General features: G+C 45.4%; 2 protein-coding genes across 10 annotated transcripts; both read left to right on the forward strand.

Moving 5' to 3' along the window:
* The first annotated feature begins 4,631 nt into the window (after positions 1-4,631).
* Positions 4,632-61,281, forward strand: LOC110194733 (heat shock factor protein 3-like). Of its 2 annotated transcripts, XM_020967248.2 has the most exons (13): positions 4,632-4,820; positions 25,565-25,673; positions 30,116-30,243; positions 37,192-37,313; positions 41,965-42,040; positions 42,510-42,571; positions 44,347-44,428; positions 44,598-44,752; positions 49,135-49,365; positions 53,031-53,136; positions 54,104-54,169; positions 58,304-58,373; positions 59,367-61,281. In XM_020967248.2, exons 1-13 carry the CDS (start codon positions 4,725-4,727, stop codon positions 59,696-59,698), a joined length of 1,635 nt encoding a protein of 544 aa, XP_020822907.1. In that variant the 5' UTR covers positions 4,632-4,724; the 3' UTR covers positions 59,699-61,281. The 2 variants fall into 2 exon arrangements, with proteins under 2 accessions (XP_020822907.1, XP_078004159.1); XM_078148033.1 differs by lacking the exons at positions 41,965-42,040; positions 42,510-42,571 and having other exon boundaries at positions 4,633-4,820.
* A 52,534-nt stretch (positions 61,282-113,815) lies between these two features.
* VSIG4 (V-set and immunoglobulin domain containing 4) lies at positions 113,816-134,750 on the forward strand. Of its 8 annotated transcripts, none has more exons than XM_078148003.1 (10): positions 113,816-114,041; positions 117,803-118,159; positions 119,806-120,084; positions 121,307-121,375; positions 123,716-123,802; positions 124,009-124,080; positions 125,578-125,631; positions 126,455-126,559; positions 127,773-127,840; positions 127,994-128,122. In XM_078148003.1, the coding sequence occupies exons 1-9, from the start codon at positions 113,978-113,980 to the stop codon at positions 127,826-127,828; spliced, it is 1,143 nt and encodes a 380-aa protein (XP_078004129.1). In that variant the 5' UTR covers positions 113,816-113,977; the 3' UTR covers positions 127,829-127,840; positions 127,994-128,122. The 8 variants fall into 8 exon arrangements, with proteins under 8 accessions (XP_078004129.1, XP_020822892.1, XP_078004131.1 ...); XM_020967231.2 differs by lacking the exons at positions 127,773-127,840; positions 127,994-128,122 and adding exons at positions 132,757-132,778; positions 133,983-134,750 and having other exon boundaries at positions 113,821-114,041; XM_020967233.2 differs by lacking the exons at positions 127,773-127,840; positions 127,994-128,122 and adding an exon at positions 130,246-130,521.
* Positions 134,751-143,103: the final 8,353 nt, after the last annotated feature.

The raw sequence follows: 143,103 nt of genomic DNA on the forward strand, positions 1-143,103 counted from the left end.
CTGCCTGAGTTCATTAGTGCCAGTAGGGATCAGAGAAGGATCCCAGGAAGAGAGCCCATCTGAGTTAGGATTTGAAGGCCAGATAAGAACAACCAATCAATAAACTTTTATTGAGTGCCTAGTATGTACCAGGCCACGTGCTAAGCTCTGAAGATACAAAAAGATGCAAAAAAAAGGTAGCCCCTGCCCTCAAAGAGCTTACAATCTCATAGGGGACACAACATGCATATATACAATATATACAAAGCAAGCTAGGATAAAGAGGAAATAATGAACAGAAAGAAGGCACTGGAATTTAGAGGAGTTGGGGAAGGCTTCCTATAGGAGATAGGATTTTAGTTGGGATTTAAAGGAAGCCAGGGAGGTCGGTAGTTGGAGTGGAGGAGGGAGAGTGACCCAGGCCTGGGGGCCAACCAGAGAGAATGCTCAGAGCTGAGAGATGGAGGGTCTTGTTCATGGAACAGCCAGAAGGCCAGAGTCACTGGTTCAGAGTATGGGGTGGGAAGTAAGGTATAAGAAGCCTGGAAAGGTAGGAGGGTGATGAAGGGCTTTGAGTGCCAAACAGAGAATTTTGTATTTGCTCGTGGAGGTAATAGGGAGCCACTGGAGTTTATTGAGGATGTGTGTGTGTGTGTGTGTGTGTGTGTGTGTGTGTGTGTGTGTGTGTGATGATTGGACCTATATTTTAGGAAAATCACTTTAGTGGCTGAAATGGGAGGGTGGACTAGAGTGAGGAGAGACATGAGAGGCAGAACCCCCCCCCCCAGCAACCATTGCAATAGTCCAAGTATGAGGTGATGGGGGCCCGGCACCATGGTGGTGGCTGTATCAGAGGAGAGAAAAGGGTGTATTGCAGAGAAAGTACAAAGGTGAAATCGCCAGGCTTTGGCAACAGATTGGATCTGGGGGATGAGAGAGTGTGAAACATCCAGGATGACTCCTGGGTTGTGAAGGTGAGGGACTGGGAGGATGGTGGTGCCCTCTACAGTAGTAAAGAATACAAAAGGTGAAGAGGAGAGGGGATTATTCCAGGTAAAGGGCTGCTGCTGCTGCTGCTGCTGCTGCTGCTGTTTGTTCTTTGTTCTTGAAGAGGACCATGACTTCAGGAAGGTGATGTCATGACTTGCAAGTGAATTGGATATAAGTGAAGGAGGGCTGGGCAAAGTCACCAGCCTCACTTTTTCCTCTGGAGCCAGCTGGGTCCAGTGGACAGATCAGGACTATGCAGTGGGGGACCTTGGCCTTTTTAAGCTAAGGTCTTTAACAGATCTTAGTTTGACTGAGACAAAGCCCATTCAGTGATTAAGGCTAGGTAAGAAATGTGGCAGAGAATGGCTTCTTTTACCTAATCCCAAAAAAAAGTCAATTTGCGAGGGGAAGACTCAGGGGTTTCTGGTCAAAAGCAGAAATAATTGCTATTAAAATACACCATAAGCAATCAGAGCTCAGACAATCATCAAGTGGGGCTTGGCCTGGACCTATTGTTGGCCAGTCTGTTCCTGCCCACAAGTAACTTTCATTCTAATGTGGGATGTAACTTGTACATAGAAAGTCCATACAGGGTGATGAGGAGAAGGCATTAATGGCTGAGGACAGGATGTGGGTGGGTGAAAAAGGCCTCCTGAAGAAGGTGGTATTAGAGATGACACTGGGAGCTTGTAGTCTAATTAGGGGCAAAAGACACTTGTGGAAACAACTAATACAAAATGGAACAGGGTCACAACAAAGGAGAGACGGAACAAAAATGCTGTAATAAATTTGATAAGGGAGGTAGGACTAATAATTGGGGGTGGGGGAGAAGATGAGGGAAAAGTTCACTTGGAGGGGTCCCTGGGAGGAACGGCAGGATTTCAAGAGGCAGAAAGAATTTGAGGGCTTCCAGTCACAGGGAAATGAGGTGATGTGGGAGTTCTCCAAGAGATCTAAGGGAGAAACATAAATATATAATATAACCCTGTTCCCAGTGGTCAGAGAGATAGGGCAAAGGAGAGGCCTTGGCAAATGCTAAGATGTGTGATGGCGATGGGGGGAGGTTCTCCACAAGGAGCAGGAGGAACGGATGTGCTAGATAGAAACAACTAATATAAAATGGAACAGGGTCACAGCAAAGGAGAGACGGAACAAAAATGCTGTAATAAATTTGATAAGGGAGGTAGGATGCCTCCTCCCAATACAAGCAAGCAAGTCAGTCCTTACTTCAAAGGGCATATATTCTAACATAGGAAGAGAACACATATAGAGGAGTACTGGCCTGGAAAGAGTGTTTTGGGCAGGGAAGTCAGGGAGAAAGGTGATTGGAGTCAGACAATATTTCATAGCACTGAGTCTGGAGTCAGGAAGACCTGGGTTCCAATTCAGCTTCTGTGACCTTGAGCAAGTCAATTAAGCTCTGTCTGCCTCCATTTCCTCATCTAATAATAGCACCTACTTTCCTGGGCCATTGTAAGGATAAACGAGAGAACGTTTATAAAGCATTTTGTAAATATTAAAGAACTATATACATGCTAGCTATTATATTGTTGTTGGAGACAGTAGGTGGCTCAGTAGATACAGCACTAGCCCCAGAATCAGGATAGACCTGAGTTCAAATCCAGCCCCAGACACTTCCTAGCTGTGTGACCCTGGGCCAGCCACTTAACCTTTTTTTGCCTTAACCCACTGGACAAGGGAATGGCAAACCACTCCAGCATCTTTGCCAAGAAAAGCCCATAGACAGTATGGTGCACAGGGCTCACAACAAATTGGACATGACTGAACACTAAAATCATATTTTTACTACTATTATTATTACAGAGATGAGAGTGTTGATTTGATTACTATTCTTAGAACTACAGCTGGAAAAGAGAAGGTGGTTTGGCATAGAGAGGGCCCTAAAATATTACTGAGACAATCACCTCCCTAAACCTTACCATTTTGTTTTTTGTTTTTTTTGGTCTGGACCTGTGATTTTATCCCTGTAGGGAACTCCCAGAATGGAAAACCCCTTCACTTGTCTGCCACATGGACAGAGTCAAAGGACTTGCCCACAGGCTCCCAGATCCTATACTACAGGTCCTATAGGACCTATAGGGTGTCAAAGGTAGGATTTGGATACAGATCCTTTTGGCTCCAACCACAGCCTTGCATTTATCCCTTAAGCTGTACGGCTTCAAAGGATGGTCTCCAGCACCCTCACAGTCTGTAACCTACAACCTTGTATTTGACACTGTCTAATGCTTCCAACCTCCTGTGGGCTGTTTGGACTTCCCAGCTAAGCCAGAGGGCTCCTTCCCCTCCACCCTCCAGGGCCAAGGCTGGCTAGATCCAGACACTATGGTAGAGCCTAGGACTACATCAACCAAATCAATCAGTAAACAGATCGAGTGCCTATGTACCAGGCACAATCTCATGGAGGAAACAGCCTGCAAACAAATATATACAAAGCAAACTATATACAAGATGAATAAGAAATAATGACCAGCAGGAAGGCACTAGAATTCTGAGAAGCTGGGGAAGGCTTCCCGTAGAAGGGGGAATTTTAGTTGGGATTTGAAGGAAGCCAAGGAGGCAGGGAAACAGAGCCATTCCAAGCCTGTAGGCTGGGGTAGGGGGGGAGGATATCCAGTGCTAAGGCATAGAAAGGGGAGATGGAGTGGCCTGGGAGATGAATAGTAAAGTTAGAAGACCATTTATAAGTTCTAAAGACCCTCTAGGTCTGACATTTAACGTTTTGGGGGACATATCCTTTCTCTAGGATTATTCCTCCCCCTTTGTAAAAAGAGGGGTGGGGTTGGGCCAAATCAGAGGTCCCCAACCTGCATTATGTATGGAGTACATAATGGGTAGGAGAAGCTTGTTCAAGTGGTATGGGAATATTTGGCAAATCACTCTACTATTCCATGTTAATTATACCGACAGGCATTGGATAAGGACCTACTATTTATTGATCTCTATTTTATTTCTTCTGTGAATATGCACGATAAAGTGTGAACTTTATTTCATTTCATATTTGAGTAGGGGGTGCTCTGAGGTTTACTGAAATCAAGGCAAATGGGAGATGGGCTGGAAAAGATGGGGAATCTGTGGACTGGATAGATGATCTCTACGTCCTTATGGACCTTTTACAGTACCAGATTTGGAATCAGAAGCCCTGCGTTCAAAATCTGCCTCTAGGACAATCTGAGTGACCTTGGTCAAGTCCTTTCAGCTCTAAGGCCCCTAGGTCTTTCCTCTGCAATTAGCCCACATGAGTCTCTAAGGTCCCTGGGGGGCTCTCAGTCAACGAAAGGCTCACCCCAGCTTGCACAGTTACAATTCGCACTCAAAGTCGCAGTCTGGGGGTTGCTAAACCCACCAAGGGGTTAACTTACTTCAGGCCAAGAGTGAAGGCTTCAGGTTGGGCCCCCCTGGAGCTCAACAAAGCCAAGAGCAAAGGCACCCCCCTCTCCTCCCCCTTCCCCTCCCTCTCTCTCCCCTCCCCTCGAGCGCATCTTGCCCTTTCCTGGCTCTCCCCCCACAACGCGTGCCTCGAGGTCACGTGTCCCCCTGCCCCAGCAGTGACGTGTATGGTCCTGCCGCCAATCGGAGCTCCCCTTTGGGTTCGGGGCTCCGCCCCCCAGCAATGGGGCGGGGCCGGCGGCTGGCTTGCCCTGGACAGCCTGGGACGTCTTAGCCAGTTGTCGGAGTTCAGCTTTCGACTGTGGTGTGTCTGTTACCATCTCGTCTCCGTCAGGCTCTTTAGCGTCATGGAGGGGGCTTCAACGGTGGTGCCTGGTTTTCTGGCCAAACTCTGGGCTCTGGTCGACGACTCGAGCACCGACGACGTGATCGGTTGGAGCCGGGTAAGGGCCAGGGTGGCTGCGCGTGCGTAGCGAGCGGGATGGGGTGCGAGGCCGGGGACTGGGCTCCGCGAGGTGTCGGAGCGCCCAGCCCTTCTGGACACCTCGCGGGCCGGGGTGCGTGGGGAGGGGGCCGCGTTCGGGAGCCCCGGGCTACGCATGCGCCCCTCCTGTTCCCCGTTCTCCTTGGCTCCCTAACTCCCCCGATTCCTCACAGGGGGCCACCGTTCGGGGCTCCGGGGTGGGGGGGGCGGGGGCGTTGCCCTCGTGCTGCACCAATCCACCATGGGGGTCCCCGGGGACCCTAGTTGCGCTCAAGTTTGCAGGAGTGGGTGGCCCTTGCCCCATAGATTTTGTAGTGGGGGGCTCCTGCCCCAAAGAGCGTGGGGATTTTTTTGGGGGGTCTATTCCTGCTCCTGAGATCTGCGGGGCGGGAGAATTAGTGGAGACTGCTGTTAAGGATAATTTACCCTGGGGTTACTCCTGCCCTAAGAAGTTTTTGCAGAACTAGAAAACTTTTTTGGGGGAGGGGGCTACTCTTGCCCCGAGGAGCTTTCAGGACGGGAGAGTAGGGGGTGCTATTCTTCCCCCAAAGAATTTTTCAAAGCGGGAGAGTTTTGGGGGGCTACTCTTGAAGTAAGGAGTTTGCAGGGTGGGAGTGTTGGGAGGTGCTAACTACTCCAAGTTTTGCAGAACTTGAGCTTTTTGGAGGCTACTCTTGCCTCAAGGTGTTTGCTGGACTGGAGCGTGAGGGAGGTGTGCTATTCTTACCCCAAGGAGTTTTTCAAAGCCGGAAAGTTTGAGGTGGGGAGAGTTACTCCTCTCCCAGGGAGTTTGCGGGACTGGAGACTTGGGAAGCTACTACAAGTTTTGCGGAGGAGGGGCGCCGCACGGATTACTCTCGTCTTAAAGAGTTTACAAAACGGTGACTTGGAGGGCTACTCTTGCCCCTGTGGCTTTGCAGGAGAGAATTGGGAAGGTCCTACTCTAAAGAGTTTTTGCAGAGCGGGATTGCTTGGAGTTGGGGGGCGCCTACTCTTGCTGTATAAAGTTTACAGAACAGGAGAGTTGGGGGGGGCTTACTCATGCCCCAAGGAATTTTACAAGGAGGGAGAGATTTTGGGGGAGCTATTCTTCTCCCAATAAGTTTGCAGGACAGGAGAATTGGGAAGCTACTGCTCCGGGGAATTTTGCAGAGTGGGTATGCTTTTTTTGGGGGGAGGGAACTACTCTACCCCCAAAGAGTTTAAAGAATAGGACAGTTGGAGAGGGGCTGCTCTTGCCCCAAGGAGTGTAGGGCGGGAGAGTTTGGGGACTACCACCCCAAGGAATTTGCAGGGCAGAAGCATTTGTGGGGGCTGTTCATGCCCCCCAAAGTTTTGAGATGGCTCCTGGAGTCGAATTTGAGGGTGTCTATTCTTGTCTGCAAGAATTTCCAGGGCTGGAGAGTTTCCAAGAGCGCTACTCCTGCTGGAAAGAATGGGGGGGCTAGTTTGGGGGTGGCTACTAGGTTTTAAGAGTGAGAGAGTTTGCAACGGGCTACTCCTCCCGCGAAGGTGGGGAGCGGGGCGGCGGCTGTGCTTACCTGCAAGAGTTTGCAGGAAGGCTTCTCCAGGCAGAAACAGTTGGGGTGGGGGGCGCAAGAGTTTTGAAGTTTGCGAGGTGGTAGAGTTTGCAGCGGGGCTACTGTAGCTGGGAAGACTTAGGGAGGCTCAAGAGTTTCGAGGTGGGGGATTTCTTTTGCCCCGCAAATTCTGCAAAGGGGCTATTCCTGCTGGCCAGAGGCTTTGTTTGTTTGTTTGTTTTTGTTTTGTTTGTTTTTCCTTTTTTGTTTGCTTTTGAGAAGCATCCAGAGTGTGGGTAGAGGCTATTCTTGTCTGCAAGAGTTTGCAGGGTTCCATTCCTGCCTGAAAACTGGGATGGCAGTTTGCAGGGTGGGAGTACCAAGGGGCCACTCTCGCCAGCAAGATTTTGTAGGGCGGGAAAGTTTGCTGGACACTCCTTGATTGCAGAGAGCTACTTTTTCTTGGAGAACCCGCTGCTCCTGCCTGAAACACTTTGTTGCATTTGAAGCAGCCTCCTCCCCTCCCCCCTCCCATTTTATTGCCCACAAGAGTTTGCTTTTCTCCTCCTGCAAATGCCTGTTTGTTCTCTGTCATCCCAGCGGGCTTACAATTATAGAATTCGAAAACTGAAAGTGGGAAGGCTTGCTAGTACCGTCGTGGGCCCCCCCATCCCGGCTTTTGCATAAGTTGTCCCTCCCAGCCCCTTGTCCTTTGAATACCGGTATCTTCCTTGCAGGCTCAGCTCAGGCAACTCCACTTTTACATCCCTGTACCTCAGTTTCCTCCTCTGTAAAATGAAGAAGTTGGATTAGATTTACTTGACCTCTGAGGTCCCTTCAGTTCTAGATATAGGATGCTAAATGTGACCTTGGCTAAGTCCCTTCACTTCCCTGGGCCTCAGTTTTCCCCTTCTATAAAACAATAGAGCTTTACTAGATGTTCACTGAGGTCCTTTCCAGCTCTAGACCTAAGATGCTGTGGGAAACCTTTCCTGAGCCCTTCAGCCATTAGTAATATTTCTCTTCAGGTTGCTTTGTACCTATTTACCTATCTGTATAGGTTGTATCTTTCCAGTAGACTAAGCTGTATGAGGGTAGGGATCCTTTCTCCTCATTGGAACCAAACCACTTCTGTCCGTAGCAAGCATTTAATCTAAGTTTGTCGTATTGATTGGAAGGATTTCAGATGCCCTCCTGCCCAGCCTGAAGCTCCATGGGTAACTCTCCTCCCCAACAAAGTAAGCTCCTTGGAGGCAGGGACTGATTTAGTTGTGGCCTTTTTCCCCCCAAACTTTGAACTTGGGGAACCTCTTAATAAGTGCTTGTTAAATGGTGTTTGTTAAGTGATCGGCTAGCTCCCATCCCCGTTGCCAAGCCTAGCACAAAGCCTGGCGCACTGACTGCTTTGGAACTCAGTTGGCCCCTGAGGAGAGCAGCCGAGTTCTGCTTGGGGACATTACTAATCTGGCTGTCTCTAAGGGTTCTGACCCCGGGGCCAAGCACAAGTCTGATCCTTTTAAATATTTTCAAATATTTGAAGACACATATTCCCCTCCACTCCAAGGAGTCTTCTTTTCTGCACCGAGGTCTGACTTGGGCTCATTCTGCAGAAATCCCTTAGCCCCCCCCCATAGGGGAATCTTTGGAATTCTTTGGAATCCCTGCTTATTACCAAACTGTAGAACTGCTGAGCCAGGAAGGACCTCGAAGGGCTTGTCTCTTTCCCATCTCTTCTTGATGGTACCTAAACACCTCTGTCTAGTGAGGCAGCTTTCTCACCTTCTGGGCGCCCAAGCCTCCAAGTTGGCCTGGACCTCAGAAACTGCTCAGCCCTTGTATGAGCAGCAATTAGGCCCATTCTTCAGCTTAACCACAGTCAGGCCCACAGCTTGGGCACACACAAAAATGAAGAGGCAGGCCAGCTAGGGCTGGTTGGAGCCTCAGAGGCTTGGTAATCAGTAATCGTCCCTTCTGAGCAGTCTGTTTATTTGGTGCCTAACTCTGGTTCAGACTCTCTGTTTGTCAGTTGACATCAGAATGAATTTTAACATTTACTAGGTCCCCATTAAGTGTAAAGTGGAGGGGAGTTGGGGCTATGGTGGGAGGTGAGTAAAATAACTGTCAGGGGGCTGTGTTTAGCAAGGGCAGAACCTCTGGAGTTAGAGGCTGGGTTCAAATCCTCACTTGGTTTCAGATCAGCAATGTGCCAGTGGGTTGGTCCCCCCACCTCCCTTTCCAGCTCTAGATCTGGGCTTCTCGAGGCACAGAAAGCTGTACCTTGGTGGTAACCCTTTTCTAGAGGTCAGACAGGCTGCCTCCTTTGGCAATTAAGGCAGGAATAGCAGCTGCTATTTCTCTAGTCCTTTAAAGTCTCCTAGCCCCATTTTGTACAACCTTCTCCATAGGAAGAAAATGAGGCCGGGGTGTGGGGGGGAGGCAGGGACTTGGCCAAGATCATACATACACCTCCATGGCATTCAAGCCCAGGCTGGTTCCAAGTCTGGTGTTTCTCCCACTACACAAAACATTGTCATTTAACCCTTTCCTAACTTTCGATTCCCAGACCTTTGTACCAGTTGATTGGCCCATTTCTTAAAGCTTAGGAGAATGACCTCGAATAGCAAAGCTTACTAAGTTTTTCTACAGCATAATATTTAGAAGTCATGGATTGGTAGAGAATTGGAGGAGACCTTTGCCATAGACCATGGAATATTAGAGCTGGACTAGACCTAGAGACAAGCCAGTCTAACTCCTTCGTTTTACAGATGAGGAAACTGAGGCCCAGAGTGCAGAGGGGATTTGCTTACGGTCTTGCTAGAGAGTGGGTAGCAAAAGTGGAACTTGAACCCAAATCCCAACAATGTATGGTCTAAGCTCCCTCACTATAAAGGCACCAAAAACAGACACCTCATTTGGGGACAATATATCAAGAGTTTCATGCTGGTGCTTCAAAAAAAAACCCCAGGGGTTAAGTCATTCTAAGTCCCAAGGGGCCGGCATGGTTAAATTTGCATGTGTTAACTAACACATGTATGATTGCTCTGGGAAACTCTTAGCCCAAGAAACAAGCAAGAATCTACCCCGCATAGTTCTAGAGAGCCAAGCCCGAGGTAGGGCAGGGAGCACTGTAATGTGAGAGTCGGGCCTCAGATCAAGAGGATACTGAAGCCAGCTGCCCTGGTACCACCAGATGGCTCGCCCAGCCAGCTGCTTCTTAGAATCCTAGTGAACTTGAAAGCCCAGCCTGAGAACCATCTTCTTCCTGATGCCATTTGTGATCTCTCCCAACTGTTGGTACCTCCACAAATGGAATTTCACAGGGATCAATGTCAAGTCTTCCCTTTGGAGTCCAAAAAATCAACTGCACCCATCCCCTGCCCCCTCATACCTGTATGATTTTACACACACTTGGTTGATGACCGTGTCTCCCACAAGAGACCACGCAAGCTCCTTGAGATCGGGGACTCCACATTTTGTCTTAGCGTTACCAGTGCCTACCATGGTGCCAGGCACAGAGAAGAAGGTACTTAGTAAATGCGTGGTTGAATCACAACTGGTAGCTGCCCCCCACCCTTATTGTTCAGTGGTACAGTAGTCATGTGCTGGTTTTAACGCATATGATCATTGGCCTTCATTGTGGACTGCCAGGAAGGACCACAGAACCTCCCTTTAGAAGGGACCTTGGAGATCATTCAGTACACTCCCTCCCTCTTTCCTGCAGCTTTGGGAAGTAATATACCAAGGTCACAGGCAGTGGGGGTGGCGGAGGGCAGAGCAGAGATTAGAACCCATGCTCTCGGACTCGAAATCCAATGCTCTCCCCTGTGCCCCATGGGTGTGGGCGTCGGGCGTGCTATACACCGTCCCTCCTAGCTCCAGGAGGCCCACAGACCAAGCCTCACGCCTATTACCATACTACACGCAACCATTTCCTTTTGGGGTTTATGCCAGAATGGCTCCCCTGTCCACAAACACTGTGTTATAACCCTGCTGGTGTTTTCCTAGTTACCGTTAGGGCACACATATGCTAGGCCACTGTGGAACACCATCTAAAAATGTCTGACATTCCATAAGTTAGAATTGCTCCTTGTTCTTGGCGAGGGGAGGGGATGAAGGCAGAGGCTGAAAAAAAAAGTATTTATTTGTAGGAGAAAAACTATGTTCTTTCTGTCTTGTCAGTTAATAAAATTAACTGTAGAATGAATCCAAGTATTGAAGAATGAAATGAATAGCAAATCAAATCTGGGCCATTCACATCAGTCCAATTTTGTCACTCTATTAATTCCACCAAATTAAATTTCTGTCTTTCACTTAAGTCCTCCACCAGTGCCTGGGCCTCCTGGTGGCCTAAGCCAGTGAAGCATTGGCCCTGTCCAGCCGGGCCTGTTGAGCTGGAGGGGTTTGGAGCTGGGACCTGTGAAAGGCCCGTACCCCTGGGGCCCAGTTTGGAGAGACTTGGTATCCCAAAGGTAGCCATCACGTAGAGAATTTTGTTTTTAGCTTCAGCCACTCAAGAAGTCTGAAATCACAGATCTGTGGATTGAAGTAAGTCCGTAAAGCTCTGGAACAACTTTGTCTTGTTCTCTCTTTTTCTTAAAAAAAAATGTCTTTCATAAACTTAATAAACATCAGCATTTCAGTATACAAAGGACAAAAACCAGTGTCATATATGAAGTTGAGCCTCCCTTCTGTCCAGGTTGGTATTTTTTTTTTTTAATGTACATTAAATGTAATGTGGTGATAACAAAATTGAATGATGCCTTGCTCTCTTCTGTGTCTTATTTAAAATCATTTTAGCTTCTTGGGCCCTATTTGGCATCCTTCCACCACCCACTAACTCCTTCCAATAATAATAGGTAATATGTCTCTAGTGCTTTAAGGTTTGCAAAGCATTTTACGCGTGTCCTTCTCTTATTTAGTCCTCACAACAAATGGAAGCTCTCTCATAGCAAGGAAGTTCCATCAAGCAGAGGGAATGGACCGTGGCTCATTTTGTGCCTCCAGCCAGGAAGCAGGCTCCTTCTTCTGATTTCCGAGGTTGGGCTTGGCCATCACACCGATTGGTCTAGCCAAGTTGTTGTTCCATAAATATCGGAGACTTGAGTTAGCACTAGTGGGGGACATGTTGATAACTTGGGAGAATAAGCTTTTTTTCCTATGGCCTGCTTCAAAGTTCATCAGTGGGTCCCTGCATCCAGCCTCTAGTTGCTGAACCAGAAGGTCCCAGGACAGTCCTAAAGGGGATCCCATCAGTAGGTGTTAATAAAGCTTATCGAAGTTTAAACACCAGGGTTGTGGGTTTTTTTCCCCAACTTAATAGACATTTCTGTTTGTTTTGAGATGAAAACATTACCTGGAAAAGCATAGGTGGTCCCAGAAGGAGAAGAAAGGGCCAGGGTGACTAGGAATATTCATAGTTAGCTTTCACCTAGTGTACGTGTGTCTTTTTTTGCTGCCAAAGTCCCTGGCCTTGCCAAATGTGTCAACATCAGAAACACATCTGATCGCATCAGTGGAAATGACACTGAAGAAGAGCCATTAACATTGTCTTTGCCACTACCCCCTATGTCAAACCCTTCCCTACGCATAGTCCACCCCCCCCCTTTAGAACATGAGCTCTGTGACAGCAGGGACTATCTGACTTTTCCATTTGTATCCCCAGTGCTTTGTATACAGCAAGCACTTAATAAAAGCTGTCATTTAAATGGTGCTTCTGCTCACTTCACGATACATCAGTTCCTGTGGTTCTCTGAATTTGTCCTTTTATCATTTCTTAATGACACAATACTCCATTCTGTTCAGAGAACACAATGTGTTTAGCCATTCCCCAAAGGATGAGCACCCACTCGGTACAAAATAAAGACCTCTTTCCTTACTCTGGCATGCAGAGAGCCCTTCCTTTCTGTCTTTGACCTCTTTGGGGTTTATGCTTAGTAGTGGTATTGCCGGGTCAAAAGGTAGGCAGTGCTGAGGGACTTTTTGCAAAAAGAGCCAAATGGCTTTTCAGAATGGTCAGACCAGCAGGGCATGTGTGTGCCTGTTCTCACTTAGCCCCTCCAGCCATTTGATCATCCTTCCCAATCTCCTGGGTGTGAGGTGGACCCTCAGAAGTGTTTTAATTTGAATTTGTCTTACTAGTAGTCATTTGGAACATTTTTTCCTATGTGGTAGTGATTGCGGTTCTTCTAAAAATGGCCTGTTCTTAATCCTTTGACCTATTGGGAAATGACTCTTACATGTTTGTATCAATTCCTTATGTATCTTGGATGGCAAACCTTTATTAGAGAAATTTACTTCAAAGATTTTTTTTAACCAGTTAGCTGTTTCCCTTCTAATTATTTGTTGGTGAAAAACCTTTTCAATTTTATGTAATCAAAATTGTCCATTTTACCTTTTGTATTCATCTCATTCCATTGTTATATCTTCTCCTCCTATATCCATAATTGTAAAATATATCTCCTTCCCTTCCCCTCTAATTTGTTTATGATACGAGAGGTTTTTAGAGAACAGCAGCATCGTGTCAAGGACAGAGAGCCAGTCTCAAAGTAAGGAAAGCCCTGAGTTCAGGTCCTACCTCTAACCAACCCATCTTGGCCATGTGACTCCGGGCCAATTCATTTAGTCTTTCTGTGCTCTGGGCAACTCTCTAAGACTTTAAAGTTAGCCACACCAATGAAATCAAAAGTCCACTTCTTAACTTAACTTAAGAGCTTTTTTGTTTGAATCATGTATTCATCTGGAGTTTATAGTGCTATGTGGTGGGAGGGTTTGGTCTAAACCTAATTTCTTCCAGACTACTTTCTAGTTTGTCCAGTAGTTTTTTTGGAATAGGAAGGGGCCCTTATGGCTGTAGCTGGTGTATTTTGGGTTTATTGAACACTGTGCTACTGTGTTCAATTGTCCCTAGGTACAGTCTAGGTTCTGTGTGCCTAATCTGTTCCATTGAGATGTTTTTCTGTTATTTGACCAATACCACATTATTTCAATTACTGCTTTGCAGTATAACTTGAAATCTGGTACCGCTAGATCTCTATCATTACTTTTTTCATTTCTTCATTGAGATTATTGAGCTTTTCCTGAAGATGAATTTTATTGTTATTTTGTCTAATTTTCTGAGGTGTAAAGCACTGGGACTCCTGAGTGTAGAACCAGATTAAAATAGATTTGAAAAATATTTAACGAAATAAACAAAAATACAGTAAAACACAGACAACATTACATTTTGAAGCTAAGTCTACATGTGGTCCATAGGGATCCCCATGGACAGTTTGCTGACCCCGTTTCTCTTTGAGTTTGACACCACTGACTGATTCCGTAAATTAATTTAGCTAGTGTTGTCATATTTATTATCTTAGCATGACCATGAACAATTAATGTCCCTCAATTTTTTGTCTTTATTTTTTAAATTAATTTTTACTGATATTTTTTACATCACTTACATTTTCAAGTGAAAATTTCTTATTCTGAATTTAAACACCAAATAAACCTTGAGCATTTCCATTTACTTAGTAGGACATAAAAGGAGGATTGTATATGAAACAGTGAGACTCTATTTCACTCCTCTTACTTTAAAAAATATATATGATAAATTCCACACGTTACTTTCCAAACTGTTTTGTTTGTGTTTCCTTCTGAACTTCCTTCTTTTCTGTGTATGTTTTTTAAATGTTTCAATGACTTTTTCTTTTGGCATCAGTATTGCTAACCTCCCTCCCCCCAATAAAAACTTAGCGAATAAAACAAGCAGTCCCTTGTAACAACTAAGCCTAGTTAAGCAACACAAATCCATTAGAGGCCATGTCCAAAAATGTGCGCCCCTTGCGACACCCTACACCCCGAGTCCATGGCCTTTCTGTCATGAGGTAAAGGACACGCTTCATCATCATCGGAGAAGGGGGATCGTCACGGCATTAATCAGCTTTCAAAGTTGTTTTTCTTTACAGGGTTGTCCTTGTAGAAGTTGTTCTCAGGGTTCCTACTACCCAGGATTCTTTGAAATCATCTGTCGTCATTTCTTACAGTGCAGTAACATGTCATTACATTCAAGTTACCCAATTTGTTTAGCCATTTCCCACTTCAGAGTTTGCCCCTTAGATCCCCATTCTGTTCTTTGCTTGTCATCCTCCCTTAAGGATGAGGGAGTTGGTTTTGCTCACCCCGATGTGAGCGCCCCTCCCTCTTAACTCTCCCATCCTTATTTGTTTGCTTGTTGAGTGTGATGTATTTCTCGGTCAGTGTGTGCATTCAGCCCTTCTTGAGGGTTATCTGGTTCTTTCTGTCTCCACTCCTTCCTCCATATTTGCGTACCCTTCTCATGCACTCTGATGATGAGAAATAGTTCTGTCCCCATTCTTCCTCTTCTTTACACCAGTGTATTCCTTCTTTGGCCCTCCCTTGTTTCCCCTGTTGAAACCCTCAGAACAGAACCAATCCACCTAGAGGTCCTCTGGCTTTCTTATTTATCTCCTTAGATACCCTTTGAAGGCATGAAGGTTCTGAAGGGACCCTTGTTTCTTCTGCTCTGATTAGAATGTTAGCACCACATCATCATTCAGCTAAATGTGACCTTGGCTAAGTCCCTTCACTTCCCTGGGCCTCAGTTTTCCCCTTCTGTAAAACAATAGAGCTTTACTAGATGTTCACTGGACTCTTAGGTTTGTATTTCAGAGTTCCTACTCAGCTCTGGTCTAAAATCCTCTATTACATTAAACTTCAGCTTTTTTATCTGTAGGGTAGTACTCAGCTTCGCATGGTTGGGGTTTTTTTGGGGGGGTGCAGGGTAGAGGAGATATACCTATATTTTTGGTCCTTTAGATCTCTTGTTTATAATAGAAGCTTCCAGAACTTAGGTGATGCTGCCTGTGACTCCTTTCATATTTGCCATTTGGGCTCCTTGCAGTATTTTTTCCTTGATGTAGGAGCTCTGGATTTTGGCAATGATATTCCTGGGATTTTTCCTTTTGAGGTTTATTTCAGGAGGTGATTGGCGGACTATTTCCATCTTCACTTTGCCCTCTGTTTCTATTACATCTGGGTAGTTTTCATTTACAATTTCTTGAACTTTCCAGGCTTTTTTAAAAACCGTGGTTTTCAGGAAGTCTAATGATTCATAAATTATTTTCTTTTCCTTGACATATTTTCCAAGTCGTGTTTGATATTAAATAGTGTACATTTTCCTTCTATGCCTTCAACCTTGGATTTTGTTCCAATGCTTACTGTTTTTTCATAGAGTCATTGGTTTCTGTTTTGTCTCTTCTAATTTTCAGGGAGTGCATTTCTTTTTTCTTTTTTTTTTTAGTTTAATCTGTCTTTTTTTTTTTTTTTGAGGCACTCAGGGTTAAGTGGCTTGCCAGGGTCACACAGCTAGTAAGTGTCTGAGCTCAGATTTCCAGTCTCGGTGCTCTATCTACTATGTCACCTAACTGCCCCAGGGAGTGCATTTCTTAGGCAAGATTTACCACTTTCTGTTCTAAGCAGTGTATTCTTCCAATTCTTTGCTCCAAAGATTTTATTTCATTTTCGAAATCCTTTCATTTCTTCTAGCTTTTCATGTCCTTTTAGAAAATCCTTTTTTTCCTTCGAGTTTCTGCTTGGAGTTATCAGAAACTTTGTCTCTATCTAGGATGAATTTTGTGGCATTTCCAGATCTAGAATAATTCTGGATACTGGTCAGTAGCTGTCTTTCTTTCCTCATCTCTCTAACTTTAGTTCTTGAATTGGGGCATTGTGCTCCTTCATCTTTTGAGTTTTAGGATATGGGGTTTGGCCTTGCTTGCTCTGCCCCTCCATCCCCTGGGTTCCTGTGCTGACCTCTGCCTCCTGGAATTAGTCTCTTACAGTGCCTTGGGAGTTCCTGGTGTCTCCGGCCTGTCTCCAGGTAGTTTGGGGTCACACTGCTAGGTTGCCCTCTTATGTGCCAGCTTTGTTGGTGGTGGTCCTCTTTCCTGTTGCCCTTGGGCTAAATGGCTAACTTTTTGTGCAGTTTTGGAGTAGAAATAGCTTGTAGTTTCTCATTGGATTTCCTGATGGTTATTTGGTTTGGTATAAATTTGAGTTTTTTATTGGAGTAGGTAAGTGGGAGCTGAGGGTGGGGGTGTCTGTTCAGACAACCGTCTTGTCTGGAAACCAGTTCAACAAAAGTAAATGACTCATTGGAAAAAAAATTCTATCCTATGTAATATTCCCTATGCCTACTCCCCTATTTCTATAAAAAAGGGGGAGTGATGCCTTCTTATCTCTTCTTTGCGGCCACCCAAGGCCATGACTTCACAGCATTTGTTTTCTGTTGTTTCCATTTCTTCTTTTGTAAGAAGTGTTTTTCATGTCACTCATTCATACGAGGCCTAGATGTGTCTTACCTCTCACGTATAAATAGGCATATATGCCTATGTATATATTTTATATACTTACACACACACACACACACACACACACATTTGAGAAGGATTTCTTTTTCTGTTTTGTCCTGCTGGGTTTTAGTAGTTAATATTCCTTCCCTTCTAACAATTCTGTTTCAAACTGGCCAGGTAGAGGTAGTATGACTTTCTAGGGCAGAGAGACGTGAAGCCCAGAGAAGAAGGGATTTGTACGTGGAGGTCGCATAGGAAGTGGAAGAACCTCCATGTCTGCTGCTGCCAAATACAGTGGTCTCACCACTTCTCTCCTTGCCTCTCATGGAGTGTATATCGCCAGGACCCTGCCCAGTATCTAGTGGAGTGTCTTTAAAGAAAGCAGTAGTTGTTCTGGTTTTTTATAGCAGAGATTCATCTGATTTAATGAGATCGTCTTACTCTATTAGCCACACCTGCTCCCTAGTCTGCCTACCTACTTGCTGGCACTAATCCCATTGCCAATACTCCAGAAATCCCCATTGATCAGTTGGTTGATTGATCTAGCACCTGCTGAGGGAGAAAACCAGACTGAGACTGGCCTTCTTTGCCTGCTATGAGGCAGTCCTGCTGTGAGGTCAATGAGAGGGTCCCACAGTCCATACTACCACAAAGAGAAAGTAACGTAACATTTATGAAAGTTTGTCAGATGTTTGCCCCAGTGAATTTCATTTATTCAGAAGGCTCTGGGTCCTCTCATGGCTCACGTGCAGGCTCAGTGTCACATCCAGATCATCCACGTTTCCTGACTGCCGCTGAGGAATTAGAAGGCTTGTCTTCAAGTTTCAGCATTGACCTCTCTTGAGTTTGTTGCTTCATCTGTAAAATGGGATAATCACACTTGCACCACCTCCTAGGGTCATTGTGTGGAGGACACTTTTAAAGTGAGCCACAAGGCAGGGGAGCAAGAAGAAGTACACGGCCTTTTGTGTCCGCCTCCCACCCCTACCCCCCAACAAAAAACACACCAGACTGAATTCTGGCCAGGAAATTCAAAAAAATCACAGTGAATCATTTTTCCAGTCAAGGTTGACATTGTGAGACAGAGACTGAGTGGGCCCTAGAAGGGGCCGGGGGTACGGGTGGGAGTGGTGATCTGGTCTGTAAAGACAAACAAGTTGGGAAGATTTAGGAACTCTGATCAATGTAATGACGAGCCACCATTCTGGAGGCCTAATGATGAAACGTCCATCCCTGATAGAGAGGCAAAGGACTCAGAGTGCAGAGGGAGATAGATACTTTTTGACATGGCCAATGAGGAAATTAGTTTTGCTTTACTATGCACGTTTGTAATAGGAGGGTTTTTTTCCTTTTCAATTGGGGATGAGATGGGAAGGAGAGAAGGTAGATTTTGCTCATTGCAAAAATAAAATTGAGTAAAAAAAAGTAAGCCACAAATAAAATCTTATTCTTAGAGCACTGGATTGGTTCATCTTTGTGCTTTATTGCTAACTTCTTGTTTTTAGTGTCTAAATCTGGAGTCTCCAACTGGACAGTAAGCTCCTCGAGGGCAGCTGGGGCTTCAGGCTGACCCTGGAACAGTGTGCAATAAAAGACTTCCTCCCTTTATTCATTTGGTAGTCCTTTCTCCAGTGCCCCTGTCCCAATTGCCTTAGGACCATCTATGCTGCTTCTTTTTAATTCTATCAGAACTGCAAAAAGATTGATCTTTCTGCTCTGGTTCTTGTTTGGAGTGGGTATCTTGTAGTGAGATGGGCAGGGGAGCTCTGCCATGTGCTGTGTTACCATATTTATTGGTGACTTGGATGAAGCTGCATATGCCCTCAATTACCACATTTGCAGATGATACAATGGTGGGAGGGATATTAGGTTGAATCTAAAACAAAGGTGGAAAAAAGAAATTTAATGGAGACAAATGGAAAGTTTTATACCTGGATTCAAAAGACCAACTTCACAAATACAGCTTGGGGAAGTCATGGCCAGCAGCTTTAGAAAAAAGAAAGCCGGGGGCAGCTAGGTGGCGCAGTGGATAGAGCACTGGCCCTGAAGTCAGGAGGACCTGAGTTCAAATCCAGCCTCAGACCAAACACTTGACACTTACTAGCTGTGTGACCCTGGGCAAGTCACTTAACCCCAATTGCCTTAAAAAAAAAAGAAAGAAAAAAAAGAAATCTGGGGGCTTTGGGTAGACATGTTCAATTGTAGTAAATGGAATGATGAGGTAGCCAAAAAACTGTCAATGCCATCTTGGGCTATGTTAAGAAAAGCTGTGGAAATGAGGCTCACTCTATGCTGTGCCTTGATTGACTTCTACCTAGAGCTGTGGAGAGCAGTGGTAACAAATTCAATTAAAAACCACTGACTTGTTAGAAAACCACCAATTGGCATTATCAGTGGCACATTTGTGTACTTATTCTACGAAGGGTCTCAGAGTTGTCTAATGAACCCCTCATTTTAGAGATGAGGACGCTGATATATTTGCCCAGGGTGATGCACTGAGTTTCCGAGGTGACATTTAAACCCATGCCTTGGGCTTTTTCCTTTCTGTTCTAGGCGGCAGTGCGGTTGAGGAAGGTCATCAATGGAGAGCTTTGGTTGAGGGAAGCTGGGATGGTTAAAGGCCTTGGGGTCTGTATTGTAGGCAGATAGATGGAAGGAACTGTGGTTATTGACACAGGCCTTGAGGGATGTAGGATTACAGACCTAAAGCAGCCAGCCCCAAACTATTGTGATGATTCACACCGTTAGGAAAAAATGTTGGAGCAGGCACTCACCAATATGTCTATGTTTACATGTACATATACATATACATATATATATATATATGTGTGTGTGTGTGTATGTATACACATAAATTACTAAGATCAAAATAATTGAAGTTAAAGATATGATAAAGATGACTATAAAAACTTATTTACTAATGGTATAGAAAACCTTTCCATTTTCAGTTAAAATGAGAATTTTGGAATGAGAGCAGCATGATTGAATATGCCTGATTATTTTAAAATTGTTTAGTTTAAGGCTTGTTAATATAGCAGCCTAAAGGTCTGGTTTTAAGTTTAGTTATTTTGGTAATTGGTTTTTATTGCTATCATAGTTTTAAAAAAGACTACATCAGAATACTCACTGATTATGCAAAGATTTCTGTTGAAAAGCAGTATAGTGTAGTGGATAGAATGTTGGGCTTGGAGTCAGAAAGACTTGGGTTCAAATCCTGCTTCAGATGTTTAATAGCTTTGGCATCTTGGGGAAGTCACTTAACCTCTATGTGTCTCAGTTTCCTCATCTGTAAAATGAGTGCGTTGTCTCCCAGTATCTCTTAAGTCCCTTTTAGTTCTAAATCTATGAAATTAGAAAATTCTACTTGTAAATTTCCATCTTCCCCTAATTGGAGATGAGGGTAGAGGATGGTTCCTGGGGGCTAGATCCCAGGTACCAACAGCAAGGCAAATAGCAGGCTGTCTGGGTAGCCCCTGGCTTTCGTCATTGGCATCTGTGTTGTCCTGTGGGGTGGGGTTCTTGGGAACAGGGCTACAGACCACTTGATCGCTAAGCCCACTGGCAGCCACAGCAGCTGTGCCTGCTCTTCTGCGGCTCCCTGGAGGGGAGAAGAGCCCCAGCAGTGGAGCCAGGGCCACATGATGGATAAGGGGTGGGCTGCAATGGCAAGTGCAGGGACATGGAAGGAGAGCACCTCAGTGAGTCATCTCATAGTAGACCACTGACCTTTGAGCTAGAAGGGACCTCAGAGGTTTCCTAGTCTAATCCCTTTATTTTAAAGATGAAGAAAGTGAGGCCCAGGGAGCTTATAACTCACCTGTGTGTGTTGGACTAGTCATTACAGTTCCTTCCACTTCTGAAATTCTGTGATTTGGTGTCCCTGGAATAGGAGCAAGGAGAACTGCTTTTGAACCCTGGTCTGGCCATTAACTCCTTGTGTACCATGTCTGTGGGCATCCATAAAGTGAGGGGCTGGGCTCGCTGGTCCTTTCCAGCTTTGGTGAGCTAGGATCAGCTGAGCTTTGGGGGCCCTATTCCACGCTCCCATCCTGGGTTCAGCAGTCTCCTTTAACCCTGTGATGTTGGGAATTCTGTTCATGTTGAAGCTGCTGGACATTTGCTTTTTCCTCCAATCTGTTTCTTCTCCTTCTGATTGATCCAGAGGGTAAAATTGGAAGGTTAAATGGTCTGTTGCAGGCACCCCCTACCAGAATGGCCTCCACCAAAGTCTGCCCTCCTTAGCATCCTCCAAAGGCCCTTCCAGGAATGGGGAATTCAAGTCCCCACTGTAAGAGCCATTTAGGCTGCTCTAATTAATTGGTCAGACATTCTGCCTTATATCAATCAGGTGTCTTGTTTGGCTTCTGTATTCTGAGTGAGGGAACGTTGAGCCCTGGCCAATGGTGAAATCTCGGTTAAATTGTTTTTTTCTGAGATAGACTTTGAGCCCAGTTGAAGGCTGGTGAAAAACAAACCGATTTTCCTTGAAGTGATGTACTCTCTCTCGGCAGTTCCTGTATCTGAGTGATTAGATTTGGATATTTATAGCAGGAGGTTAAGTAGAAAAGAATGGGGCCTGGCTGGAGGAGGCCGGCCTGGGGAATACTGCCATCTGGTGGGGCTCGGAAGAAAGCAGTCTCTGAAGCTGGGCATTCATGGTAGACAGAATGGGGGCCCTAGGCATGAACGGCCAGCCCCCCCCCCATTTTATAGAGGAGCAGACACACCCAGACAGCGGAGAGGGGTCTTCATTTTAGTAGAAATAAAAGAATTGAACTGCTCTTACCTCTTTTTCATAACATGATCCATGTAAATATATTTCTCAAATCATATTATTCAAATAAAAATAAGAATTTATTAGCATTTTATGACACAAACACATTTTAAAATACACAGACTTATTTATTGATGAAAATCCTTGACAGTTTTCATGTTGCTAACATAAAAAAGGCAGCTTGCTTTAGTGGCTAGGAATCTGGCCTGGGAGCCTGGAAGGCCTGGGGTTCATGTGCTGCCCCTGACACCCCCCTGGCTGGGTGAGCTTGTGGGTAAGGCCCTTCACGTCTCAGTGTTGAGAGGCAGACATGAATGTGAGCTCCCCATACCAATGAAGTAACAGGCCACTTTTCTATCCTTAACGCAAACTTAGAAAAAATAACCAAAATGATATGTGATGAGGCAGGTAGGAGCTCTCCTTGGAATTAGGAGCAAACCAAGTCCAGCTTCTCCCAAATACTGACTGTGTGGCTTCTAATATCTCAGTGCCCCAAGCAGCCCCCGAGACCAGAAGGGGTAGAGAAGGTGCCAGGCTGTACTAGTAGGTTGTGCTTCCTACACCAATGAAATCACCCATTCATACTCCAAATCCAAGTCAGTCATAAACAGGTGTTCTTGTCTTGATGTGGTGTGTAAATCAAATGATATTTTTGAATTCCCAAGGAGGGGCTTGCTATTTAAACATGCTGGAGGTGAATCCTTTTGCCTAGTCAGTTGCCCACTTCCTAATTCATCTGTTGAGTTGGGATTTTTATCTCTTGTTACCTTTTTCTTAAAGAATAACACACCTGCAGTCTCAGGTTAGTGCGTTAGTGCTAGATATTAAACTGAGGAAATTGGAAAGGAAATGACCCGATTTGATTTAACTCTCCCATGCCCACAGTCAAGCCCTGGCTTGTTCAGGTACCAATTAGCCAATTTGTGGACTGATCCAGGCTCCTTGTTTCTCTAGCCTTTTTATCTTTCTAGTCCCTGTCTGCAGCTATTTGAGGTCTTTCAAAGAACAGACAAAGGAAGGGAGAGGCTCAGAAGGCCCTGGATAGAATTTCCACTTCCTGGGGGTTCTTCTGTCCTTCGGGGCAGTCAATCCAGGTTAACTTCAGGAACGCAGATGTGAGCCGCTGTGAATGCTAGGAATGATTTTACCAGCAGGAGGTAAAAGAAAGCCCAGACTTGGCTAATTCCTAATCCAGCCACCCCCCCACCCGGAACACCCACCTGGAGCCCCCAGTTCATTGACCACCCAGGGATTTCAGACTCCTTAAGTATATTACCAGACAAAGGCAACGTAGCCTGGACCCAGCTATTCAGGGTGACTCCTTGGCTCTCTAGGAGCCAGTTTGGATTTTGCTGGGGGTAGGGGTGGAAGATGTGAAAGGGGGGAATGTCCAGATCTAAGTTCATTTCTTCAGAACTAAATTAGGCTTGCCCAACTCTACCACTGACTGGCTATTTCACTTCAGGCAAGTTATTTCTTTCTGGGTCTCAGTTTCCCCAACTATAAAATGAGGGTATAAGATTAGATAATCACTGAGGTCCTTGCTAGTATTGATATACAGTGATTTTGTAGTCAGCTACTGAGGAGTTAAGGGAGGAGGAGGTAAGAGACCTTAAAAATTGGACTCAGTGTTACCACCTGAAATGGAGTTAGTGTGTGGTTTGTTGGAAAGAACATTTTACTCTGGAAGTTGGGAGACTTGTGTTCTAGTCTTAACTCTGTAACTGACTTAGCTTGTGGCCTGGAACAAGCTGCCAAATGGCTCAGTTTTGAGAATTTTGAATTTTGCATTTTTCCCTTTTTCAAAATCTGGAAAATAAGGAAATTGGAGTACTTATGATTTCTCGTTTTCTCATTAGGCCACTTAAAATTCATAAAGTTAAAGATTTAAATTCTGAATCAAGTGAATTTGTCTCTTTTTTGGAAGGGGATAGTCCTTTTTCCCAATGGGGAAGGAAGCAAAGATTTTTAGGTTTTTAGCCAATTTGGACTTAGAATCTAAAGACAGGGGTTCAAATGGAAACTGCCTGTTCCTAGTCAGTTTTGGTAGGTCAATTTCCTTGTCTAGAGGAAGGTGAATACTGATCTGTTGGGGTCTTTGAAAGGAAAGCAGGCTTGTAAACGTAGACTCGTCACTTGTTCACTCCTGAGCTCAGTGATTGTGCTGGGGCACCCCTTCTTAACCCAACCCTTAAATGATTTAGTAAACAGCCTTCAAGAATGACTGTGGTCAAAAATGCCATTACCCTGTGGTCAGTTTGGTGATGAGGCTACTCGTGCTGAGGATTGGTTGGCTGTCTTCTGGCAGATATCCAGCCCCTCCATAGGCCCATCCTTCAGGCCCTTCCAGCTTGGTAAGGGCAGGCAGAACTTGTGCTCCACTATTACGGACTTCAAGAACTTAGGGCCATTTTCATGCTGAGATGAAGAGACAGCAGAGGACTTCATGGTTGTGATTATAATCTATGAAACGGAGCTGATGGTGCTTGCTGTACCTGCCTTCCAATGCCATTGGGAGGTTTGCGTGAGATAATGACTAAAATACTTTCTAGTGACCATGGGCCATAGAATTAATAGTTATGGTTATCAGCTTGTCAAACTCCACATGTCCTTCCTAGACCTACACTTCCTCCAACCTTTCTCCTTTCAGTTTAGGGGAGCACCTCACCATCCTTTTAGTGTCCTGGGTCCACAACCTTGGAATCATTCTTGACTTTCTTCCCCCTTCCCAACACTATTGTTGAGTCATTGAGCTTATGGTTCACTAAAATTCTTGGGTATTTTTCGGACAAACTTTTCTGGTTTTTTTTTTTTTGGTTTGTTTTTGGTTTTTGTTTGCTTGTTTTTAGGCAATTGGGGTTAAGTGACTTGCCCAGGGTCACACAGCTAGTAAGTGTCAAGTGTTTAGTCTGAGGTCAGATTTGAACTCAGGTCGTCCTGACTTCAGGGCCGGTGCTCTATCCACTGCAACGCCACCTAGCTGCCCTGACAAACTATTTTCTAAGCACGGCTCTCTCCTGTTGGGTATGTGAAGTTCATTCATATCTTGGGCTTAACTTAATATATTGAGCTCAGTGCTCCAGCCTTTCAAGACCTTTTTGGAGCCTGACTCTATCATCCAATGTGTGTTAACCCTCCCTCTCAGCTAGATGTTGTCTGCAGATCAGCCAATTGACCTTTATCCAAGTCACCGATAAGAATAAGTGATTTTTGAAAGGCTCCCTTCTGGGTTGATGCAAATGAATGACAACTCTTGGGGTCCATCCATTCAACCAGTTCTAAAACCACCTAGTTGTACTGACATCTTCTGGGCCGCATCTCTCCATCTTTCCTCCAAGAAGAGCATGAGGTAGTTTTGTCACATACTTTGCTAAACTCGTAATAGACTCAATCTCTAGCATTCCCTGGATCTACTGGCTTAGTGACCCTGTCAGAAAAGGAAACGTGGTTAGTTTGGCATGACCTGTTCTTACTACGCTGGCAAGTGCCTCCAACATTTCCACTTCTGAGAATCCCCAGCTTCCTTCAAGGCCCAGCTTTGATGCTACCTCCTACAGGATGCCCATCTTAGAGTCCCTGGTTAATAGTTCCCTCTTCTCTTCACTGAAGAGAAGTATGCAATCTTGTATCAGCTATGTGTGTCTTTTTACATTCTGTATTTGGAATAGAGTGTAAGCTTCTTGTGGGCAGAGATTTTTTTTTTTAATCACTGGTGTATAGTGTCTTGCATCTAGTAATTACTTTAAAATGTTTATACAATTACATTTATTAATATTTTACCCTTGTGATGTTTCTCCACCCCCCCACCCCACCCCCTGCCACTCTAAGTACGGATTTAGAGAGTTCATTGTGTATACACGAGGACAGAGTTATGTGACTAAGTTGCCGGTACCCCTCTGAAGGGGATCACAGGGCCTTGGGCCATGGGGACTTTTGGCCATAGGTTTACATGGGTCCCTGGCACTGGGTATTATGTGCTCATCCATCCTCTGGACACTCCTTTCTTTATCGTGTACGTTTGTCTTCAGTGTGTGACCTTTCGTTCTTTTTTTCTTTCTAGAATGGCCAGAGCTTCTGCATCTTGGATGCACCGAAGTTTTCCAAAGAGCTGCTTCCCAAATACTTCAAACATAACAATCTCTCCAGCTTTGTCCGCCAGCTCAATGTGTGTAAGTACAGGGCTTCATCCTCTGGACCAGGCTCATCAGTGTACGCTTATGCCCTTAACCCTCACTCCACATTTGATTCTAGCTTGCAGCCATCATTACATCGCCATTCGAAGATGAGAAGTTTCTCTCTTCCTGGGGCTTTCCTGTTCTAAGCTCCAACCTTGTCTTAGTAAAATTTTTGGACCTTTCAGAGCCAAGGCCCAAGATTCTAGTTCTTGGAGGAATAAAAACTATTCATCCAGGCCCCAGCCCTCTTTCCCTGTATTGGGTCTAAACACATTGCTGTTGGGAGAACAAAGAGCCAGTGAATTAATTCAAGGAGTACATACTCTATGTGTGTGTGTGTGTGTGTGTGTGTGTTGTGTGTGTGTGTCTTGCTTTGCTCCAGAATAGGAAAGCCAGGCTTGTCTCTCTGAGCAGGAGTAAATATACCCATCTGCACCAGAGAGCCTGATTGTGCCTCAGGGGGCAGACCTCAGACGATTGGGACCCGTTTCAGTCTATTGAGTCTTTAGCCAAAGGGATGGTGACCGTTTCTGTAACTGGAAGTATTTAAGTGGAGGGAGAGTGAATATCTACTTGTTGGTGAGTTTCCCACTTCAAGGAGAGGCTGGAAAACTCCCAATGAGGAAGCTCCTTCTACCAGTGTTATGCCTTCTCTGCAACTCATTGTCTTAGAGAGTTGCCTGGGCACCCTAAGGGGGTGTCCCAGAGCCAGGATGAGACAGAAGCTAGGTCTTCCTAACTCTTGAGAGTGGCATTCTAGCCATTGCACCACACTGCCTTTCTCTAGGCTGGTGCCAGGCTCTTAAGGTAGTGTTTGAGGAGGATGGGAAATGACTTCACATCCTTCCTGCCCCTTCCAACTTAGGGAAGAAAAAGCAGTATTCTGTCTTGGCCTTGGCTCGTGTCAGCCATGACATGCCAGACTCTGGGGTTCCCTCAAGGCAGAGAATTTTGTCCTCTGTACTCCCATGGGAGCTAGGTCTTAGGTAGGCTTTGGACATTCTGTCCAGGTTAGCTCCTGGTCATTGCAGACATGGAGAGTCACGCCCAGAGCCAAGAATCTCCTCTCTCTTGGCTGGGTTGTTTCAGGAAACCAGTTTCCAGTCTTTTCCAATGTCTGACATGTGAGCAGGTGCCTGAAAAGAAAGAAGCACACAGGCTGTGGCCAGCATCCTGACGCACATTGGGTCCCTCTGGTCCTCTGCGTGGGTGGATTTCTTCCTTCTCAGAAACTCAGGCTTGGCTTTCAAACTATTCTGAGGCTTTGCTTCTAAGGTTTCAGAGGAATCGAGGGACAAGGGGAACAGGAGGGATGGGGTTTGGATATAGGGCCTGTGTGAAGGGCCTCTCATGCTGCACAAGGGGATGAAGGAGGTGCACCTTCCTCTTCAGCGGCAGGTCCTGTAGGCCAGGCTAGGAATCCCGTGAAGAGAGCCTGGCCATGGCCCATGTAACACAGTGAGCCTCCCCAAATGCTGGCAGGAGAAGAAGTTAATCTGTCGTAAAGACTGCCTGCTCTGGGTCCGAGGCCGCAGTTGGCTCTCAGCTCTTGCTGATATCTTTGTGTTCTCCTTAAGAGAGCTTCTGCTTTTGAGAGAACAAAAGCCAGGCAGAGTAGGCTGCCAGAAGGAATTAAAATGGCAAGTTAGACATCTGACCACATGAGGGGGAAGTAATGCTTTCAAAGCTCGTTCTGGAAAGGGAACTTTTTGCCTTTTCGAGTGAGTTTGTTTGGGAGTTCTCCCCCAGTGCCTGAGGGTGGCCCTGCTAGTCACTACTAATGTCCAGCCTCTGCCCGCAAGCAGGAGTCAGGCTGCTGGCCAATGGCAAGTTTTGTTTCCCAGCTTATAAGACCCTTCTGCCATGGCCTGCTTTGGAGACCAGAAGGCCATGCCCTTCCTTTGCCCATGACCCACATGGCTAGGCTTTCAGAGATTGAGTGGGTTAGGAGCTGGGGGATGGCCAGCACGTGGGGTATGAGACTTGGCTTGGCTCACTCAGCCAGCCTGTTCTTTGGACGAGTCTCATAGCCAGGCCGGTCATCAAGTCTCTCTGGCTTAGAGGGCTAGGCACACTGTTGGGTTCTGCTAGTCCGGCGCTTGAGAACACAGAATCATCATCCCAGGAGCACTCCTCCTGGGCCTCAGAGGCCCTGGGCGAGCACCCGCACTGTCCTGAGCCTCTGCTGAATCCTGTCTTTTGAGGTGATTTGTCTAGAGAAGGCCCTCCCGTGTTCTCCCATCATATACCTCATCCTGATTTGGGTGAGTCTTTGGTTCACCCCAGTGCCACTTCATTTCAGAAGTTTTTGTCTCTCATTTCTATAGTAGAGTGTAAGTTGCTCAAGGAGAAAGACTTTGCTTTTGGATCCCCAATGCCTGGCACAGAGGAGGCCCCTTGTTCATTGGCTGACTGGGGTGATTGAGCATGCAGTAAATAGGGTTACCTGCTCCACAGGAATTTGAGGAGAGAGCAAACATTCAGCACCTGAGCCTTAAACAAATCTAGGGTTTTTAGAGAGCTTTGTAAGCTCTTTGAGGTCAAAGATGGTTGTTCTGTCTCCATCTTGGTGTTCTAAGTGCTGTTCAGACACAGGCCTTAAACTTGGTTTGTTGCTCTGGACTTGAGGAGTGAAGTGACCTGACCAGCCCAGGGCTGTCCTTGGCAGTCCCTCCGGCCCAAGTGGGCCAAGCCTTGCCAGAGCTTGGGCTTGACCTGAATTGCCTTCCGGGGCCCAGGGCTGTGCGGAGAGACTTTTGTCAGGCCTGTCTCTGGCAGTGTCCTGGAGAAGAGTAGAGCTGCCCCCTAGTCAGAGAGACAGGGACACTGAAGCGTCCGTAGCTCCAGGGCATTTTGGTTGGGGTTAAAGAGGAGGAGCGAGTTGGGCCCAGTTTGAGCCCCTGGATGGTTTTCCTTTCCTGTCCTGAGTAAGCCCCAAGACAAGTGGGTGGGCATCTGTGGCTATTTCCTGCTCAAGTCTCCTCAGGTTGGACTGTGTCTCCATCTTCCTAGCTAATTGTGACGAGAATATTACCTCCTGCAAGCCACAAGAAGAGAAAAACCCATTTGAGACTTCGCATCTATGCTGAGGTGGCTGCCAGCTTGGAGGAGCCCTAGCCACCAGGCCTCTCTTGTCCTCCTGGGGCTTACAGTCAAGGAGATGGGGATGAGATACAAACAAAAACAGAACACTTGAGTGTACAGGCCAAGTCTATATAAACCCCTAGGGCTTTCTTGGGGCCTGGCATTAGGCTCTTGGTGGCCTTAGGAAATGAAGATTCTGGGAATAATTAGTATAGGAACACACTGCAGATCTTCACTGGAATATTTAAGGCACTGCTTTCTATGGCTAAAAATGGTGTCATATCCCATTGAGCTGTTTTAGAAAGTCGTTTTCCCAAGGGAAAGAAGGTAGGTGCACACATGTAGGTAAAGTTGTGGAAACCAGTCAGTGTTGGCATAGATATATCAAGTAATTGTCCTAGGCCTTGTCACCTGGATTCCTTTGTCTTTCCTCCTTTGATCTGTCTGGCCTCTGGACTTGGCGTGTGAACTCCAAGGGTCAGATCTCATGTCTGAGCTTAGAGCAGGGGTGATTTAACTGGAGGTACATGGACTGTCTGGGGATGGATTTCCAGGGCTTCATGAACTTGAACAGGAAGGAAAAGACATCTTCTATTCAATAACTTCTACCTGAAAGTTAGTATTTCCTTCAATAATGAGTTAAGAATTTATTTCAGAACCTTCTTCTGAGAAAGGCTCTCTCTAGAGATTTCAGTAGCCTGACCAAGGGACCAAAGAGAAAGTTAAGAGTCTGTGGCTCAGAGGAAACCAGACAGAAAGACCAAGCGCTCACTCGCTCTGGCTCCCAGGCCCCCTGGCCCTCCAAGACTCCCATCCCCAAGGCAGTTGCCATCATCCCCAAACCTCCCCCCAACCCCTGGCCCTAGTCAGCTTCTCTGGGCCCAGGCTGCCTGTCATGATCCAGGTGCCATTGCTTGCCGAAGTTTGTCCTTCCTTCTTCTGCCTCTTTTTGAGTCGTTTCCAAGGGCAGGGCAAGAAACACAAAAGAAACACAATCCAAGCTGTTGCATTTTCTTCCCAGGCAACACTGGAGAAAGAGTTGGTGGGAGTCAGCTGAAGTTGACGCTGTTGACTAAAGGAGCTTTGAGGACCATCTATGGAGTTCAATTGTCTCTGCTCTCTCTGTGGCCTGTTATCCTAAAATTGGTCATTATGTGCCATGAAAAAAACACCATGCCAAAAGCCAGGCTTTTGAACTTCGAATCCCTATATTTAAAAGGCAGCCTGGTTATTAGAGCCCATTATGGCATGCAGGGATGTAAAAATGTTTGGCAATTGTAGCTTAGTTATTTGGGTGATTTTCCACCTTGTGCTCAGCACCGGCTCAGTGACCTTTGCTCTTTCTTTGCCAGATGGCTTTCGAAAGGTGGTTGCAGTGGAAAGTGGGATGATTGTCCCAGAGAAGAATACAATGATTGAGTTCCAGCATATGTTTTTCCAACAAGGGGAGGCAAACCTTCTGGAAAACATCAAGCGTAAGGTACGTCACCTGGTGCCAGCCTTGGCTTGAGAGGGACCTCCTGGACATTTTCACGGTGGCCGTATGGCTTAGTGATCCATGGGGCCCAGGGTGCTGCTGCCACTTGGAGATCTCCATCAGCCAGGAGACTCCTTCATCAATTCCAGGCCTCTCCTGGCAGCCCCCTCCTATTTCTGATCACTGGCCCTCAGGCCCCTAACACTCCCAGGAAGTGGCCAGAGGAGACACTGAGTTTTGATTGTTTACCCAATGAGTCCCATGTGTGGTTTAGCAGCAGCTGCTGGGTTGAGTCTGTGCCCTGTCTCTCCAGACCCAGAACTTCCTGTCAAGCCAGGGCAGGCTACAGAATTGCCAGCCTGACTTTTCCGCTTTTGTAGACAGGGTGCGGGTTTGAGACATCTATTGATGTTGTCAATAGTGCACATGGATGCCAGGGTCCCCAACTGGCCTGGAATATGTATCCCAACAAGGCCAGGCCACTTTGGAACATTGCCTCAGTTAGGTTAGCTCATGGCCTACTCTGGAAAAGCCAACCCAAATGGCATTTGTGGTTATGAGGAGGTTTGGGGATGCTGTGCTCTGTTATGTCAGTTGGAAGGAAGGTGGAGGAAGACAGGGTGAACTATTAACCAGGGTTCAGGCAAAACGTTGGTCTACATGGCCTGTATAGCCAGCGTCTGTTCCCTCTGAGACCTCTTGTGGTTCTCAGCAATGGGACCATAATGGGTGGACAGCTTTGGGCCCAGATGTGCGCTTCTCCTCAAAGGAATTGCAGGGTTCCCCAACGTAACAATCATTTTGCGGGTCAGCACATTGCAAGAGGAAGTCAGTGGGGATTCTATCCTGTACTTCTCCTATTACCTCACCCATCAGAACATCTTCATTTGGCACTGATCATACATGGCCTTGTCCTGCCCCCCTGCTACATGGCAGAGAACTGGAGTGGAGAGATAGAGACAAAGTTTGGATAAGGTATTCTTCCTTTGAAAGGATGCACGCAGATGTTTTTCCATGACTCAAATGATGCTAGTTGACCCTTGTGTAGCATGTTTTAGTCCCAATAGCACAGTATCATATAGTAGAGTGAGCACTGGCTTTGGTGTTCAAGGCTCTGGGTTCAAATCCTGCCTTTGTTCCTTTCTAACTCCTATATGAAATGAGGGCATTAGATTATGTCATCTCCAGGGTTCCTTCCAGCTATGGAAGGACCCTCTGATCCTGCTTGATTCCCACAATGCCTCTGTGGACAGGAAATAGTATCAAGATGCATTCTTACCCCCATTTGACCCATGAGGTGACAGGCTCTCACAGATGAAATCACTTGCTTATTAAGCGAGTTAGTGGCCAAGTCTGCATCCACACCCAGTCTTCTGAAGACCTAGGTTCAAGTCCTGCCTCTGAGAGAGACTGGCTTTGGGAGCCTGGGCCAGGCACTTCCCTTCTCACAGTCTTCAGGCAGCTGCATCTTGTAGAGGAGGTATTGACTTCCCAGGAATCCCCTCCGTCCTGGAGAAGTGCCCTTCCCCAGGGCACTTGGTGGGCTGGGACTGGCCCTGGTGATGTGGCAACGCTGGCCCGAAGGCCCCACAGTCCATGCCTGTATGTACCCCAGCCTTCCTGTTGCTCCTCAACTTGTTGACACCGCCATCTTACTCCCTCACCAAGTTGTCGACTCTGCAAATGTGGGGCCCGTCCAGCCTGTAGGATGGCCCTGGGATACGGGGGCCCAGGGAATGAGACAAGGAAACGCAACTTTTTGCTATGGCTGCAGTTGCTTAACTGCTGCAGCCCACGTTTGTTTTTGTTAATGACTCAGTGTAATGCATAAATGAGGGTACACAAAGAGGCGGTAAGTGCACCATGTTGTTTTATACAGTTCACTTTTTACCTGGGTTATTACTGCTGTCGGTAAGGAATAGGGCCATGGGGGTCTGAGGGAAGGAATCCAGTTTAAGGCCCTTTGAAATCAGCGGGGCTAATGCAGATGGCGGCTCTGCCTGCCGTGCAGGCCGCCTCCCGCCGTCAGCCTTGTTGTTCTCATAAAGGCAAAGGGGCTGTGACCCACCTGGTGCCACTGTGGCCAGGGCACTGCCCCCTTGGTACCTGCAGGATAATTTTGCTTTTATGACCTGCTTTGTGAACACTGAAGTGCTTAGTAAACGTGAACTGCAGTTTGAATTAGTATTCAGCCTCCAGGAGATGTTCACAAGGCAGAGGGAAAACAGAGACGCCTGGCTGGGGGGGAGCTTCATGGTGTGGGCTGAGTGGGCACTGAAGTCAGAAGGCTTGGGCTCTGGGTACACATGTGTCAGTCACTTAACTGTTTGAAGTTGGGGAAGTCACTTTGTTGGGGGTCTCAGTTTCCTTGTCTGTAAAATGAGAGGCCAGGACTAGATCCACACTGTGTTAAGCACTAGAGAAACATTTCCTAAGGAGCTGACATTCTTCAGGGGAGACAGCATGCACATCTATCTCTAAGTCTACATGGAATAAACATAAAAGAGAAGAAATTAAAACTAAGTACAGGGCAGGAGGGTGGAAGGCAGGCGGGCACTGGCTTTGTGTAGAAGAAGGTAGGAGGAGCAAGTTGTGGTATATGAATGTAATGGAATACTATTGTTCTATAAGAAATGATGAACAGGCTGACTTCAGAAAAACCTGCAAAGACTTGTATGGTCTGATGCTGAGTGAAGTGAGCAGAAGCAAGAGAATGTTGTACACAATAGCAGCCATGTTGTGAGATGACTAATGTTGATAGACTTAACCCTTCCCAGCAATACAAGGGTCTGAGACATCTCCAAAGGCCTCATGATGGAAAATGCTATCCACATCCAAAGAAAGAACTATGGAGTTTGAATGCAGATCAAAGCATACTGTTTCCTATTTTTTTTCTCTTCTGTTGAGTTTTGTTTCCTCTTTTGGGTGGTTCCTCCTATTGGTTCTAATTTTTATTTACAACGTTACTAATCTGAAAATATGTTTAATAAGAATATGTATTTATATGTGTGTGTGTGTGTGTGTGTGTATTTCCTATGTCAGATTGTGCACCATCTTGGAGAGGAAGGGGGAGAAAAATTTTAAACTCAAAAGCATATGGCTTAATTAAAAAAAATACTTTATACCAGAAAAAAAAGAAGGTAGGAGCTAATCTCTGACACAGCTTTAAAGTCTCTTGGCTTAAAATCAAACCATCATCAACGTACAATATATTGTGCTCCCATTGCTCAGCTGAATCTCAGGTTTCTGATAATAGAAAAGAGGATAGAAGCCCAAGGAATGGACCCTGGGTGAGGGGAATGTGAGTGACAGAGTGTGGGTTAGTGAGGGTGTGTCTCTGACTGAATATCTCCCTCTGATCACAGGCCAAAGGGGCAGAATCTCTGAATTTCACAGTTGGAAGCTACTTTGTACAGCTGATAACACAAAAAGACTTCTCTTTGGAAACAACATGCCCAACCAAGTGTTCTTTTACTTTTGTCCTTCAAAGAGAGGGAGCCCATTCCATTCTGGACAGCTCTAGTAGGAAGTTTTCCGTTACCCCAAGCCTCAGTTTCCCCCTTTGGACCTCACACCTATTGCTTCTAGTTCTGTCTTCTGGGGCCAAGTAAAACAAGTTTCATCCCTTTTCCACTTAGCCTTTCAAATTCTTGAAGACAACTATCATAGGAGCAGATATATGCATGCGTGCATATGTATGGGCACATGCACATATATACATAAACATGTATGTATAATATATATGCATATACACCCATGTATATGTTGTGTGTGTGTGTGTGTGTGTGTGTGTGTGTGTGTGTGTGTGTGTATTACAGAAGACCTCAAATTCCTTCCCCCCACTCCAAGTCTTACATAGTTTAGGTCAAACATCCTTAGGTCTTTCAGTTCTCAGGGCATGAGCACAAGGGCCTTTACCATCTTGCTTTCTACTCTCCATATAAACAGTGGCCTCTGGTTTGCTCAGGGTAGAACCCCTTCCTGGAGGCTGCCACATGGACACTTCTGACCCACAGGGAGTTTGCAGTCCACTACAACCCTGAGATCTTTTTCACTTGGACTTCTGGCAATTTAGCCAGGCCTCCCCCACTTTCTAGTATTTGTGAGGTAGATTTGTTTGGAACCCAAGTATAAAACTACACTTAGCTGTTTTGAATTCATCTTAGTGCCTTCACTGCAGTGTGCCAGCCAGCCAAGACCTTTTGGGCTATTGTCCAGTGTGTTGGCACACCCTCCCAGTTTGGTGTTGCCAGCACGTTTGACAAGCATGCCATCTAGCCTTTTATCTAAATCATTCATGAAAGGTTAAACAGCCAGGGCTGAGCGCAAGTTCCCTGGGGCCTGCTACTGGAGACCTCCTTCCAATTGGACATGTAACCATTCCCATTCATGGTGCTTCTTTTGGTTTGCTATTCCCCAGACCAATTGCCAGTTCTGATGCTATCTAATTATCTTTTCATCTGGCTCACATCACACCACTCTTGCACAAGAAGATCTTGAGCTATTGTAGCAAATAATGTGCTAAGGCTGTCCCTGTGGTGCTTTCTCACTTAGTAGTGACCTTGTTAGAAGAGAAGTCAGACCCTCCCCACATTGGCCTGGGCTGGATGAAGCCAGGCTGGCTCGTGGTGATCACTGCCTCCTTCTCAGGTGTTTACTAACCATCCCTTTAATAAGACCTGGCGGGATTTTGCCGGGAATCTATGTTAAGCTCACTGGCCCGTAGTTTCTAATCTTCATTTTCTTCCATTTTGTGACACTTGGGTCATCAGGAATGCCCTTCTCCAGTCATGTTCTCCATAATCTGTCAAAGGTCACTGATGGGGCTTAGCAATCATGCCTGCCAATTCTTTTGGTTCTGAGGATGTAGTTCATCTTCGTCAGGTGACTTGAACTCATCGGGGTGGCTAGGTGCTCTCATAGTCTCCATGCTTGATCTTCACCATCAACTCCTCTTTAGTCACTTTTGTTCTGTCCTTTGCAGTCCACAGACCAATTTCCTTGGCAGAGAAAATGTAAGCAAAATCAGAATTATGCAGCGTTGTCTTCCCTCGTTAATGAGTTAACACCCCATCAGTCCAAAGGAAGGATTCTACTCTTTCTTTCATCCTTGTCCTTTGCCCAGTAGAGTTCCAAAGAAAATCCCTTTTGCTGTCCTTAGCATTCCCTGCTTGTTTCCACTCATTCTGAGCCTTAGCCCTCCTGACACTGTTATAGGCCCATACAGTGCTTTTGTGATCCTCTGTTACCTGCTCTTGGTTCCAGTTTTCTGTGTTGCTTAGTGAGTTTCTTATGAATCTACTTTGATCTCTTTGGACAGTTCCCCTTTTTCCTTCTCTTTGGAATGGTTTCCCCTTGTGTCTTCAGAATTTTTTCTTGAGCATCTCCCATCCTTCCTGGGCTGACTTCTCTTGAAGCCTTTTACTAGGTGTGATCCTACCTGGCCTTCCTCTAAGCCTTTGAAATCTGTTCTCCCCAGACTTTAGGTACATGTCAAACTGTTTTTGGATCTTCCATTGTACATTACAAACTCCAAAAGATAACAGTCGTGTCTTCCCAAGGTCCCCTTCGTTTCTACCTTGGCAACCACTTTCTCCCTGTTGTTGAGAATTGCATCCAAAATGGATTTCCCTCTTTTTGTTCCTCTACCTTTTGAAGGGTGAAATTATTGTTAAAGCAAGGCGAGAAGCATTAGCTTCCCTGCTTTGGGCAGAAAGAGCTCCAACAGTTGTCTGGGTAGTTGAAGCCACCTTTCTTCCTCACCTCTGCCCACATCACTACTCTGTCCTCCCTCTGTGCCAGGCTTGTAATCTGTTTCCCAAATCTCTCATCCATGTCCTCTTGCTGTCCAAGTAGTCTCTAGTATATGTCAATAACCAAAGAAAAAAATCACCTCTCTTTCTTTCGTCACTCTGGTTTTTTGTCATGCTTTCCCCGTTCTGGTACTTGGACTTTCTTATGTGAGTAAAGCATCTTTACCCTTTAATTGAACCTGTTTCTTTTGAATAAAGTGGGGTGCCCATCCTGTGCCACATTTCAGCCATGCGAGTCTCATCCTACCATGTCTCAGTGTTACCTCTGAGCTCAAATTTGCCTTCTTGCCTCTTAGAATCTCTCGTTCATCTTTATTGTTAGTCATTCTTTGTGCCTTTGTGGGTAGATATGAATAGGCCATGGCTGGCCAATTACTGGCTCCGTACTTGCACTTTAGCCCCTGTGAACTTCTGAGTGTCCGCCCTGTTATTCATCTTACATCGTAGCTACATTCTAGGATGTAGAACTTGCTGAATATATATAGTCAGTTTATACCTTCCTCTTCAATTTTATGTGTAAATAGTGATAAGGACAACAACAACAATAATAATAGTGAGAAGCAGCGTCAGAGCCAGAAAGACCTGTGTTGAAGGCCTACCTCTGACAAACCAGCTGTGTGGCCCTGGGCCAATCGTGGAACCTCTCAGTGCCCCAGGCCACCCTCACTAAGATGGTCAGCTGTGGGCTGCATGCCCATCTACATTGGTGGAGGTTCAGTCTCTCGCTGGTAGTAGTGGTAACTCCCATTTCAATAGCATTTAGCTTATGGGACACAAGAGGCCTGTGAAGATTAGTGGGATGTGTATTATTAGCAGGATTTTTGAGAGATGAGGAGACTAGAGCTTAGAGAGAGGAGGCTCCCTGTGTGAGTGGCCGAGTCAGCGCTGGAACCTCAGCGGGGCGTCGTGCTCCCTGCCCCACTGCTTGACCTCTTGGTTCTCCTCTGGATCACAGGCATGCTCACGCTAACATACTTAGTTTCCTCATAGCATGACGTTGGGCCCAACAGCATTATGAAAGCAGTTAGTCTGGGCACCACTGCAGATTTGGAATTGGAGAGGAGGAGGGGGCAAGACCCTTGGGGGCAGTGTGCGGAGCCCAAGGGCCATCCTCATGTGCAAACTCTTTTGGTTTTAGGTGTCATCTGGGAGAACAGAGGATATCAAAGGCTCTGATGACTTGCAGAAAGCTCTCGCTGAGGTGCAGGAGATCAAGGAGCAGCAGATTGGCATGGACAACAAGCTGGCGAGCCTGAAGAGGTGGGTATGGATCCAGGTGGCAGGGGCCCCGCCCTTGTGGTGGAAACTCCCAAGCTCCTTGCTCATCAGAGTGCAAGGGTGGAGCTTGGGGGCTGCCTCTTCCATTCCTTTCTTTCCCCTTTTCCTTTTTCCCATCTCACATCACATGCCAGAATCTGACAGCATCAGGAGCCTGGCCTTCCAGGCCCAGCCCTGCCTCAGAATAGCTTTGTGACCATGGGTGAGTCACCTGACTTCTCTGAGCCTCAGCTTCTCCATCTGTGAAATGGGTATAACAATACTCCGAGTTACTGAGAGTGAAACTCTTGGCAAACATGAGGGAGCTCTAGGGATGGGAGTTTTTACTGGTCCCAACTCATTTCCCACTACGTTTCTGCCTTTCCAGAAAGGAAGGAAGAAATGAGGAGACATGTAGAAACACCCTATTGTCAGTAGAGGACTCTGTGGTTGGTTCTCATTTCTGACTCTGCTATGGAGTCACTGGGCCAGGTTGGGCAAGCGCCTTGTCTTCTCCGCACTGTGATTTTTCTGTTCAGGAAAGTGAGGGAGTCAGAGTAGCTGGTCTCTGAAGCCCCTCCCAGATTCTGTGCGAAGCAGACTAGGTGACTGGTATCTGAGCTGACCATTGCAACTACAAGGAATCATCCAGCATTTACCAGTTGGTTGGAAAGAGTGCTGCTCTTGGGCTGCTCTTGGAGTCAGTAGATACTTGGGTTCAAATCTCCACCTCTAACACTTAATGTTTGTGTGACTGTAGGAAGTCTCAACATCTCTCTGAGCCTCAGTTTCCCTTATCTGTAAAAAAGGCCAACTCCACTCCTTCGCTTCACTCATTTCTCAGGCCCTTGCACACTGGCTTCAGACCCCACGGCTCAGCTGAAGAGAATCTTGCCAAGTCACCAGTGACCATCTTTAGCCTTCTTAGTCTCCGTGTTGAGTGCCCCCTCTTCTTCTGGGTATTCTCTCCTCTCTGAATCCATGTGATACCCCTTGGTCTTACTGTTTCTTTTAGCTGTCTGGTTCTGCCTTCTCAGGCTCTTACTGGATCCTCATTGCATTTCTGTCCACACTCTCTTGGTAATCTGTTTAGCTCCGCTGGGTTGAATTATTATCCCCAGCAGATGGTTTCCAGATCTATACAGGGTGTCCCCAAACTTTGCCACATAGTTCTGATTTTTAACAGTTGTAATCCTGGCCTCCTCGCTCCCTCTGTGGCCCCCTGTCCTGCCTTCTGTTACAGGCCAGTTGTGACCTCAGAAACTGGCTCTTCTTTCTACCTCGCCTATTTCTGTCAGGCGTGCCACCATCCTCCTAGGTGCCCAGGCTCACAGCTCCAAAGGCATTTTCAATTCTTGACTCTTGTTCCTCCAACCCCCTCCCTGCTCTAGCTCTATCCACTTGGTTGCCAGGTCTCATGAATTCTGCCTGTACACTATCTCTCATCTCTATCACTTTCTCCACTGGTTTAGGTGCTCAGCACCTCTTAGCTAAATTATCACAGTAGCCTCCTGATTGGCTTCCTCGCTTGCAAATCTTATAACTTCTTTCTTGACGGCATCTTTTGTATCCTCCCTCCTGTAGCCACTACCTTAGTCAATGCTCACATTACCTCTTACTTGAATTATTGAAATAGCCTTTTTAAAATGATACATTTTTTTAATCAACAAAAATCCACCTTGTCTCCCTTGGTCCTCACCCTGAGTTCATCCATCACGTGTCTGTCAGGAGGGGAATATTGTGTTTCTTCATGAGCCCTCTGGAATCGTGGGTTATTATATTGATCAGAGTTTGTAAGTCATTTAAAGTTGCTTGTCTTTCCATTGTATAAATTGTATAAATTGTTCTCTGGGTTCTGCTCAGTTCCCTCTGTCTCAGTTTATCCAAGTCTTCCCAGGCTTTCCTGAAACCCTTTCTTTCGTCATTTCATCTCGTAGAGTACCCTAGTATTCCATCATATTCATATGCCAGAATCTGTTCAGCTGTTCCCCAAGGGATGGACATACCCTGCCCGCCCCCCTCCAGTTTTCAGTTCTTTGCCACTGCTAGAAGAGCTGCTAGGAATATTTGTGTACATCTGGATCCTCTTCCTCTTCCTTTAATCTCTTTGGGATTCAGACCTAACACTGATATCGCTGGGTCCAAGGCCATGCACGATTAGTTACTGTTTGGGCCTAGTTCCAAATTACTTTCCTGAATGACTGGACCAGTTCACATTCCACTCACAGGCTCTTAATAGATCTACTTTTCACTGCCCCCTCCAGCGTTTGGCCTTTTCCTTGCTGATTTGCTGGGTGTGAGATGGTACCTCAGAGTTGTTTTAATTTACAATTTAATTTGTGTAGATAGCTTGTGTTTCTTCCCTTGAGAACGGTCTCTTCACATACTTTGGCCATTTATCAATTGAGGAACAGTCCTTATTCTTATAAATTTAAATCAGTTCCCTTAGAAATTGGATCTTTATCAGAGAAACTTGCCACAAAGATTTTTTTCCCCCCATAATAGCCTTTTAATTGTTTTCCCTGACTCTGGGCTCCTCTCTTCCCCATCAGTTGATATTCCTAAGCTGTTGATCTGCCTGCGTCACCTTCTAGTTCGATGAGCTCCAATAATTCCCTACAGCCCCTAGGATGAAATTCAGATTCCTCTCTTTGGCACGTAAAGCCCTACCTTTCACAGTCTGGCACAAGCCTGTCTTTCATTTTCTTCTCTTAAAGAATGTCAGCTGTATAGAGCAAACTTAGAAGACAAGCAATAAAATTGCCCCTTTCAAAATCCCATTTACAAATCTGATTGAATTGTTCTTCTTGAATCAGTATCGTTTTTCCTCCCAGTGTTTCCCTGGAAATGGACTCAATTGCTTAAGTACTGTGGCCATCAGATTGCTTTCATGATAGTCTCAGGCTCATTTACCAAACTGATTTTCTGTCATTCCCTTTCTGGGCAATCTCTGTTCTGGCCAAACCAATCTGTTCTCTCTTTCCTGGACATAACACTCCATCTCTCGCCTCTGATTCCTTACTTCCAACTCTGAGAGTCTTTGACCACCTTCAGGCCTCAGCTTAGACGCTGCCTTCCAGAAGCCATCTTTCCCAGGCCCTTCCAGCTGCTCCCCACCGAAGCACCTCTGTGTTGACTTGATATTTTGTGTTTACTCCTGTGTTTTCATGTTATTTTTCCCCATAGATTGTAAGCTTCTTGAAGGCAGGACCTGCTGGTTTTTGTGTCTGGGTGGCCTGCACCTGGCATAGTGCTCAGCGCTTGAGGGACACTTTCTAAATGCTTGTTAACTTGAACTGAATTGAAAAGCAGCTGTCTGCTATCCCAGGCTCACAGGCTTATTGGTAAAAGCCATTGAGACTTCAGCCCTAAGAGTGCCCAGTCTGTGATAGTTCTTCTCCCTAATGCCTGCTATCCAGAGAGAGGCTGGTGTCAGGCCTGGGGAGCTTTGCTTGGGTTCTCAGCTATATCCTAGGTGTTCATGAATCATCCCCTCTCTTCTCCGACCGCAGGCATAGCTGGCCTTCAGCACAGAGTAGAAAGGGTGGGTACTCAGCAACATTCTGTGATTTCAGAAGCCCAGCTGAGAGAGGAGGGCAACTGCTCTCCCCTCCTCCCATGGGACTGTGGCTTTAGTGGGGGCACACTGTGCTTTGGGGAGTTTGAGGGAAGCGTGTACTCTCTAGGCCTATCCTCCCATCATTTGTAAGACTCAAAAGTGTTTGCAAAGCCATACCCGGGTACTCATTTTATTTTGACGGAGAGACTCTTTGCCCACCCCCAATAAAAGCTTCACAGGTTGTTCTGTAGCTCACAGAGAGTCCTGCTGTCAGCCTTGACTTTGTCCCCTTGCCTTCTAGAGGGGGCTTTCTTGCCCCTCTGTTTGTCTGCCTCCCTGCTGATTGGGCCAGTGATTATGGGCAGAGGAGCAATGGGTGTCTCTGCAATGGGTGCCCGTGGTTGTATGCCCACAAGACTGGTGAGAAAGTCTCCTTTCTCCACTGTGGTCTTGGCATTCTGTGGATTGCCACCAGATGTGACATAGGCTCAAAAACCTGGGATTTGGGACTTGAAAGGGACCTTAGGTAGAATCTAGTCCAATCCCCAAGAGGAAGGGAAGGCCCACCTCAGAAAGGGGTAAGAGACTTGTCCAAGTGGCAGAGACAGGATTTGAACCCAAACTTTTTGACTCCATCGTTCTTTCTACTCCTCAGACTGGGGAGATAATCCTGGTCTTCTCAGTCTTAGAAAACCTCTTAGAAACTTCCACTCTTAAGGAGTGAAGATTATCATAAATTCCCCAGACTAGTCAACTACCTGGGAGGCCAAAGGAAGCTAAACATGAATGCCTGGTTGAGGGTTTTGCATCTGAAGTGGCCCATGGCAATCCCCCAAGATAGGGTGTTTACGATGGAGGGGGCAGGGGAGGGGAGAGGGAGCAGGCTGAGAGAACAGACAGAACTCCATGTGAAGGCAGGCCGTAGCTTTTGGAGTGCCCACATACAACGTCCTGGGCACCGGGCATCGATGACGTGCTGGGCTGCTCCTGTACATGGTCCCCATCTGACGGTGCCTGGGGTGCCAGCCAGCTTCTCATCCAGAGGCCCAGCTTCCTCCTGCCCCTTTTCACTTTGGGGTCTGTTGTATGTTACAGGAATAATAAAGCTCTCTGGAAGGAAGTGGGCATCCTAAGACAGAAGCACGGCCAACAGCAGCAGCTGTTATCAAAGGTAGCAGTTGCCCCGCCCCTGCAGGCTTCTCCTTTGTGCTCTTCTCTGAACTGATGTTAGGCAGAAAGCACTCATCAGCCTTAAGCTTGATTTGGCCATGATTTCTTGGGTTGGGTTGCCCCAGTCAAAGAACTCCTCCCTTCCTTCATCCCTTCTTCCCTCCCTTTGTCCCTCCCTCCTTCCTTCCTTCCCTTGGTGGCCTGCCTACTGGTAGTGAGCCTCTGGGAGCTTACTCAGCCAGGCTGGACCCCAAGAACATTGACTGACTCTGCCACTGGCGCCATGCTGGAAGTCTTTCTGGCAGGACTGAACTTGCCAGAGCCTTGGGCCCTTGGACTGCCACCAAATCGTCATCATCTGAAGGCGAGGAGAATGTGTCGGATGTGTTGGTGTCTAGGAGTGCTTCAGAGAGGCTTTGTTCACGTGAAGCATGGGGTGCTGATTGAAATATACTTTGTGTTCTTCTCAGATCTTCCAGTTCTTACTTGGTTTGATGAAAGGAAACTACATTGTGGGCGTCAAGAGAAAAAGGTGAAATTACTGGTCCCTAGTATTCTCTCCGTAACCGGCCATAATTTCCCCAATAGCATCAAGCCTTTCTAAATGCACCTCTTAGCTTTTGGTGCAGAGCATTAGTCAGGCCATGTGTGGCTCACGTGCTTTATGGGTGGGAAGCTGTACCTCCCAGGAGAGGTGGCCAGGCCTTCATTGAGCTGCTGGCTGCAGTAGCACCTGTATTTTGAAGGTGGTACCAGAGGGATTAATGGGCTAATGATAGCAAGCTGACTCGGGACAGCTCGATCCTCAAGTGGGTGGGCTCCAGTTGCTGGCACTCAGTTTATCTTTTAGAATTTCCCAGACCCAGGGTTAGCCTGGGGAATGCCCAGACATCCTAGGGCTTTTGTCTTCGCTCCAAAGAGCATGATGGAGAAGGAGGATACAGGGTAGCGGGAAGAGGGCTTGGCTGGAATCAAGAGCCCCAAGGTTGTTTTCCAGCTCGGAAACTGTGTAACTCTTTGACCCTGCCGGAGGATCACCTTCTTGGAGGCTATTTGTTCTTCTGACCCTCCGGGGATCCTGACACGTGCACGACCTACCTCACAGGGTTGTTGTGAGGAAAGTACTCAGTAAACCTTAGAAGAAGGAAGAACAGTGTTAGAGTAAGAAGGTCCTTTCTGAGATCGCCTCTCCCTGGCCCTGCCCCAGGATCCTCACAGGCCAGATCACGGCCCCCCAAAAGGGTCCTGGAACCATTCTGGGAATGCGGCAGAGCATTCGTCCTCTATCCCTAAGTCCTGGCACTCTCAGGAGCTTCCCAGACCCATCCTATAGCCCTCAGCTCTAGAGCTGGCCTCTCGCGTCCCAAGGTTATGGGCATGCCTGTATTAGTCGTGCAAGGAGAGAGCATTGGGCTTCAGTGCACTCCCTACAGGGTGCCCTTTCTACCAGTCCCTGGTACCGTGCCAGGGACTTGACTCTAGTCGGAGGCAGCAAGCTTTGATTAAGCACCAACTGTATGGAAGGCGCCAGATGGTAAGCACTGAAGAGCAGAGCACTGAGACACAGCCTGTGCTTGTACAACGATAACTGTGCAAAAAGGGCAAATGAGATAAACAAGAAGGCTCGGTGGGTCCCTCAGGCCTGATGCCCTGAGAGGGGAAAAGGGAGAGGGGGGGCAGTTGGGAAGTGGGATTGGCTCCAAAATCGGGAGCATTGATCTTGATCCTGGGTGTTCTTCTGATGCTTTCTTCATACCAGCCCTGTAAGAGAATGCCAGTAGCCTCCCCATTTCGCAGATGAGAGGAAATGCCGGCTCAGACAGATGATGTGACTTGGTCCATGGTCTCTTATCTAATAGATGCCAGAGGTGGGCTCCAAACCCAGAGGGCTCCTGACTCCCAAGGCCGTTGCCCTTTGAACCTGGATATGTTGCCTGTCACATGAAGGAGACTTGCATGAGATAAGGCAGGATAAAAGGAGGTTGGAGCCAGATTGGAGGGCCGGGGCAGTCCTCCGGACTGTTCATGAACAAATGAAAGATGACTCCTGTGAACAAGGCCTGAGGCCATTGACCACTCCTCATATTAGAGTCTATAAGTATTTAACTTTATAAAAAGAATTCTCCCTTGTAGGGTTGGAGTGTTGACTTTGAGTAAACCCTTCCATGAGGTTATTTCCAACAGAGACCTAAACTGTAGAAACAGGCTCCAGTTGGGGCCAGGCTCACTAGTTCTCCTGGAGTCTGTGTGCCCAGGACTGTGTGATTCTTATTGCTAATAGTGCTTGGGAATGGGATGTCATTGCAGGTCATTGCCAGACGTGTCTGGTTCCCCGCCTTCGAAGTTCAGCCGCCAGTGTGTCTCGATCCCTGTGGAGAGTGGGGAAGCTGTGAGTTTGATGGAGAAAGTGATGGTGGGGAGGGGAGGTTCGAGTTGTATGCATCTGTTAATGCTGGTGGATTCTTCAATCCCTTTTGCATCATCGGAGCTGTGGAAAACCAAATGTCAAAATGGCAGACTATTCATCCCCAGTCCCTCTCCCCTTTGCTTCTGTTTAGGTAGATGTGTTAGATCCTGGTTCTCCAGCTGTCGAGGACTCCGATGGCATCGTGATTCAAGATGTCACAGCTTCTGTGGATGATGGCCCCAGTGGGCTTGGAGCTCCAGCTCCCACTTTATTTTTATCTGCAGATCAGTCAAGCCTGCTTGAAGGGTAAGCATGGGAATTCCCCTTTTGGAATCTTTTGTGCCTACTGGAGGTAGTAAAGAGACCACACTCAGGACCAAGTGAAGGTGCCAGTTGACTTTTGGGGATGTTATAAATAGGGCAAGTAGTTTGCCGAAGTCATACAATCCTAGATTTTAGAGCTTGGAGGGGCCCTAGAGATCATCCAGTCCAACTCCCTCATCTTACAGAGGGGGAAACCGAGTCACAGGGAGAGGAAGGGACTTGTGCGAGGTCGCACGTGGGCTCCTAGCTCTAGAGCTGGCAGGGACCTCAGGGGCCATCTAGTCCGACCCCCTCATTTTACAGAAGGGGAAACTGAGGCCCAGGGAGAGAAAGGGACTTGCTCAAGGTCACACAGCTAATAAGTGTTTGATGTGGGATTGGAACCCAGGTTTTCCTGACTCCCAAGTTCGATAGTCTATTCACTGCACTGGTCATGGGGCAGATCTTATTCTTGGTCAACACAGCATGGATTTTTCATTACTATCCCAGTTGGGAGTGATAGATTCTGCGCTGGTCCATCTGCTTTCCCAGTACTGGATGGCATAGCAGATAGAACATTGGCCTTGGAGTTAGGGTAGGAGAAAGGAAGGAAACGAGCATTTATTAAGTGCCTACTGAATACCAGGAACCATTCGAAGTGCTTTACAGATATTATGGGTTCGGGTTCTGCCTATCTGGGTGACCCTGGGCAGGCCCTTTCCCTTCCTTGGGCCTCACTTGTCTCACCTGTGACATGAGGATAGCACCTTCCTCCCAGGGTTGCTTTGAGTGTTAATCATGCTGACATCTACAAAAGCATTTTGCAAACCTTAAGGTGTTAATGGAAATGTGAACTGCTGTTAGTATTCTACCTTTTGAAGATTGGGAAATTTCTTTAGAGAATGGGTCCTCCCTCTACCCCCAGTACTTGTTCCATGAGTAGCTGAAAACCTTTCTGGCCCTTGGTCAAGCCTTTGGTGATGAGCTCCTCTGACCTTCTCAAGGCTCATCTTCACATGGGAATCACAAGGCCTAGAAGCTTTTAAAAGTGCCTTGCCGCCATCCTCAAGGTCATTGATTACCCAGATGGCCTCGGAAGTCTTTTTATCTTGACATCATTGCTCTTCCCTTGGAAGATGAGGGATGTTGCCTCTGATGGTCTCAGAGGGCCTGGCCAGCTCTAGCACTAAGATTTCTCTGATCACTTGGCACTAAATCCCATGGTCCTCTCACTCCCTGCTGCCTCACCAGCTCCAGTGCTCCACTGAGCGCCCAGGGCCTCTCTCCACCAGGATGAGGCCCCTGAGTCGGCTAGCTGGCCCACCAGGGAGGCCCACAGAGGGACAAAAGCTATCATCATGCCAGGGCCAGCAGAGCTCACCACATTCAGACAAGACACTTAACACTGCAGAACTCAATTGGACAATCTCATTTGCTCATCAGAGAAATAAAATGTTTCAAAGTAACCCCATGGAGGATAGAAATGTCAGGTTGTTAAAAGAATATCATTAAATGGAGCCATTAAATTGAAATGGAAACTTGGGCTGCCTAGCAAAGGCCTTAAAATCCGTTGGTGAATGGGAGGCTCCGTGTAACCGCAAAAGCAAACATGGAGAGAAATATCCAGCTTGTCTGCATAAAGGGCCCTCTGTGGTGGGGAGGGCTCTTCTCAGGCAGAAATAGGACCTGGGGAGCTAAAAGAGGCCTGGGGATGGGCGAGGTCTGGGTGGTCCAAGTGGAGGCCGGCTGAGGAAGGAGGGCGTTCCAGGGGAGGAGCTTTTGGCCCCAGAAGGAGCCTCAGGATGTTGGCATTGGGCAAGGGAGAGGATTGTTTTGGGGGGGGGAACGTTGGCAGGCAAGAGCTGTTGGGGCAAGGCATTTGAGGAGCAAGGAAACGGGGGGGGGAGGGGAGACAGTTTTGCCTATGTTGTAGGGGAGTTGTTTTGAGTCGTGGGTTGTGGTGGGAAGGTGGGGGTGGATGCCTGATGCTGGTCTTCAGATGTTGGCCTCTGTGGGGTGAGCTTTTGCTCCCATACCACCTGCAGAGTTGGGTGATGGAAAGAGCCCGGGACTCGGAATCAGGACATGAGCATTCCCACTCTGCCTTTGACTGGCTTGCAGGGGTCGGGGGGAAGGTGCTGAATGAGTCAGCTCATCGCTCCGAGCTAAGCCTCAGTATCCTCATCTGTAAGAAAGGGAGAGGGTAATACTTAGCATTGCTCACCTCCCAGGTCTACTGGGATTATTGCTAAAAGCGCCAGCCTGAAGATTTGCTGTCTTAGTGCTGGCAGATAACAGAGGCGATCAGGAGGGGAAGGGGGGGGGCATGTACCGACTGTCCACAATAGGGCTCAGCCACAGAGACAGAACAGCAAGAGCAAAGATTGAAGTGGAGTTCCAACTTCGCTGTTAAAATGTCCTAGGAGCTAATGCAGTGAGAGTGATGGTTGTTAAGTGGGCCTGTCTATGGCAGACCGAACTGGAGGAGCCCCAGTTATCCACTCTGGGTTTTCGGGCAGCTCGGCTGTACTGACAGCCCTCCAAACCAGCAAGTAAGAAAGGAGATGGAAAATCACGCTTACTTAGGCAACTTAATTAGCCTTGGAAGTCCAACTTAATTAGCCCCGTGCAAAGGAACATTTGATCCTTGGGGAAAATTAGCCTCCGTCTCTGCAGCTGGAAGGCCTCTCCCTCCCCCCCCCCTCCCCTTCTCTCCTTCAGCTCCTCATCCTTTCTTACTTCCTTGGGGGGAAGGGGAGCAGGGGGCTTCCTGTAAGAAAAGTATCTTTAAACTCCAGGCCTTATGGTGGAAAGGAAAAAGGAAAAGGCCGGAAGCGCTGCTTCAGCACTGGCTATGACGCCAAGCGAACAGTTTCTCCATTCCAAGTCTCACTTTCTCGAAACCTCAGTAAAAATGAGAAGAGTAATCCTTGCAGTCCTCCCTCCCAAGGTGGTGAGAAAAGCCCTCTGTGGCCCCTACAGCTTCAGTGAGCACTCCCCTGCTAAGGTGGCCGATGGGAGCCTGGCTTCCAGGAGAGCTGAGCCAGAGGAGAGGAACACCAAGCTGCTCAGTCTGCCCTCTCCTGTGCTTGCTTCCCTGGATGTCCCTTAGCCACCCGAAGCCATTAAATGAGGGTGATGGCTCGGCCTACTTGTCATATCAAGTGTTTGAGCCATGCAAGACGGTATCCAACATCATCAGAGACTGAGCGCTAGACGGGACTTGGAGGCTACCTAGACCAAGTCCTTTTTTTGTAGGTCTCCACATTACCCATAGGATCCCATGGAAGGATGTCAGAGGCCACACTACTCTAACCCTTCATTTTGCAGAGAAGGAAAGTGAGGCCCAGGATGGGCAAGGGACTTGTCTAAGGTCATTCGGGATTAAGTGGCAGAGCTGAGATTTGAACTCCATGTCATTGGTTCCAAACTGAGTGCCTTTTTCCCTGGCCCACACTCCCATGTTGATAGACATCTGAGTCATCTGACTCTTGCCATTGTGGGTGCATTCTCTCCTTATCCAGGTCTTATCCAGTCCCTGCTACCACGTGACCTGGTAGTTCTTGTCTTTGTCTTTTGCTGGCCCTAGAGAGACTTCCCTCAGGGGACTGGAGAAAGACCTCCCATCCCAGTGCAGGCCTACCTGTGTGCTAGAGGCACTGCTCAGGATAACTTTCCTCCTCCACTCTTGACAGCTTTTCTCTCTTTTTTTAAGAACAGTTTTTTAAGTGTATATTAAGTTGGGCTTGAACAGCCCTGCTTGTCTGCATCTTCCCTTGTACCTCCTTCTCTCTTCTGTGAGTTTTTTAATGGGCTGTTGATCATCTTTTCTTTTGTTTTTGTATCACTGCTACTGCCCCCCCTCCAACTTCCCCCCAGTTCTCCCCTCCGGAAAATAAAAGCCTGCTGTTGGTACAAATCAGTATAATCAGGCAAAACCAATTGACACACTATTCGTGTCTGAAAATGTATGTCTCCTTCTGTACCTATACAGCTCCTCTGGAGCCCTGATTGGCCATTGTATTGATCAGACTTATTTTAAATCTTGACCTTGTGGCTGCTGGGTAAATCTTTCTCCTGGTTCTTCTCATTTTCCTTTGCGTCAGTTCATCCAGGTCTTTCCAGGTTTCTCTGAAACCATCATTTCTTATCCCCAGTAATATTCCCTGACATTCATATGCCCAATTGATGGCCAGCCTCTCTGTCTCTGGTTCTTGGCTACCATAGCAAGCACTGCCATGAATATTTATTGCTCCCTGGTAAGTTCCCTGTCATAGAGGTCCTCAGTTGGGACACCATTTGCCTTGTTTTGAATGCTGTAGTACACGTGGTAGGGCCGTAATGCGTCTGAGCTGATCAATGTCCACGTGTTGATTACTTCTTAGGAACAACCATGTATCCCCAGTGCATGTGATACCATCATTTGGGTTGGACTTGGATGTCACTGACTGCCCACTTCAAATCACTGAGGATTCTCTGGAGCCTGAGGATATTGAGGACCTTCCTCTGGAGCTCCACTGCTCCCAGGCCGCTGACTCTGAGGACCCTGTTGCAGTCATTGACTCCATCTTGAATGACAGCCACGTGTCCACCCAGAGTGGCAACTTTTCGAACAGGTACTCTGCTCCCATCAGGGAGGGCTAGGAGAGCGGAGGCCGGGGCGGAGGCGGGGAGCTCTTTGAGACTTTGGTGGGGTGAACCTAATTCAGGAACTAGCTCCGCTTTCATTCCTTCAAAGCCCTTAAGGCCACCTTGGTAGGGTTCAAGAAGGGGTTGCTGCTGCCAGTTAGAGGAGAGAAATGAGGGGCTGTCGTAGGTGGGTGCTTGCTTGTAGTAGCTGCTGGGCACACTTCACAGTTGGGTCTGCCACTTTCCATATTGCGAAAGTTAAGTCCAGATTTGGTAGTAACCTTGAAAACCCTCCTCACTTCGGGTCATTTGAAGGTAGAGTTTAGGGTCCACTTGGATAGCTGATAGTAGACTTTCAAGGCCCCAAAGCCTTTTATGTTCATAGGCTGTGGAAGGGCTACTTCAGGATTGTCTCACCTAGTCTATTAGACTCCTTTGTGTTTATTTTGCCGTATTGTCTTTTTATTATGAACTTTAGAGATAGTATGGCCTAATGTATAGAGAACTGGCCTTGGAGCCTGAAAGCCCTGGGTTCGAGTCCTGCCGCTGAGCCATGCTGGCCCAGGCACCTCTCTTATACAGTCATTTGCTAAGGGGAATTGTTTATCTCAGTTGAAATGACAAGTTTTATCCCTCTGCTGGTTACAAACTGGATAGACACCAGCAAATGTGAACCTTCCCATAGAGAACAGGAAAGGCAGGCTTGTGGGAGATGGAGTCTCTCTTATGCATAGATTGCTTCCTTTTGAAAGTAGGTAGTATATTGAACCCTATCATTTTATAAGGCACGAAACTGAGGCCCAGAGAGAAATGACCTGTGCAAAGTCATGCATCTGGTAAAATAGCATGGTTGGGATTTGAACCTAGTTCCTCTGACTCGCAATTCAAGACTTCTAAAAAAAATATGTCCTTGGCCACCTGTGGCCATGGAAAGTTTGATGAGATAACAATCAGTCAAGGGAGCTAACTCTCCCTCTCTTCTCACCCCCCACCCAAAACAAAAACAAAAAACCAACAAGAATAACACCCTTCCCCCAACAGCGACAGTGCACAGAGGAAGCCCTGGGACTTCTCTGGCTGAGTTCTCTTCCCTTCTCTTGTTCCATACTTATGCCTGCCCCTATGGAGGTTACAGCCTAGTAATGGGCACAGCTAACTCCCATGTTTGGACTCCAAGAGAGAAGGAAGGACGTGAATAACTGACTGGGGGAGGAAGGAATCAGAGCAGTGCTGTTGGAATTGGACTTTTAAGGATGAATTAGGAAGAATTCAGTAGGAAGGAGAGAGAAAAGGTGGGAGGAGGGGGAGAGTAGGGGAAGGAGGGAGAGAGAAAGGGGGAAGGGGAGAGAGAAAGGAGGAAGGAGGAAAGGGAGTAGGAGGGAAAGAGAAAGGGAGAGGGAAGGAGTGGGGAGGGAGAGACAGATGGAGGGAGAGAAGGGAGGGGGGAAGCAGAGAGAGTGGGGGAAATGGAGAGAAGGGAGAAAGGAAAAAAGAGGAAAGAGAAGGAGGGAGAGAGGTAGGAAAAAGAGAAAGGGGAGAGAGAGAGGAGAAGGGAAAGGAAGGAGGGAATCCCAGGCTTAAGGACTAAGAAGGATCAAGACTTTGGGAGGCTGGGCATCTTCAGGGGGCAGAGAGGAATCCCTTGAGCTGCTATTCATCTGTGGCAGAATTCTTGCATGTGCAAGTAGCTGTTTGAGGCTTGGCCCCAAAACAATAGCAGAAAGGATGTCTTCATTTCCTGAAGCAAGAAGGTTGTGTGCGCTTCAGCAAAAAGCCCTACTAAATTGGAGCTGTTAAGACACTAGCGTCAGCAGATCTATACCCGGGAAAAAACTGGCAACGGCATGTGAGGGAGAGGCGGTGGCCTGGGTTTCAGCCCCATCAGCAGGCCTTTGCAGAATTGGACGGTGTTGGCACACTTTATCATTTGATTTGGGCCTGTGCTCTCCTGACCGCCGTCCTCATCTGGGCCCCCTCCCCCCACCCCACACTCATGGGGAGAGGGTGGGCACAAGTGAACTTTGCCCAGCCCATCAGCATATCTCTCTGTAGATATTCTTTTCTCTTTCTTCTTTCCGTATGGCCAAATTTATCGCAAAATCTTTCAGACAGAATGTAACATAGTATCATAGAGCATAGAATGTACACTTGACAGGGGCCTTGGAGATCATCTAGTCTTAGCCCCTCGTTTTACAGATGAGTAAACTGAGGCCCAGAGGGGGCCAGCTTCAATGTCGTCTCCTTTCTACATTCTTGTGAAACAACAGTTTTATTCCCTTCTGTGTGTTTATATTTCCTTTACTTCTTCATTTTCCTTCACTTCGCATACTCACTAAGCCCTCCCTTGTAACAAAGAATAAAAACGAGAGGAGAAAAACAAAATTAGTTTGGCCAAATGAACCTCCATGTCCAGCAGCTCCCAGAGAGTGTCCAGTGCTGCACGTGTACTTGGTTTTATTTCTGGTGAGAGACAACTGCAGTAGGTGGTCGGAAGCTCTCACTGCACACACTAGGTCAGTCAGGATTGCTCAGGTATTCAGCATGGGGTCATTGTATCGGTGTCTTGGCAGCCAGCTTTGAGAGCAGTGTTGCAGTGAGAACAGATCTCCAGAGTATCGGGGGCAACTCACTCCTCTTTGCCCCATCTCACTTCTGCCTCGTGGCATACTTGCCTGTGTGCATAAGGGACCCTCTCAGTAATAGATTGAAAACTGGAGGACGGGGACATTTTGGTTTTCATGAAACTTTGTGTTCCCTGTACTAAACACTGGGCCTATAGAAAGTAGGTGCTTAACAAATAGCCAATTGAAATAGGTAGGATTTTTTCAGCGGACCTCATTGAATGAATGATTGCTTACACTTTGGGGCCAAGTCAAGAGCTGTAAATATTTCTATGCTTACAAGATTAGCTTGATTCTTTTTTTCTGAATGCCGTGTTTCCCATCTACTGGCAAATTTCAAGCAAAGTACAATTCACTCATTCATTCAACTGCAAACACTAAATGACTTATCTAATGAGAGAGAGTCTGAACAAATAGCACATTACTTGGTGCTGGAAGAAATGTAGCTATTTGAAAATCTCATTTGTTTTACAAAATGGACGAGCTTGTTGAAATTCCTAGCAGCTCCTTCCTCCCTTCCTCTTAGGCCAGTGGAGTACTTTGATCCAGCTCCAGCCTGGGAATAAAGACTCCCTTTGGAAGAGATTGAGGACAGCTTCCTATTTAGAATTCTTAGGGGATGTTGCCTGCGCATGCACACACATGTGCATGCATACACACACACATAACACACACATATTTTTCCCTTCCCTCTTTCAGACTTCAGAACTCTGGTATGTTGCCTGGAAGGGGATGGGGAGGCACTGTGTCTCAGTTCTAACCAATGAGTGATGGGGCTGCCATCATTCTGAATAGCAGTGGGCTTTAAAGGCTAGACATGAAATCCCTTTGACTGGAGAAGGCCATATGGTTGGTGGTTTCATGTTCTAGGACCTGCCACAATCTGTGAAATTTATGTTTTGTGGTATTTGCCCAAGGATATCCTGTGGTGTTGGGCTCAAGCCTTATGAATCCCCTGTCAACTAGATGGCCATGTTTTCCATTGGCTTTCATGCTTAGATCTTTAACTTCCTCTCTTCTCCTCATTTAAGGAATGAAACGCAGGATTTTCTGAATTGTATTGAAGCTAATCTGGAGGAGCTACACTCCATGTTGTCTGTGAAGAAGCTGACTCCGGGCCCCGAGCTCCTGAGTGAGGTGAGGGCAGCTGTTTATTCTGGGGCCCGGACAGATAACGTTAGGCCAAGGATTCACAAACATTTGTATTTGAAGAATAACATGCTGACTCTTCTCTCCACTTGATCGTTTTCATGACCCCCTCCTCCACAGACAGCTGATAGGGAAACTGGCACTAGGCCAGCAGCCAAACACAGGCCTCTTGGCCCCTAGCACAATGCTCATCACACTATTTCCCAGCAATGTGACTTTTAGCCTTCAGTCTCTGAACTAGAAAATCAAAAGGTGATATAGCCCTTCTTTGAATTCTTCTAACGTGCATGTCTTTGCGATATAAATTTTATGATTGTTCTTCTCAGATCCACTTAAAAGAGTCCTTCTAAAAGCAGTAGTTGCATATGAACAATGGAGGCCAAGGCCTTTTTCTTGGCATAGCCATGGGATTACATTATAGGGAACTCCCAGAATGGAAACTCCCTTCACTGTTGCATTATCAACAGCCCATCTGTAACTTAGAGCCTCGGAGAATTGCCTGGGGACACATTGAATTATGAAGCTTGTGGTCTTAATTCCAGCGTCCAGAGTTTCCCTTTCTTGCCAGCGTGATACCTTTGTCCAGAAACAGGGTGTGGTGCTAGAGCATATTTAACAACTGGCTCACTATGGGAAAAATATTGTACACACAAGACCACTTTTTGAAGTGTAGTCTGTATCATGAACATTTTCTCCCTCACTCTGTTAAGTCTAGACATCGACAAAAAAATCAGACCCAATTTTTGTAGCCTTTGCCAATTCCCAAGGTATAAGTAATCACACTGAAAATTGAAAATTCAGCTCTCAAGAACTAGTAAGAGCTGGCTCTAGCAGCATCCCCTCTCAGCACCCTCATCAGAAGCCTTTGGTTCTGCCATAGCAATCAGACGTTGAATTGGATTTAAATTCTTAGATTTAAAGGATTGTGTTTACATTAATTTTTTTCCCCCCTCAGATTCCAACTCCTGAATTTCCAATCCTGAACATGAACGAAACAGGAACCTCATCCAGCTTGGCTGACGTAAGAGTGAATTCGATCTTGTAGAGCTCTCGGATGGTCTCTGTATATGTATTCACTGTCAAATTATGATGCCGTGTATTGGTTATCATTGAGAAGGATTTTCATCCAGTGGTGGGATTACTAACAAGAGAATTGGAATGAGATGTATTGTCTGTATTGTCCTGATTCCCTGTGACATACGTACAAATAAGATCGTTATCGCTGATTAGGCCGCATTGGGAAGGTAACAGAGGGGTTAGCGTGAGAGAGCGTTGGGGTTCAAGCTGCACAAAAGAGGTGTGGCTCACTGAGAGTCCGTATGAAAAGATGGAGGGGTCTCGGTGGACTGTGTGGCATAGTAACCCAAAGAGCTCCCAGGATCTCAACAGTGGAATGGAGTCTGAAATGAGAGTGGACGAGGTGGGAGGGGTACGGTCTTTCACAGGGCTATTTGTTTGGGTGACACACTTCTGGGAGGGATATTATGTCCAAAGGGAAGGAGACCACAGAACTGACGGCATTTAGCTTAGAGAATACAGAAGGGTGGGGAGGAGAGAATGGTGACTGTCTTCAGGTGTTTAAGGGATCTCGATGTGGAAAAAAGACTAGGAACACTGAGGGGAAGTTGTAGGGGAGGCAGAGTTCAGCCTCCATGATTAGAACTACCCATCAGTAGCGGCCCCAGCAGCTTGCCCATTACGGTTAGGATCCTTATTCTCCAAGTCTTAACAGTGGAGCCTGGCTCCAGGATTCCGGCTCAGGTACACATTGGCCTGGATTCCTGCACAGGTGCATTCCAGCTCCAAGCAAGGGAGCTGTAGCACTTTAGGAGTTGGGTGCTGGCTGGCTGCTTGAGGTCTAAAGGTGAGAGGCCTGCATCCTTGGTGGGGGGTGGGGGGTGGAGGGAGCAGTATGTAGAGATGACTTTTGTCATTTAGTCATGGGCAAAGTACAGCTGGATGGAATACACCGCTCAGTGCTCACTACTATCCTCTAATCGAGCAGAATCAGCTTCTTAGGTCCCAGCTGGCCAGAAGAGCCCCACAGGTCACTTTAGTGACTCTCTCCAGATGATTTTGGCTTCTCATGTAGGATCTGGGGACCTTAGTGCTAGAGCCAGAAGGGACTTCAGAGGCTGTCAAGTGCAAACTCTGGAACTGAGGCCTTTGGAGGGACAGTGCCCTGCCTGTGGAATCAGCAAAGTCCTCTTGTAGGTGGGAGGGTGGCCGTTGAACTGAGGCTCAGAAGCAGCCTGGAGGCTGCATTTCAGGCGTGATGCTGTGGGCCAGAGTGTTGGGGTGTTCTGGAGAGGGAGCTTGGAGAGGCAAGAGGATGGCCCTGGGGCAGTGACATGGTCAGACCTGGGCTTAATGGGGCAGCTGGAGAGAGGAGGGATTGGGGAATGGGAGATTTTCTTCTTCCCCACACAAAGAGCCCCATCTCGTGAAGCAGCCTTTTGGAAGGGCGGGGTGGGGGGGTAGGGTGAAGGATCTGTCCAATGCAAATGCATCTATTTATTGACACACAGTAGTTATCGATCTGCTTCGTTTGGTCAGGTGCTCCTCACAAATCCCACAACATAACAGTTAATGTAGTTAAGTAAGGAAGCAGGAGAGGGTGATTGAGGCTGATGGCACATGCAGCCTTGTTCTGGAAGAGCTGCCATTCGTGCCAGGGTCCGCCGGTCTTAGCTTGGCCTTTGTGCCTCACTGTCATTTCTGAATGTCTGCCAGTCATCTCACGCAATGAAGATTTCCCAGGGAGAAGAATAAATGGTTTACACAAGTGCTGTAGATGCCGGATGCCACCCGCTAGGCCGCGCCTCCTGAGGCCTGGCTCTGTCCTACTTCTATAGTGGTCATTGTTCAGGGGTCATCCTTCACTTCACGCACATCTTTGCAGAATAATTCCTTTCATTCTTCACATTGGTCATCCCATCCCATTCACATCCACACTTTGAAGAGGTGTATATGGAACATTGTGGAAATGAAGTATCTAGGACACACAACCCTTGCCGCTGGGCAGGCTCTACTCTGGGAGCAGGCCATGCCACCTACACTATAACAAGCACTGATGTGCCAGGCCCTGCCCTCAAGGAGCTCACAGTCTCATGGGGGAGACAGCATGCAAACAACTAAGTCCAGACAAGATCTAGATAGGATCCATTAGAGAAAGACTCAGAGGGAAGGCACTAGCATCAGTGGGGAACTGGGAAAGGCCTCCTGCACAAGGTGGGAGTTTGGGTGAGGGGCAGAAGAAGCCAGGAGGTGGGGGTGAGCAAGGAGAGGGAGTGTGGTGTCAAATGGTGGGTAAAGAAAGGTTGTAGGGAACAGTGTGAGTGAAAGCACAGAGATGGGAGAGGGCGGCCGTGTTCAGGGGGTGGGCAGAGAGGCCGGTCGGGTTGGAGCACATGGAGCATGGCAGAGAGGAACATGAAATAAAACCAGACAGTTGGTAAAGTGGCAGCAGAATTTGGAGGTCCTTGAATGCCAGGTAAAGGTGTTGGCGCCTTCATTGGGAAGATATTGGGCAAGTACTGCCTCTTTCTGAGCAGCGAAGGACCACGATGAGAACAGCTTCTTGGCCGCCCTTCCTCCTTGCCCTCTTTCCATCTAGTACACACTCCCAGTTCTTAGTTTTTGGCCTCTGTCGTCCTCATGGGCCAGGCCATGACTGTGACTGACCCTAGACTTGGCAACTCATTTCACATGTTGGGATATGCTTTACCGATGGAGCTGGATAATGTCAAGGTGTGGCTTTACCAGCTTCAGGTCTGTGCACAGACTCAATCACAGGGTTGCCAGGTCATGATTCTTTGGGAACCTACTTACTGAGCATTTGTAATGAATGTATTAGCTGCTAATTGCTTGAAAACGGGCTCTTCTCTTCCCTAGTCTAGCCATTCGCTCTGCACTCTTCTCTGTGACTTAATTTCCTTAGCAGACCTTCCACAGGTTGTACAAATGAGGCCCTTAGACCAGTCTTTATTTGAATTAATGAGATTTTACTATAGTTATTATTTTGAATGACAGTATTTGATTCTAGTGGCCAAAGGACTCCTTTTCATATTATAATGGAATTGTAGAGCCTTAGAACCAGGAGAGGCCTTAGAACAGAGGGTGTCAGAACTGGAACTTAGAATGTTGGCTTGATCTGGAAGGGACCTTAGGGGCCCTTCATTTTACAAAGGAGGAAGGTTGCAGGCGAAGGTCTCCTACAAGTGAGCAGCCCCTGAGTTAGGGCACGTGCACAAATTGTGTTGCCTCAGCTGCCTGAGTTTCTCTAACACTGTTTTACCCCTTTGGCACCCCCATCCTCTGTTCTTCCCATTGGGCTGGGAATGTTCAAGATGGGCAGGCAAATCCTGGGCTGTTCTGTAAGCCCTGTTCCCAGATGGCTTGGAAGCCTGCCTCAGCTCACCAGAAGGAGCAGCCCTGTGCTGTTGACACATGCACTAGGTAGCAGTGGTTCAGACTGGACATCTCAAAGAAGCCCATGATCCTTTCTGGAGACCCCTGGGGGATTCTGCTGCCCCTTTTCTCTGAGTATAGCAAGAGGACTCTGCTCCTGGCTGGAAGCTGCTACCTTGCCTTCTCATCACATGTGTCTGGTCTGCCTGGGAAATTATTCATTTGTTTCGGGTTTTTTTTTCCCTAAAGTCCACTCTCCTGTTTGCCCAGCCAGGAAAGGGAATAAATAGCATTGATCAAACTCTAAGCGGCAGGCCCCTCCCAGGACATTGGCCCTCGTGCTGTGACTGGGCCAGGAAGACTTGAAAGCCTCCTTCTTCTCCTCTTCCTGTCAGACAGACCGGGCATGTTTGACAAGTTGGCTTGTTTGGACTTCAGTCCCTCATTTAGTGTTTGCTGGTGTCTGTTCAGAGAAATATTGGTCAATATTAGCTCAGGCAGAATCACAACTCGACCATTTGGTACACTTGGCTCAGCAGCACCACTCATTGATTTCTCCCCTTGTCTAGAGAGCAACAAGCCAAAAAAGCCAGGCCCATGGAATGAAAGAAGAAAACGGACCAATTCCCCCCCGCCCCTGTTCCTGTAATGGCTCCTCAGAGAGGCTCTTTACTCCTAGAAACTTAATTTTGTCTCTAGGAATGAGGAGCCGCTAAACATTTGCCTGCCCTTTGTTCCCCTCTAGACCCTGACTCTCAAAAAGAGTGCTGAAGAAGGTGGAATGACCAGTGAATTTGAAGCTGATGGAAATAAAGGTAGGAGAGAGGCCTGGGCTGGCGAGCAGCAGACCCTCTAGCCTCTAGGCCCACCCCCACTGAGTCATTTACCTTGAGACCTTAAACAAGTCCTGGCCCTTCTGAGAGCCTCTATTTTGTCACCTGCCTTGCCTTGCCTCATAGGCCTTGTAGGTTATACTGCCCTTATGTCAGGTGGAAGGAAGCGATGATATGCCCTGCTCCTTAAAGGAAAGCTTCAAAGTCACCTTAGACTCCTGAAAGGCCATTACTTGTGACAGTAGATGAAGTTCAGCATTGTTCCAAATTTGCTTCTTTTGGGGGCTTCCTCAGCTCCATTTCCCCACAGGTTGGCCAAGTTCAGAGGCTCATTACCAGCTTAGCCACAGGATGGTAACATTTGGAGCTGTAGCAGCTCTCAGACCCTCTACTAGGGGCCTCTGATCTGCCATCACAGGATCTGGGTTCAAATCTTGCCTGTGATACTTATCGCTTGTGTTACCTGGAGTAAGTCACTTCACCTCCATCAGTCTATTTCTTCCCGTGTAAATGAGGAGGAAGTTGGTGTCTGAGGACCCTTTGGGCCTCAGTTCGGGATCTGCAAGTCACGTTGCATTCTCATGACATGCATGTTTGTCAGTTGAAAGAGTATACCTAGCCCCATGGCAAAAGCCCAGGGCTTTAAAGTGCTTCTCAGCAGTATTCAAGCGGAAGCCTGTAATCTTTGTGAGAACAGGTGCCTGTAATAGGAACAAGGAGGAGGGCTGGTGCTGGCTTCAGGGTTCAGAAGAGAAGGCATGAGCTAGGTCCGGTTTTGCTGAGCACAGCCTTTGGCCTTGGAACCAGCCTCTGGGATGGCCAGTTTGGTGATTGTAGCAGGATCTGTGGGGGAGGGGGGGGAGGCAATCACTCTCTGCCTGGCCACATACAGGTTTGTCCTCTTGGAGGCCTCCTTGGTTTCAGGATGTTAGTGCCTCTCGTGCATAATCAAATACTCGCCCCATCTCCCCGCAGACATGCAGCTGGTCCAATACATGAGCAACCCTCTGCTGTCACTATTTGAAGACCTGCCTTCCTTTGAAGACAGATCCCAAGATGCTAGAGACCTCCTCCTGGCTGACCTGGAGGATAAGGAGGATATGCCTACCTACTTGGAGGACTCGGATGATCCTCTCTGCCTGGTAGCACCCAGCCTGTCCGATGATTATGAGAATCCACTTGAGTCTTTTGAGTCCCCACTGCTCCCAGAAGACCCCAATGGGGAATACAAGCTGTTCCCCCTGTTGCTTCTCAGCCCTGTCGCCAACTTCATCGAAGAGTCCACAGAAGTTGAAAATACCACCTGAGCCCATGGGGCTCCGTTTCCCCTGCCTAGCTTCCTCCTCAAATGCTAGAGGCCCCCCTACCACCTGGGGCCATTAATCTCTAACCTCCTCACACTGTCAAAGGGCAGGCCCTTGGGAGTGTGAGGGAGTTACTGCAAATCCCATGTCACCTGGGATTGATGTCTAGATGAGGAGGAAGGTGGGTGATACATTGGAGGCAGGGGAAAGGTCCCATTTGTTTCAAGCCAAAGTTCTAACCTGCAATTTTTAGGGTATGCTGTTCTTGTATAGGTGAGAAAGCTGTGTTTAAGATGTCATAAGCTAGGGCTGTTTCTTTTGTGATCCAGGGGCTAGAGCATTCGCTTGTGCACCATGAGATCTCCCATCCCAGGATTCTCCTGGGCCCATTTGGTCTGTTATATAGAAGCAGGTTATTTTTCTAGTACTTCAAAGACAGAACAAAACTTTTTTTTTTCCTTCTAAAGTTTGCAAGTAGGTTTATTTGCGTAGCCATGTGTTGATCTTTTTCTTTCTTAGACTAAAATCTAGTTTGGTTATTTACAATTTTCTTTTCCTATGGAAAACGGAACTTTTAATATGGAGTGTTATTTTTCCATGTGGCTGCCCCATTCATTGCCCTACGATCTGAGGGTGCCCCTTCCCAGGAACTGAGCCCCACCTACGCATGTATGGCCTTATATAAGAACCCACAGAAGTCAGGCCAAGACCAACACCAAGGTGGACAGGTCCTAAGGGCATTTAGGGAAGCCGATGCCATTTCTCCATAAGCTAATTGCCACAGGAACACAGTGCCCCCTTGGATGACAGATGAGAAAAGGAGATGCCTGAGGCTTCCTGAACTTCCCATTCAGCTTGGCCCACCTGCCCACCCACTCCCTCCACTCTAGCGCCTTTAGCCAGGCTCAGTACTCCAGTATAAGTCGGAAGGGTAGTGCTCTTTGCAAGCAATTGTGCTTTAGAAGTTGGGGGGAAGGGTGGAAAGGGATGGGGGAGCGACACTTTTCCCCAGTATCCTCTTTGCTTTCTCTTTTACCTAATGAGTCAAGTACCAAAAAGCCAGTAGCAAAATTAAACTCTCAAACTATCTAATTTTTATTTAGCACATATCTTAAACATCTAAGATATTTAAAATTTTGCAAAGCGCGCATTATGAGAAATACAAGCTTCAAACAATGTCTGTTTTTTAGGAAATACTTCCCCCCACCCCTTTTTTTTCCTGTTAGCTTTGCTCTTCTAGTCCCGTTCTTTGGCTTGCTTTGTTTCTGTGGCTCTCTTGCTGCTTTCCATATACGCTCTTTGATATGCTTCTAGTGCCTTCCCCATAACGAATAGCCTGTCGGGGAAATTGTATTTTGGCAAATATTAGAGTTTCCAGCTGCATCGCCTTCCAAACAGCATGTCCTCTTACAACACATACATAACAAGTTAATGTCGCCTTCTTTCTTAAATGAAGACCGTAGGTTTTGATCCACAGGAAAGTTGGTACAATTCACACAATGACAACAAGATGATTGTTTCCTGCCATATAACTCTAATGCTGTTTCAACTTTTTTACTCAAGGTTAATAAAGAATTTCACCAACATCGGATGGTTTGCTTTGTGTCATGATTGGCCATACCCTTCTTTCACCCTAACCCCAGTCCTAACCTTGAAAGGAAACGAATCTCTGACCTTGCTGTATACTCCCCATCCCTCACAAGCACCTAGGGTAACTGATGAGGAGACAGGGTTTCTCCCAGTTCAGAAACCGTGGGGTGCATGGTGTGGTACCCAATGTAGTGCAGCAATCAGAAGACTGGCCTTTGAGTCAGAAGACCTGGTTTCAAGTTCTACAAATTCCATGCTCAGTTGGTCTGCACTGCCCCCCCAATGAAACCCAGTTCATTAATTGGAGAAGACTTCCTAGAGGAAACCAATTTGGAGCCTAAGGATTGGATGGCTAACAGAGAGAACCATATTCAGCAAACGGCCAGTTGATGGGCTTAGCTGATGTATAGAGTGAAAAAAGAATGGGGTCCAAAAGTGCCTCCCAGCTTGTAGGCAGGGATTTATATTCATCCTTGTGGGTAATAAGGAGTTACTGAAGGACCTCAAGGAGGAAGAAGATGACATGCTGCAACTGGTAGATTTTGTGGGTACCCGAACTACGGTATGTATAGACTCAAGTGAAGGGCCCTCATCAGGGAATGAGTTATCCATCTCCGGAAGCATTTAAGACAGGACTGGGTGGGGTAGCTAGGTGGTACAGTAGATAGAGCACTGGCCCTGGAGGACCTGAGTTCAAATCCAGCCTCAGACCAAACACATGACACTAGCTGTGTGACCCTGGGCAAGTCACTTAACCCCATTGCCTAGCCAAAAAAAAAAAAAAAAGACATGGCTGGGTGGCCAGTGGGAAAGGAGCGGGGAGCAGGGTCTCTGTTGAGCTGGGGGTTAGATTAGCAAAAGTCTACAAACATTGGGTACCCATTTAGCAGCCAAAGGAACTGCATGATTCTGGGCTGGTCATCCACAATGCCCTTGGGCCACTCTGAGCTAAAGTCTGTACTGGAAGAGGGAATTTCCTTATCTGAAGTTCTTTGGACCAGCAAAATCATCAATGCAGACTACATTCAAAGTAACTTCAGGGGGCGTGGAGTGCAAATACTTGTAAGATCCAGAAAGCCTGAGGAGTGAGAAGGTTCACAGTCACCTATGTAGGGAGAACATGAGAGACAACCTTACTCTGCCTGGAGTTTAGTGTAAGTTGGTTTGATGGACCAATCCTAGCCCTGGTGGGTGGAGTATGGATCTTACTAATTATTTAAAAATAAGTTGATTCTACCACTGAACCAGCACCCACGTGCCCACGTCTCTCACAAGAAGCGTCATAAAGGTTTTCCTTCACTCACAAAAAAAAGTTGGTTTGCTGAATTATGAGGCATCCAGTTACAGATAGCAATTAAGTGTCTAAGGTCCCTAGCACTCCCCGAGTTCTAGATCAGCATGGATGGCATTGTCTTGGTTTGGATCTCCTTAGGGGCTCAGAGCTGAACACAAATGGTAGGTCAGTGAGGAAGAGGCAGCTAGATCCTAGTGAACAAGGCCTCAAGACGAGTGAACCAACCACGGGGTGCATATCAGGAAACAGCAAGATGTTATACCAAGGGATATAGATGTGGGGCAGATATAAGTAAGCAACACTAAAGTAGTTAGCAGAAAAAGAAAATTCTCAGACATTGACTACTGATATATGACCCTGTGTAGGTCACTAACCTTCTCTGGGCCTTGGTTTCCTTATTTGCAAGATGAAGGGACCAGACTAGATGCCTTCCGAGGTAGATCTAGGGTCACATATTTGTTGTGTTAAGATGCCCTCTAGGAATGACAGTGTTTTGGTCCAGATGACCTCCAGAGGCTCTGAATGTCATTTCAAGTGACAATATGTTGGTCGAGATAATTTCATAAACAGTGTCCAGACCCGGGGCCCTGAACCTTTCCTGCATTCTGGATCCTTGGGTAGGCAGTCTGGTGAGGCCTGTGGACCTCTTTTCAGGATCAGGTTTTTAAATGAATAAAATACACAGATTCACGAAGGAAACTAAATATGTTGAAATGCAGTTAACAATACTGGAAAAACATGCCCGTGAACTTCTAAGAATCCTTTCTCTGAACACACCCATTCAGGGCACACTTGGAGGGTGGGAGTAGAGTTGGGGGAGGGGGCATGATGGTGGGAGATCCATTTCCTCCTCAGCTGAATCAGATGAGCCCCCTTCCAGCAGGGGAACCCAGCACTCAGAGGCCCCTGGTGACACAGGCTCTTGGAATAACATTTGCTGGGGTGCCCAGGAGCACACACAGACACAAAATATCAGGGTACAAGGCAGAATGGCCAACTTTGGCCTCTCTTTCTCTTACATGCCCCAGAAACATTGGGATTCAGGGCTAATACATTTTTTGAGAAGCAAATAGTAAATTACTAGGCTAGGTGCTGCTTTTTTTTTATGGTGGGATAGGTTTTTGGGGAGGGGGGTAACAGTTTCAGAGCCAGGTATAAGAGCATCAAGCCTAGAGTCAGGAAAACCTGAGTTCAAATTTGACTTCAGGTATTTAATATCTGTGTGACTCTGGGCAAGTCACTTAACCTCCTTGCGTTAGTTTCCCCATCTGTAAAATGAGGATGATGATGACATCTACCTCCCCAAATTATCTTGAGGATCAAACAAGATGATAATTGTAAAGTGCTTAACACAGTGCCTGGCATATGGTAAGCATTATATATAAATGTTAGCTGCTATTATACGTTTCAAGTGGGCAGGGTATGGTATAGAGAATGAAGAAAAAGTTTGGGGGTGGAGTTAAGGCAGCTATTGCACAGGCTACCAACCACACATCTCTGTGGAGGTTCAAAGAACCGTGTATTAAGCCCCTACTGTGAGATTCTGAGGGAGCTGCAATGTTGGGGCACATTCCTGCTTTGGAGGGATGCCTAATCCGCATATAGATACTGACAAAGGCTTCAGTTGTGCTAAAGTTAAGCGAATAGAAGAGGAGGAGTTCAACATGGTAACACCACAAACATTCGTAGATAATTCCAAAAGACTCATGAGGGGAAAACCTATCCACCTCTAGAGAGAGAACTGATGATTTTGTCACTTTTCTTTCTTTCTTTCTTTCTTTCTTTCTTTCTTCTCTCTTTCTCTCTCTCTCTTTCTCTCTCTCTCTTTCTTTCTTTATCTCTCTCTCTCTTTCTTTCTTTCTTTCTCTCTTTCTTTCTTTCTTTCTTTCTCTCTCTCTCTTTCTTTCTTTCTTTCTCTCTCTCTCTCTTTCTTTCTTTCTCTCTCTCTCTCTCTCTCTCTTTCTTTCTTTCTTTCTTTCTCTCTCTCTCTCTTTCTTTCTCTCTCTCTCTCTCTCTCTCTTTCTTTCTTTCTTTCTTTCTTTCTTTCTCTCTCTCTCTCTCTCTCTTTCTTTTTTTTGCAACATGGCTAATGTGGAAACATGTTTTGCTTGAGTTTATGTGTATAGTGGGCATCATATTGCTTGCCTTCTTAATGGGTGGGGGAGGGGCTGGAGGGACAGTGAGGATTTAGAACTCAAAAGTTTAAAAGACGCATGTGATAGAGTCATACATACATGCATAATCCAGGTTAAAAAGAAAAAAAGAAAAAAAATCTCATCTTTTTTTAAAGTCATGTTTGACTTAAAAAACCCCATTTGGGGTTTTCTTGGCAAAGGTACTAAAGTGGTTTGCCATTTCCTTCTCCAGCTCATTGTACAGATGAGGAAACTGAGGCAAGCAGGATTAAGTGACATGCCCAGGGTCACATAGCTAGTTAAGTGTCTGAGGCCGAATTTAAATTCAGGAGGATGAGTCTTCCTCACTCCAAGCCCAGTACTCTGTGCACTATGAAAATTTTGGTAGTGTTAAACAAACATTGATTAAGCCCATGTATGTGTAAGGAGCTATGCCAGGCCCTAGGGGAGATACACAGATAAATAAGACAGTGGTCCCTGTCCTCAGGGAGCTTACAGTCTAGGAGGAGCAGAACACATAATAAGTATAATACAACAGAGCTTCATAAGAGCTGTGTTAGGAGGAGCACTGAATTTGGAGTCAAGACACCTTGGTTCAAGTCTCAGCCTTGACACTTAACTGCCTGTGTGTGACCTTAGACAAGTCACTGCCCTTCGCTGAGTCTTACTTTCCCTAACAGTAAAATAATGTTGTTGGGTTGGGCTTCCTCAAAAGCCTGCTACAATTTTAAGTCTCAGGATCCACGAGGTGCAGAGTCCTACATGAGGGCCCAGGAAACAGATCATTTCTGGTTGAACAGACAAAGCAAGGCCATGTGACTTAGAACTTTGAGGGACCTTTGACTGTCTAGGGAAAATCCTCATTTTGCAGATGAGGAAACTGAGACCCAGAGAAGGAAGTGGCTTACCCAAGGTCCCCTGGCAGTAAATGATGGAATTGGGCTTTGAAATCAGGGCTTATGGTCCCCAGGCTGTTCCCTCGCTCTTTAGAGAAGCTTCAGATTGTCAACAACTGTACCTTGGGCTTTCATATGACCTCAGAGGCCAAGTCCCATTGCAATAGGACACTTTGAGACAAATCCCTTTCACATTGTTTGTTTTCACTTCCTTTTCTTGGACAGGGAGATTATTCTTCAAAAATGAGAACTAGAAGATCTAAAATTAGGGAGGAAATAGACAAACCCATGTCCTGATGATTAATTATTATCATCATCATCATCATCACCATCATCATCGGAGTATTTATATAGTACTTTGAGGTTTGCAAAACACTTTCCAAATATCTCATTTGATCTGGCCTTTCCCATCATGCAACAACTGAGAAACAAGCCTTGACAAATAAGGAGAAAGTGATTGCACATGGAAAGATGACAGAAATGGCCCCCGGTTTTCCCTTTGGTCTGTGGGCATGTGTGTGCCCCAGGGACCCACCTGTCTGGAACTGAGGTCTCTGCCCTCTCTGTCAGTTGACAAAGGGAAAGGACTTAGTGTTCAAACATAACCCCCTGACCCCGTGATATGGAGAATCAAGAAAATACACCCACCTCCCATTGGGGAGGGCAAAGAGAGGAGAGACGAGACAGGGAAAGCGTTCGTCTTAGGGAAGGCACAGCTTAGAGCATTTGACCTAGAGCTAGAGAATGACATTGGCCTGGTACTTGAGATAGCAGAGGACATTAGATGGAGTTAGAGGAGCTTCAAAGACATCCGTGGCCTCAGCTCGGCTCACTCTCAGCCATGGTCATTCCTTGGATCTCCCAATCACTTGTGCGACTCTTCCACTTCCAGGATCCAGAACTCTGAAAGTCCTCTATCCCACCCTAACACCTTATCATTCCAACTCCTCCTGATGCCTGAATCCTCCTCAACCTATTCTTGGCACCCCCTCCCATGTCACCACCCCAGTTCTGGGTTCACTCCTCCCTTTCTAGTTTTTACTATGTAAAACCAGTTAACCGGTTCCACTTGGCATTATCCTGTGCTCTTAAACCCCTTCCCCTTTGTCCTGTCAACACTTAGGCCTTGACAAACTCCAACCCTGCATCGTACCCACCTTCCACCTCCTCTGCTCCTACTTATGTGCTGCTTGACACTCCTGGAGAAAGTCACATTACCATGTTGCCTTGGTCTACCAATTGATGTCTTTACATCTCAGCTGGGCTCTCACTGCGCCAAAACAATCTGTGTGCCCTTCCCTAAATGCTTCTCTGTTGTACTCCCTCTTGCTCCTGACTTCAAGACTCATGCCTTCCATATCACAATTCCGCAGAGGACCTGGCCTTATACTTTACAGAGTGGACATGATCTACCTTCTCCCTTACTCCAAAACCTCACACCATCATCTCCCATTCTCTCCTTGACTCCAGTCTCTAATAAAGAAGTGCTCTTCTCGCCAGGGCCAACCCTTGTATCTACTTGTATCTTTGGTCCTATCTGCTCCCATCTCCTCCAACAGATTGCCCTGGCCATGTTCTCCTCTCTGTCTCTAATCTTCAGTCCCTCCTTATTTACCAACTTGCACGTTCAGGACATCCCCATGCTGTAAAAGTCCTCACTTGATCCTACAGTCCTGTCAAGCTAGTGTGTGTCTCTCCTCTGTTTCCCAGTCAAACTATTAGAAAAAGCTGTCCACAGCTCTGCTTCTCCTTCCTTCCCTCTCGCTCCTCAGTTCCTTGCAATCTGAATTTCAACTTCATTATTTAATTGAAATTGCTTTGTAATTGAATTTAATTGAAATTGAAATTTAATTGAAATTGTTCTTTCCAAAGTTACCAATGATCTATTAATTGCCAAATATGAAGGGTTTTTTTTTTCCTCAATCCTCATCCTCCTCAACCTTTCTGCAACCTTGGACATCACTGATTATTGATAGAGGTAGCTTGGCTTCACAGTGGATAGGGTGGTAAGCTCAGAGTCAGGAAGATCTGCATTCAAATCTGATCTCAGACACTGCTGTGTGATTCTGGGCAAATCACTTCACCCTGTTTGCCTCAGTTTCCTCATCTGTAAAATGAACCGGAGAAAGAAATGGCAAACGCTCCAGTATCTTTGACAAGAAAAGCCCAAATGGGGTCATGGAGAGTTTGATGTGACTGAAACAACTGAACAACAACAATAACAACAACTTCTCAGGGTAGTTGTGAGGATCAAATGAGATATGCGCACAGTAGATGTATTTAATAAATATTGGTTTCCTTCCTTCATTCCTTGATGACTCTCTCATCTTGGATATTTTCTCTTCTTTGGGATTTCATGACACTGCTCTCTCTCCTGGTTCTCCTACCTACCTGACTTCTTTGCATTCTAAAGGAGACTGAACATTATATCCTGCCTCCTAACTGTAGATGTTCTTCAAGGCTCTGTCTTGGGTCAAAAAATTGGGTTGCCCAGGGAAGTTCATCAATATTGTATGCCAGCTTCACAATGGCATGCTCGCATGAGTTCTGGATAATGGACAATACTCTTGTGCTTTCCCAGTCACCAATGGAGTGAAACAAGGCTATGTGCTTGCTCCCATGCTTTTTAGTGTGATGTTTTTAGCCATGTTGTCAAAAGCCTTCAATAAGCATGAAAATGGCATCAAGGTCAGCTACCATACTGATGGTAAATTATTTAATATTAAAAAGCTACAAGCCAAAACTAAAGTGGAAGGAGAGTTGGTGTGTGACTTCTTGTTCACAGATGATTGTGTACTCAACACAGCCTCTGAGGCTGAGATGCAGCAAAGGATGGATCATTTCTCTGCTGCTTGTGCTAATTTTGGCCCAGTAATTAACACCAAGAAAACACAGGTGCTCCATCAGCCGGCGTCACACCGTCCATATGCGGAACCATTGGTTATTGCAAATGGAGAAGTTTTGAATACTGTGGATAAACTCACTTACTTTGGCAGTGTACTTTCCAAGGGTGTACACAATGATAATGAGGTTGATGCACACATTGCCAGAGCTAGCTCAGTGTTTGGGAGGCCTCGAAGGAAAGTGTGGGAGAGAAGAGGTATTAGATTGACTACCAAACTGAAGGTCTACAGAGCCATTGTTCTGATCTCACTGTTGTATGCCTGGGAAACCTGGACAGTATACCGGCACCATGCCAGGAAACTGAATCGCTTCCATTTGAATTGTCTTGAGAGGGTTATGAAGATCACCTGGCAGATAAGGCACCCTACACTGAGGTTCTTTTTGGAGCTAAACTGCCAAGAATTCAAACTCTATTGTAGAGAGCGAAACTATGATGGGCTGGCCATGTTGTTCGAATGCCAAAAGTACACTTGCCTAAAAAACTATTTTATGGAGAACTTACACAGGGCAAGCATTCACATGGAGGCCAGTAGGAAAGCTTACAAGTACATCCTCAGTGTCTCTCTGAAGAACTTTGGAACTGATTATAAGACATGGGAGATCCTGGCACAGGACCACCTGGCATGACGTGCCCACATCAAAGAAGTCACTGTGCTCTGTGAGTGAAGCAGAATTGAAGTAGTTCAAAGGAATCCTGAGATGCACAAATTGAGAGACATCTTCACTCCAAATTTTCATGTGGACTATTTGTGCCCAACCTGTGCCCAATGAGCTTGTACTGGTCTGATCAGTCACAGTTGGACACACTGTACCTTGACTCAACATAGTGATGTCGTTTTGGTCCTCTTTGAGAACGAAGGGCAGCAACCTACCAAGTCTTGGGTCCTCTTCTCTCTCTGCACACTCTCTTGGTGACCTCATCAGCTTCCATGGGTTCAATTATCATCTTTATGCAAATGACTCCTGAATCTATATATCCTGCCCCATTCTCTCTAGCTCCTGTTATCACCAATGGCCTATTGGACATTTCCAACTGGGTGCCTTGTGGGTTTGCCAAATTCAATATATCCAAAGCAGAATTCATTATCATTGTCCTCAAACACACTCCTCTACCAGATTGCCCTATTTCTGGCCAAAATACTATCATTTTTCCAGTCACCAAATTTGCAATCCCAGAGTCATCCCCTACTCTTCTCTCTCTTTCACTCCCCATATCCCATCAGTTGCCAAATCTTGTTTCTACCTCCACAGCCTTTCTCACATCTGTCCCCTCTTCTCCATTCACATGTCCATCACCCTAGGCTCTCAGCAACTAGACTATTGCAATAACCTCCTCATTGGGCACCTCACTCCTAGTCTTTCCCCTCTCTAAACCACCCTTTCCAGGCAGATGCCAAAGCAAGATTTTCTTCAGAAGCACAGATGTGGTCATATGACTCCCCTGCTCGGCAAATACTGGTGTCTTCCTATTAGCGTTTGGCTCAAATCTGGACTCCTCTATTTATCCTTCATAACCTAACTTTGACCTCCCTTCCTGGCCTCCCTATTCCCTGTCATACTCTCTGCGGTCCAGACCAATTGGCTTTCTTAGGGTTCTTCGTATGAGCTATTCCAGCTCCCATTTTTTCAAGAACTACCCTCTGTACCTTGAATGCCTCTTGGCTAGTTCCCTTTAAAATTCAACTCATGAAGCCTTTCTGGTTCATCCTAGGGGCTAGTACCTCCCCTCCAGGGACTGCTTCATTTTTGTCTTCATATCAAAGTGCCTAGCACATAGTAGGTGCTTAGTAAAGACTTGTTGATTGGTTGATAGTGGAAAGGATGATGGATCCAGAGTCAGTGCCTGGGTCCACACCCAAGTTCTGAGGCTTGACAATTGAGGGTGAGTCAATTCCCCTCCCAGGGCCTCAGTTTCTTACTTTGTGAAATGAAGGAGTTGGTTTCAATGGCCTCTAACTGTAATTCTGTGATCCCTTCCATAAATTCCATAGATTCCATAAATCTATGTTCTTATGATCTCTAGGGTCTGCTTCTAAATGTTGTGACCTGGGTTTCATGCCTGAGCTTCAATACTTCCCTTCTCTCGGCCTCCATTTCCTCATCTGTAAAATGAGGATCATAAAACTGGAACTCTCCTCCCCCCCCCATTGTTATGAGGAAAAGAAACCTTAAAACTTTAGAGTAACATCAAGTTTTATTATTTTTAGCTACAATAGCAGTGTTTTTTTTTCTTTTCCAGTTAACCTAAGACCCTCCCATTCTTTTCACAGCCAAGCAAAGATCATGGGGCAAGTTATCCCATTGTTTATTTTTCCCATTGAAATGATACCTAGAAAGGTGAAGCCAAGATGGTGGAGTAAAGGCAGGGATTTTCCACCAAACCCCTCCAAATACCTTTAAATAATGACTCTAAACAAATTCTAGAGTGACAGAACCCACAAAAAGAGTGAAAAAAAAATTCCAGCCCAAGACAACTTAAAAGGTCAGCAGGAAAGATCTGTTGCACCAGAGTGAGAGAGGTGCACAGTCCAGCACAGGCTGTGCCAGCACATACTGGGCCCCAGCAAAGCCAGAGCAGGTCTTGGGGTGACTGAATCAGTGGCAGCAGTGGCAGTTTCTATACCTCTCATCCCACAAATGGTAAGGGATCAGACAGTGGGTCAGAAGGAGATTTACAGGGGTCTTTTTGCTGGCACCAGGGGCAGGACTCTGTCATATTGCCTATACTTGGTTCTGGGTCGCAGTCCTGGGAACTTCGTCCCAGTGCAAGAAGGAGCACTAGCATAGCAAAGCTTGTGGCCACAGGGGAGCAGGGATCCTGGTCACAGTTCCAGGGTGGAAAAGAGCATTTGTGGTTGCTCACAAACCCATGCACAGGACAGGAGAGTAGTAAACACACATCTCCCTAGATCATACCACCTTAGAAGAGCCCAGAACTTACAGATCCCCAGAATTACCTCTGAAAACAACTGCACACACAAAAAACCACTGAAGCTTGGGACAGTGCCCCCTCCACTCCAGAAGCATAACCCTACTTTATCATAGAGTTAATAGTCAAGAAATCAGCTGGAAAACAAGCAAACAACAGAAAGAAATTCTAACCATAGAAAGTTACTATGGTGATAAGGAAGACCAAAGCACACACTCAGAAAATGACTACAAAGTAAAAATTCCTGCATCCAAAGCCTCAAAGAAAAATATGAATTGGTCTCAGGCCATGGAAGAGTTCAAAAATAATTTTAAAAATCAAATAAGAGAGGTAGAGGAAAAATAGGGAAGAGAAATGAGAGTGATGCAAAGAAATCATGAAAAAAGAGTCAACAGCTTGGTAAAGGATGCACAAAAAAGACTAAAGAAAATAACACCTTAAAAACACAATTAGCCAAATGGAAAAAGATATACAAAAATTCACTGAAGAGAAGAATCCCTTAAAAAGTAGAACTGGTCAAATGGAAAAGGAGGTATAAAAGCTCACTGAACAAAATAATTCCTTAAAAGTTAGAATTGGGCAAGTGGAGGCTAATTACTTTATGAGGCATCAAAAAACAATCAAACAAAATTTAAAAAATGAAAAAATAGAAGAAAACGCGAAATATCTCATTGGAAAAACAACTGACTTGGAAAATAGATCCAGGAGAGATAATTTAAGAATTATTGGACTACCTGAAAGTCATGATCAAAAAACGAGACTGGGCATCATCTTTCAAGAAATTATCAAGGAAAACTGCCCTGATATTCTAGAACCAGAGGGTAAAATAGAAATTGAAAGAATCCATTGATCACCTCCTGAAAGAGAGCACAACTCCCAGGAGTATTGTAGCCAAATTCCAGACTTCTCAGATCAAGGAGAAAATACTGCATGCAGCCTAAAAGAAAGAATTCAAATATCATGGAGCCACAGTCAGAATAACACAAGATTTAGCAGCTTCTACATTAAAGGATTGGAGGGCTTGGAATATAATATTCCGGAGGGCAAAAGAGCTAGAATTACAACCAAGAATCACCTACTCAGCAAAACTGAGTATAATCCTTCAGGGGTAAAAATGGATATTTAATGATATAAACGACTTTCACGGCATTCCTGATGAAAAGACCAGAGCTGAAGAGAAAATTTGACTTTCAAATACAAGATGCAAAGGAAGCATCGGGGCAGCTAGGTGGCACAGTGGATAGATCACTGGCCCTAGAGTCAGGAGGACCTGAGTTCAAATCCAACCTCAGACACATAACACTTACTAGTTGTGTGACCTTGGGCAAATCACTTAATCCCATTGCCTAGCCAAAAAGGAAAAAACAAAAGCATAAAAAGGTAAACAGGAAAGAGAAATCATAAGGGATCCAAGAAGGTTAAGCTGTTTATATTTCTACATGGGAAAATGATATCTATGACTCCTAAAAGCATTCTCATTATTAGGGCATTTAGAAGGACTATACATAGACAGAAAGCAGAGGTGTGAATTGAATGTGATGTTAAGATTATCTAAAAAAAAAAAATAAGGGATGAGAAAGAAGACTGCCCTGGGAGAAGGGGAAAGGGAGAGGTAGAATGGGATAAATTCCCTGCCATAAAAGAGGCATGAAAGAGATTTTACTGTGGAGGGGAAAATGGGGGAAGCTGGAAGGGGAGCACATGAACCTTACTCCCATGAGAATTGGCTTAAAGAGGGAATAACATACACACTCAGTTGGGTGTAGAAATCTATCTTACCCTATAGGGAAGCAGGAGGGGAAGGGGATAAGAGAAAAGGTGGATGGAAGGAGCTTATAGAAGAGGGGCAGTTTAGGGGAGATAAAAGTCAGAAGCAAAACAATTTTGAGAATGGAAAATGTAAAAGGAGAGACAGTAGGATAAACAGGGAATATAGGATGGAGGGAAATACATAGTTGGTAATCATTATTGTGAAAAGAATTTATAGTGGTTCCTTCATTTCCCAAACATATAGAAAACTAAGTCAAATTTGTAGAAATAAGAGCCATTCTTCAGTTGAGAAATGGTTGATAGCAACAGGCAATTTTCATACAAAGTAATCAAAACTATCTATAGTCATATTAAAAATGCTCTAAATCACTATGATGAGAGAAATGAAAATTAAAACAACTGAGCTACTGCCTCACATCTGTCAGATTGGCTAATATGACAGAAAAAGGAAAATGACAAACGTTGGACGGGATGTGGGAAAATTAAAACACTAATGTGCTGTTGGTGGAGTTATGTACTGATCCAACCATTCTGGAGAGCAATTTGGAACTATGCCCAAAGGGCTAGAAAACCATACATACCCTTTGATCCATCAATACCACTATTAGGTCTGTATCCCAAAAAGATAAAAAAATAAAAAGGAAGAGGGCCTATGGATACAAAAATATTTATAGCAGCTCTTTCAGTGGTGGCAAAGAATTGGAAATTGAGGGGATGCCCATCAGTTGGGGAATGGCTGAACAAGTTGTTGTATATGATTGTGAATGGAATACTATTGTGCTTTAAGAAATGATGAGCAGGATGCTCTCAGAAAAACATGAAAAGACTTACATGAAATGGTGCAAAGTGAAATGAGCAGAACCAGGAGAGAACATTGTACATAGTAACAGCAATATTGTGTGATGATCTACTATGAATAACCTACCTATTCTTAGCAATACAATGATCCAAGACAATTCTGTAGGAATTATGATGAAAGGTGCTGTCCATCTCCAGAGAAAGAACTGGTAGGTCCTGAATGAAGATCATAGGTACTTTTTCTTTACTTTCTTTACTTTCTTTATTTTTTATTTTTTTACTTTTTTTGGTCTGTGTTTCCTTTCACAGAACGACTTACATGGAAATGTGTTTTGCATGACTACACGTTGTTTGCCTTCTTAATGGGGGGGAGGGGAGGAGAGGGAGAGAGAATTTGAAACTCAAAATTTTTTTTAAAAGAATGTTAAAATTGCTTTTACATGTAATTGGGGAAAAAATAAAATATTAAGTTAGAAAAAATACTCCCATGGGAAAAAAAAGAAGTTATACCTAGACCATCACACTGTCTTTTTTTTTTTCCCTCTTCAAACCCTGGCATGGTCATTTTTGGTTACTACTTGGTCAGATTTCTCCAATGTAGCTGAATTTCCACCATCTGGTTGAATCCTGAATGTTCACAACATCTCCTCAATGGAAGGGACCTCAGAGGCATTTCCTTTCCTGCTGCCCTCTTTCTGATGATTTGTTATGCTCTCCATGAAATACCTAGTAAAATCAATCACCACTTGTCATGGATGTTGTACAAGGAGTTTCTGTTCAGGTCCAAGGTGGACTAGAGGCCCTCTGAGGTCCTTTCCAACTTAGAGGTTCTCTGAATGAAGCCATTCATTCTTTTCTGAATAATTTGCCATGGCCTTCATGAAAGTAGCTGTTTGTAAGGCTGAATTATTACTTGGAATTTGCAGTGTCTGTCTCCTTAATGACTTGAAATGGCCAAAGAATTCAGCCTACTAGTGATGGGCCTCTCTGTGCTTACCTAGGCTGGCCCTAGGACCGGAGACACAGTCTATTGACAAGACTGTGCTCAAAGCCTTCCCGACTTGGTAGAAAAATGAGGGTCCCCTCCACACCATGAGCAGGTATCAGAGTAGACTTTAGTGAATATGTCCCCTAGATCTGCACTTTCATGTTGAGGGCCCTCAACCAGTCCATCAAGCTTTCACTAAGGGACAGTTGGGCCTCTTTGCTGGTGGACCGTTAGGACCGCAGGGCCTTTCCATCCTGCCCTCCAGCAACTGAACCCTCATCTGTGTGTCATTTCCCCCAACTAGAATGTGAACTACTGGACTTGTATCCGCAGTGCTTATCATGGTGCGTGGCACAGAGTAAGCTCTTAATAAATGCTGCTTCATTCATTGATTCCCTAGAATGCAGCTCCATGATCAGTTAGAGCCAGCTCTCGCTCTCTGCTCCTGTATGTGACCTTGGGCAAGTCACCTCCCATTTCTGTACCTCTTTCCTCATCTATAAAATGGAGGTATTGGGCTCCAGCACCTCAGAGGTCCCTTTTAGCTCTAGGATCCTATCAACTCTCTCCTAATCTCCTGTTACTTCCCAATGGAAACCCTTTTTTTAAAATTTATTATTTTTTTTAGGCAATTGGGGTTAAGTGACTTGCCCAGGGTCACACAGCTAGTAAGTGTCAAGTGTTTGGTCTGAGACCACATTTGAACTCAGGTCCTCCTGACTTCAGGGCCGGTGCTCTATCCACTGCAGTGCCACCTAGCTGCCCCTGGAAACCCTTTTCTTCTAGGTGATGGGTCTCCTCCTTGCCTCCCTTTCTGCCCAACCCATTATATCCATTCCTACTTCTCTGACTCTGTTTCTTTTCCCTATTTGCAATGAAATGCCTTGGAGGAGTCGGCCTCTCTGGATCCTGCCTGGAAGTCAAGGCTTAGTGGTGATCCCACCTCCACCTTCACGTCCTTACCCAACACTCTATTTCCCCCTCCCTTTTCTGACTTCCTTACAATCTTTCTCACTCATTTGGGTTTTGTCATGCTGTGTTTTACATAGAGTGATGTTGTCACATGTGTTCTCCTCAATGATCCCCTCTGCTATCTTTGAGACCTTGGGAAAATCACTCCCCTGTGCCTCAGTTTTCTCATCTGTATAGTCAGGGGTTAGAATACTTGATCTCTGAGGTGTCTTCCAAATTCTACATTTATGGTCTATAATCTATTCAGATATCATTTAGTCTAAATGCCATAAGGGGGAAACTGAGGCCCACAAAGGAAGCTAGGTGGCCAGAGTGCTGAGCCTGGGGTCAGGAAGACCTGAGTTTGAATCTTAATCTCAAGTCACTTCCTCACTTCATCGCTGTCTGCCTTAGCTTCCCTGACTGTAAAATGGGGATAATAACAGCGCTTTTCTCCCAGGGCTGTTGTGAGGAACGAGTGAGAAAATGTTTATAAAAGTGTTCAGCACAGTGCCTGGCCCTTAGTAGGCACTAGACATGTGTTTATTCCCTTCCTCTTCCCCTTCCCCTTGCCCGCAGAGGGGAAGTGACTTGCCCAAGGCCACACAGCTTGTAAGCTACAGAGCCAGGGTTTGAGCCCAGGTATTTTGACATTAAATCCAGTGTTCCTTCCACTCTTTCACTATTCACAAACTTTCTTCTTTGTATGCTTCAAGGCAACTAGTCCAGAGTTATGTACATAGCAGGCACTCTAAATATTTGTTGAGTGAATATTTGAATTAACATAAACATTCCATCTGTGCTAAATCTGTGACTCAGAGGCCTGGTGCCTTGGCCAAATTAAGTTGAGTGGAGGATGGAAAGCCCAGATCTGGTCTCTGCCCCAGAGTGGTTTATGGGTGAGTGAAGGCAGGACCCTTGGAAGGGACAGATTAGTAGTTCATTTATTAAAGGAGAAGGGGTGGCCTGTTTTCTCCTCCTTCCCCAAGGACCCTGATCCTTTGCCCTCTCTTGGGGCCTACCTCTTCCCCACCCCCAGCTTTAGAGGCTTAAGGCAATAAGTACCTGAAGGATTAGGAGCACTGGGGGAGTGGAGCAAATGCATTCTTCAGATAGCAGCACTTGGGGGTCGAACCCCAGCTGTCCTATGCTAATTATTGCTTTGAGCTGTACCATAATGGTCCAGAAAAAAAAAAGAGCAATCTGTCCATCTGGCACTGACTGGGTAAAGAGTGTTCTGAGCTGAATAGTCCCTTCAGTACCCACTGTGCCACCCCCAGGCCTGCAGAGCTGAGGGGGAGCCCTGCTTCTGGCTTCACAGTAGCTCAGACGAGATAAAATGCCTCATCAACAGTTAGTCTCCCTTGAGGGGGTGCCAGGCAGGACCCCCTGTGTCCCAGGGTCACTCATTTATCTAGCATAACTGTTCCTTTGGTTCTTAAAAGCTCTTTTTGTCATCACAGACACCCCTTGGGTAGCCAAAGCAGTGCTGAATTTGGAGTCCTGGGCCCAGGTCCTGGCTCTGACACATAGGCCCCAAGCAAATGCTGCACTTCATGGATGCCATAGCAGGAAGGTCCCGTGGACATCTGCTTGGCTAACCCTGTAACAGAGGGCCCAAGAAGGGCAGTGACCTGTCCAAGTTCACACATAGTCTCCCGATCTAGACCTCTAAAGAGGGACCTTAGGAGCCCAATTCTTCCCTGGCTAACACACCAACAAGTGGTCATCCTGCATTTCACTTAGTTGATCTCCAGAAGAGAATGAGATGGAAGATGAGCACAGGAATGTCCAGAGGCAGACACTTCTCTGGCCTTGGACATCTCTGAAGTTTCCGAGGTGATCCTAACTTAGAGCCAGTAATCAATTCTGACACCTGAGGCCTGACCCAGGAACTACAGCATGATTTTTGACTACAGTGAGGAAGGTAGAGTGTCCCAAGTAAGCGAGGTCACAACTCCACTGTCCACAGAGTCACAGGATTTCTAGATAGAAGGGACCTCCATGGACATCTACTCTGACTCTGCGCTGTTGAGGTCCCATCTAGGCACTATTGATTAAAGACCCAGATGAACTGCAGACAAGGGGAACAAGATGGTGAGCAGTCTCTAAACGTCCAAAGGGGATCAGTTGAAGGAAATGAACATGCCAAGAGAAAAGATAAGGGTTAGGGGAGGACATGGCAGCCATTGGTAGCTCTGTAAAGGGTGGTCATCTGGAATAGGGATAAGTCTACAACTGTAGATGAGGAAACCAGGGCCACAGAAGGAAGTGACTTGTCCAGGGTCACAAACATCCTAAGTATCTATAAGGACAAGATTTTAACTCAGGTCTTCTTGACTCTAAATTCAGGGTCCTAGCTACTGCTCCTGCGTGATGGAACTCAGAGCAGTTCAGTAAAGTTGCAGAGAGACAGGTTGTAACTTGATATCAGAAAAAACAACTTCCTAATAATTAGATTGGTCCAAAAGTGAGATGGGCTACCCGGGGTGGGGGAGCAGTGGATTTCCCAGGACCATAGGTCTTCTGATCAAAGTTAGAGAGCTCCAACTACTTATCGGAGATGTCACAGAAGGGATTCCTGCCTAGATGCCCTGAAGTCCCTTTCAACTTGGAGGTCCTGTGACCATCACCCAGGGGTCAGAGGATATTCTGTAGAGAGCTCCAGCTCTACCCTGGATTCATCCTCTCACCTTGGCCACTGTACTCAAGCCAGGAGAAGGATGCAGAGAAAAGGGTTCCCTGAGCCCTCTGTGCATCCTAGAGACTTCTTCTAGGTCCAACCCTTCCACCCCCTAGGCTTTCAATGTTCTGTCTGGGCTACCCCACCCTAGTTCCAGTATGACACAAGGAAGCTGCCCATGAGGGTGGAGGGGGAGTGTCCACTGTCAGTCCCATGATGAAACCATTGCTCCATTTGGGTTAGTCCATTCCTTGGGGTACATGGATTTCCCAATGGTACAGTCATGGGGTCAGTTGTAACCATGTATTTGTTCTTTAAGATTTGCTGACAGCTGTAGGCCCTGGACATGGTTTCCCCAAAAATGTGATGAGGCTGATGGAAAAAAGCCACCTACTGGGAAAGGTTAATAACTTGGGCTGTTTCTTGTAGAGAAGAGAACACTTTCATACCCAATGAATAGTCTGCAAAGGCCTGGTAAGTATATGATGGTGGCCAGCTGGTCTGTGAATGTAACAGGAAGAAATGGAGTGAAAATTCAGTCAGAGATATGGATCCTTCCCCTCTCCCTCAGATCAAAAGCAGAGTAGGAAGAAGGAGCAAGAGGAGGAGTACTGAGCCTGAGAAAAAGTCCTGCCTCAGTCAACCAGCTCACTGTAAGACCCTTGATAAGTGATTTCTCTTCTCTGGGCCTCAGTTTCTTTTTCCATAAAAATGAGGGGGTTGGATGAAGCTATCTTTGCTGCTCTAATGTTCCCTGTTCTAAGGTTTGACACAGCTCTGCCATTCTATATTCGAAGAGCCCTCCGAGTTCTGACATTCCCTGTTGTAAGTACCCTTCCAGTTCTGATGTGTCATTCTTGAAGAGGACCATGACATCGGGAAGATTATGCCACGATTTGCATGTGAATTGGATTTCAGTGAGGCAGGGCTATGCAGTCACCAGCCTCACTTTCTTCTCTAGAACCATCTGGGGACAATGGCCAGACATAGATCAGGATGACCGGAGATGGCCCACGATGTAGGAGACTTTGGCCATTTTTAGCTAAGGTCTTTCCAAGTTCTCACTTTGAGTGAGGGACCACACATTCAGTGAATAGGCCTATTTAAGAAGTGAATTGAGGGCTGGCCCCTTTAATTAAAAAAAAAAAAATTGGGAGGGGAAGACTCTCAGGGTTTGCTGGCCAAAAGAGAAATAATTATTATTTACATTCCCTCTGAGCAATCAGGGCCCAAAAAGTAAGCATTAAGTGGTTCTGGGGCTGGGACCTATTGTTGTCCAGTCAATGAGAGCCAGAGTGAATTGGGTTTAAAGTATGGTTTTGTCATTCCCTGTTCTAAGGCCCCATCCCAGCTCTGACATTCCCTGTTCTAAGGTCCCCTCCAACTCTGACATTCTCTGTTCTAAGTCCCCATCCCAGCTCTGATATCTCTGTTCTAAGGCCCCATTCCAACTCTGACATTCCCTGTTCTAAGATCCCTCCCAGCTCTGGTATTCCTTGTTCTAAGACCCATCCAAGCTCTGACATTCTATGATTCTTTGACTTCTAAGGGACAAATGAATGGTCCCATCAATACGTATACAATTCAGAGGGGAGAGAAGGCAGCATGGCCTCTTCTCAGTCCAATGTAGGAGGTTCAGTGGGGTGAACCCTCTCAGTGTAAGCTTCATCCCCTCCATCACTAAGGCCCATCTTGGGAAAGCAGCTCATGGCTGGGGTCAGGGGGAGGATTGGGAGAGCCTGGCATTATGTAAAGTGGGAACAACTGCTGTGTTGTATGAGCAGACAGCAGAGAGGCTTCTGCAGTACCAGGAGGCTGGGGCAGATGATAAAAAACATAAAATAAAAAATAACAACTAATATTTGTATAGCCCTTTAATGTTTGCAAAGTGATTGACAAATAATATTTCATTTGCTCCTCACAACAACTCTATGACATAGGTTCTGTTATTTTCCCCATTTTACAGATAAGGAAACTGAGACTAGAGAGATTAAGTGATCTGCTTGGGTCAAATAGATATTAAGTGTCTGAGGCAGAATTTGAACCCAGGTCTTCCTGACTCCTGGCTTAGCGCTAAATCCACTGATCTACTGCATTACCTTCTCTCTTCCAGAGGATATCATACATAGGTTGCTGATAACTTAGTGTACCTCAGGAGGGAAAAATCTACCAGTGTGTGCAAAAAAAGAAAAGTGAGAAAGGAGGTAAGCTGGGGCCACCCTTAGGGGCCTCTGTCAGAGGAAAACTGTATTGGGTCCAATGGAGCCCCAGCAGACTCCTGAGGACCTGGCCTGAGCAGCTCCTTTGTAGCCAGTCCTGGGCTAGGCCATGCTCTGGGGGATACAGAGAAGGCCCCATCTCAGATTTCAAGGAATTCAGCTTCATTGTCAAAACATCCCTTATCCACAGGAAATCACAGGTTACAATTAGGTGATAACTTATGAACTTGAGAGCTAGGCAGAGAATCAGAGCTGGGAAGGCCTTTAGAAGAGAGAATATTGAACTTAGAACAAGGAATGTCAGGGCTGGGAAAGACCTTAGAACATAGAATGTCAGGGCTGGGAGGGACCCTAGAACACAGAATGTCAGGGCTGGGAGGGACCTTAGAACACAGAATGTCAGGGCTGGGCAGACCCTTAGAACAGAGAAGGTCAGAGCTAGGAGGGCCCATAGAATACAGAATGTCAGGGTTGGGAGGGACCTTAGAATACAGAATGTCAGGACTAGGAGGGGCCTTAGAACAGAGAATGTCAGAGCTGGGAAAGACCTTAGAACACAGAATGTCAGGGCTGGGAGGGCCCTTAGAAACACAGAATGTCAGGGCTGGGAGGGGCCTCAAAAATCATCTCATTCAACCCCTTCATTTTACACAGGAGGAAAACGCAGTTTGGAGAAGGGCAGTAAGTTGCCCAGTGGTCCACCACTAGTAGCCTAGGCCACAGCCCAGCCTGGAATCCAGGGCCTTCCTGACCTCTTCCCTGCAGCCCCCAGCCACCCCTGCTTGTGTGGCTGCCACTCCCCTTGTTTTTAGACAAGCCACCTCTTCTTTCTCAGGAGTCAGGCCCTTTATCCCCAATAGGTTTCTCACACTCCCGAGGCCATTAACAGAAGGAGGGCTAGGTACAGGTCAGGAAAGCCTGGGTTCAGATGGGTGCTCCTACAGTTACCAAAGCGAGTCACTTGGCCTCTGGACTTCCTCTGTCCCCTGAAGGCTTTGGACTCCAAGACCATCTCTAGATCATGTCTTTTGCCTGTCAAGGCCTCTGTTTACCAGCACAGCTAGCTGGGGGTAGGATCTCATTTCCCCAAACATTCCCCACTCTACCATCAATGAGAGCTTTTGGCCCGGCCACCCCCCAAAGGGTTCCCCTTCCCTTTTGGGGCCACATTCTCCTCCTCAGAGCAGAGAGCTCATTGCTGGGCAGAGAGAAGCAGCATCAAGGGAAATTACTTAATGGGTAACACATTTGGGATGACTTGTACTTGAACCTAAACCATCAACAGCCTGTTCTGCTGTTAGATAGTACAGATTGTTAGGAAACTTTCCCTTATCCTGACGTGAAATCTGGCATCCTTCCTCAATGTGGTCACAGCCACCCTTCCCCATCTCCCAAATGGGGTGTGCCTGGGGAACACTCTTGAGATAAAGGGGAGCAGAAACCTAGTATCAACCTCAATTGGAATTCTAGCTTCTAGGGCAAATGGGGTAGACCCTGGGGGGAGACCATGAGGCCGGATGTGGAAGGGCAGGACAGAGCAAGCCAGAATAATAATGATGATGATGATGATGATGATGATGATGATGATAACAACAATGATGATAACAATAATGATAATAAATAGTATAACATTTTAAGGTTTGCAAAGCACTTTACATATGCTATCTCCTTTCATCCTCACAGCAACCTTGGGAGGTAGGTGCTATTATTATCCTCATTTTACAGATGAGGAAACTGAGGCAGACAGAGGGGAAATTACTTGCCCAGGGTCACACAGCTTAACTCAGGGCTCCCTGGATCCAAGCCGAGTGCTCTCTTCATTGCACCACCCAACTGCCTAGGGTCACAGGTTTGGAGGTAGATGACATCCCAGAAGCCCTAAAGAAGAAATTGAGAAACAAAAGACTAGCCTAGGGTGGAGCAGCTAGTCTGAGGCCAAATTCAAATTCCAGATTGTCTGTTTCTAGGTCTATAATGTCTCCACTATGGCCCATTGTCTCTCCCAGTGCCATGCTTGTCCAATATTGACAATCCACATTTCCATAGAGAATTAAGCCACAGGAAATAGATAGTGTGACCTTTATCCCTCTAGCTCTAGTTCATAGATGAGGAAACCCAAACTCTGGGAGTAGTATTACATCACTTCTTAAGTGACTTGGGTAACTGGCTTAAGTGATCTGCCTGGGATGGCCATCTGGGAAGTATTACAGCTAGGACTCCAATTGGGTAATTCATTGATAATTTATCATTCCAATTCTTTGATTATTCATTCATGTGCAAAATGAGAGTCAGCATGATAAAGTGGATAAAGAGCCAGTTTTGAAGCTAGGGACAGCTCTGTTCAAATCTTGCCTCTGACACATGGTTGTGTGACCCTGAGCAAGTCATTTAACCCAGAATGCTCTAGGCGATTCAATAAGACTGTGTCAGTGATGGTGCCAACCTGCACTGGTAAAGAGGGTTTCCTCGTCCTAGGAATTCTGCCTGCCTGTGAAATCCTAGGCCCTTTCCCCATGTGCAAAACTGCCTAAGCCAGGCTGCCTTCTGCCATCCAAGGATGGGGGTGTGACAGCATGATGGGGCAGCACCCCCCTTGGCAAACCCTGATGATGTATAGTGAGAGGGCCTTATTTGCCTTACTGAAACATGATAAAGAAGGTGACACTTCTACACTCACAAAGATCCTACAACAAAAGGTATTCCATTTGATCATAGGAATAATAAGACCAATAGAATCTTTCTCTTTGCTGTCATTTCTTGAGTTTGCCCTTCCTAAATCCTTGTCACTAGGAGTATATGGAAGAGTGGATTGTGGAGAGGATGGCCCAGGGAGCCCTGCTAGAGAAATCATTTGCAGAAGGCCTGCAATGAAAAGGACCTAAGGATTCAAGGAACAGACATAGTAAAGGAGGTAGGGTGAATCAGTCAACAGGTATGTGCTAAATATCTAGCTAGATGGATGATGGATGGATGGATGAATGGATGGGTGGATGGATGGATGGATGGGTGGATGAGGTGGTTTCCAGATTTCTCAGCCCACAGATGCCAGAGACAACTTAGAAGGTCAGTAGGAGGGATCTATCAGAACTGGGTGCGAGAGAAGCCAATACAGCCCAGGCCCCAGCAAATCAGGAACAGGCCCTGGGAGTGACCGAATTGGCAGTAGTGGTAGTGGCTGCTCCTGGAGCTCTCAGCCCACAGACTGAATGTTTGAAAGTCACCTATTTCGACTTTCAGGAGCCAAGATGGCAGAGTAAGCAGTAAGTAGCTCTCACCCTCCCTTACTGACCTTGAAAAACCCAAAGAATATTGCCCCAGGAAAAATCCTAGAACAGTGGAGCCAGCAGAAAGATGAGGTTCAGCAGTCTTTTAGCTCAGGAGGCTAAGGGGATTAATAGGAAAAGTCTCTTTTGCTGTGGCTGAAGGAGACTGGTATAGAACGAGAGGCATCCCAGCAAGCCAGCAGCAAGCCCCACCTCAGCAAACCAACGGGAGATCCTGATCTCCAGGGTGGTGGAACAAGCAAGCGCCAACACCAGGCACACACCAACCACCACCACCAGCTCCAGCTCAGCACCAGGCAAATTACCAGACTCCTACAGCCTCCTGCTGCCAACACCTGAGGCCCCAGCGCACAAAACCAGTAACCAGGCCCTAGCCTCCAGCACAAGAAGGTTGGGACAGTGGCCAGAAACAGAGACCAACTTTAAAAGCCCCCGAAAAGGGAAACAACATGAGCAAGAAGCAGCAAAGGAAAACAATGACCATAGAGAAGTATCTTGGTGACAGGGAAGCTCAAAACACAAATTCAGGAGAGGACAACATTGTCAATATAATATACCCATATCCAAAACCTCAAAATGGAATATGAGCTGGTCTGAAGCCCAAAAAGCCTTCTTGGAAAAGGTCAAGAAGGATTTTAAAAGTCAAATAAAAGAGGTAAAAGAAAAATTGAACAATTCCTTTAAAATACAATTAACAAAATAGGAAAAAAGTACACTGAAAAAACCCCAGCTCCTTAAAAGGTAGAATTGGTCGAATGGAAAAGGAGGTATAGGGGCAGCTAGGTGGTGCAGTGGATAGAGCACCAGCCCTGGACTCAGGAGGACCTGAGTTCAAATTCAGCCTCAGACATAAAACACTCGTTTGCTGTGTGACCTTGGGCAAGTCACTTAACTCTATTGCCTAGACCAAAAAAAGAGAGATACAAAAGCTAACTGAAGAATAGAATTTGTTAAAAATTAGAATTGGGCAAGTGGAAGCTAATGATTGTATGAGAGATCAAGAATCAGTCAAACAGAAATAAAAGAAAGAAAAAAAATAGAAGAAAAGGTAAAATATCTCATTGGTAAAACAACTGACCTGGGAAATAGATCCAGGAGAGACAATTTTAAAATTATTGGTTTACCTGAAAACCATGATGAAATAAAAGAAGAGCCTGGATAGCATCTTTCAAGAAACCATCAAGGAAAACTGCCCTGAGGTCCTAGAACAAGAGTACAGTAATCATCAAAATAATCCACTGATCACTTGCTGAAAGAGATCTCAAATTGAAAATGCCAAAGAATATTGTTGCCAAATTCCAAAATTACCAGGTCAAACAGAAAATGCTGCCAGCAGCCAGAAAGAAACAATTTAAATATCATGGGACCACAGTCAGAATTATGCAGGACCTTGCACCTTCTACATTAAAAGACTGGAGGGCATGGAATACAATATTCCATAAGGCAAAGGAGCTTGGATTACAACCAAGGAGCAACTATGCAGAGAAAATGAGCATAATCTTTCAGAGGAGGAGATGGATATTCATTGAAATAGTGACTTCCAAACCTTCCTAATGAAAGACCAGAGCTCAACAGAAAATTTGATCTTCAAATACAAGACTCAAGAGAGGCATAAAAAGGAAAACAGGAAAAGGAAAAAAAACCCAACATGTTATTAATAAGAGCAAACTGTTTACATCCCTACAAAGGAAGGTGACACATATAACTCTTGAGAACTGTATTGTTATTATGACATTTTAAAAGGGTATACATAGAGAGAGGGCATGGGTATAAGTTAACTTTGATGTGATGATAAAAAAAATTTAAGTGGTAAAAAGGGATTGTACTGGGAGAAGAGGAAAAGAAGAGGCAGACAAGGGTAAATTACATCACATGAAAAGCCACAAAAACCTATTACAGCAGAGGGAAAGAAGGGAGAGAGATGAACATTGTTTGAACCTTACTCTCATCTGATTTGGTTCAAAGAGGGAATAACATAATCAGTCAGGTATAGAAATCGAACTTACCCTATAGGAAGTAGGAGGAGAAAGGGAAAAGAAAAGGGAGGGGTGAATAGAAGGGAGGGTAGAAGTAATAAGACTAAAGAGGGAGAAAAGAGAGGGGGATAATAGAAGGGAGGGCAGACTAAGGGAGACGGTGGTTGAAAAGCATAAACAGAGGGAAAAATACGATGGAGAGAAAGACACAGATAGTAATCATAACTATGTATGTGAATGGAATGAATTCTCTCATAAAACAGAAGTGGATAGCAGAATGGATTAAAAACCATAATCCTACTATATGTTCTTTACAAGAAAAACATTTGAAGCAAAGGGATACACACAGAGTAAAGGTAAAAGACTGGAGCAGAACATATTATGCTTTAGCTGAAGTAAAAAAAAAAAGCAGGAGTAGCAATTCTGATCTCAGACAAAGCAAAAGAAAAAATAGATCTAATTAAAAGAGATAAGGAAGGAAACTACATCCTACTGAAAAGTACCATGGACAATGAAGTAATATCATTACTAAACATATATGCACCAAACAGTATTGCATCCAAATTCTTAGAGGAGAAGTTAAGGGAGTTACAGGAAGAAATAGATAATGAAACCATACTAGTGGGGGACCTCAACCTCCCCATCTCAGGACTACATAAATCTATCCACAAAAAAAAAAAATACAAGAAAGAAGTTAAAGAGATAAATAGAATTTTAGAAAAGTTAGATATGGTTGACCTCTAAAGAAAATTGAATGGGGATAGAAAGGAATATACCTTTTTCTCAACAGTACATGGCACCTACACAAAAATTGAACATGTACTAGGGCATAAAAACCTCAAAGTCCAATGCAGAAAGGCAGAAATATTAAATGCATCCTTTTTAGATCATGATGCAATAAATTACATGTAATAAAGGGCCATGGAAAGATAGACTGAAAATTCATTGGAAACTAAATAATCTAATCCTAAAGAATGAGTGGGTCAAACAACAAATCATAGAAACAATCAATAAATTCATCCAAGAGAATGACAATTATGAGACAACGTACCAAAGCATATGGGATGCAGCAAAAGTGGTTCTCAGCAGAAGTTTTATGTCTCTCAGTGATTACATGAATAAAATAGAGAAAGAAGAGATCAATGAATTGGTCATGCCATTAAAAAAAAAAACTAGAAAAAGAAAAAAATTTAAAATCCCCAATTAAATATCAAATTAGAAATTCTGAAAACCAAAGGAAAGATTAATAAAATTAAGAAAACTATTGAACTAATAAATAAAACTAAGAGCTGGTTTTATGAAAAAAAATAGGTAAACATTTGGCTAATTTGATTTAAAAAAAAAAGAAAGAAGAAAACCAAATTACCGCATCAAAAATGAAAAGGGCGAATTCACTACCAATGAAGAGGAAATTAAAACAATAATTAGGAGCTATTCTGCCCAACTATATGCCACTAAATTAGACAATCTTAGTGAAATGGATGAATATATACAAAAATATAAATTGCCCAGAATAACAGAAGAGGAAATAAATACTTAAATAATCCCGTTTCAAAAAAGAAATTGAACAAGCCATCAATGAACTCCCTAGGAAAAAAAATCTCCAGGGCCAGATGTATTTACAAGTGAATCCTATCAAACATTTAAAGAACAATTAATTACAATACTACATGAACTCTTTGGAAAAATAGGTGAAGAAGGAGTCCTACCAAATTCTTTTTATGATACAAATATGGTATTTATACCTAAACCAGGTAGAGCCAAAACAGAGAAAGAAACTTATAGACCAATTTCCCTAATGAATATAGATGCAAGAAATTTTAAATAAAACATTAGTAAAATATTAGCGAAGTGATTACAGCAAGTAATTTTGAAAATAATACACCATGACCAGGTAGGATTTATACCAGGATTGCAGTGCTGGTTCAATATTAGGAAAATTTATCGCATAATTGACCATATCAACAACAAAACTAACAAAATCATATGATTATCTCAACATATGCAAAAAAACCATTTGACAAAATATAACACCCATTCCTATTAAAAACACTAGAGAGCATAGGAATAAATGGATTCTTCCTTAAAATGATAGGTAGCATCTATCTAAAACCATCAGCAAGCATTATATGTAATTGGGATAAGCTAGAAGCATTTCCAGTAAGATCAGGGGTGCAACAAGGATGTCCATTATCACCGCTGTTATTCAATATTGTACTAGAAATGTTAGCTTTAGCAATAAGAGAAGAAAAAGAAATTGAAGGAATTAGAATAAGCAAAGAAGAAACAAAGCTAACACTCATTGCAGATGATATGATGGTATACTTAGAGAATCAAGTAAAAAATTACTTGAAATAATAAATAAATTTAGCAAAGTTGCAGGATACAAAATAAACCCACATAAATCATCAGCATTTCTATATATTACTAATAAAGCCCAACAGCAAGAGATAGAAAGAGAAATTCCATTTAAAGTTACTGTAAACATTATAAAATATTTGGGAGTCTACCTGCCAAAACAAACTCAGGAACTATATGAACACAATTACAAAACACTTTTCACACAAATCAAGTCAGATCTAAATAATTGGAAAAATATCTGTTGCTCATGGGTAGGCTGAGCTACAATAATAAAAATGACAATTCTACCTAAATTAATTTACTTATTCAGTGCCATACCAATCAAACTATCAAAACTTATTTAATAGAGCTAGAAAAAACAATAACAAAATTCATCTGGAAGAACAAAAGGTCCAGAATACTAAGGGAATTAATGAAAAGAAATGCAAGGGAAGGTGGCCTAGCTGTACCAGATGTTAAATTGTATTGTAAAGCAGAAGTCATCAAAACTACTTAGCACAGGCTAAGAAATAGAGTGGTGAATCAATGGAATAGGTTAGGTACACAAGACACTATAGTCAATGACCATAGTAATCTACTGTTTGATAAAGCTAAAGACTCCAGCTTCTGGGATAAGAGCTCACTATTTAACAAAAACTGCTGGGAAAACTGTAAAAGAGTATGGCAGAAACAAGGCATAGACCAACATCTTAGCAGATACCAAGATAAAGTCAAAATGGGTACAATGATTTAGACTGATACTATAAGCAAACTAGGAGAACAAGAAATAGTTTACCTATCAGATCTACGGAGAAGGGAAGAATTTGTGACTAAACAAGAGATAGAGAAGGTTATGAAATGCAAAATGGATAATTTTGATTACATTAAATTCAAAAGTTTTTGCACAAACAAAGCTAATGCAACCAAGATTAGAAGAGAAGCAGAAAGCTGGGAAATAATTTTTGCAGCCCGTGTTGCTGACAAAGGCCTCATTTCTAAAATATATAGAGAACTGAGTCAAATTTATAATACAAGTCATTCTCCAATTGATAAATGGTCAAAGGATATGAATAGGCAGTTTTCAGAGGAAGAAATTAAAGCTATGTGCAGTAATATGGAAAAAATGCTCTAAATCACTATTGATTAGAGAAATGCAAATTAAAACAACTCTGAGGTACCACATCACACCTATCAGATTGGCTAACATGACAAAACAGAAAAATGATAAAATGTGGAAAAATTGGAACACTAATGCATTGTTGGTGGATTTGTGAACTGATCCAACCATTCTGAAGAACAATTTGGAACTATGCCCAAAGGGCTATAAAACTGTGCATACCCTTTGATCCAGCAATGCCACTACTAGGTCTGTATCCCAGAGAGATCACAAAAATGGGGAAAAGACCCACATGTACAAAAATATTTCTAGCAGCTCCTTTTGTGGTAGCCAAGAACCAGAAATGGAGGGGATACCCATCCATTGGAGAATGACTGAACAAGTTGTGGTTATATGAATGTAATGGAATACTATTGTGCTATAAGAAATGATGAGCAGGAGGATTTCAGAAAAGCCTGGAAGGACTTATGTGAACTGATGCTGAGTGAAATGAGCAGAACCAGGAGATCATTGTACACAGTAACACACACATTATGTGATGACTGTCTTTGATAGACTTAGCTCTTCTCAGCAATGCAAGGATCTAAGACATCTCCAAAAGAGTCACAATAGAAAATTCTATCCACATCCAGAGAAAGAACTATGGAGTCTGAATGCAGATGGAAGCATACTGTTTGCTCTCCTTTTCTTTTTTCTTTCTTTCTTTCTTTCTTTCTTTCTTTCTTTCTTTCTTTCTTTCTTTCTTTCTTTTCTTTCTTTCTTCTTTTTCTTCTTTTTTTCTTTTTCTTTTTCTTTTTTTTTCTTTTTTTGGCAATTGCCCAGGGTCACACAGCTAGTAAATGTCAAGTGTTTGGTCTGAGGCCAGATTTGAACTCAGGTCCTCCTGACTTAAGGGCCGGTGCTCTATCCACTGAGCCACCTAGCAGCCCCTCTCCTTTTGTATTGTTTTGTTTTATTTCTTCTTTCTCATATTTCCTCCCATTAGTTCTAATTCTTCTATACATCATGACTAATGTGAAAATATGCTTAATATGAATGTATAAGTAGAGCCTATATGAGATTACACACCATCTTGGGGAGGGAGGAGGAGAAGGAGGAGAATAAAATTTAAAACTCAAAATTTTATGGAAGTGAATGTTGAAAACTAAAATAAGTAAATTATTTATTTTTTAAAAATTTTGAGTTCATAAAGGTCTTGCTGTGTTTTCTGAAACCACCCCCTTATCATTTCCCACAGCACAACAGTACTCCATCACAATCACGTGGGCATATGGGCATCCCCTCAATTTTCAATTCTTTGCCACCACAGAAAGAGCTGCTATAAATATTTTTATACATACAGATCTTTTTCTTTTTTCTTTGCTCTCTTTTGGGTACAGACATACTGGTAGTATTGCTAGGTCAAAGGGTATACACAGTCTCATAGCACCTTTGGGCTTAGGTCCAAATTGTTCTCCAGAATGGTTAGATCAATTCACAACTCCACCAACAGTGAATTAGCATTCCTATTTGTCCACATCCCCTCCAATATTTGTCATTTTCCTTTTCTGTCCTGTTAACTAATCTGATAGGTGTGAGGTGGTACCTCAGAGTTGTTTTAATTGGCACTTCTCTAATTATTAGTGATTTAGAGCATTTTTTTCATATGACTATTGATAGCTTCCCCTCCTGGATCACTACCTTGTCATGGCAGAGGGGCCTGCATAGCTCATCAAAACCATGAGCTATGCCTTGCAGAGTTACCCAGTGTGGACAGCTCATAGTGGAGAGCTCTGACAAAAGGTGATCCCCTGGAGAAGGAAATGGAAAACCATTCCAGTATCTTTGCCAAGAAAACCCCATGGACAGTATTAAAATGATGAAAGACATGATGGCTGAAAGATAAGCCCCTCAGGTCAGAAGATGTCCAGCTGACTGTGGCTCAGATCATGAGCTTCTTATTGCAAAATTCAGACTTAAATTGAAAAAAGTAGGGAAAACCATCAGACCATATAGGCATGGCCTAAATAAAATCCTTTATGAATATGAAGTAGAGGTGATGAATAGATCTAAGGGATTAGATCTGATAGACAGAGTGCCTGAAGAACTGAGGATAGAGGTTCACAATATTGTCCAGGAGGCAGTACAAATAACAGGGGAAAGAAGGAAAGGGAAAGATATACCCAACTGAATGCAGAATTCTGAAGAATAGCAAGGAGAGATAAGAAAGTTTTCTTAAAAGAGCAAAGAAATAGAAGTAAACAATAGAATAGGAAAGACAAGAGATCTCTTCAAGAAAAGTAGAGATATCAAGAGAACGTCTCATACAAAAATAGGCACAATAAAAGACAAAAGTGGTAGGGATTTAACAGAAGCAGAAGGGATTAAGAAGAAGTGGCAAAAATATACAAAAGAACTATCCAAGAAAGATCTTATATGCTGGAGAATGAAGTCAAGTGGGCCTTAAGAAACATTTCAAACAATAAAGCTAGTGGAGGTGATGGAATCCCAGCTGAGGTATTTAAAACCCTAAAAGATGATGCTATTAAAGTGCTGTACTCGGGGGGTGGAGCCAAGATGGTGAAAGCAGTGACTAGCTTGAGCATAAAAAATGTCTCTAAATAATTTCTAAAGCAGCAGACCCCACAAAAAGACAGAGTGAAACAAATTTACAGCCCAAGACAACCTGGATGGTTGATCAGAAAGGTATATCGTGCCTGTGAGAGGAGTGGCATGGGCACACAGGCCACAGTGAACCTGGAGCAGGCCTCAGGGGACTAAATTGCAGGCAGCTGTGGTGGTTTCCAGACCTCTCAACCCATGAACGCCAAAGACAACTTAGAAGGTCAGTGGGAAAAGTCTGTTTCTGCTGTGAGAGAAAGAAGCACAGTGGTTTCGGCTCCAGTCCCTGATCTCAGCCCTGGGGGATGGCTGCCTCCAGAGTTTCCAGCCCACAGACTGAGGGGGAATTGAGTGGCTGATCAGTGGGGGATTGTGGGGCTCTCTCTGCTGGTGCAGGATTTTCTTGCTTTGCCAGTGTTCGGATCTAGGTCACAGTGCTGGGTGATGGTCCTGGGACGAGGAGGAGCGCTGGCCTGGTGGAGCTTGTAGTGGTACTGAAGAGAGAATCCTCCTCACAGTTCCAAAACAGAAGAGTGCTTGTGGTCACTCATAGACCACAGCACAGGCTAGGAAAGGAGTAAACACCTCACCCTTGATCACAGCACCTTGGAGGAACTGAAAATTTACCTCACCCTTGATCATAGCACCTTGGAAGAACTGAAAATTTACAGGTCCTTAGAAGTATCTCTGAAAACAGCTGTACAAACCCCTGAAGCTTGGGACAGTACATTCTTCACATTGGAAGCAGACTTCTACCTTAACAAAGAATTTATAACTCAAGTAATTGGCTGGGATCATGACCAAACCTTGCAAAAAGAGTCAGACCATAGAATCTTTTTTTGGTAACAAAGAAGATCAAAACATACAACCAGAAGACAACCAAGTCAAAGCTCCTACATCCAAAGCCTCCAAGAAAAATATGAATCAGTCCCAGGCATTGGAAGAGTTCAGAAAGGATTTTGAGAAGCAAGTAAGAGAAGTAGAGGAAAAACTGGGAAGAGAAATGAGAGTGATGCAAGAGAATCATGAAAAACAAGTCAACGGCTTGCTAAAGGAGACCCCAAAAAATACTGAAGAAAATAACACCTTAAAAAATAGCCTAACCCAAATGGCAAAAGAGGTCCAAAAAGCCAATAAGGAGAAGAATGCTCTAAAAATAGCAAAATTGGCCAAATGGAAAAGGAAGTCCAAAAGCTTACTGAAGAAAATACTTCCTTAAAAATTAGGATAGAGCAATTGGAAGCTAGTGACTTTATGAGAAATCAAGACACTGTAAAACAAATCCAAAAGAATGAAAAATTAGAAAACAATGTGAAGTATCTCATTGGAAAAACAACTGACCTGGAAAATAAGTCCAGGAGAGAGAATTTAAAAATTATTGGGCTATCTGAAAGCCATGATAAAAAAAAAAAGCCTAGACATCATCTTTCAAGAAATGATCAAGGAAAACTGCCCTGATATAGTAGAACCAGAGGGCAAAATAGAAATTGAAAGAATCCACAGATCTCCTCCTAAAACAGATCCCCAAAGGAAAGCCCTTAGGAATATTGTAGCCAAATTCCAGAGTCCGCAGGTCAAGGAGAAAATATTGCAAAGCCAGAAAGAAACAATTCAAGTATTGTGGAAACACAATCAGGATAACACAAGATTTAGCAGCTTCTATATTAAGGGACCACAGGGCATGGAATATAATATTCTGGAGGGCAAAGGACATAGGATTACAACCAAGAATCACCTACCCAGCAAAACTGAGTATAATCCTTCAGGGGGAAAAATGGTCATTCAGTGAAATAGAGGACTTTCAAGCATTCCTGATAAAAAGACCAGAGCTAAACAGGAAATTTGACTTTCAAATACAGGACTCCAGTGGAACATGAAGAGGTAAACAGGAAAGAGAAATCATAAGAGACTTATTAAAATTGAACCGTTTACATTCCTGCATGGAAAGATGATATTTGTAACTCATGAGACCTTTGTCAGTATTAGGGTAGTTGGGGAAAAAAAAATTATATGTACATAGATAGATAGATAGATAGATAGATAGATAGATAGAGGGCACAGGGTGAGTTGAAGATTAAGGGGTGATATCTGGAGAATAAAATTAAGGGGTGAGAGAGGTTTATACTGGGAGAAGGAAAAGGGGAGAGGTAGAACGGGGTAAATTATCACACAAAAAAAAAACAGAAAAGAAAAGGCTCTTACAGTGGAGGGAAAACAGGGGAATGTGAGAGGGAATGAGTGAATCTTATTCTCATCAGATTTGGCTTAAGGAGGGAATAACATACACACTAAATTGGGTATGGAAATCTATCTTACCCTACAGGATAATAGGGGGGAAGGTGACAAGAGAGCAAGGTGATGATAGAGGGGAGGGCAGATTGGGAGAGGGGGTAATCAGAAGCAAACACTTCTGAGGAGGGACAGAGTCAAAAGAAAGAATAGAAAAAATGTGGGGCAGAATAGGATTAAGGGAAGTAGAGTTAGTTTTTCACAGCATGACTACTATGTTTTGCATAACTACACATGTATACAAAAAAAAAATAAGCAAAGGTCAGGGAAATGGAGTTACTCAATTCCCAAACTCAAAGTTCTTCTTCCTAGAATTCTACTTTCACACCTCTTTTCATTGGGTGCTATTACTCCCCAGCCTAACTATAATCATTTTTTCTACTCTCAACAGCTTTAGCACTGAGTTCCATGCTTTTGATATTTTTTTTACATCCAAGGAGGCTGAAATCATAGAATCTTTTCATTAAAAATTTTTTTTTTTAAAAATGAAGTGCTGTACTCAATATGCCAGCAAATTTGGAAAACTTAACAGTGGCCACTGGATTGGAAAAGAGCAGTTAACATTCCAGTCCTAAAGAAGGGCAATGCCAAGGAATGTTCAAATTACCAAACAATTGTGCTCGTTTCACATGCCAGCAAAGTTATGCTTAAGATTCTGCAAGCTAGGCTTCAGCAGGATGTGAACCAAGAATCACCAGAAGAGCAAACTGGTTTTTGAAGAGACAGAGGAAGTAGAAACCAAATTGTCAACATTCTCTGTATTATAGAGAAAGGGAGTTCCAGAAAAACATCTACTTCTGCTTCGTTGATTATACTAAAGTCTTTGTGTGAATCACAACAAAATGTAACAAGTTATCAAAGAGATGGGAGTACCAGATCATCTTATTTGTCTCCCGAGGAACCTGTATATGGGCCAAGAAGCAACAGTAAGAACCAAACATGGAACAACTGATTGGTTTAAGATTGGAGAAAGAGTATGACAAGGCTGTATATTGTCACCTTATTTATTTAACTTATATACAGAGTACACCATGCGAAATGCCAGGCTGGACAAATCAAAAACTGGAACTAAGGTTGCCAGGAGAAATATTAACAATCTCAGATAGGCAGAAGTTACCACTCTAATGGCAGAAAGTGAAGAATAATTAAGAAGCCTCTTAATGAGGGTGAAAGAAGAGAGGAGAAAAGCTGGCTTGAAGCTTCACATCAAAATCACTAAGATCTTGGCTTCCTGGCAAATAGAGGGAGAAGTAATGGAAGCAGTGTCATATTTTATATTCTTGGGCTCAAAGATCACTGCAGACAGTGACTGCAGCCATGGAATTAAGAGACACTTGCTCTTTGGAAGGAAAGCTATGGCAAATCTGAACATCCTACTAAAAAGCAGAGATATCACTGTGCTGACAGAGGTCTGCACAGTCAAAGCTATGGTTTTTACAGTAACAATGTATGGTTGTGAGAGTTGTGAAAACTGAATCCCACAGAATCAGCTTTTGAATTGTGATGCCGGAGAAGACTTTTGAAAGTCCCTTGGATAGCAAAGATGTCAAATCAGTCAATACTTAAAGAAATAAATTAGAATATTCCCTAGAAGTTTAAATACTGAAGCTGAAGCTTAAATAGAGGATGAGATGGATAGGTAGTATCATGGAAACAATGAACATGAGCTTGGTCAGACTTTGGGAAATAGTGGAGGATAGAAGGGCCTGGTGTGCTATAGGCTATGGGGTCATGAAGAGTCAGACATGACTGAACAACTGAACAACAAATTGATAAATTTGATTTCTCCTTCTGAAAACTGCCTGTTTATGCCCTTTGACCATTTATCAATAACTTGACTCAGTTCCCAATATATTTCAGAAATAAGGCTTTTATCAGAGTAACTTACTGTAAGGCTTTTTTTTTAATATTACTTAGTTGTCTATGGTACCTATTAGCAAAATATAGTTTCCCTAATTATCTCTAATTATTAGGTCTATTTTTGCTGTTGCTTTATCTGAGATCATGATCGCTACCCTTGCCTTTTGTAATTTAGTTGAGGTATAATAAATTCTGCTCCAGCTCCGTACTTTAACTGTGTGTGCATGTGCTTGTGTGTGCGTGTGTAAGTCTTTCTGTTTCATGGTCCTACTTCCTATTCCTGACAAGTCAAGCTGTTGGCCAGGAAGCATAGCCTTCACCACAATGTTTTGTTCTTTGTTTTTATGGTTCTTAGGAATGAAAGTTCATCATTATTTTTTATGGTTTGGGATTCACCTTATGTTGACCCAGGAGACAGATCAATCTTCAGAAGAGGAAACTGAGACCCAGAGATGGCAAGTGAGTGGCTCTACATAACGTAGCAAGTCATTGGTAGAGCATCCTCTCCAAAATCTATTTTAGGCTCGTTTTAAGGACTAGTCCTGAGAAGGTAGTGAGTAGAGAGAGATCTACAGAGCCAGGGGAAGAAAGAATACAGTAGCAGCTCACTGAAGTCTGGGAGTGTCCTATCGTACGTTCATACCTGCATCCTTCACCAGTCTTTTTCGATCTTTCTTAACATAATGTATCTTAGCATGTGTAGTGGTTAGAGCATTGAAATCCCACCTCAGACACTCAGGAGTGCAAGTCATTTCAGATCTCTGGGCCTCAGCTTCCTTGTCTCTAAAATGAGAGGCAGTTGAGTGGTGCAGTGGATAGAGCCCCGGGCCTTGAGCCAGGAAGACCTGAGTTCTTACTGTGTGACTGGGGACAAATCACTTAACCCAGTTTGCCTCAGTTTCCCCATCTATAAAGTGAGCTAGAGAAGGAAATGGCAAACCACTCCAGCATCTTTGCTAAGAAAATCCTAACTGGGGTCATGAAGAGTTGGACCCGACTGAAAAATGACTAAACAATGTGAGAGAGTTGGAATTGATGGCTTCTAAGGTCCCCTCCAGTTTTAGACCTATGCTCCTATGCACCACTGGCCATTTCAACCCCATGGGAGAACTCTGATAGTGCTAGAAAGAGAATGAGCCCTGCACACCTGCTTCGCCACGACTTTGGAGACACTATCGAGAAGAGTTGGTCAGCTCATGCTTCTTGGGGAAGGGAAGTGTCCTTCTAGAAGGGCCTATGATGGAAACCAAGAGAATCTCTCTGGTTCAGCATTCAGTTGCCTGGAGTCCTCTGTGTTGTGTCCCCTGGTGAATTCATCAGCTCTCATTGCTCCATGTATCTGTCTTTGCCCTGTCTCCTAAATCCCATACTCACGTATCTATCTGCCTTCTAGCTGTCTCCTCTTGGACATCCCCTCCCATCCAATTCAAAATGGCCCCAACATAACTCATTGCCTTTCCTTGACCAAACCAGTTTCTCCTTCTGGTTTCCATCTCTGTCAGCCCCCCTTTCATCCTTCTCAGTCATTTGGCCTCAGAACCTTAGAGCCGTCATGGAGCCTTCTCTCATGTCCAATCATTTTGTAATATTTTTAAAATAAACTAATCAGGGGGAAGCTAAGTGGCGCAGTGGAGAGAGCACTGGCCCTGGATTCAGGAGGACCTGAGTTCAAATCTGGCCTCAGACCAAACACTTACTAGCTGTGTGACCCTGGGCAAGTCACATAACCCCCCATCGCCCAAGCAAAAAAATAAAATAAAATAATCATAGGAGCCTAACCCTAGAGCCAGTAGGGACCTTAGAAACCATCTAATCCAACCCTTTCCTTTTATAGAAAAAGAAACTGAGGGCTGGAGGTAAAGCAACTTGTCTAATATCATACAAGTTGTAAGTCAAAGGTAGCAGCTAGATGACTCAGTGGATAGAGCACTGGGTTTGGAATCAGGAAGACTCATCTTCCTAAGTTCAAGTCTGGCCTTAGCCACTTACTAACTGTGTGACCTTGGGCAAGTTACTTAACCCTGTTTGCCTCGACTTCCTCATCTGTAAAATGAGCTGGAGAAGGAAATGGCAAACCACTCCCGTATCTCTGCCAGGAAAACCCCAAATGGAATCGTGAAGAATCAGACATGAGTGAAAAACAACTGAACAACATTGACTGTTGTCCTTTGTTTGCTAAGAGGACCAAAATGACATTACTATGTTGGAGTTGAAGTACAGTGCATCCAACTGTGGCTGATGAGACTCAGAATGCTCTACCACAGGTCAGGCACAAATAGTCCATATGAACATTTAGAGTGGATTCTCTAAACTTACTCGTGTCGTGTTTCTTTTGAGCTACTATTCTGCTTTGTTCATAGAGCACAGCACCTTCTATGATGAGGGCACACCATGCTGAGCAGTCCTGTACCAGTGTCTCCCATGTCATATAATCAATTCCAAAGCTCTTAAGAGAGACTTTGAGAGTGTCCTTCTGCCCACCGTGTGAGAGCTTGCTCTCTGTGAGTTCTCCATAAAATAGTCTTTTAGGCAAGTGTACTTTTGGCATTCAAACAACATGGCCAAACCATCATAGTTTCACTCTCTGCAGTAGAATGCTTGGCAGTTCAGCTCAAAAAAGAACCTCAGCATCTAATATCTTATTCTGCTGGGGTGATCTTCAGAACCCTCCTAAGACAATTCAAATAGAAGTGATTCAGTTTCCTGGCATGGTGCTGCTATACTGTCCAGGTTTCCCAGGCATACAACAATGAGGTCAGCACAACGGCTCTGTAGGCCTTCAGTTTGGTAGTCAGTCTAATACCTCTTTCTCCCACACTTTCCTTCGCAGCCTCCCAAATACTGAGCTAGCTTGGCAATGGGTGTGTCAACCTCATTATCAATGCGTACATTCCTGGAGAGTACACTGCCAGGGTAACTGAACTTATCCACAGCGTTCAAAACTTCTCCATTTGCTGTAGCCAATGGTTCCATGTATGGATGGTGTGATGTTGGCTGATGGAGCACCTGTGTTTTCTTCATGTTAATTGTTAGGCCAACATTAGCACAAGCAACAGAGAAATGATCCATGCTTTGTTGCATCTCAGCTTCAGGGGCCGCATTGAGTGTGCAATCATCTGCAAACAGAAAATCATGCACCAACACTCCCTCCACTTTGGTCTTGGCTTGTAGCCTTTCCACGTTGAAGAATTTACCATCAGTGCTGTAGCTAACCTTGATGTTGTATTTGTCCTCATTGAAGGTGTTTGACAACATGGCGGAAAACATCATGCTAAAAAGCATGGGAGCAAGCACACAGCCTTGTTTCACTCCATTGGTGACTGGGAAAGCACAGAGCATTGTTCAGTATCCAGAACCCGGGCAAGCATGCTGTCATGAAACTGATGCTGATGAATTTCTCAGGGCAACCAAATTTTGGCTTAATTTTCCATAAGCCCTCATGACTGACAGCATCAAAGCCCTTGGTCAGATCTACAAATGTTGCATACATTTGTACATTGTACATTGTTCTGCTCCTGGCATTTCTCCTGGAGTTGTCGGGCAGCAAACACCATAGCAATCATTCCTTGGCCCTTTCTGAAGCCACACTGGCTCTCAGGTAGATAACCATCTTCCAGATGAAGGATAAGCCTATTAAGGAGGACACTGGAAAGAATCTTGCCAGCAATGACTAAGAGAGAGAACCCCCTTGTGACTGTCACAAGACAATCTATTTACTTTACTTTTATAGACATGGACAATGGAGGCCTCCTCTTGAACTTCCTCTTGCCATATAACACAGAAAATTTTGGTCAGCTTTAAAATGAGCAATGGACCCCTCACCTTGTAAATCTCAGCTGGAATAGAATCAGCACCAGGTGCTTTGCCACAGGAAAGGAGCCTGATGGCATTCAAAACATGCTCTTCAGTTGGAACTTCCACTAGAGAAGGATTGACTTCAACCTGAAATAAATGGTCAGTGGCTTCAGCATTGATTGATGATGGTCTGTTGAGAACACCATGCAAGCGTTCAGTCCATCTCTCTAGGATCACATCCTTATCACTAATCAATGTGGCTCCATCAGCACTGAGCAGTTGAGATGCACCATAGGTCTTTGGCCCATAAGTAGCCTTCAGGGCATCATAAAAGCTCTTTGAATTGTTACTATTAGCATAAAACTGAATTTCATCTGCCTTCTTACTGAGCCAAGGATCCTGCATCTCTCTAAGGTTTGCTTGTACTTCACTTTTGACGGAATTAAATGCTGCCTTCTTTTTTTATTTTTAGGCAATTGGGGTTAAGTGACTTGCCCAGGGTCACACAGCTAGTAAGTGTCAAGTGTTTGGTGTAAGGCCAGATTTGAACTCAGATCCTCCTGACTTCAGGGCCAGTGCTCTATCCACTGTGCCACCTAGCTGCCCCTAAATCCTGCCTTCTTATAGATGGATGAACTATTCTGCCAGTAAACCCTGTGAAGTTCTCATTTTTCGTGTGGTGGCTTCTGAATTTCTCCATCATTTTTATCAAACCAGTCTTGATGTATTTCTGACCCAGATGGGCACATGCAATGCTGTAGACCAAATCTCTGAAAGCTGTTCACTGCTTTTCTGCTCCACTGTTGCCAGCTGTGTGTTGGCTCAACTTTCCCTCCAAGTTAGCAATAAGCTGTTCCCACTCAGAGAAGAGCTCTAATCTGTTGACATTAATTCTTCTGGTATGTGCATATTTAGCTTGGAGAGGATAAGTCTATGATCAGTCCAGCATTCTGTGCCACACATTGCTTTCATCACGCTTGCATCCTGTCTGTCTCTTCTCCTTACAATCACAGTCTATTAAATGCCAATGTTTGCAGCAAGGGTGCATCCACGAAGTTTTATTGCATTTAGGCAAATGGAAGACAGTGTTCGTGATGAGAAGTTCACGAGATACAGAAGTCTTCCGTAGTGAGTGACCACTGCTGTTGCTGTTTTCAACTCTGTTCCTCCCTAAGACTCCCTGCCAAATCTGGTCGGCTGAGCCTACTCTAGCATTAAAGTCACCCAGAATTATAAGCTTGTTCTCTTTTGGCACATTGATAATAAAGGTCTCCAGGTCTTCATAAAATTTTTCTTTGACCTTATCAGGGTTCATCATGGTGGGAGCATAGGCACTGATGATGGTGGCATGACGTTTTCCTGCAAGTGGCAACCGCATTGTCATGAGCCTGTCATTCATTCCTTTTGGTGGGAATATAATAGCTTGTTGACTAGATTAGTTTTGATTGCAAAAGCTACACCAGCTTCACGGTGCTCCCCTTTATTGTAGCCACTCCAGAAAAATATGTATCCAGCTCCAACTTCAGTAAGCTGGCCTTCATTTGCCAGCCTTGTTTCACTTAGGGCTGCTATTTGGAGGCGATACCTGCTGAGTTCTCTTGCAACAAGAGCTGTTCGTCTTTCAGATCTACTGGATTTTGTGTGGTCTATAAGTGTGCACACATTCCATTTGCCGATGGTGAGTGCAATCGTCTTTGCAGACATTTTCTTTAATTTTTTAAAATTTTATTAATTTGTTTTGATTTATCAACAATCACTTCCATATGCTTTTGAGTTGAAAATTATTCTCCTCCTTGCTCCCCCCCACCCTCCCCAAGACAGTGCACAATCTGATATAGGCTTTATATTTACATTCCTATTAAACATATTTTCACATTAGTGAAGTTGTAAGTAAAAATTAAAATCAATAGGAGGAACCATCAGAAAGATGAAACAAAACTCAACAGAAGGTAAAAATAAATGATAGCGATTCAACTTCCATAGTTCTTTCTTTGGATGTGGACAGCATTTTCCATCACGAGGCCTCTGGAGATATCTTAGATCCTCGTAATGCTGAGAAGGGTTCAGTTTAACAATATTAGTCATCGCATAATGTGGCTGTTATTGTGTACAAAGTCCTCTTGGTTCTGCTCACTTCACTCAGCATCAGACCATATACGTCTTTCCATGTTTTTCTGAAGAAAGCCTGATCATCATTTCTTATAGCACAATAGTATTCCATTACATTTGTATACTCAGCCATTCTCCAATTGATAGGCATCCTCTCAATTTCCAATTCTTTGCCACCACAAAAAGAGCTTTGCAGACATTTTTGCACATTTTTTGTATTTCAACTTCAGGGTGGGATCCTAGCCTGCCACAGTAATCAAGCCAGGGTTGGGTAAGCAGACAATTTTTAAGGCACCTATTCTTTTTTCTTTTTCTTTTCTTTTTTTTCTTTTTTTTTTTTTTTTGGTGAGGCTATCAGAGTTAAGTGACTTGCTCAGGGTCACACATCTAGTAAGTGTTAAGTGTCTGAGGCTGAATTTGAATTCAGGTCCTCCTGACTCCAAGGCCAGAGCTCTATTCACTGCGCCACTAGCTGCCCCATAAGGCACCTTTTCTAGCCCCTTCCTCATACCAAGAGGTGAGGTGTGTGACCCTTAAAAGGCTGCTCAGATGCCCAGGGGGCTGCTGAATCGCACTGCTGCTTCCAGTGAGAAGATAGCCCTATGGTCTGGGCTGTCTGTGTACAGAGTTGTGACTACAGCTCCCAGTGTATCTGCACCTGCTGCTTCATCACTTTCCTGTCTCCACAGGACTTTGAGATAGGTAAAAATGGTAAAATGGTATGGGTGATGTCTTTTGATTCATGTGTAAATTGGATTTAAGTGAGGCAGAGTTGCACGAAGTCATAGGCCCCACTCTCTCCTCCAGAATCATCATAGTCCAGTGGCAGGGCAGAGTCAAGACAACTGGTGATGGTCCAGGATGTAGTGATGGCCTTGGCTTCTTTGACATCTGACCAAGCTCTAAGTGCTCCACAGTGCCTGCTTCAGCCACCTTCATGGCCATTGGAACAAATTGTTCTCATCCACCCATTCCACCAGGGGAAGTCTTCATATGTTTGGAGTAGACACCCTCTTAATTAACTGAACAACAACAACGTAAATGGAGGAGCTTGAGATTTCAACCCACGCCCTTTGACTTCAGATGCTGACCCTTTCCCACAATGCTGTGCTGCCTGTGTTCAGTGGCTAAGTCTTATCAATTCTACCTCACCACTAGTTCTAGCATACCTCCCTCCCCCTCTCTGCACTGCCAGTGTCCCCACCCAAGTGCAAGCCCTCATTGCCTCCTACCTGCACTGTTTCCAAAGGCTCATATTTGTCATCCCCAGCTTTCAGTCTTATGCACTGGCATTCTATACACAGTCAGATTCATTTTCTTAAGATAATTCCATTCTATCAGTCACATGGTCAGCTACTTTTAGTGATTCCCCATAAAGCCCAAATTCTTCAACTTGGCATTACAGAGACCCTCTGTCGTCTGCTCCTGCTCTCCCACTCCAAGATTGTACAATATAACACACAGCATTAAAAACACCTGTTGTACTGAAGAGGAGCAATGGTGGGGGGAAGAGGAGGGACAGATGTTCATTCTGTATGAAGAGCTATCTAGCAATTCAAGCTGTCTGAGTGGAAATGGGCTCCTTATTAGGTAGTGAGCTCTCTGTCACTGAAAGTGTTCAAGCAGAGGCTAAGAAACACCATGCCAGGTATTCTTTAGAGGGAATCCCTCTATGAGGTAGAAAATGCAACAGATGCCTTCTGGGGTATTCCAACTCCTCTACACAAACTGTCAGTTCCAGCTACGCTGGTGTGCCTGCTGTTATCTGAACACTAATTAGACCTTCCTAGGCTCTGTGCCTTCATTCACGCTATCACTCTCGGAAGTCCATCCTCCTCCAGACCCCCCTCCTGGTGATTCTGAGGGCACCATTCTCTTCCTCTTCAGAAGTTCTGTATGATTAGACTATCTATATCACAGGGGCCCTGAATATCAGACAGTTAAGGGCCCTTAGAGGCCATCTGATCTGATCCCTTCATTTTACTGAAAAGGAAACTGAGGCCCCAAAAGGGAAAATAATTTGCCCAAGTTCTCACAGTAAATGTGAGAGCTGGGATTTGAACCCAAGTCTCATTAGTTGTGTGATATAACAGTCCAAAAAACCTAATGGGATCTGAGGCTACAATGAGATAGAGCTTCCAGAAATAGGGAGGTGATAGATGGTTCCACTGTCCTCTGCCCTGGTTGGGCCATGCCTGGAGTATTGTGTCCTCTTTGGGGCCTTGAGTTTAAAACCTTGATAATGCAGAGAAAGAATTTTGGAGTCTGAATGCAGATGGAAGCATACTATTTGCTCTCCTTTTCCTTTGTTGTTTTGTTTTATTGCTTCTTTCTCATGATTCCTCCCATTAGTTCTAATTGTTCTTTACATCATGACTGAAGGGAAAATATGCTTCATATGAATGTATAAGTAGAGCCTATATCAGATTGCATGCTGTCTTGGGGCGGGAGGAGGAGAGAGAGGGGGACAAAATTTCAAACTCAAAATCTAATGGAAGTGAAGTTTGAAAACTAAAAATAATTATTTAGAAAAAACATTGACAAGCAGGAAATCATTGGTATGAGTGGGTTGGAGATGGGAAGCCAGGATCGTGATAGCCTTTAGTCTGTGCAGACAGCTTGAAGGTATGAGATATTTAGCTTAGAGAATAGATGACTCATGGGAGACATGGTGAGATGTTCAAGTATTTGAGAAGGTCTGACGTGTGAAAGAAGAATTCGATTTGTTCTTCTTGGCCTCAAAAGACCAAACAAATAGAAATGAGAGAAAGATTTATAGTTGAGGTCAGAATAAACATCCCAACACTCTGAGTTGCCTCTTGTAAAGACTTCAGGAGGGAGTGAACTGCCTGTCACTAGAGGTTTTCAAATGGAGACTGGCCAACTGATTGCTCAGAGACCCTCAGCTGGTATGGGACAGGACTCAGACTTGAGCTTGTGCTTTCTAAAAGTGAACTCTAATTGGTGTGATTTTTCAGCATATTTGTGTTTTTGGTTCATCCTGTACTGTCATTGGGACCTCCTGGTATGGAAACTCCCTTTACTGATAGAGGTTAGTGCCTATTTTGCTACTTCTAACCTTTGAGTATTCCCTAGGGCTACAGGTCAGCACCTTCTCTACATGGTCCTAGAGAGCTACTGAGAGCACTAAGGATGTGACGTACTCCTGAGGTCAGAAATTGCTTTATCCAGTGCATTTCTTTCCAAAGAGATCTCCTTTTAGAGGCACGGCCAATATTTGGAGCACTGACACCATATCTATGTTCCATGCCACCTTCCCTCCTAAATGATGACCCTGGCTTAGTCATTTTTGCCTCCTCCAGGGCTAGCACAGGGCCTCGTACACAAGAAATATTTATTGAATGAAATGTCAGTAATTGATAGCAATAGGCCATCCTGATGGGTTTCGGTGTCAGCTATTAACACCATGCCCCTGGGAACCAATGGCTTCTAACATAGAAGGGACGTGGGCTGAATCCACCCACGTGTCCTTCCCCACAGCCATTTTTGGATCAATAAGCAATAAGGCACTGACATTAAATCCCTCACCCCTCTCCCTACTCTCAGGGATCTTTTTATAGGCAGCCATTCAGACTGCCTCTGGGTAAGGTCCATCCTGCTCTCTGATGACTTGGAGTACAGAGAAACCTGGTTTTGAGTGCCAGCTTGGCCACCTTCTAGCCCTGTGATCATGCTCTTGGCACTTAACCTAAGCAGTAGGGTGCCCATCTGTAGAATGGGAATAATAAGGCTAGTCTCCCCTCGAGGAGAGAACTGGCCTCAGAATCAGGAACACCCAGGTTCAAGTCCTGTCTCTGACACACACTGGCCATGGGACCCTGGGCAAAATCCCTTCTTCTCAGTGCTTAGGGCAATACTCTAAGCCTCTGCTTTGGTAGCTATACCTATGAGAGCCCAGGTATGGGCCCCATCTTTTATCTCACAGGTTGTTATGAAACACAAAGTGAGGCAATGACTATCTCATGATATTTCAGAAAGAGGAGACTTGGTTTGGGATTTTGAGAAAAGTCTCTTTATTGTGAGGGTGGGGTGGTTGTGAGTGGATATGCCCACTGGCACTTCATTGAGAGGTCCAGGGGCATCTCCTGGGGCGTTGGTCTGGAGAGTTTCCTGATCAATTTGATGCGCTGATTGGGAGGTCAGCCTTTGCCTGGGACTTTGGACTGTATCTTCTTCTTCTTCTTCTTCTTCTTCTTCTTCTTCTTCTTCTTCTTCTTCTTCTTCTTCTTCTTCTTCTTCTTCTTCTTCTTCTTCTTCTTCTTCTTCTTCTTCTTCTTTTGTTTTAGGTAATTGGGGTTAAGTGACTTGCCCAGAGTCACACATCTAGTAAGTGTCAAGTGTTTAGTCTGAGGCCAGATTTGAATTCAGGTCCTCCTGACTTCAGGGCCGGTGCTCTATCCACTGCATCACCTAGTAGCCCCCGGGACTATATGTTCTTGATGGAAGGTATGGGCATGCCCTTTGACACCTCCTAAAGGATGAGCTGTTTTTCCCTTTGAAAAAAGAACAGATCAGCTGGTGTCAGATAAGGGGCCCTGGGCCCTGGAGGAGGTATGTGGTTTTCTCCAAAGGTCCCCCCTTTTAACAGCTGTCAATGACTTCCTGGGGTGGATGGAGGCTGGGGAGAGAAACCCATAGAAACTCTCCACGTGCACTAACCTAGGTGGCTCCTGGCCTCAGCTTTGGAGAGGTGACAGATTAACTTTTCTACCTGAGTGATAACTATTGAGAAGTATTTTGAGAGGTAGTATGGTAGAATGAATAGGTCACTGAACTTGGAGAAATGAGCACCTGGCTTCAAACCCAGACTTTACAGACTCCCTCCTGTAAACTCTATGTGCCTCAGTTTCCTCATCTGTAAAATGAGAAGATTGAGGGCAGCTAGGTGGCACAGTGGGTGGAGCACCGGCCCTGAAGTCAGGAGGACCTGAGTTCAAATCCGGCCTCAGACCAAACACTTGCCACTTACTAGCTGTGTGACCCTGAGCAAGTCACTTAACCCCAATTGCCTAAAAATAAGATAAACAAATAAATAATTTAAAAATGAGAAGACTGAAAGCCATGGCCTCTAAGGTCCTATTCCACTCTAAATCTATGATTTAGCCAGAGTGATGAGAGTTCTTGAATCCCAGCCATCTTAGGTAAAGGAAGGGAGAGGTCCAAGACAATACCACACTTGGGTTTCCTACCTAGCACTCGTGCCTGGCACCAGAGTTTGAGAATCTAATCCTTTACCAAGAGAAGGGGAGTTCCTGGGTAGCCCCAACCTCTTGAAGACAGAATGGCCCTTGATGCTCAGAGATCAGCCATCACATGGGGGAGGAAAAGACTGGACTAGATCCTATGCCAACACCATATATTGTCTGGGCACTAGAGGTCCAGTGGAAGAAAGAGGTTGTCCTTTTTAGAAACCTCCAAGTTTGTTTCCTTGGGGGGCATGAATCCGAATCCCTTAATATAGTACCATCTCCTTGGATGCCATGATGGCTTCCCCGGGATAAAAGTGAACAGGCAGCAAGACAAACCCAGGATCTCTATGAACACAATTACAAAACACTTTTCACACAAATAAAGTCAGATCTAAATAATTGGAAAAATATCAGTTGCTCATGGGTAGGCTAAGCTAATATAATAAAAATGACAATTCTGCCTAAATTAATTTATTTATTCAGTGCCATACTAATCTTACTACCAAAAATTATTTCATAGAGTAAGAAAAAATAATAACAAAATTCATCTGGAAGAACAAAAGGTCCAGAATATCAAGGGAACTAATGAAAAGAAATGCAGGGGAAGGGGGCCTAGCCATTCCAGATCTTAAATTGTATTATAAAGCAGCAATTATCAAAACTACATGATACTGGCTAAGAAATGGAGTGGTAGATCAGTAGAATAGGTTAAGTATGCAAGACACAGTAGTCAATGACTGTAGTAATCTACTGTTTGATAAACCCAAAGACCCCAGCTTCTGGGATAAGAGCTCACTATTTAACAAAAACTGCTGGGAAAACTGGAAAATAGTATGGCAGAAACTAGGCGTAGGCCAACATCTTACACCGTATTCCAAGATAAAGTCAAAATGAGTACACGATTTAGATATAAAGGCTGATACTATAAACAAATTAGGAGAGTAAGGAATAGTTTACCTATCAGATTTATGTCTAATGGAAGAATTTAGGCCAAACAAGAGATAAAGAACACTATGAAATGTAAAATGGATAATTTTGATTACATTAAATTCAAAAGTTTTTACACGAACAAAGCCAATGCAAAATTAGGAGGGAAGCAGAAAATTGGGAAACAACTTTTACAACCATTGTCTCTGATAAAAGCCTTTTCTAACATATATAGAGAACTAAGTCAAATTTATAAGAATACAAGTCATTCCCCAATTGAGAAATGGTCAAAGGATATGAACAGGCAATTCTCAGAGGAAGAAATTAAAGCCATCTAGAGTCATATGAAAAAATACTCTAAATCACTATTGATTAGAGAAATGCAAATCAAAACAGCTCTGAGGAACCACCTCGTACCTATCAGATTGGCTAACATGACAAAACAGGAAAATGATAAATGTTGGAAAAGATGTGGGAAAATTAAAACACTAATGCATTGTTGGTGGGGTTGTGAACTGATCCAACCATTCTGGAGAGCAATTTGGAACTATGCCCAAAGGGCTATAAAACTGTGCATACCCTTTGATCCAGCAATACCACTACCGGGTCTGTATCCCAAAGAGATCACAAAAATGGGGGAAAGACCCACATGTATAAAAATATTTCTAGCAGCTCTTTTTGTGATGGCCAAGAACTGGAAATTGAGGGGATACCCATCCATTGGGGAATGGCTGAACAAGTTGTGGTATTATGAACATAAAGGAATACTATTGTGCTATAAGAAATGATGAGCAGGCAGATTTCAGAAAAACCTGGAAAGATTTACATGAACTGATACTGAGTAAAGTGAGCAGAACCAGGAGAATATTGTACATGGTAAGAGCCACACTGGGTGATGACAAACTTTGATAGACTCTTCTCAGCAATGCAAGTATCTAAAACATCTCCAGAAGTCTCATGATGGAAAATGCTGTCCACATCCAGAGAAAAGAACTATGGAGTCTGAATGCAGATGGAAGCATACTATTTACTCTCTCTTTTTTTGTTTCTTCTTTCTTGTGGTTTCTCCCATTGGTTCTAATTCCTCTTTACAACATGACTAATGTGAAAATTTAAAAAAAAAAAAAGAAAGAAAGTGAACAGGCAGGTCAAGAGGTTGTCTATTGTCCAGGTATATTTCTCTTCTAGGGGAAGTTGAACCACTGGGGTCCTGCCAAAGGGCCGAATGCCCAGATGGAGCTTAAACAGGTACTCTACAGCCTCAACCCCAAATTTGTTTTCCTTCTAAGAGGAATCCAACCCATAGGGTAGCGCTATGATCCTGCAGGCCTTCAGGACCCTGGGGAAAGGTGGGACTCACTGTAGAAAGAGGATAGCTGTATTGATTGTGATTTCTGTGGGCTATGTATTTTCCACAGGATGGAATAAAGACAGTAGCACAGTGGTACCTCTATATTCATTTTTAGCATGAATGATTGATTACCTGAGACCCAGATACCCTTTTACCCACATCTATGACACTCATACCCATATTTGAGCTAGATTATGAGATTTCCCAGAGTAAACTCTGGGTGGGGGTGTACAAACCCCAGCATTTGTTGATTTCGAGGTAGTAACTGAGATTAAACCCTGGTTCATATAAACCAGGGGTCCTTAACCTGAAGTCCATGAACTTGTTTTTCAAAAGGGCTTTTGATAACTGTATTTCAACTAAAATTGATGACCTTGGTGAACCTTCTACGTATTTAAAACCTGATTCTGAGAAGGGGTCCATAGACTTCCCCAGACTGCCAAAGGAAAGAAAAAGAGTAAGAACACACACACCAAAAATGAGCTTAACACAATAATTCCCGGCGACAGCTCCCAGAGTAGTGAACAGGACCACCCAAATTACAGAGATGTTGGACAGAAAGTCCCTCATTAACTGTCAAGTGATGTAGAAATGTGAGCGGCTAATTACAAGAAAAACACATGTTTATGTTGTACTTAAGAGTCTATGAAGTACTTGTGTCATAACCCTTCTGTGGGGGAAGCAGGACAAGGATGTTTTGGCAATTTTATCAATGAGGACGTTGAGGCTCAGAGAGTGATTGTATATTTGCCCAGGATCTCACGGCCGGTGTGTATCAGGATTTGAACCCCAGGTCTTCCTGGTTCTGACCTCAGCTCTCTTTGCACCATGTCACCCTGCCTTGAGGGAGGAGAGACAAAGCTTATTAGCCCCATTCTACAGATGGGCCCCCTGCTGTTTGGGTTGAGTGGCCAGGATGTGATCATACAGCTAGAAGGTGGCCAAGATGGCATTCAAACCCAGGTCTTTCTCTATTCCAAGACTAGTGTTCTTTCTAAAGGAAAAGATGGGTCTTCAGAGCACAAAGCCAGCCAGATTCCAAAGGCTGGGTTGGTGGGCACCATGAAGAGGGAGAAGACTTTGGGGGCAATGACTGTGATGAGACTGTTTCTGGACTTGGCTCTCATGGCCAACTCCCTCATTTTACAAATTTTGAGGAAACTGAGTCCCAGGGTGGGAGAAAGACTTGCCCAAGGTCCCACATACATCTAGAGACTGAAGGAACTTCAGAAGCCATCTAATACAATACCTTATTTATGGGGCAGCTAGGTGGCACAATGCTTAGAGCACTGGGCTTGGAGTCAGGAAGAAGTAAGTTCAAATCCAGCCTCAGCCACTTAGTATCTGTGCAACACTTAACCTCTATATGCCTCAGTTTCCACAATTGCAAAATGGGGATCATAATAGCACCTACCTCCTAGGGTTGTTGTGAGGATCAAATGAAATAATTGTTAAGCACTTAGCATGGCGCCTGGCACATAGTAGGTCATATCTAAATGTTAGCTATTATTATTATTATTTTATAGATGAGAAACAGACCCAGAGGGGAAGTGACTTGCCCAGAGTCACACAGTCATAAGTATCATAAGCAGCATTTGAACCCACAGCTAGGTGGTGCAGTGGATAGAGTTCTGGCCTTGGAGTCAGGAGGACATGAGTTCAAATCCAGTCTCAGACACATGACACTTACTAGCTGTGTGACCCTGGGCAAGTCACTTAACCTGGATTGCCTCACCAAAAAGGCAAAAGCAAAAAAAAAAAAACCCCGAAGCATTAAGCACCTACTATGTGCCAGGCACTTTGATAATCATGTCTTGTGATTTCAGTCAGTGGTCTTTCTCCTGTTTGAGATCTCATAGCTAGTAAACAGTAAGACTTTAACATCCTCCCTTCAGGGGCTAATTAGCTATGAGACCATGGGGAAAGCACTTAACTTCTCTGGGCCTTAGTTTCCTTTTCTGTAAATTGGATGTAATCATGCCTAAAGTGTCTACCACAGAACTGTTGGGAAACTCAAATGGGATGTTAAGACATTTTGTGAATTTTAAGGTGCTATAGAAATGCCAATTATTATTGTTATGGTTGCTTTCATTTTTTTTTCATTTTTTCATTTTTCACTTTTTTTTTTACTTCACCGTTTCAAACCACTTTTTAAAATGACCAAGAATGAATCTTCATCTTTATGCAAGACAGCTTAGATATAAACAGCCCAGTTGCAGCCCTACTCTTCTTGAATGGTCAATGTGTAGCAAAGTCTTGTGCCAGCAGGAAAAAAGAACTGTTTTTTAAGAATTTAAAAACAGCATTGAGATGCAGGACTGTTTTTGGCAGACTGGGACAATCAATCCATCAATAAGCATTAAGCAAGGGGCAGCTAGGTAGCACAGTGGATAGAGCTCTGGCCTTGGAGTCAGGAGAACATGAGTTCAAATCCAGTCTCAGACACATGACACTTACTAACTGTGTGACCCTGGGCAAGTCACTTAACCCAGATTGTCTCACCAAAAAACCAAAAGAAAAAAAAAATGAAGCATTAAGCACCTACTATGTGCCAGGCACTTTGATAAACCCTGGGTATCTAAAGACAAGAGACTAGCAGCCTCTGTAGTAGAAGGACTGTGGGGGTGAGAGTTCTCTGGTTTGGGTTTCTAGCAGGCAGTCTCTGTATCTTGAGATCTTTTCATTCCAAGTTAATCATCATCATTATTGTTGAAAACAATTCTCTCACCATGATGGGAGAGAGCCGGCCTCGGAATCAGGCAGAAGAGGGTTCAAGCTTTGCCTCTGACACAAACTGGCCGTATGACCCTGGCTAAGTCTCTTCGCTCCTCAGTGCCCCAGAGAAGGTAGAGAGCCTTATTCTCCACCACTCCTGCTCAGGGAATTCTCCATAGCAGTGAAAGCCCAGGCCCAGCCCTTATCCCTATTATTCTTTTCCTATGTTTTTGTCGTTATTTAGTCAAAGGAGGGGGAGGTTACATTTGAGATTGTTGTTTGTCCTTCATTTTCCCCTCACTATTTTATTTTTTCCAATTGCATGTAAAGATAGTTTTCAACATTCACTTTTATAAGATTTGGAGTTCCAAATATTTTTTTTCTCCCCTCTCCCTTCCTCAAGATGGCAAGCCATCTGATATAAGCTATACATGTACAATCGTATTAAACATATTTCCACATTTGTCATGTTGTGAAAAGGGAAAAACATGAGAAAAAAAAAAAAGAGAGAGAGAGAGCGAGAGAGAGAGAGAGAGAGAGAGAGAGAGAGAGAGAGAGAGAGAGAGAGAGAGAATATAGTATGCTTCGATCTGCATTCAGCCCACAGTTCTTTCTCTGGATGTGGATAGCATTTTCCCATGAGTCTTTTGGAATTGTCTGAGGTCATTGTATTGCTGAGAAGACCCTAAGTCTATCAAAGTTGGTCATTGTACCATGTTGCTGTTACTATCCTCATTCTTGAAGAGGACAAATGACATCGGGAGGGGGTGTCTTGACTTGCAAGTGAATTGGATTACAGTGAGGGAGGGCTGTGCAAAGTCACCAGCCTCCTTTTCTCCTCTGGAGCCATCTGAGTTCAGTGGCAAGACGTAGGTCAGGATGACTGGAAATGACCCCAGATGCAGTGGGAGACCTTGGCCTTTTTAAAAAGTGAATTCCTCAAATTGCTGCCAGGGTTTGGGAGAAGCAAGAGAAATTCTGAAATTCAGAGATTCGTATTCTCCCTGTGGCTACTGAGTAGCATGGAGGTGGGGTAGGCAAATGGGAGTTAGTGGCATCTGCTGAGAAGGAAGGTAGCCCTGGTCTAGCAGAAGACATGATCATAGGGCTAGAAAGCGGTCACCCCTGTTCCTTCTCCATTTGACCATCTAGACTAACACCTTTCCCCCCTGCTCCCGCCCCCCTCCACCCTCAGATCCTACAGGGTCTTTCCTAACTCAGGTCACCTGCTACTTCCTAGGACCTGTGCAGGGCCCCAGAGCAAGCACTGACCCGTTGACCTACGAGTTCAAAGACTACTGAGCTTTGTTTCAGAAAAAGTCAATACTCCAGGAGGGGGAGGAGGGAGGGGATGACCTCAGTGCTGCCTCCCCCAACCCCAGGGCTAATGAGCTCCCCTCCACACACCCTTATGACTCAACCTAAAATAAGGAAGGAAGATAGTCAGTGGGACTGGGAACTGAGTGAGAGATAATAGGGAAGGAAGGGTAGCTGGCAAGGTACCAGACTTTGGACTCATCGGCAGCAGGAGGGAGAAGGCAGCGGTGGACAATGACCTCCATGGCGCTGTTCCTGGCGATGGCCCTCCTGGCCCACCTCTCAGGCCATCTGAGTGGTAAGAGCTGGGCCAGGGGTACCCTTGGGCTTGCTAGCGCTGGGGTGGCCAGCTGGGGTCTTGAGGGTGGGGGAGCTCTGTTCCCATTGGGCCGGGGGAATCCTCTGGAAAGGGAGCTGGGCACCAAGCAGCCATCGGGAAGTCCTGAAAGAAGAGCCAAGCATCTTCGGGGTATGGTCTAGGGCAAAGAGCATCATGCCTGGTGCCAGGAGATGGGGTCTCAGGTGTCACGGAACTCTGGGCTCACACCTTCCTGGGCTAGCTGCTTGACCTACTCGTTTTTCCATCTAGAAAATAGAGAGAATAACATTTGTGCCTGCTACCTCCTTTACAAAGCTGTCATGGGGCTAGCTGATAATTTTGATAATGGCTTGTTCTAAGTCATGCCCAGGGATGCCCATGGAAAGATCCAGAAATTAGGGTCAGAAGACCTAGATGAAAGCTCAGCTTTACTACTAAGTAGCCAGGTGACTTTGAGAAAGTCCCTTCCCTTTCCTGGGCCTTGGTTTCTTCCTTTGAACGTTATTAAAGCTATTTTTAGCTTCAATAGCAGACGAGGTGATCATTTAGAGATAGGGACTGGTAGCACCCTAGACTTGGAGTCAGGAAGACCTGAATTCGAATCCTTCCTTGACCACTGTGTGGCCAGCTGTGTGATGCTGGCCAAGTCACCTCAGTTCTGTTTCCTCATCTATAAAAAGAGGGGTTTCGACTCAGTGGCCCCCCTTCTTGCTCAGCTAGGAACCTAGGAGTAGAATTTGATTGCTATAGGGAGCTCCCAGGGGAGAAAGCTTCTTCTGCTAAAGGAGGTCAGCACCTTCTCTGAAACTGCAAGTCTTCCAGGATTGCCCAAAGCACAGAGAAGTTGACTAATTTGTCCAGGGTCACTCAGTGTGAGGAGGAGTCAAAGATGGGACTTGAGCCCAGGGCTTCTTGACTCAGAGCCCACTGAGGCTCTCTAAATGTTGGACTTTCAGGGCATTCTAAAGGTCTCCCTGCCTCCACCTGCTTCTGATGTGGGAAATCGACCCACTGGAGCCTCATCCCTTTAACAAAGGCTATGATCCCTGTTAAAAACAATCCCCTACCAGGATGAATATCCAAAGCTGTTATCTGTCACTGACACATGAGTGCTAATGAATTCTATAACCTCATTAGGGGTGAGGAGACTTGAGCTTATAGTCCAGCTCTGCTTTTTATTACCTACTTAAACTTGGACAAGGTATCTCTGTGCCTCAGTTTCCTCATCTGTAAAATTCTCCAGTAGACGACTTAATTTGGACTGGTTGGTCCATAAAATCCCTTCCAGATCTGACATTGTGTGTTCTATGTTCTAAGCGCGCCCCCCCCCACAAGTGTTGACATTCCAAGTTCTAAGGTCCCTCCCAGTTTTGACACACCATCATCTACAATTGTAAATGGAGATTTTGATAAGAAGAGAGCAGCAGGGCATTTGGGAGTTGTTGTGGAGACTGTGAGGGTCCACTGGGTGGGGGAAAAAGGTGAACAAAGAGGAGGCTGGGTCAGCTGCAGGCACATTTCTTCCTTCTGCCATGACTGGGTACTTCTGTCATGCTGGGAAGAGATGGATGGGCCCCCAGGCTACTCCATTTGACCTGCCCAGCAATTGTTAGCCCTGGGTCAAAGAGCCTACCATTTGCCCCAGGCCCTCCCTAGAACAAATTTGTGCAGTAAGGAATGCCAGGATTATTATCTGACCCCTCAGAAAAAGGAAACTGAGGCTCCTCAGACAGGAGCCACACACACCAAGCCTATAGCAGGGCTGGCCTTGAGCCTTGTAAGGCCCATCACTTGTTCTTTGCCCTCTTCTTGTTGGTCTTTTGTTGAAATCTAGGAATCCACACTCAGGGTGGACCCTTGACTTCATCCCCTCTCCTGACCTTTCAGCCACCCTGCCCTTGTCTGGATCTGTTCTGGGGAAAGGAGCCGCTATGAGCCAATGATTGACCCCATGGGTCTCCAGAGTGAGTGGGCCTGAAGAAAGGGAGGCCCAAGCCCTCCAGGCCTGGTGAAGGGGCTGGGCACTTTCCAAATTCACCTCTCTTTAAAAAAATTTTTTTTAGGCAATTGGGGTTAAGTGACTTGCACACAGCTCATAAGTGTCAAGTGTTTGGTCTGAAGCTGGATTTGAGCTCAGGTCCTCCTAACTTCAGGGCCGGTGCTCTATCCACTGGGCCACCTAGCTGCCCCCAAATTCACCTCTCTTTAAACTATGCTTTCTCCCTGTATAGTTTTGCTAGAAGGGCCCCAGAGGTGGGAGGGGCCTTAGAACATAGAATATCAGATCTGAAAAGGACTTTGGAACACAGACTGTCAGGGCTGGTAGGGGCTTTAGAGCATAGAATGTCAGAGCTAGCTGAAACGTTAGGATCTCAGAGCTGTAAAGGACCTAGATTGTAGAGTGTCAGGACTGGTAGGGATCTTAGAACAGGGAAGGGCAGAGTTCAGGATCTTAGAGCATAAAATCATAGAGCTAAGGTTAAGGCCAGGAGAGAGGCAGCAGGCCTGGTAGTTATTTCCCTGAAGTGGTTTTATCCTGCTCACATTTCCAGTAAGGTTAGGGGCATTGCTTAATCCTTATGGCTACTCCCTAACTCAAGGATAGGGAAGGAGCAATTCATTCCTGGTTCCTGGTTCCTGGTCGCTGCTCCCGGAGAAGGTGACTGTCAGTTCCACTTCGGGTTTTTGTATCTCCAGCACCTGGGACAGTGCCGGACACTTAGTAGTTGCCACTAAATGATTGTTGATTGATTGATTGATCCGGGGAAGAGAGTGCCATTGCCAGGGGCTGACACAAGATGGTCAGGCTCTCCTGCCATCTTTTTCTTGATCAATCACCAAATCTCCATTGAACACCCATGAGAAAAGTGGTACAGAGGACAGAGCCGAGACTCTGGAACCAGAGTGCATAGATTCAAATCCTTTCCCTGTGTAAGGACCTCGAGCAAATACCTTTCCTTCCCTGGGCCTCAGTTTCCCCTTCTGTAAAATGAGAGGTCAGACTAGGTGGTGTCTGAGGTTCCTTCCAACTCTAGCCAACCCTATGAAATTGGAGGGAGTGAGTCCCTACTGCTTTGGCCATTATGGCCTTCACACTTGAGTGACAGCCAGGAGAGAAAAGGATGTCGGCTATCAAAGAAACTGTGGATGGTGAGGAGGATGGTTGGAATGGGGTCAGGGGTGGGGAAGGCTGCCTTGGTGGTGAGGATGATGGTGAAGAGAAGCCTAGGGACCAACGTCTCCATTAAAGTTCACTCCAGTTGGACTAGTCCAAGCTGTCCTCTGTGTGGCTGAAATTCACCCCTCTTTTGACCACTCTCAAAAAGTTAATCACTCTGCAGGTCTTGGATGGTGGATTCTCAGTTCTCTCTAGCCATTACAGAGAGAATGAGTTTTGAGATGGGGAGAGGAAAGAGAGCAGAAATCCTGAAGGGTGGATAGAGTTGTCTAAAGTTCCTGCCTGGGGTTCCCCAGGTCCTGGGAGAATAATGGGCAAACTGGAAAAGCATAGTGGGAAAAGACTGGATGTACTCTCAGCCCTGATTGTTGTTAGCTGTGTGACCTGGGATAGGGCCACATTCTCTCCGATCTCAGTTTCCCCATTTACACAATGTGGACAATAAAATGCTACCTACTCCCAAGATTGGTGCTGCCAGGGAACAGGATACTCTGGCAACTGTAATGCATTGGAGAAATGTTAGGGAGTATTATTATAATCATTGCTATACCTCATCTCCCAGCTGACCCCACCTTGGAAGGGCCTGTCAAAATGATTGGCCCCTGGAAAGGGAATGTCAATGTTGCCTGCACCTACGGGCCCCTGAAAGGTTACACCCAAGTCCAGGTGAAGTGGCTGGTCCAGCAGGACAATGAGGTTGTCACCATCTTTTTGCGGGATTCCTCTGGGGACCACATTCAACAGGCCAAGTACCGAGGCCGCCTGCAGGTGAACAGAGAGCCCCCTGGAGATGTGTCCCTGCTCCTGGAAACCTTGGAGATGGATGACAGAGGTCGCTACCAGTGCCAAGTAACCTGGAAGGTCCCTGATGGTAGGCAGCTGGTGAAAGAGCGCATGACAGAACTTCAAATCCAGAAACGTGAGTTTGGGATGAGGGGACAAAGTCTGTGCTGGAATGGGATCCTGGCAAGTCTAGAGGAAAGGGCCTAAAGCCTCTTCCTGGGCTGACATTCTCTGTTCTCTGTTCTAAGGCCCTGATCAGCTCTTACATTCAGTGCTGTAAGGTCCTTCTCCATTCTGACATTCTGTGTTCTAAGGCCCCTCCCAGATCTGACTTTTTTGTGTTCTGCCTCTTTCAGCTCTGACATTCTGTGTTCTAAGGGCCCTCCCAGCTCTGACATTCTGTATTCTAAATGCCCTTCTAGCCCTGATATTCTATATTCTAAGACCCCTCCCAGCCCTGAAATTCTATGTTCTAAGGGCCCTCCTAGCCATGAAATTCTGTGTTCTAAGGGCCTTCCCAGCCCTGAAATTCTGTATCATGAGGTCACTCCCAGCCCTTCCGTTCTGTGTTCTAAGAATCCTCCTAACTCTGACATTCTGTGTTCCAAGTTCCCTCCTAGCCCTGACATTCTGTGTTCTAAGGCCCCTCCCAGCTCTGATATTCTGTGTCCCAAGGATCCTCTTGGTTCTGACATTCTGTGTTCTGCAGCCCCTCCGGGTTCTGAAATTCTATGTTCTAAGGCCCCTCCCGGCCCTTATTTTCTGTGTTCTAAGGTCTCTCCCAGTTTTGACATTCTGTGTTCTAAGGCCCTCCTAGCCCTGACATTATATGTTCTGAAGGCCTTCCCTGACCTGACATTCTCTGTTCTACAGCCCTTCTGGGTTCTGAAATTTTGCATTCCAGGACCCCTCCCAGCCTTTGCGTTCTGTGTTCTAAAGCCCATCCTCATTTGGACATTGTAAGGTCCATCCCAGTTTTGACATTCTGTGTTCTAAGGTCCCTCCCCGCTCTTACACTTCTAAGCACCCTCCCAGCCCTGACATTCAGTGTTCTAAGGCCCTTCTCAACCCTGATATTCTGTGTTCTGATGGCACTCCTAGCTCTGGCATTCTGAGTTCTAATGATCCTCCCTGCCCTGAAATTCTATATTCTGAGGTCCCTCCCAGCCCTTCCATTCTGTGTTCTGAGGGCCCTCCCTGACCTGACATTTTATGTTCTAAGGCCCCTCGTAGCTCTTATATTCTCTGCTTTAAGTAAAGCCCGTCTTGGTTCTGATATTCTGTGTTCCAGGGCTCCTCTCAGCCCTGACATCCTGTGTTCTAAGGCCCCTCCCAGCCCTGACATCCTGTGTTCTAAGGTCCCTCCCAGCCCTGACATTCTGTGTTCTAAGGCCCTTCCCAGCCCTGACATTCCTCGTTCTAAGATCTCTCCTAGCTCTTCCACTCTGTGTCCGTGACATCTCTGACATTCTACCTTCTAAGGTCCTCCTTTCTTGGGTCCTTTGTATCTCTGCCTTTGTGGATGCTAATCTTTCTGTGTTTGCTCTTTGCCCTTTCCCTATTCCTCTACCCCTTCTAGGCTTCCCTCTCTTAATTCGTGAGCCAACTTCGGCTCCTTTTCTTAGGTTTTTTGCTTGTTCCAGCCTCCAGGCCTGTGCCCCCAAGCTGTACTCCACTCATGACAACCTAATTCAATCACCTTCCAGCCCAGTCCCCTAGAAGCTTGCTCTCAGTGCGGGTATCCTTCCTCACTCCAGCCCTTTCTCTGTCTCCCTCCTGTAGTTCCTGCCTCCAAGCCCCAGGTGACCACAGGTTCTGGCTATGGCTTCCAGGTGCCCCATGGCATGAGAATCAGTCTTTTGTGTCAGGCCCAAGGCTCTCCACCTATCACCTACAAGTGGTACAAGGGGAAGCCGGATGGGACTCCGACCCAGGTGACTTCTCTCGGCACCCTCCTCTTTAAGCCTGCCCAGGTCTCTGACTCTGGCACGTACTTCTGCACGGCCAAGGCTCGTGTTGGTTCTGAGCAGATGAGTGACCTTGTCCACTTTGTGGTCACAGGTGAGCTGCTGTCTTCATCGCCTGGTTTTCCTGCTTGTGGTCCAGGGAGGACCCTGGGGGCTAGTTTCCTGGGCCCTGGGGTAACTTGGGTTCTTTCTTTTATCTACCTTTGCTAGCCACATGATTTTGGCAAGTCACCTCCCCCAAAGCTTAAGGCCAGACTTACCTATAAAGAAATGGGGCTGCTTATACATTCACAGAAGCCTTAAGCATCAGAAGGGATGGTAATGGTCAATCAATCAATAAGCATTTATTAAGTGCTTACTGTATGCCAGGCATAGCCCTGAGCACTGGGGACCCCAAGTAAGGCAAAAAGACCAAAACTTTCTTTCCCTCAATTAGCTTACATGTGAATGGCCTTATCTAAGCCAGTGGCAAAAGTTATTTTGGGAGGTGGGGGCAGAGGTCAGTGGGATGGAGATACAAGTGTGGCTGGTATAGCTAATCAAAGACAACATGCATCGTGGGAAGGCCACTAGATTTAAAATTGGAACTGAACTTTGAATCTTGCCTCTGATGCACATCTTTTGTGGGAAGTCACTGTACTTCTCTGGGCCTCATTTTTCCCCTCCATAAAATGGTTATGGTGGTACTGACACTGTGTACCTCTCAAGGGTGTTTTGAAGATTGGATGGAAAGCACTCTCATCACTAAAGAAACTTCAGTTATTATTTACATGCTTAGGAGAAAGTACCTAGAACCTCATAGCCATGGTGAAATTTTGAAAATCTGAATTGAAATTTCTGAAATCCAGAATCTGCTGGAACCATCTGGGGCTAGTTGGAATCTACTGGAACCTGCAAAGAGCAGAGACACAGATGAGACTTTAAGAATCATCTAGTGTCACCAGCCTACTTTACTGATGAGGAAACTGAGGCCCAATGAAGGGAAGGGACTTGCCCAAGATCACACAGCTGGCAAGTGACAGAGCTGGCATTCAAATTGATGTCTTCTAACTCTGAGGCCAATGATCTTGACCCTGGCACTTGATGACCTCAGAGATCAGGATCAGCTGAATCAGAACCTTGGATCTGGTCAGGGTTGGAGGGGGGCATTTCAAAGGTTGCAGAAATGTGGGGGGAAGAGCTGGGGACACATTGGGTCTGGGTCAGACAAACCTTACTAGTGTAGGCCAGACCCTTGGCCCATAGAGGTTGTCCATGGAGTGGGGGAGGGGGAAAGAACATGACAATAACTGGTGTACTGTCACCTCCCCTGGCAGACTCTTCCAAGAGGCCTACATCAACGATGCTGCCTGAGGAACTAACAGCCAGCACACCCCACCCTGAAGGTGAGTCCTATTGGAGGCCGAGGGGAAGTTGCCAGGAGCTCTGGTGAACCAGGAGGAGGCAGACAATGGAGGCACTTGGGGATTGGCTTCAAACGGCCCCTCTTGAGGGACCCACCAGGGATCCAGAGAAGGCATCATAGGTGGCAGTACCAGGGTACGAGGGGCAGAAATCTTGGCTCTGCCACTTACTGGGCATGTGAACCTGGCTTCAGTATCTGCCACTTACTGGGCATGTGAACCTGGCCTCAGTACTTGCACCTGCAAACCTGGGCTGCAAAAGTCTTTCTGGGAGCAGCTAGGTGGTGCAGTAGATAGAGCACTGGCCCTGGAGTCAGGAGGACCTGAGTTCAAATCCAGCCTCAGACACATAACACTCACTAGCTGTGTGACTCTAGGCAAGTCACTTAACCCCAATTGCCTTACAAAAAAAAAAAACCCAGTCTTTCTGAACCACAAAACTAAATTGTTCTGTGAGCTGTAAAAGGGCTGGAGAGATGTGAGCTCTTGTTATGATGAGCATCTCTCCTGTTCTTACTCCATATTGGTAATGACACTTCCATGAGATGCAGTCCTTTCCCTTGATGAGTTTGTCAACTAAAAGGGAAGTCAAGGCTGGCACTTTGGACCATCTGAGAAAGGCCTACATAGGGAGGTAAGGGGCATGGATGAGGAGGCAAAGGGCAGCTCCTTCAAAGAGCTGAGGACATGAAGCCCATTTCATTCATTCAGTCAAGCATTCATTTAAGATGATCAAAGGAAAAAACTGAGGCCTGTGGAGAAGTGACTTGCCCAAGGTCATACAGCTAGTAAGTGGCAGAGCCAGAATGCAAACCCAGGCCTCCTCTGTAAAATGAGGGGATTGGTAGATGGACTCTTCCAGCTCAGGATCTGCTCATCCTGACATCACTTCTGACTGTGTGGCCAGGGAAGGTTTCCTGGAGGGGGTGCCATTTGACTTGGGCCTTAGAGGATGGGTAAGATTTTGACCAGCAGAGATGGGGGATGGATAAGTGAGGGCATCCCAGGCACAGAGACTTGTGTGAGCAAAGGCACGGAGGTGGGAATGTGCAGTGTGTTTTGAAGAGATTGGAAGAGACCTGGGTTTGGTAGGAACACAGAGCACATGAAGAAGAAAGTCACTTAAAATAAATGATGAATTATGGGCAGTGACAGAGTTTTGTCATCAGAGGTTCTCTATGCTGATGAAATCCCAAGTCTGGTCCTTATCCCTTGGTAATATTGTTGGGAATATTTTCTTAGACTAGATTCGGGCTGAGGGCGCTGAAGAAGGAAGGGAGGTGGTGGTTTGGGGCTTGGAGTGCCATCTGGTGCCTTCCCACCCACATAGCACCCTGACTCGGGGGGCTTGGAAACACCACCTGATCCCAGCTGTACGACCATGGTCCAGAGACCAAGGGACGTGACCTTTCTGACCCCTAGCGTCTTCATGGTGCTGAGATGATGAAACGCAAGGGGCTCCAGCCTCCCTCTCACATCCTCCTCCATCATGATCTTCTTTATACTTCTCCCAAATCCTTCCAGCTGACTTTTGCTTATGGCCATAGGAGCTATGGGGAACAGCAAAAAGCATGAGACTTAAAAGTCCTCAGTTCTGAGTTCGAGTGCCAGCTGCAGGACTTACTGACCCTGTGACTGTCGCTAGGTCACTTGAACCTCTTTGGGCCTCAATTTTCTCACTTGTAAAACAAAGCTAATCATGGACATTGTGTCATCTGCAACCCACGCCTTCAGCCTTCACTTCCTCCCTTGAGAGGAAAAGAATATTGACCTGGGGTCAGAGGACTTCAGTTCACTTTTTAGTTCTTCAACTCTGGAGGTAGAGGTCATGTGACCTTGGACAAGTCATTTATTTCCCTTCCTCTGGGCCTCAGTTTCCTCATTTGTGAAATGGGAGGATTAGGCTAATTTCTCTGGCCCCTCTGACTTTGATGTCCTTCTGTCCACTGATCACTAGCATCCCCCCAAGAGATTTGTGTTCCAAATCCTTGGATACCTCCATTGTACTGTGACTCCCCTCTAAGTTCTCAGCACCTCAGTTAAACACAGTGATGACCTGGTAGAGGGAAGGCCCTTATCAATTGAGAGGACTAGTCAATTAAGCCATGGTTCTCCAGGTGACATGTGTCATACATACCTAAGCTTCCTGTTCCTGTGAGGTGTGATCTCCATTCTGGCTATACTGCATGGCCATATTGTGGTCTACCCTGACCCTTGGAGTCTTTTCTGCCTAGTGTCCCATGGAATCAGCAGCCATCAACATGTGAGTGTCCTCTGTACTCATTCCCAGAGTCCCCTGATCTCCTTTCCTTGTTTGCATAGTAATACACCAGTCAACCACAGCGACCCCAGCTAGAGACCAGACATCGACAATAGACAGCTTCTTGGGGGCAAGCACCATTGGACTAGGTAAGGGCAAGACCAGGGCTTTGCCCTGCCCTTTTTGCTCCTGGAGCACCTCTGAGCTTGGGATTTCCATGCACCGCACCTATGCTCCCAGAGGCCCAAAGTAGGAGAGGGCCTGGAGCAGAGTGGCTAGTGATGTCCTCACACTTGTGTGCAGGGCTCAGCTCCCCACTGAGGGATGCCTTCATCTTGATTCTCTGTCACCATAGCAACAGAGACATCATCTAGGAAGCAGACAACCATGGATGCTGGCCATGCTGGGGCGAGCAGCGAAAGGCCAGGTAAGAGCAGCAACACCTTCTTTCCATTGGGGGATCTTCCCTTGGCACTTAGACAATGATCTTAAGGCACCTTGTGGGATATTCAATGGAGCTCCCTCTCCCTCCCCCAGGAGCTTCAGGGAATTCGGGGTTGAGGTCCCTGGACTGCATGGACTCCCTCTCCACCCTCCCTTCTGGGCCCAGGGTGTCAGGGACACCTCCTCCAGCCAGTAGCCCTGATGTGCCTGGCTGTGGCTTTACATCTCCTCCTCCCAGGCTAGCTTTGGGCACCAGAGGACAGTGACTTTAGAGTCTTGTCTTTGGACCTTAGCTCTGCCCCTTCTTCTCTAAAGAGAAGAAGTCATCTGTTTGACTTAATAATAACTAACCTCTCCATAGTATTGCTTCATGTGCCAAGCAGTGTGATAAACATTTTACAAGCATTATTTTATCTGTTCTTCACAACAATCCTGGGGAGTAGGTGCTTTTATTATCCTCTTTTACAGATGAAGAAACTGAGACAAACAGAGGTTAAGTGACTTGCCCGAGGTCACACAGCTAGTAAGTGTGTGAGGCTGGATTTGAACTCAGGTCTTCCTGAGTCCAGGCCCAGTGCTTTATCCACTGCACCACTGAGTCTCCAAGGCCCCCTTCAGCTGGAAGGCTATGGATTCATCCTGGTGCCCAGGACCCCCAGGACAAAGGAGGAGAGGGGCTCAGCATGGAGCGGGGAGGGGTCAGTGGGTCCTATTTCTTATTGGGCCAGAAATTCTTTCCTCCAGTGTTGCATATAATACTCTTTATAGATGTGAATTTGGACTCTTCTGGGCTGGGCTTCTGGGCCTTAGAGGCTGTACTGGAGGTGTGTGCGCACTGGCGCTCATAACCTCCTCGGCCATTAGGTTTTAGCTTTCAAGTCCCCACCGCTTAGCGACAGTCTCCAATACTGATTGGGCAGCAGGGCTGTCTGTCATAAGGCCCTGATCAGCATCTTATCTCTCCACTGATGGCCTCCTGCCACATCCAGGGTCCCCCAGTTTGGCTCCAAGGGGCAGGATGATATTCACTAGGTAGAGAAACACTAGGCCAGGTGAGGACATTGGCTGTAGATGTAGCTTCGAAGGACAAGAACATTTACATGGCCCCTGATTGCTAGCCAGACTCGAGAACCACAGAATGTCAGAGCTGGATGGGACCTTAGAAGCCAGTGATAGCTCAGAAGAGATCATGGCTGTCAAGTACTTTAGGCAAGCCTTAAAATGCAACCCAAAGTTTTTATCATCATCATCATCATCATCATCATCATCATCATCATCATCATCATTATTACTATTATTATTATTGTCTAGTCCAACCCTTGCATATTACAGAGATCCAGAGAAGGAAGAGATTGTCCAAGGCCACACAGTGTCTAAGTGGCATAGGCAGGATTTGAATCTGGGTCCCCTGATTCTGCCTGTTGGTCTACACTGCCTTGCAAAGACCACAGACCATCCCCATGCTCCTCCTCCTTTGCAGGTTCAACTTCAGATGTTGCATCGAGGGACCAGGGAAATGCCAGCAAAAGAGCAGGTAGGAGCGGATGGGGGTGGCTAGAGGAAGGTGTCCTGGAAAGAAGGTGGCCAGCCAACCCACGCACCTGCGTGGCCCTGGGCCTGGCTGCATCAACAAGCACTACTATGGGCCAGGTGCATTGATGCCCAGTGACCTTTCCAAAGATTGAGGTGTAGCATGGCTTGGGGCAGGGGTGGGGAGGAGCTCCTGGGGGCTGCCTCAGGGGCAAACATTGAGCCCACTTTGTCAGGATTAATCCTAAGGGCCTAAGGGAGATTCCTTGTTACTCTGTCCATGGTGACTGTGTGGGGATGGGCTATGCTGTGTGGCACAGGTGCAGCAAAGGAAGAGCCCCTGGGCCCTGTACTTGGCCTTCTTGAGAACATGTTTGGTGACAGCCAAGTGACTGGGCCTCTGGCTCAAAGCACAGGGCACCAAGTCTAAAGTTAGTGAGCTATTCTGCCACTCCCCTCCTCTCCCATCCTCTCCTATCCACTCTCTTTTACCTCCTCTCTCCTCCATCTCCTCTCCCCTCCTCTCCTCTCTTCTTTCTTCCCCTCCCCTCTCCTCCCCTCTCTTCTCCTCTCCCCTCCTCTCTTCTCCCCTGTCCTTCCCTCTTCTCTCCCCACCCCCTTCCCCTTCCCTCCCTGATTAAGCCATGAGACTGTGTTCTTGTCTTGAACCTGGGGCTGTGGCCAAGATAGGAAAGGGACAGGTGGGAAAACTGGAAATTCCAGGAACTGGCCTTGGGAGAGGGGAGCAGGGTAGTGGACATCTGGCTTCTGGTGACCATTGTCCCCCACCCCACTCCAAAGCCCTCTGGGAATGTCTCCTCTATTAGGTGGACAAGGCCTGCCCCTCTATGCCATCATCCTCATCGCCTTACTGTGCATCGCACTGGTCTTTGCCACACTCTTTGGGCTCTGCCGGAGGAAATCACAAGATGGTGAGTGTGGCAGGGCTTTGTGTTTATGCATGGGTATGTGTGTGTGTGTGTGTGTGTTTCCTCAGACAGTTATACAGTCTTGCAATCTCAGAGCTAGAGGATACCTTAGAGATCAATTTGATCTACCATCCAGGCTTGGCTTGAAGACCTCCAATGACAGTGAACTCGACTACCTACCTAGCACCTTCCTCTTTGGGATACTCCAATGAGCAGGAAGTTTTTCCTTATATGCAGCCTCAACCTGCCTTACTACAACACCACCTGTTGCTCCCAGTTCTACTTTCCGGGGCCAAGCTGAGCAAGGGTAAATCCTCTTCCACACATGCACAGGACAGCCTGTCAGATACTTGAAGACAGCAACTGTAGCTCCTCCTGTCTTCTCTCTGTTAAACACCCTAGGTCCATTCACTCGTGTTCAATGAGGACACCTCCACTTGGTCAATGCTGCCCTCAGATATGACACCCAGAAATGAGCACAGCCCTCAGTCTGACCAGGACCGACCCGTTGAATGAGTCATTCACTCACTGAACAACATCTGCCCCACACCCTGAGAATGAGAAGACCCAGTTTCTGCACTCACAGAACCTACAGAACATCAGAGCTGGGAGAGAACTTGAGGAGCAGATGATCCTCTATAGTGTAATCTCTCCATTTTACAGAGGAGAAAACTGAGGCTCAGAGAGGGGAATGATTCACACAGGGATCTTTCTGCATTGCATCAGGGTGTTCACAGTCAGCTTAGGAGACTAGAGTTCCCCATGGGAGTCATTTAATTGACACAACCTGTCAGTCTCTACTCGGCTGCTCCATGGGGGAACAAGGACCCTCTAGGCCAGAGCTTCTTAAACTTTGTCCACTCTAGTCCCCTTTTCACACTTCGGCAGCCTTGATTGGCTGTTGTGTGCCCTGAGGGGCATATGCAGTGCAAAGTGTGTGTTTGATTTTTAATTAATTTTTGGTCATTGCATGTTCAGAAACCTTTTACTGTTACCAAATTTTTGGTGACCCTGGGGTTTAAGAAGCACTCCTCTAGGAGGTCAGGGAAGGGGAGAAATCAGTGCAGTACAAAGAGTCCAGATTCCGGAGTCTGGGAAAAATGCTCTGGGCTTAAGACCGAGAGCCTGAGGTTCAGTTCTGGCTCTGCCACTTACTAGCTAAGTCATAGAACCATAGTTTTAGAATCAAAAGGGGTCATATAGTCTCATTTTACAGATGGAGAAACTGAGGTCAAAAGGCGAAATGACTTACCTATGGTCATACACAGATAGTCAGTGACAAAGGTAGGATTTGAACCCTGGTCCTCTTTACTCCAAATCCATCAATGAATTAACAGGCATTTCATAAGTGCTTACTGTATACCAGGCACTGTGGTAAGCACTGAGGATACAAAGATAGGTAAAAATACATAACTGCATATCCCTTCCACATTGCAGGGGCTTAGGGGTGTGGCACCCCTGTGATCTGGAAAATCTGCATAAAATTGTTTGGCCCTTCCTTCGTACCAGAGAAGTCTGAATTGCCACAGCATTAAAAGATAAAATACATTATTATGTGATACTATACATATGTTTTATGCATTTTTGAGTTTCTACGTGTTTTCTGTGTTGTCTGCTGGCCTTCACGTATCATCCGAGGCTTCCGAAAAACTCCCCAAGAATTCCTTTAATGAATTAATTTAATTAATGAATTTCTTATGCCAACCCACATTATATCAAAACCGCAATGGGGAAAGTCACAATGTGGAAAGGATAACTATATTGTCCTTGCCTGCAAGTAGCTTACATTCTAATGGAGGAGATAACATGTCAATAATTGGGCACATCCAAGATATCCATGGAGTAGGTGAAAGGCAGCCTTAGCGGGGAAAGCACTAGTATCTCGGTGATGGCGAAAGGCCTCCTAGGGAAGGTGTTGGACCTGAGGCGTGTGCTTTTATGCAGTACTAGGCAGAAAGTGACTTTATCTCTCACGGCCTAATTTCTCCATCTGTAAAATGGGGGATTGGACAGGTAACTTCTAATGATCCCTTCTACTCTAAAGCCATGATACGTAGCAGGAGGAGAGAAGGATCAGAAGCATTTCTAGGCAATGTGGAGCAGTGGTTAGAGTACTGTTCTTAGAGTCAGGGATAACCGGATTCAAATCCTGCCTCAGACACCTACTTCCTATGGAATCCTGGGCAAGTTCTTTATACTTTCTAGACCTCAGTTTCCTTCTCTGTAAAATGGACTTGATGCCTTCTAAGGTCCCTTCTAGCTGAAAGCTTATGGTCCTATGAGAATGAAGAAGCCAGTTTGACTGGAGTGGAAGCAGAGAGAAATCGAAAAATGAGAAAGAGTCCAGGCTGTGAAATCTGAACTTTATCCTGTTTGCCGTGGTGCTTGAGTAGAAGGACACCATTTTGATTGTTGATGAGCACCATGGAGCCTTTGGGGGAGGTGGAGGAGGAGAGAGGACAGCCCTTCTTGGAGGGTCCAATCTTGCTTTAAGCTCTTTTCTCTTGGTCCTACCCCTCCCCCATCTCCACCATGACAGCCTAGCTCATATCTCCCTTTGCAGGGCCAGAGTAAAAGTGATTGAGGGCATGGAATGAAAAAAAGCAGTAGCTGTTCAGCTGTTCAAGTCAGCCTGGCAAGACAGTAATAATATCACACCATCCCCATGCCTTGTAACTTTCAATGGTTCCCCATTACCTTCAGGATAAAACCAAGCTCATCAATATGGTGTTCAAGTCCCACCATGCTTTGGTCCCTTCTTTTCCAAACTTCTAAGCTAATTGGATTTATATCAATGATTCTACGACAGTTCAGCATTAGGAAAATCATTTTAAAATTGTGCTGATTATGCTACTAGATGCAGAAATAGCCTTTGACAAGATACACCAGTCATTTATAGGTATGGAAGGAAAAGAGAAGGACAAAAGCCTTTATATAGTGCCTATTATGTGCCACACACTTGTGCTAAACATTTTTTCCCAATACTATCTCATTTGATCCTCCCAACAACTCTGGGAGGTAGGTGCTATTATTGTCCCCATTTTACAGTTGAGGAAACTGAGGCAGATGAATGATAGGGTCAAAAGTATATATTTAATAGAGTTAGTTTTTCACAACATGTCTACTGTGGAAGTGTTTTGCATAACTGCACATGTGCAACCTATATTGAGTTGCTTGCCTTTTCAATGAGGGTGGGTGGGGAGGGAGGAAGACAGAAAATTTGAAACCTAAAGTTTTAAAAACATATGTTTTTAAAAAAATGTTTTCACATGCTACTGGGAAATAAGGAATATAGGAAATGGGGTACAGAAGTCTGTCCTGCCCTACAGGAAAATAGAAGGGGAAGGGGATAAGAGAAGGGGAGAGAGATAGAAGAGAGGACAGACTAGGGGAAGGGATATTCAGAATGCATGACATCTTGGGGTGGGGGGAGGGGGGAGATGGGGTAAAAATTTGGAACTCAAAAACTTGTGGAAGTGAATGTTGAAAACTAAAAATAAACAAATTTATATCAAATAAATAAATAAATGAATAAATGAAAGTATGTATTTAAGCCAACAGCTAGAATTGTCCACAACGGTAAAATAGTGAAAGGTTTTCCGATAAGCCCAAGGCTAAAGCAAGGTTGCCTCCCTTCTCCCCACCACTATTTCAGAAACTACCTGGCCTAACCTCTTCTCCTTTTACAGAAGAAGAAACTGAGGCTGAGAGAGGTTGCCCAAAGCCATACAGGGAGTAAGTGACAGAAAGAGTGTTTGAACTCAGATTCTCTGACTCCACAGCCAATGTTCTTTCCATGGGATCACCACCAGTAAAGAGGAAAAAATGCTCCAAACTTTGCTCATCCCACTCTCCTTCCTGCACCTTGTACTCTAGTCAGACTGGCCTCCACCCACAAATGGTCACCATTGCTCTCTCCTCCTAAAATGTTCTTTCCCCTTCTCTCTCTATCCATGCCCTCTCCATACATGAGTCGGGCCCCTATCCCTCCCCCATCACTCCCTTTTCCCTGACCACCCCCAGTATTCTTTCCCTCTGACTTTCCTAAAGCAAACTGTTTTTCATCATGTCATTCTCCTACTCAACCACCACCAGTGACATCCCAAAGAAAACATCAGCGATTCCCAAATTTGTTCTTTCTCATGGCACAATATTCTTTGACGTGAGGAGCTAAGGCACACTGAATGTTTAAATTGGCAGTGCTGGGGGAGAATCAGGAGCCTCTCACATACACAGTTTCCCTTCAATAAGAAAGAGCAGCTGTTTTTGCTGAGTTCTTTGCTAGTTCAAAGTCTGACATGTTCCGAGGTTAGTGTGTATATGTAGGGTGTGTGAGTAACAGGCGAGTTATATTTATTTTGCAAATACTGTACTTACAATTCTGTGTGTGCTGGGAGAGCAAAATTTATATTAACCACTTTATTTATACATTTTCTTTTATCTGTAACAACATAACATTTAACTCTTTGTGGCCTACCTAATTATACTCTTGGCTCACTTGCATGTACCCTTTGAGAACCCAGGACAAAGGCCAGACTCAGGCTCCAGACACTCCAGGCCCTTTCCTGCCTTTTCCATTTCTCTCTCTTCCTATGGCCCTTCTTACGACCTCTGCTAAGGCTTCGTTCTCACTGTCTTCAAGTAATGCTGGTATTACTATTGTTAAAGTCCTATATGGTTAGTTATATTTTCTAATGTGTGAGCCTCACTTCCCCAACTAGACTAGATGTTCCCTGAGAGCAGGAACCGCTCCTTACATCTTTCTGTGGAGCGTTGACGCCCCAGGGAAATGTCTCTTTCCTGATCCCCCTCACCTCCCTCTCCGATTTTCTCCTCTCAAAAGCTAGAAATTTTACTTCATTCCTAAATTTAGCTTCTGTCTCCTAGAGTTAAAATGAATTTATTGACCCCTAATGGACACCGACTATCTGCTCCCTCAGTGAAAGTGTGTTCCACTTGGCCCCAGGGGGTGGCCCTAGAAGCGATGAGGCAGATAAAGACAGGATTTGTGAAGCCAAGTGAACAAGCACTTAGTGACTGCTTACTATGTGCCAGGATAAACTTCATAACAACTGTGGAATGGGCTGCCTTGGGAAGAAGTGAGTTCCCCATCACTGGAGGTATTCAAGTGGAGACTACCTGAGGGGGATGCTGTGAAGGGGATTCCTGCTCAGATAAGGCCCTAGATGACCTTTGAGGTCCCTTCCAACTGAGACATTCTGTGATTTTGTCGTAGAATTTTAGACCCAGACAACGTGGTCCAATCACCTCATTTTATGGGGGTCAGGTGACTTGCTCAAGATCACACAGTCTACTGTGTACTTTGCCCAGAAAATACCAGAAGGAGAGAATGGAATGAAGGGCACCATCTCTGGGCCCTCCCTGTAGATCGATGCCATTGGCCCAGGGCTTAGGCTTCCTGGAATGCCTCTTCTTCCATTGGCTATGGCTGTTCGGTCCCCCATCAAGGGTCCCTGTTAGCTTTTGCTTAGTCTCTCTGGTTCCTGGTTTATTGGGAACCACCCAGGGGCTGTTCACTCTGGGTCCCTCCTCAAGGACACCCGGGGCCAGGGAAGGTCTGCCTTCCTGGAAGGATTGAGGGTGGGAGGGTGGGTCAGAGATCCCCATCCAGAGACTAGAGCTGGCATAAGCAGAGGCAGCCTGTCCAGATGGAGGCCTACTATTAGAACAACAATGATCACAGTACTGAAAAGCAGCAGTGCCTTGCACTCCACTGCCCTTTCCAAAGCACCTGTTATGAAACTGAGCCACAGAACAACCCTGAGAGGCAAGCAGTAGAACTGTTTTACAGAAGAGGCTTAGAGGAAAGTGACTTGTTCAAGGTTACTCTGTTGTGACAACCTGAAAGAATGGGAAGGGTACTGGCTTTGGAGGGAGGCATTATGCTGCTTATTAGCTGGACGGCCCTTTTCCTCCTCATCTGTAAAATGGGAATAGTCATGCTTTGGCAGGGCTAGATGGGCAGGGGAATGCATGGGCTCAATTTGTGCCCCCTAAGCCCCTCCCCACTCAGGAGGCTCTCCTTGGATGCCCAAGGGGAGATGCCCTCCCCCCAGCCCTCAGCACTTGTCCCGTGGGTTTTGGTCATACCTGGCTGGCTAGTAGAGATGCCCACACCTGTCCCTGGGTGCTACTGCTGCCCAGGTGCTTCTATCTTGACCCTGTGTCTTCTTTTGCAGAGCACACCTATGAAGTGGCCAGGTAAGATTCTTCCCCTCCTTCCCCTCCTTTCCTCCCCCACCCCATTAGCCTCCTTGCGACTGGCTGGAAGACATTAGGACAGACCAGGACTAGGTTTCATTCAAAGGGTCACAGGCTTCAGCACTGGAAGTGGCTCCAGAGACCCTCTGTGGTTCAGAAGTGATTCTACAACATAGAAGTGATTGAGCTGGGAACTGAACCCAGGTCTCTTAACTCCCCTTCTGGGGCTGAGGAAACAGCTTCGCCTTCATCATCTTCATTCACTCATTTAGTCATTAATATTTCTTAAGTACCTCCTATGTACCAGGCATGATGCTGGGCACTTGGGATGCAAAGACAAAAATGCAGTAGGCCCTTTCATCAAGACACTTCTATACTATTGAGGGAGTGAGATGAGTTTGTGCAAAATAGATAATCATTCCCAAGGTGGAGAGGGCACTACTACTGGTGGCCAATTGGGCCATGCCCCAAGTGGGAGGTGGGATTTAAGCTGGGCCTTGAAAGAGGAGAGGGATACTATGAGGAAGAAATGAGGAGGTCGGCATTGCAAGAGGGGGTCACAGCCTTACAAACACATGGAGGTGGGAAATGAAACACAGATGAGCCAGTTTACCGGGACCAGAGAGTGGATGAAGAAGGGGAATGTGTAAGCCTAGACTAGTAGCCTGGAATCAGATTGTGAAGCAGCTTCAAAGGCCTTTATCCTAGAGGTAAGAAGGAGCCATTGAGTTTTGTTGAGCAGGAGAGTGACCTGATTGGATCTGTGCTTTAGGAATAGCAAATTTGGTGGCTGTGGGGGGAGGGATGCAGAGGATGGGGAGTGGGGAGAGACTAGAGGTTGGGAAACCAGTTAGGAGACTACGGCAAGGAGAGGTGGCATGACCTGGACCCTTCCAGCTCCAGATCTAGGGTGTTGTGTGACCTTGGGCTAGTCCCTTCCCCTCTCTGGGCCTCAGTTTCCCCCTCTGTAAAAGGAGGGGGTTGGACGAGATGGCCTCTGACAGCCCTGCCAGCTCCAGACTTCGGCTCCTATGACCTTGTGCACAACATTATGAGGAGATTGTCTCCATTTTATAGATAGGAAAGAAGAGGAAAGGCCTCAGGACAGGGGGATCCCACGTCCTGTTCTCATCCCTCCCCAGTTCTCCCTGAGCCCCTTCTTCCACTCTGTTCCTTTCTCCACCTTGGGTGTTGTTGGCTTCAGGATGAGTACAGATGGCCCCAGGGTTGCCGTCTACTCTGGGGGCACAGCAGAGGCGGAAGCTGAGACCAGGGCACTTGAGAATGAGTACCACGATGACCCTGCCAGGACCCAAGATTACCAGATCATCACCCAGGCCAACAGTGACTATGCCCGGCTGCTGTGTGGGAGTAGCTCGGCCGAATTAGAGATACAAGAGAATGGAAAACCAAGCCGCTGAGGACAAAGGGGCTGAGTGGGGAGCCAGAGGGCCATGCCACTGGTCTGGCTTGGCCTGCCTTCCTTTCCTCCCTCTCAGAGATAGGAAGGGTCCTCCCCAACCCACTCTGTCCATGCCCCTGTTACATCCCATCTCATCCCCTTTCATCCCATCCCATCCCATCCATGCCCTCCCATCCCATCCCTTCCTATCCCCTCCCATCCAGTCCCCTCCCATCTCCTGACACAGATCCTTTGGTCCCTGGCCAATGGGACATGGTGTTTCTGAGAAAATCGACTTTAGTTTGGAAAGTTGCTATTGTAGGTACTAGCTTTGCTCCCAGCCTTAGGCCTCCCTGCCTCCTCATCCTGACAATGCAAAGAAACACCAGGCCCAGGCTTGGCCACCAGGAGACTAGTTACATATATATATATATATATGGCTCTCTATATTTCTTTGGGCCTAGAAGAAGGAGTATTGAATTGAGATGACTAGGACACTGGGCAGAGATGGGCTCTGTGCCCACTGCCCAGAACATTGTTGGTGCTCAATAAAGGTTTGCTAATAAGAGAGTGACAGAAGTCCACTAAGTCAATCCCCTTGACCTGTCATGGTGTGATATACTGCTTCCCTGCTTCCCGTATGTGATCTCAGTAATGTGGCTACTTCCTCCATGCCTGCCCACCCCGGACAACTCGGGGCCATGTTTTTCCACGAATCCTTCAAAGAGGATTCACCTTCATCTGGCCCTTTGGCCTGGACATTCATAAGGCATTTCTTGTCATCCTTCACTCTTATATCTTGGCTGCGTTACCTCCTCTCCCATAATCACACATTTCTTGGACGCTGTCATACATGTGACTTCTTGCTTCTAAGACATTTTGCAGAGAGGGAAACTGAGGCACAGAGATTCAAAGACAGTTACTGAAGGTCACACAGCTAGTGAGTGGTAAGGTTTGGATTCAAACCCAGATCTCCCAAGTCCCATCCCAGTACTCATTCCATTGCACCATGTGTCTTTCCGTCATCTGCTAGATTGCTTGTAATTTTGATTTAAATGACAGCGCACGTTTGTGTAGTGCTGGAAAGTTTGCAAAGCACTGTGCAAATGTGATCTCATCTGATCACAATCGTCAGGGGTAAGTGCTATTACTACCCCCATTTTACAGAGGAGGAAACTAAGGCACAGAAAGGGTAAATGACTTCACCACATAGCTAACAAGCATCTGAGATTGGATTTGAACTCAGGGCCACCTGGCTCCAAGTCCCATGACCTCTACACTGTCAGCTCTGCAAGGCTTCCAAATGAGGCCATCCTGGTATCTTCTTCCCAGGCCCTTACCCCGCTGCCAGGCGTGTCTTAGCAATAATCCCAAGAGTGGCTCATTTTTATAGCGTGTGCTACAAAACACTTTCCTCAGAACAGCTCTTCGAGGGAGGAATGACTCATTAGTATCCCCATTTTCCAGATGAGGAGAGATAAAGGGCCTTGCCTTAAGGTAGCACAGTGGGTAAATGAAAGGTCTGGGATTCCAATCCCATGCTGCGGATGGTAGATTCAGTGCTTTTGTTTATCCTGACAGCTTACTGCCTAGGTGGCCTTGATCAAGTCACTTGCACTGGACTAGCTGACCTCTGAGGTCCCTTCCACTTCTAGATCCAGGAGCTTAGTGTGACCTTGCACAAGTCCCTTCCCCTCCCGGGGCCTCAGTTTCCTCATCTAGAAAATAAGGGGTTGGGACCAACTGGCCTGTGGGGTCTGTGATCCAGTGATCTCATCCCTTTCCCTTTCTCTTCTCACCTTGATGGGCAGGTAATTTAATGTCAACCCTTCACATTTCCCGATTACTAAATTCCTCCACAAACAAGGTAGAAAGCTGAGGCAGTAGTTTCTACAAAGAGTTAAGAATCCTTAAGAGGAAGACATGAAGTCTGGAGCTCTTGGCAGGGCACGAGGGGAAAGGACTAAAGAGGTCCCCTTCTACCATGAGTTACTTGGAACCCTGACCAATGACCCTCTCTCCTATCATTTGGTGAGAGGGAGGAGAGATGGGGTGAACAGGAGAAGCAAAGCAGGGATTAGAAGGGAAGACGCTGAGGTCAAAAGGCCATGCCCACACCAAATCAGCACCAGACTGCACTGGGCAAGTTCCCAATGATGAAGCTGTTGCCTCAGTTTCCTCTTCTGTAAAAGAAAGAGGGGAGGGTAGACCCCTGATTCCTAAGAGCCCTCCCATCTCGAAGGTCCTGTGATCTTGTGATTGTTACCAAAGAGCCCTAAATCACAGGCAAGGTCAGGGCCCATGTCAGGGGCAGCTGCTTCACTGCCTTCCCTCACCCTCCACCTTCCAATTGTGGTAGCATCCAGATATTATACTGGGCTGACCTGTAGGCTCTGTGTGGCTGGACGTGGGGGAAGGAGGGGACAGGGTGAAAGGCCAAGACAGAATTGACCAAGGGGAAAGTAGAAGTGAGAGGATGAGGGAGGAGCAGGAGAGAAGAGGGATGAAGGAGAGTTCAGGTAGAAGGCATCTCCCCGTCTGACCTCCAATTCCCCATTAGCTTTTTTGGGATGACTTTCTTGTTCACCCTATGAGTTCTCTGGACCTCAGACCTCTAACCTCTTTTGAATTGTGACCAGAGGAATTTATCTCTTCTCAGCCACCAAGCAGGCTTTGACAAGCAATATTCCACAGCAGGCCATAGCCTTACCATCACACAGTTGATGGAAATATGTAAAGAACAGAAGCTCCCACTGGGCTTACATTTGTGTCAAAGTGACTTATTTGGTAAAGCAAAACCTTGTCTTAAAGGCACTCTTCCAACAAGGTGTCACCCAAGCATGCATCAAAATTAGCCAAGATTGCTTAAGAGATGGAAACACAGAGCTAACCTTGTTTAATGACCCTCTGATCTTTAGTATCAAGCAAAGCGTAAGATGGGGAGGCATAGACTCAGCAAGGGTGCTAGCCGTGATCACAGAGGAGATCCAGCATGAAGTCCAAGAGGAGAGGGCTTCCCTGGGGATGGTGACGTCCTTGAGATGCTCCTGTTGATAGATGGTACTGTGTTTGTTGCATTAAGTTAAAGAATGCTGCTGCCCATTCTTTTGCACAAGATGCAGATGCCCTCAAGGATATGACCTAGCTACAGTTATTCCTTCCACATTTCGACTTTCCCCATCGTGGTTTTAACATATCACAGGTTGGCATAAGAAATCAAATAGGAATTTTGGGGGAGTTTTGCAGAAGCTGCAGACAACACTGAAAAAGTTTAGAAACTCAGAAATGCATAAAATATATGTAGAGTATTATATAATGTCAACATACTTTATCATTTAATACCATAATAATACCTTCTCTGCTATGAAGGAAGAGCCAAAACATTTTACACAGATTTTCCAGATTGTGGGGAGGCGCCGGGCTCCTTCCCCCAGTGATGTGGAAGGGATGACTGTATACACACAGGAAAAGTCAGGTAGATAAAGCATAGCTATTATTGAGATGATGACCTGCCTTCAAATGGACAGCTTGTGATGCTTAGCAGTAAGAAGATTTTTACATTGCGGACAGACGCTGCAGTCGGACCACAGGTTAGGTCCTGAACTAAATAGGAGAAGGAAACTGGACTGACTTGCCTTTGGGAAATTAAAGTTCCTTTAATGATGCCGGACTTCTCCTTCAAACCCAAGGCTCATCTTTTTTAACACAAATATTAGACCAATGTTGATTTATGGATGTAAGTCATGGAACACAATGCCCACTCTCAGAAGAACACAGAGCGTCAGACCTTAAACAGAGTATCAGAACACAAAGAGATCTTAGAATATAGGGTAGCGGAGCTGAAAGGGATTCTATGATACAGAACATCAGAGCGTGGGAAGGGGAGTGGCGCTTAAAACATATAATGACAGACTAAGAATGGGTCTTAAAACACAAGGTCAGCATGAGCAGTACCTTAGTACACAGCATATCAGATATAGAAAAGACTTTGGGATGTAGAATGATCTAATTAGATTAGACCTTAGACCATAGAATGTCAAAACTGGGAGGGCCAGTTTTTGTTGAGTCATTTCAGTCGTGTCTGACTTTTCACAACCCTGTTTGGGGTTTTCTTGTCAGAGATACTGGAGTGGTTTGCCATTTCCTTATCCAGCTCATTTTACAAATGAGGACACTGAGGCAAACAGGGTTAAGTAACTTGCCCAGGGTCACCCAGCTAGCAAGTGTCTGAGGCCAAATTTGAACTCAGGTCTTCCTAACTCCAGGCCCAGTGTTCAATCCACTGCAGTGCCACCTAGCTGCCTCAGGGGAGATAGAATTTACAATGGAAGAGCTGGAGGGGACCTTGGAGGTCAAGTCTAATCTACACTTTTCAGAGGAAGAAACTAAGGTCCAGATGGGTGAAATGACTTGTCTAAGGGTTTATATAGTAACTAAGTATCAGGGCTGAAAATCAAACCCATATTTTTTGCTTCTTAGCTCAGCATTCATTCTTCCTTCTTTTCTTTTCTTTTCTTTCCTTTCCTTTCTTTCTTTCTTTCTTTCTTTCTTTCTTTCTTTCTTTCTTTCTTTCTTTCTTTCTTTCTTTCGTTTTTCTGTCTCTCTCTTTTTCTTTCCCTTCCTTCCTTCCTTCCTTCCTTCCTTCCTTCCTTCCTCCTTCCTTCCTTCCTTCCTTCCTTCCTTCCTTTCTTTCTTTCTTTCTTTCTTTCTTTCTTTCTTTCTTTCTTTCTTTCCTTCTTTCTAATTTAGGTTTGTTTTCACTTGAGGTTAATGCTAATTCCATGCCATGTTTCAGTAAGAATGACACAGATTCTGTATCTGTGGCTTTGGGCAGATTTCCAGGGGCACAAATTAGCTTCACGTTACACATAATGAATGAAAGAGGTTGAGTGAGTGAAGGAAGGCAGGGAGGAAAGGAGGAGAAGGGGAGGGGGCAGAGAAGGAGAACAATAAAGAAGGAAACACAAATTCAGGCTTTTCAATCCTCCCTTCAATGCGAACCTGCTTTGAGGGAGAGAAAAAGTGGGCCAGAGGGAGAAGCCTGGGATTCCTGAGCAGCCGCCACCAGCGCTGGCCCTTTGAGCCACATTTCAGCCCCCATTGGAAACGCTTTTTGTGGCAAAACCACTACAATAAGTGTTCCGACGCATCATGAGCCATCAAGCTAACACCCCATTAGTTTTAAACCCGAGTCTCAAATTTGGTCTCAGCCATTGGAAAAGGAGAAGGGTGCCCATCCTGTGCACTGCCCCTGCCCCTGAGACCCTCGCTCCCCCTAGCAGACAAATGGCTCCTGGATGGAGCCTCCATTTCCTCTGGTTATCTTGGCACATCTGGCACAGAGACCATCCAGCCCGATGCTTCCCAAAGCCTCGACGCAGCCCTGTAGGTCACCAGTGTTCTTTCCATTATAAAACCTCGGAACCCACAGTCAGCCCCACAAGTTGTTAGGAGCAGGGTGGGGAGGAGGGAAGAGAAGCAAGCACCTCTGTCTCCAAGCCATCTGGTTCCTATTTTCCCCTGAACAGCAGGCCCAAAGCCAGCTCTGACAGGCACTGGGCCCAAGGTCACACACAAGATCCTAGAGCTGGGAGGACCTCGGGGCCATTCAGTCCAACCCACCTTAGCCCCTGATCCATTTTACAGAGAAGGAAACTGAGGCCTAAGGACATAACACATCAAATTCTAAACCTATAACTAGAAGGGACTTCAAAGGCCATTTAGTCCCCCTCACTCTTTTTACAGGGGAGGGAAAATGAGGCACAGAAAGGTTAAATGATTTGTGTAGGATCATGGAGCTAATAAATGTTTAAGGTGGTTTTCAAACCCAGATCTTCCTGACTCCAAATCCAGTGCCCTCTCCACTATACCATGCTGATTCTCTATCACTCACAGTGGAAAGTAGGCCTAGGATTATGGGCAGTAGCTAAGTTAGCATGGGCTCAGGCTCAACTGAGGACATCCTCTCAGCTACTCTGGGTCACCTGTAGGTAGAAGCAACTTCTGATAGCAGAATGTGTAGAAGTCATACGATCATAAGTGAAGTAAAAAGAACTAAGAACACAATATATGTACTGTCTACAAAAATATAATTGGAGAACCAAAACAAAACCCCATGAAACTGAACTCTCTACACAGTTATTCCCTTCTACATCATAAGGGTTAGGGGCATGGTACCCCTGCAATCTGAGACATCTGTGTAAAATATTTTGACCCTCCCTTTGTACCAGAGAAGAAGTCTGAATTATTATGGTATTAAAAGATAAAATATGTTAATGTTATACAATACTATACACATATCTTATGCATTTCTGAGTTTCCAGACTTTTTCTGTCATCTACTGGCCTTTGCGTGTCATCTGTGGCTTCCACAAAACTCCCCCCAAATTCCCATTTAATTTCTTATTGCCGGCACCGGCAATATATCGAAACCACGAAGGGGAAAATGGGGAGGCATAGACTCAGCAAGGGTGTTTGCTGTGGTCACAAAGGAGATCCATGGAGTCTAAGGCAAAGAGGGCTTCCCTAAGGATGGTGACATCCTTGAGGGGCTCATTGCAGAATCTTCTGTACTAGGTCCAGAAGCCCTCAAGAATGTGGCCTAATTACACACAAAGGAAAAGATGAAAAATACCTATTATTGAGATGATAACATGCCTTTAAATGGACAGCTTATCATGCTCACCAATACTACAAACACACCATAAGTTGTGTCCTGAATTAAATAGAAGAAGGAAACTGGACTGACTTGCCTTTGGGAAATTATAGTTTCTTTAATGATACTGAACTTCTCCTGGAAACCCAAGGCTCATCTCTTTTTATATCAATATTCTACTGATGTTGATTTATGGATATGAGACATGCAGCAGAGGGCAGTCTCAAAAGAACAAAGAGTATCAGAGTCACAAAGAACCTTAAACTGAGAGAATATGAACAAATCCAGAATGTAGAATGTCAGAGCTGAAAGGAGACTTGGCATACATCATATCAGAGCTGGGCGGGACCTTAGGTCACAGGAGATCAGAGCTGAGAGGGACCTTAACACAGAATGCTAGAACCAAGAGTGACCCAAGGCCATAAGATGTAAAAGAGCTGGGATAGTGCTTAGAACCCAGAATGTCAGGGCCTGGTGTGACCTGGGAACACAGAATTTCATATGTGGATGGGACGTTACAGATCATATAGCCCACCTTCTTTACTTTACAGAGACTAAGTCTCAGAGATGGGAAGGATCCAGTCACAGAGTATAATGGAAAATCCATAAATCAGTCAACACCCATTTACTGAGCACTTACAATGCCCAGGAGCCTACATTATCTGTTATGGGGGACACAAAGATGAGTAAGATCTAATCCCTGCCCCCAAGGAGCTTACAGTCTAGCTGAGGAGTGGAGATAAATTTGTGAAAAGATTAGCATAACTTCATCAACAATATTTCCTTCAATACTTTAAAAGAAGTTTCTTAATACAGGCACAGTGTAAGGTCCTTGAGGGCAGAGATTTATTTTTGTGCCTTTGCCCAATGTCTAGCACTGTACTTGACATGGAATAGAAACTTAATAAATGCTTTTTGATTGATTGATTCACTAATCGATGAGTACCCTTTTCATCAATGCCAATGCAGACCACAAAACCTCACCCCACCATCTTTGACAGTGATTGTGGCAGAAAATATTCACGTCTGGGTCATCCCAACATCCGTGGGATGATTTCCGACATCCTGAGATGGGCCCATTGTTGTCAGATTCCCCAAACTTTCTTAGCTTGGGAGCACCTGCTAACTTTTCAGTTTTTATGGCCCAAGAGATCCCAGGGTCATATCTGGGAGGCATTGGAAGAAGACTTTAGTGGAGAAGTAATGATTACTGATACCAGTATATTGATTAATATGAGTTTACTCCAGAAGATTGACCAGTGGGTGACAAGGGTTGTTTTTGGCTTAAGCAATACACGAAGGAAGAGATCGTAGTGAAGGGAGAAAACACAACAATGACACGTCTCCTTGGAGTGTTTAATCTGTTCTCTGAAGTATCATGCCAAGTGCTTTTAGGTTTATGAAATGCTTTCCTCTTAATGTCCCTATGAGATAGGTACTTCAGATCTTATACCCATTTTATGGATGATAAGTTATATAGCTTGCTCAAGGTAATCAAACTGGTAAATGTGATAAGAGCTCAAACCCAGATCTTGAGACTTCAGTTTCCTTCTATTCCATTCAGTTATCAGTTATTGAATTAGGGACTAAAACTAACACCTGGGCTTGTTGGGTTATTGCCTCTCATGTTTTTATTGAGTCGTTTCAGTTGTGTCTGAATCTTTGTGACCCCATTTGGGGTTTTCTTGGCAAAGATACTGGAGTAGTTTGCCATTTCTTTCTCCAGCCCATTTTACAGATGAGGAAACTGAGGCCAACAGGGTAAAGTGACTTGCCCAAGGTCACACAGCCAGCAAGTGTCTGAGGCTGGATTTGAACTCAGATCTTCTTGACTCCATGCCTGGCACTCTACCCACTGCACCACCTAGCTGCCCATCTCATACAGTGAGAGCTAGAAAGTAGCTAGTAGAATGGGGCCAAGCTTTTGGGAACATTCCCTGACTCCTTGTGTAGCCCTGCCTGGGAGGAAGTGTAGAACATGAGCAGAGTGTTTCTACACTGACATTTGGAGTTAGAGGACATGGATTCAAATCTCAGCTCTGCCACTTCTCTGTGCGACTATGGGTAAGTCACACAGCCCTGAGAGGGACACTCTGCAGCCCTGTTTCCTTATCTACAAAGTAGTGGGCTTAGACTGTATGATATTCTCAGAGGTCCCCTCTAGCTCTAATGTTTATTGGGATTCATAAGAATATTAAGGACAAAAATGAAAAGGCAAAGAACAGCAAGGTTTCCAAGGTGGGATGAATGATGTCAGTTCCCTTGCATC

Source organism: Phascolarctos cinereus, unplaced genomic scaffold (assembly GCF_003287225.1).
Source record: "Phascolarctos cinereus isolate Bilbo 61053 unplaced genomic scaffold, phaCin_HiC Scaffold_8;HRSCAF=390, whole genome shotgun sequence".
NCBI lineage: Eukaryota > Metazoa > Chordata > Mammalia > Diprotodontia > Phascolarctidae > Phascolarctos > Phascolarctos cinereus.

Coding starts and splice junctions, on each gene's coding strand:
- LOC110194733 (XM_020967248.2), top strand. CDS start 4,725: ATGGAGGGGGCTTCAACGGTGGTGCCTGGTTTTCTGGCCAAACTCTGG. Junction 4,821..25,564: donor ACGTGATCGGTTGGAGCCGG/GTAAGGGCCAGG, acceptor TTTTCTTTCTAG/AATGGCCAGAGCTTCTGCAT. Junction 25,674..30,115: donor TGTCCGCCAGCTCAATGTGT/GTAAGTACAGGG, acceptor TTTCTTTGCCAG/ATGGCTTTCGAAAGGTGGTT.
- VSIG4 (XM_020967231.2), top strand. CDS start 113,978: ATGACCTCCATGGCGCTGTTCCTGGCGATGGCCCTCCTGGCCCACCTC. Junction 120,085..121,306: donor TGTCCACTTTGTGGTCACAG/GTGAGCTGCTGT, acceptor CTCCCCTGGCAG/ACTCTTCCAAGAGGCCTACA. Junction 125,632..126,454: donor AAATGCCAGCAAAAGAGCAG/GTAGGAGCGGAT, acceptor CTCCTCTATTAG/GTGGACAAGGCCTGCCCCTC.